Source organism: Onychostruthus taczanowskii, unplaced genomic scaffold, assembly GCF_017590055.1.
Source record: "Onychostruthus taczanowskii isolate IOZ18803 unplaced genomic scaffold, ASM1759005v1 scaffold1, whole genome shotgun sequence".
In the NCBI taxonomy this organism is placed as follows: domain Eukaryota; kingdom Metazoa; phylum Chordata; class Aves; order Passeriformes; family Passeridae; genus Onychostruthus; species Onychostruthus taczanowskii.
This window is the reverse complement of record NW_024496525.1, coordinates 32,259,526-32,403,704: the sequence shown is the minus strand read 5'-3', so window position 1 is coordinate 32,403,704 and position 144,179 is coordinate 32,259,526. Positions and strand designations below refer to the sequence as shown.

The 144,179-nt window shown below is 43.5% G+C and overlaps 2 protein-coding genes across 3 annotated transcripts; one reads left to right on the top strand and one right to left on the bottom strand.

The window, feature by feature from the left end:
* The first annotated feature begins 60,075 nt into the window (after positions 1-60,075).
* Positions 60,076-75,475, top strand: TMEM179 (transmembrane protein 179). Its single transcript, XM_041401508.1, has 4 exons — positions 60,076-60,534; positions 64,632-64,769; positions 66,298-66,376; positions 67,297-75,475. Exons 1-4 carry the CDS (start codon positions 60,233-60,235, stop codon positions 67,474-67,476), a joined length of 699 nt encoding a protein of 232 aa, XP_041257442.1. The 5' UTR covers positions 60,076-60,232; the 3' UTR covers positions 67,477-75,475.
* A 2,882-nt stretch (positions 75,476-78,357) lies between these two features.
* On the bottom strand, positions 78,358-96,427 carry CUNH14orf180 (chromosome unknown C14orf180 homolog). 2 transcript variants are annotated; one of them, XM_041402652.1, is made up of 6 exons: positions 96,320-96,427; positions 89,276-89,376; positions 88,341-88,491; positions 84,200-84,326; positions 82,432-82,458; positions 78,358-79,702 (listed from the first exon to the last, which is right to left on the bottom strand). In XM_041402652.1, exons 3-6 carry the CDS (start codon positions 88,356-88,358, stop codon positions 79,500-79,502), a joined length of 375 nt encoding a protein of 124 aa, XP_041258586.1. In that variant the 5' UTR covers positions 88,359-88,491; positions 89,276-89,376; positions 96,320-96,427; the 3' UTR covers positions 78,358-79,499. The 2 variants fall into 2 exon arrangements, with proteins under 2 accessions (XP_041258586.1, XP_041258575.1); XM_041402641.1 differs by lacking the exons at positions 88,341-88,491; positions 89,276-89,376; positions 96,320-96,427 and adding an exon at positions 86,612-86,840.
* Between the last annotated feature and the right edge of the window lie 47,752 nt (positions 96,428-144,179).

The following is a 144,179-nucleotide window of genomic DNA, read 5'->3' as shown; positions in this document are numbered from 1 at the left end:
GGGGAGGCTGTATGAGCAAGGCTTATCAGATGCAAAGGATGGGCTTTTTGGGGACAACCAGAGCAGTGAGAATAGTGTTTGAAATTTTACATTTATGCAGAAATGCTAAATGAATATACATTGACTATGTGGGCCTTTGGAAAATAAAGTTTCCCTCCTAGAATATGAGGAGAGGCATATTAGGTTTTTCCAGAGAGTCCTCACTTCTCGTGGCTCAAGCTTCAGACTATTTTATGATGAGGCATTGTCAATCCTTGACACGGGTGAAGGAGACGTGCTGGGTTCTGCTCTGGGACTTTCGTGAGTGAGTGTAGTGACCAGCCTTTGCTGGGGGTCAGCCTCGTGGCAAGGTGACACTTTCATATTGCATACTTCTGGCTTCATGAGATTTTTAAGGTTTTGTTTTTGTTTGTTTGTTTGTTTTGTTTTTGGTTTTTGTTTTTTTTGAGAATAGTGTGTCTCGTTCAATGCCCTTTTATGAGATATAGGATTTTAGAGAAGGGATACCTGCTGTTCCTGTGCAGACAACGCTGGGGGCAATGGCTAGTGACGCAAAATGGATAAGAATCAGATTGCTCTGCAGTGCTGTGAACTCAGAAAGAGGAAGCAAAACCATTAGAGATGGATCAGACCTCCCAATGTTACCCACACACATCCTCCAAACTTCTGGCACCTTGGCATGTGCTGCTTGCCTTGGGTATTGCTGGTGAGTCAGGCAGACAAATGCAGTGCTCTCCCTCGTTTAGGTGCCTGTACCCTTAATGTAACAAGTATTTGTACTTCAGGATTTTATACATGTAGATCTCTTTACATTTCTAACCTTTCTACCCAGGTTTGTTTGACAGCAATAAGGCATTTATTCAGCTTTTAGTGTAGATTCCTATTGAAACGTCTTAGGTGCCCAGCTTGGGAAATCTAAGATTTTGAGTTACTTGGGGAGCTACTCTTTTATTCAGAAACATGGATTATTTGGGCAAATAAACTGAAGGGAGACAAGAAAAATTCTGGTCACTCTGTTGTGGCTAATGACCCCCACTTTTTCCCTGTCTCTGTTTCTTGGGCACCCCAAACCTCTCAGAGCTGCTTTAGCTGAGGGTTGCAGCTCACCGTGAGTGCTTGAGCAATTCATTCCATTTCTCCTCTCTGCCCACAGTAATAACATTTCCCCATCTCTCTGCCATGTCTCACCGTTGAACAGAAATTGCTCCTAAATATATTGATATCTCAGAAGTTTCAGGTCTTTAATCTCCTTTTTTTTTTTTTTTTTCCTTTTTTGCTTTCTGGAAACTTTGATTTCATCCACCCAGCAGTGTCTGTAGCTTCAATTTAGGTTGAGGAAGCTGTAAGGGCAAGAAAAGAGCAGTGCTGGGAAAAGGTCAACGATCTTGAGGTTTTTCCCAGGGAAGGAAGAATCCCACTGAGAGGCAGGACAAAACTTCACAGGCATCACACTTCGGCATCAGCCTAGGGATCCTATTCTTGCCGATTTTCCCTTCATAACCCAGGCCACTCCATGGTCACCTTGTGAATCTGAGAGCTTAATTTAAGCTGAAATTCTCTCTTCCCCTGCAGTTGTATGTCCCTCTTCAAGCAGCAGCCAAGTCAGGAGGTAACTTGAACTGGCTACTCTGGGCAGGTTTTCCTGGGCCTGGGAAAGCCCATATTCATGATCCAGAATTTACTTCACTGCTTGGTTCCAGGTCTTGTCCTTAAATGACACAAGAAAGGAAATTTTGGGTTTTGCATGGGCAAAACATGGTGTCCTCCCCTTAGCTCTATTGTTGGAAAGAGATGAATTTCTGAATGTGTACACAGTGGGTAAATCTTCAGCCAAAACAACAGATATTTGAAAAGATACAGGGTAGAAAACCAAGGAAAATCAAACCTTTTTCAAACCACTCCTATCAAACTGATCATTCCATAGCAAAATGCTGCCTGCTGTTCTCTCTGGTGTCCTGTGGGTAGCCAGCACTCCATTTATGTGATTAGATAGTCCATATCTTCAAATCCTGCTAAACACACAGAGAACCAGAGGAGGAGGCTTATCCCAGTTCTCAGGCAATCTTGTTATTTTTGTTCTTATCCCTTATGATTTAAGACATGACAACAGGAAAATAAGCCACTAGAGTTGTGAAATTCCATGTATTATTACTCTGATGTGATTCTTGAGTAGAGGAAGAGTGCAAAGATGTGCATGTTTCTAAGAAAGCGCCTCCTCAAAAACTAAAAGTAAGGAAGTAGCATAGAATCTCCATAAAATACATCATTTCTCTCTTAGTCTCTGTATGTCTGTGTTAACAAAGTTTTTTGAAGTTGACTCAGCCTCCCACTGAAATCTCAAAAAATATTTATGTTCCAGGCTCCACGCAGAAAACCAAGAAAAATAGCCCAAGAGTCAGTATATACCCACAGTATTTTGTGTGTCCCACTCTCTGAGAGGTGTGCGAGTCTGCCCCTACTCTGTTTCATTGCTTCAGGGTCTTGTGCCCCTTGTCCACACTTGCCCTCCTTTGCAGATTTTGTCATACACACTGGCACATTTTTTTTTTGTGAAGCAGAGTGTGTTGGCAGAGGGAGGGAAGGGCTGGCACATGCCCACATCCCTCTGATAGCAAACTGGGAAGTGTGTGCCATCTGGGAGCTCCCAGATAACTCAGACTGGCTTTATCATAAATGTACATATCCAAGCCCATTTACTGCTTCTGCCCTGGAATTAAATCAACACAGCCACATTCACTGTGCACCTTACAAACACAACCAGGAAGAGAACATTTCAGACAGCAGTGACAAATATTTCAGAGTGATATTTCCTATAACTGTCCAGGAGTTTATAAAAATACCTAAACCATCCCTCTGGAGGAACATAAGGCAGGAGTGATTTTGCTCAGACTATTCCCAAAGTGTATTTTAGAGGCACACCTGAGCAAAAGGGCTTTTTGTTGACCACATCCTGCCCTGTGAGCTGCTCACTCCTCAGCCCAGCTCCTGGCCTGGCTGTGTCAGCTTGCAGTGTCCCCCATCCCAGCCTGATCCAGGGACTGTCAGAGGAGCACGGCAGGGGGATGCCCTGCAAGAAGCAGCAGAGCAGTGCCCTGCTTTTGTGCCCCCACCAGCTGTGCCCTGGTGAGAGGGCCACCCTCCTGCTTCTGCAGCAGAGAAGCATTTCTGGAGTGGACCAGCACGACTGGAGGGCTGTGCTGGCACTAAGATGTGAGGAGAAGGTTCCCTTTTCTCCTTGGCTGCCCACTGTGAGTGCTGGGCTGCTGAAAATGCCCAAATTCCTATTGGGCAGCTCTCAGGCAACTGTGCCACAGCCTAGGAAGGCGCGTGCTCTGCCTGGCTGCTCTGGAGCTGAGCCTGCTCTGGCAGAGCTGGGGGACGTGCTGCGCTCAATCCTGGCAGACCCAGGCACCGGGGCTGAGTGCTGGTGCCTTGAAGTGCCAAAGAGGAAAGTTTGGACTTTTCTGTGGTCATGTAAAAGATGAAAGAAGGCTTTTTTTGAGCTGTGTTCTTGGCTTTGTACCAAAATTTGGCTTAAATTCTTTGTTGCGTCAATTCCTCGTTCTTGGTGACAGAGCAGCTCCCTGCCTTGGTGTTTTCATGCTTCTTAAAGTGCATTTTTTATTTCATTATTTGTCTGACTGTTTGCCTGGGCATTTTTTTGTTCCTTGTTTGGGACCTCCCACTTTGTCCTCTTCTATTCCAGTGTGATGACAGCATGAATTCTTCTGGTGTGAATGTTTCTGTGAATATAAATTCTCACCAGCTCTTGCAATGCTTCATGTATGCCAACATCCACGGAAAGTGTAGAGCTGGGGTAGCAAATTCTTCCACACAGTCTTCATTTGAACAAAATCATGAAGAAGATTGTGGGAGATGTCTCTGGCTCTAGTTTATCTGAACATCTGCTAGGAGAATGGGACTCTCCAAAAGCAGACATCATTATTAATGAAACTCAGGATTTGTATGTGTTAGCTGAATTTCACAACTCCTTCCAAGTAGTGAGGAAAAATATTTAGACCTGATAATAAGTAATGAATCCAGATGTTTTTAAAGAAGGTGGCTGTATAGCCACTGGTTGTAGATAAATGTTTTTGGTTTTTTTTACCAAGCATTTTAAAAAAGGGAACAAATTATTTCAGTAGTTTTGAACTACTGGTCCTAAGATGATGTCTGAAATTCTAGTTCACATGTGCTCCAGCAAGGCTCTTGCTTAGAGGATGCAAGAAGCAGCATCCCATGTTTGTTTTTTCTCTGACCTACTGCTGAGTAATTGAATCATCCCAAGCATCAAGCTAATGTTTTTCCTCCCTAGGAGAACATAATGTTACTGGGAAAAGGAGAAGAGAGAAAAAAATCAAAAAGGCAGCTGCAGGTATTTGTTCCAAATGCTGCACAGTGTGTACCTAAGACTAGGAAAGAACATTTTTGTAGCTGAAGAAAATGTTCAAATATCCAAATGAGCATGGCTGGTGGTGCTGAGCCCCTGACACCCATGGGGTCTAGGAGGGCGCAGCAGTCCTGGCTGATGGCATGTAAATGCAGATTTGGGGCAAACCCAGAAATATAGGACTTCACTTTTGGTATATTTTTTAACATTCCCAGGGTAGATATCTGCATTACTGGTGCTCAGAGGTGCCAGAACACCAGTTCAACAGACTGGCTATTGAAAACCAGATGCTGAAAGAGGACAACCTGGGCTCATCCTGACTCTTTGTGAGGACCCAAACAAGTATCCATCCCTCAGTGATGTGCATGGGCTAACTGCTTTGGGCCAGGCCTTGCTGTTGGTAAGTTTTTAATTCAATGTCCTGTGGACAGGCAGAGAAATTAGTCAGAAACTCCTTCTTCACTGTTCTGGGCATGGGGGATGGGCTGGCTGCTCACCAGTAGATGCCAAGATATCAAAAGGATTTTCTTTGCCAGTCTGTGTCTTGGTCTGCGTGCCCTCAGAAAATATGAGCACTTACTGAAAGGAAATTTTTTTTTCTCCTAAGAGTGTTGTCTCACAAGAGGAGTGTCTTTGGGAAGAAGGATGGAGAGGAGGCTACCAAGCCATGGTGGTCTGCACTAGCAAGAGCAGAGGCAGCACAGGTCCCCTTCCACATGAGATCAAGAGACTTGAGCTGTACAGAAGTCCCCAGAATGCAGAGAGAGAACACTGCCAGGCAGGAAGCCTGGAGACTTCAGTTTCACAGATAGGGCATGTCTGTGGCTTTTGCAGCCTGTCACATGCACATTGTCCCTTGGACAATATAGAAGGAAAAGGAAAGAAATACAATTAGTTAAATAAAGCAAGAGTTTCCTGCATGTCTGGTGTTTGCTGCTTCCATGGACAAGGTGCTAGGGCTCCAGCAAGCATTTTTGATTTGCAAAGAGAAATGGTGTTTTGTGCAAAATAGATGTCTTTTGAATGTCTGGTTTCTGAAAAAAGGTTCAATTTTGGTTTTTTGGTTGATGAAATGTGTCTGTGGGGTTTCGTTGAAGCGCTGCCTTTAGTTTTCCCCATTTTTTTTTAGCTCCACAAAGGCTTCTTTGTCCAGAATAAAAATAAATTGTATCTGTATTCAACTAGAGCACTGAGTCAGGCAGATCAGTGGCTGCATTTCACCTGTCTGTTACAATCTGTATCTCTGTTATCAGTGTCACATCGGTGTCCCTGCTCAAAGCCCCTTCCAGGAAGAGCTCCCCTGGTGGCAGTGATGCCATTCTGGGAGGTCCCATGTCACCGAGCTCCTCCACTCCTCACAGTGTTCACAGGTGATCCAGGTGGCCACGTGTTTGCTTTGCTGTACCAGCTCAGCTAAAACTATTGGAGTGTCATCGTGGGCACTGTGATTTCAGCTGAGCTGCAGCATCCCCTGGAAGCAGCCTGCCCTGTCTGGGTCGTGTCAGAGCACCAGCACAGAGTGCTCTTGGCAGCTGTGGTGGGGATGCAAATTACTGTCTCCATTGTGTGGGTGAGGAGCAGAAGCAGCCCCGATGAGGCTGATGCAGTCACACGTGCACAGCTTGGATCTGAACCCAACCCCTGACATTAAACAGCCCAGAACGCTGAGATTTATTTTAGGATAATGCAATCAGTGCTTTAAATAAGGAGTTTTAATGGGAAGATATTGCCAAGGTGCAATTTCCTGCTAGAAGTTCAGAAGTGCAAATACAGTTTAGGAGAATCTCTACTTTAGCAGGGGTTTGGCTGTAATTTGTTCACTGGTTTGAAAACAAACCTGCCTTCCCAGCAGGGACACAAGAACTTAACAGTTCTTCAGACCTCTTGTGTACTGTGACTTGATGATACATAAATCCAGCTTTAGAGTTCCCAGAACCAGAACAAAAGTACCAAATCCTATGGCCCAAAGTGCTGATATTGCTGCACAAACTCCCTCTGCTTGTCCAAGTGTGCACTGAAGGCACTGCTGGTGCAGCCCTGCACTGATCAGCTTTATGGCACTTTGGCTGTCACCTGCCTTCCTTGAGCTGGAAAAACGACCAGCCCGGAGTCTGACCTGTGCTTTATGGCCAGGTGGAAGTATTAGATGCCCCTGGCTGCTGCAGATCCCATTCACAGTGCTGAGAGCTGGGATGCAGCCCTGGGGAGCTACACCCAGAGCTGCAAAGCTGCCTAAAACCAGGCAGTGCAGCTCCACGCTGTGGGGAACAGGGGAAGCAGATGGGTTTCTGCACTCTGGCATTCTGTAGCTTCCCCTTCTGCTGGGATGCTGAGGGAGCTTTGCCCACTCCTCCTACCCCCAGGTCTCCCCTTTTCCCTTCTGAGGTGTGGGGCTGGGAGCTCCCCCCTTCCTCAGGCTGCTTTTGCAATCTCCCCTGAGCTCTGCTGTGACTCCTGCCACTTTGCATTTTTTTTCCACTTGCAGGCTTGGAAAACAACAGCAGGTGAGTTTGGGCGGGTGTAGGACAGGGGACCAACAAAGCCCCGTGGAGGACTTTGCTTTTTTCAAAGGTGATTTTCTGCCCACAGGGGATGTCTGTGGCAAAATCCCTGTTCAAGTGCTTTGCTGCTGCTGCCAAAACCACCTCTCCCAGGTGACTGTCCCATCCTTTAGGAGGGGGTGCCCCACTGCTCATGTGGCATACAGAAATCTGCAGTTCTGCACTGCCAGGGCTGGCTCTGCACTGGTCAGCACTCACTAAGGTGCTGGTGGGGTCCTGAGCATTGATGGCTCTGACAGAGCCTCAGCTGAGTGTGGTATTGTATTTGTGGGGTGCCCTTGTGGCAGGAAGGAATGATGAATCTGACTCCATGTTCTTAGAAGGCTAATTTATTTTTTTATGATACTATATTATATTAAAGAATACTAAACTAAACCATACTAAAGAATACAGAAAGGATACTTACAGAAGGTTAGCAAGATAATAATGAAACTCGTGACTCTCTCCAGAGTCTGACACAGCTGGACCCTGATTGGCCAGTGAGTCAAAACAATTCACATGAAACCAATGAAACAATCACCTGTTGGATAAAAAAAAAATATCTCTGAACAGATTCCAAAGCAGCAAAACACAGGAGAAGCAAATGAGATAATATTGTTTTAATTTTTCTCTGAGGCTTCTCAGCTTCCCAGCAGAAAAAATCCTGGGTGAAGGGATTTTCCAGAAAATATGAATGTGATAGTGTGGGGTAAAGCCTTCCTTGGGACCAGCTGCTGTTGGCCAGGCAGCCCATGGTGCAGCAGGTGAGGCTAGTGATGAAACCAGGCTGCCAGCTGGGGGAGAGGGCTGAGGACTGCCAGAAGACATGTCTGATGCAGTATTCCTGGGAAGGGTGGCAAAGGCACCCTTGTTGTGGTATCAGTCAGGCTTGGCTTCAGCAGGGATAACTCGTGAGACTGATCCAAACAAGTTGCTGCTCCATGTGACCCCTTGAGTGGAAAATGTTGAGGGTGTTTTAAGGCATCCAGCAGTGATCAGCAGCTGGTTTCTCCTTGAATGTGTTGCCCTGGTCTGAATTTCTCCCAGGCTGCCTTTGGAAGACCACAAAGTGAAGAGTGCAGCAACATAGTTTCAGCTTGGTATTGTCAAATGGGCCAAATTGCTTTCCTGTTCTTTTGGCTGACAAAGCCAGTTGTACCCTGCCACTGTCAGAGCTTCCAGCAAGCTGTCTGTTCATCTCTACCCCTAAATGTCATCAGCAGTGACATGAGAGTCTTGTTAGTGTGTCTTGCTGGCAGCATCTGTACTTTTGATCCCAAATGACAGTCTCAGCCATCTGTACTTGGATCCTGGTACTCCTAACTAGACAAGAAGTCCGCTTTCCTTTCCTAGCAGCTTATGCCAATCTTCAATACTGCCATCCAACACTGGCAATGTCCTTGTTTCCCTTTTGCCAAGGCAGGTAAGGTTTCTTTGGTGGTAGACACCTGGATGGAAGTGTGTTCAGTACACCATTTAGCTTGCTTGGATCGGTTCAAGTGCAGCTTGTGTGCTGCCCTGATAGCTGTGCCATGGTTGGAGGCTGCCTTGAACTGCCTTTAGTATTTGCTGTGCTGCTTTTACTATATTTTCCCTTAACATGCTGCATACTCAGAGTGCTCATGTGCCTGAAAACTGGAGTATTTTAGGAGCTTGGATGTGAGGAGATTTGGGATGTAGTCTGCTCATGTTTTCACCATATGAATATTTCATCCCAGGTCTGATCTCACTTGGATTGCAAAGTTACACAATTTTACTGAGGCTGTTGCATCCAAGACTGATGGCAGCCCTATTGCTTCTCCTTGCTGTCTCAGGATCATCAGGTCCCAGATCTGGGACTCAGCTGGGCAGAGTGCACTTGTGGCAGCTGTCTCTCAGGCAGCTCTGCAGTGTCCTGACACTTCTCCAGGCCCCTCTCACCCATGGGGACAAATCCAGCTGTGTCACATGATGCCAAAGAAGGTACCTTTAGAAGGCCTGCACATCTTGTGTGTAATTTAGAATCTCCTCAGGGGTATTTGGATCCTGCCAAGCTTTAATTTTGCTTTGCTTAATTGCAGGTTTGGTTTGTTTTCTGTGTGATGCTGTGAAGTACCTGGGATCTCACCCTGCTTACCTTCAGTCCCTGTGCCTGTTTGCCTTCTGCTTTCTTCTGAATTAATATAACTTCAAATTAGAACTACCTTTCTCCCTTCTCTTTCTTGAAGCTTTGACATAATTATTTCTCTTGCAGTACTTATGGTTGTTGACCTGTGTGTCATTTGCTGACAAGCCCTGCCCTTCACCATTCAGAAGTAAAGCATTTGCAATGCATTTTTTTCTCACCAGATTTTCCTCCTCTGCTTTGTCCTTTGTCCTCCTCTGCATTTCCTTGTAAATAAATTCTGGTGCTGTTTTTCCATGTGTTTCTGGGCTTTTCCAGGCCTGTTTAGCAAAGCAGCTCTGTGTTCATTTTACGCAGGCTGGCTTTGGAAAGGGTCTTCTTAATCATATCTGTGCACATTTTCAGCTCTTGTTTGGCAAGCAGAGCTCCCCTGAACATTTCTGCACCCTGCCCTGGTACCTTGGTGCTGTGTCTGCTCCTGTGTTAAGGACAGGCTCCTTCCCCTCTGCTGTGAGCCCACAGATCCTCAAACAAGTGAGTCTCTGAAGCAATAACTGCATTTGTCCTGGCTGTGGTAGTACCCCTGCCCGCCCAGAGGTCCCAGGAGCACATTTTCAGGGTGTTCCCGTGGGATGCTGGTTGTGTGTGTGCAGCAGAGGGGCTGCAGTGTCCCTCTGCACGTCGGCACACACAGCTGGCAGCTGCTGCCCTTCCTCGACGTGACTGCAAGCAGCAGCTTTGGGCACCGGCCCCAGGAGGGAGCAGGGATGGCTGGGGAGGGGCATGGAGCTCCCCAGAGCACCAGGATGCTGTTGGGAGCAGGGCTGCACTGCTGGAAAGCGACTGTGAAAACAATGATGGCTGCAGAGCTCCTGAGATGTACAGTCAGGGCTACAAGGGAGCAGGAGCTGGAAGGCACTGGTCACTCTGGCAGGTGATGGGAGGCTGTGTTAGGTGTGTGATGGGACCTGGGCTCAGCTCTGCTACCACCCTGCTCAGTGTCCTTGGTCTTGTCACTGTGCTCCCCAGACTGAAATGTCTCTGCCCATTACATGGTACTCTTGTGGCTTTTTTTTTTTTTTTTTTTTTTTTTGGTGGTATATTTTAAGATTGGCAAATTGACATCTGTACAAAAGATAAATCTTATTCTTTCATCAGTGTTTCTTTCAGCAGGGCTAACCCTAAGCTAACCACTGATCCAGATGCTCTTGGAATTAACTGGGGGTTTATACATCAGTTCCTTGCTGAAATGCTGTCACATCCAAAATGTGATTTATGCTCTCTAATGCTCTCTCAACACCTTTTTAATTTTTTAATAGATACTTTAGCGAAGTATTCCACTTCAAGCTCACCATTATTCATGTGTTTTAAGATATAAACAGAGTAATTGGTGAAGCAACAATTTCATTCAATTTAACAGTTTAACAGCATGGCTGGGAAAGGAAACCTGCCTCCTGGAGCTATCCCCAGGTGGCAAGTCAGGAAGGCAGAACAGCAGATTAGTAACTGCTCTGCTGATGTCTTACTACACCAGCATTATATTGGCAAGGAAATTGCAGGCTTCCCTCTTTGACATAGTTATGGTGATAAATTAGGTACACAGAAGAACTAATGATGAAATAAAATGGAGTTATGAATATATATAAGATCTGTTTCCCAAGGTCAGCTCTGGATGACACAGAAAAGGCATTATAATAACAACAGGTAAGTGTCAGACAGTGGTGGGCAGCACATTACTGGAGCCTAAATGCAAACCTTTGTTCAGGGAATATGAAGAGAGGAGGAAGAAAGGAGTTTTGAAGTTCATGGTATCTCCCTCTGTTCTCAGAGGAGCCCTGTTTTTAACAGGCAATTTGGTCTTTTTGCCACCTGGGTGCTGAATGAAGCCCTGCAACCCCACACAAGGTGCTTTGCTAGGAAGCCATGCAGGACTCAAGAGCTGACCTCTGAGTGCTTCAGTCGCACATTCTGTGGGGGCATCCAGTGTTCCAAAGCATGGAACTTGGGCTTTTTGGGTGCTGCTCAGCATTTCAGGAGGGAATTCAGTCTACTTGGCCCCATCCCCTTTCCTGTATAACCCAGGGCAAGCAATTTGGGTCAACATTTGCTACAGTGTCTGGTGATTTTTTTTATTCTTTATTTAAGCACCCTCATGTTTGATTGTCTAGCTTTGGGCAACTAAACTGGGTTCAAGCCAAAGCTGCTAACCTCAGCTCTGCAAGTAGGGCTCTCTAAAGTAGTATATCCTAAGTGCAGGACTCAAAATTGCCAGACACTTCTGAAAAGCCTGGTCTTACATCCTCTGTCTCCCAGTTCTCTGGGAGAACAAAGATTTATCTTTTTTTTAGATTTGATTCCATTTCCAAAGTCTCTGTAATTACTCCCATACAGAATCCATACAGCTCTGCAGGCTTTGCCCCACAAGTGTCTCCTGTGTCATTCTAGAGGAGCTGTACACCCTGCAGGGAAACACTTTGTGAAGTGGTTCTTGAGAGACATCCCCGTGCTTTCTAAGTGATATGAGAAGTTTTATCCACATTTCACCAAATGACCTTGCCCAGAGCTGCAGCTCTGAAGTCCCTGCAACTCTGCAAGTTGTGTGTATGCAGCAGATTTTTTCTGTACCTTTGTTTCCAGTGAGGATGTCCTTTTCTAAGGCGAGGGCATTAAGCTGATCAGTTTTCATTCTACTTTAGTTTGTAGTTTGTAGAATAAATGGAAAGAAGCTGTATTTCCTTTCTAATTGGTGAGAGAGTGGGTCTGGTAGCAAAGAGAGGGGAGAGTTGTTCTCCCAGAGGAGTGCCTGGGCTGTCCCAGCTCTGCTGGAACTGGGAGCTGCTGCTTCTCAGAAAGGAAACCTTACAAGCCAATGTCCTCTGTGTCAGGACAGCAAAGGCCAGCCTTGTGGGAGTCAGGGATGGGGAGAGCTGGCACTGGGCTGGGACTGAACGGGCCCTTGCAGATGAGCTCTGTTTCTCCAGGCTGAGACTGTGCTGTCCCAGCGCTGTGAGCAGGTGGAGCAGGTCCTGCAGCCACCCACGGGGACATGGGAGCTCCCTGCACTGGATCATGTGCTGACCCTGCTTGTGCTCTCCTCATCCTCCCAAGAAATTTATGGGCAATGATCCAAGATATGGAGATTTTATTCCCCTTAGTTTCCAGCCCTTGGAAAGTGCTTCCTGGTGGGAATGTGGCACTCCCTGCCCCATCTGTCACCCGGGTCTATGCAGTCCCAGGCACAGTAGCAGCAGTGGCAGTGGTGGTGGCAGCAGTGACAGCAGTTGCAGCAGTGACAGCAGCAGTGACAGCGGTGGCAGCAGTGGCAGCAGTGGCAGCAGCAGTGGCAGTGGTGACAGCGGTGGCAGCGGTGGCAGCACTGACAGCGGTGGCAGCAGTGACAATGGTGGCAGCAGTGACAGCGGTGGCAGCGGTGGCAGCAGCAGTGACAGCGGTGACAGCGGTGGCAGCAGTAGCAGCAGCGGTGGCAGCGGGGGCAGCACTGGCAGCGGTGGCAGCAGTGACAGCAGTGGCAGCAGTAGCAGCAGCGGTGGCAGCTGTGGCGGCAGCAGTGGCAGCAGTGACAATGGTGGCAGCAGTGACAATGGTGGCAGCAGTGACAGCGGTGGCAGCAGTGACAGTGGTGGCAGCAGTGGCAGCAGTGACAGCGGTGGCAGCAGTGACAGCAGTGGCAGCAGTGACAATGGTGGCAGCAGTGACAGCGGTGGCAGCAGTAGCCGGCCCGCGGCAGCAGAGGGAGACGCAAGCCTGGCCATGGGCTGGCGCTCCGCTCCTCCCGCTCGCTCCTGAGCCACAAAGCAGCGGCAGCACGAAGTAGGAAGATGTAGCTGATTTTTCAGGCATGAGCTGCCTTTGTCTCTAGTGCCGAGCATCATGTACGCGGGACTTTCACCGGCTAGGGAAACACAATATTAACATCCTTATGTACAGGTTTGGAATTCCCATCTCGGTGGGAGGCAAATTCTGAGGCAGAGGAGATTTCCAGCGTGCTGTTTCCAGGAGAGTGATAGAGAGAGGAAGAAAAAAAAAAGAAAAAAAAAAAAAAAGGAAAAGAAAGGAAAAAAATATAGAGAGAAAAGTAGTAGCAAGAAGCTGCTGATTAAGAACCTCAGCACAACTGAGAAAGCACAGCCTTGTAGGGCTGGCTTTGGGCTCAGGCAGGAACAAGGCACCTTGGAGTTTTCTGCCTACTCCCCTGTCCCTCAGAGAGAGTTTTGCAGCTGCTCCAAAGCTCCAGCCAGCAGGTGCATGCTGCTGCAGCTGGGGTAGCCCTTGTCCTTGGAGCATGCTGCTGGTATGAGATGGAGTGAAGCTGGAACTGTTGTCACCCACAGGAAATCCCAGAGAAATGTGGGCTCTCTGCTTTAATGGAGATATTACTTTAGATGGCTCAATAACACTACAGCTCTGCTATCTCCTACACCATAATATATAAACGCTTTTACGGATCTAGATGGAATTTCTTCAACATTTTCTCAAATTGCATTGTTTTAAGGTGTCTTTGCATTTTTATTGGCAACCCAGTTGTAATAGATGGAATCCATATAGCATTGATGCTGCTTTCTAGGACATGCCTGGTAGCTGTGAAATATAAACCAATAAGGGCTTGGACTGTAGCATAATCTTATCAGCAGAATTCAGGTAGTGTGGGACTGAAATTGTCTACTAACAAATGTTTCCAGCCATCACTGCCATGATGAAATGGGACGGAAAAATCAGGAAATAGAGCTGTGTCTGGGTCCACACAGCTCCTGAATGCAGCAGCGCAGAGAAAGGAGCTGGCTGTGCCTGGCAGCAGCCTTGTGATTAAAATAAACAGTTCTGTGCTGCAACCCCAGCCCTACCTCAGTGAGTCTCCCAAGCCAGGAGACATAAATCCTCTTCAACTACAGAGACAAACTGCAAGTGATCACAAGAAAATGTGGATAGTGTACTGATATTTTTAGGAACCCCTCTCTGTCTAGGTTAAGGATGAAGTGAGGGCTGTCAGTGCCTTGGGGATTGCTGTGGGTATAAGCCAGCACCTCAATTTATTTCAGTTCCTCTAGGAGCAGAGATACATCATTGTAGCTGCTGGGATCTTGATCTGGATGTGCAAAATCCACCCTAAAGGCTTGCCAATATAATCTCTTAATGCCACCATCTCTCCTGCCTAATGTTCTACCCCATGGTGCTGTGTTATTATTAGGCAGCTTATACAGTGTAGGTTAAACTGGAAAAACCTCTGTTTCTTAGCAATTTATGGTCCCCAATTATTGGGGTCTTAAGGTCACACAAGCCTATGTGTATAAGCTAGCTCTTTGGTGACTGCTTGGAAATTACTGCATTTAGCTCAGAAATTTTGCTCAGAAAGGACAGCAGAGAGGTGTTTAAAGGAGACAGTGCTTGAAGCAGGACAACTGAAAAAATGTAAGATGTATGTAGCCCCTTTGCTTCCTCTGATCTTTTGGGGGCTGAGTTATGTTCACTCCACTTGTCTAGCTCTAAACAGCTGCCATAATAGTCATGCCCATGGCCAGATATCCATGCTAAGGGAAGAAAGTCTGCTGGTTTTCAGAACCTGAAGGGTTTTGCTTTCTTGCCTGACATTGGTGCATCTTTGACCCTAACATTTCCTCACATCCCAGTCCCGTAGAGCCAGGCTGCAGCAGTTCTTCAATTCCAAATCCAGCAAGGAGGGAGGCAATGCATACATGTGCAAAAATGGTCTCCCAGATACTGGCTTCAGACCTCTTGTCCAAGTCTTTTTGTGCTGCACTGCTGTTGAGCCAACATCCCCGCTGTCCAGATGTACGTGCCATAGCACTGTTCCTCTCCTCCTCACGTGGTCCTGGAGCTGTGAGATGAGGTCAGCAGTGTCACTGGGGCACTTGTACATCCCTTGCATCGTTATTTGTTCCCAAGGACTGTTCTCTAACTGTTTAATTAGTCCCTTCAGTAATGAACCATATACCATTTGTTCTCTTTCAGTTGATATTTACCCTGTAGGAATCAGGGGCTCCTGAGAGCTGTCACACATCAGAGTGTTATGGGGACTCTGGGGAGAAGAATAATGTGTGGGCTTTGGTAATGGCCCAGGCAAGCAGGGCAATAAACCAGTCCCAAATGCCTGCTTTTAAATACTGAGGGAGAGACACTGGAGCTGGTCTATGATTGTGATTTTTAGCTGGTGCTCCTGTCCCTCTCTCCAGTGATGCTGGGACCCGTGCATGTGCCTCCCCTCGGCTGTTACGGCTGCAGGCTGCCAGGCAAAGCACAGCAAGAGTTGTTTACCAAAACCTGTCCAGCCAGAGGCAGCAGGAGGGTGGAGAGGTGACAGCCAGGTGCCCCACAACCAGAAGCAATGCCTCCTTGTGCAGTGGCTGAGGCTGGGCTGCAGCACATGTGTGGCACTCGGAATGATGGGCTGTTCTCAGCAGCCTGAAATACCTGTCAGGTATTTCTGGGATGAGAAGGCCTTGAATTTTTTGATGGCTTGCCAGAAATTAATAGCAAACTAACCCCTATGAAGGTGCTCCTTTGATGTTTTTATTGCTTGAAATTCAGAAGCTTGCTATGACCTCAGTCCTTGAATTTTCCTCTAATCCAAATGTTGGAGCAAGCAAAGCACCACTGAGCTCAGTGTGAGGGCAGATGCAGGGGCTCCTTCACTGACCAAAAGAACAATATAAAAGTGATTTTTCTGCTCAGGTGCTGCATATTGCTTTCATCTTGTACCATTACACACCTAAAGAAATGCTGGTTCTTGCAGACTGATGGATTTGAACATGCCAGCATTGCTAAACACTCTGTTTAGGATTTTTAAACGTTTAATTTGTAGCAATGGAGACTAAATTGAGAATTAAAACCATGCACATCAGTCCCAAGGGAGTTTCCCTCTTCCCTCCCACTCCATCTGGAATGAAGAGGAGTTGGAATTATACATGAATTAATGAATAAGTAATAGAGAGTCACACAAATAAATTAGAGATGCAAGGATTTTTTTAAAATCATCCACAAGTTAATATTTATTTATGTAACTTGCAGAATTCCAGCCAATGGCTGCATAAATATTAATTACTAATTAAATTTTAATAGCAAAGCAAAACCCCTGTATTTGCTAAATGTATGTATTAAAGCCATCATTATTTGTTTGGACAATTAGGTTTGTTTGTGGCTTTGGTCAAACTGTGACAAGAATACAATTTTAGAGCAGGGGACATCCTGGATTAATCATGCTTTTTCCTTTGATTGCAATTGCTCAAAGAAAGGATGAATTAATTATTATTTTTTTTTACATCCCATGAGGAGATTATAACAAATTTAAAAAGAGCCCTCAGCAAAACAGGGACATTGCTGGACTCCCAGTTGTGCATCCCTGCTACTTATTTGACAGATTTCCAATACAAAGAAGAGGAGGAGGAAGAAGAGGATGGCTTCTTAGCCATCAGCCTGCAGTGGCTGTCCTCATTTAGAGCAGCTTAGTGTCTGGCCTGTGGTGGCACTTTTCCATTTATGTGTCTCCTGGCAGCCCAAAGACTCCCCTGCAATTGCTGTTGTATAACTTTTGCAGGTTACCGTGAGTAATTTTGCGTTAATGTCCCTGTGTATCACTTCTTGATGCACATTGCTAAAGCCACCTGGGAAGGAGCTTCTCTGGGATGAGCTTTTCTTTTCTGCAAACCAAGTGAGGATGGAAAGCTGGTGAGTCCTGGCAGTGCTGTGGCTCAGCTCTGAGGCTGCCCTGTGTTTTTTCACGCTGCTTCACTGGTTGCTCCAGTTCTGCTGTTTTCTCTGTGTTGTCCTGCTGCTCTGGGGAACTTGTGAGGGTTTCTCAATGTTGTGGTTAAACCAGGCACTGTTCCCTATGATCCAGGCTGTCTGAAATCTTCCTGGTTCCCAAGTGGCTCTTGATGCCTTGCTGTGGTTTGGGGCCCCTGGGCTGTGACTCAGGCTCAGGAGAGGCAAGCAGGTGAAGGAAGTGTGTGCCTGCCAGAGCCCTGAGACTAAAGAGCTTGGCTGGTGGTACAGCTGGGAAAGGGCTGATTTTGCTGAGCTGTGGTTTCAGCAGCACTTGAGCTCAGGTGCTGCAACATGAGGTGAAAATGCCATGTGGTGCCACAAACATCTAGGGGGTAAATTGTCTGAAGAGACTCTGGGAACTGAACACACCTGTGGGTAAAAGGTGGTTTATAGGTATCAATGAATTTTTAAAGGGAAAAGAAAATATTCCAGCCAAAATGGGACCTCTGCTGTGTAATCTCATGCAAAGAGCTGGTGCTACTGCCTGCGGTGCATCCTTGCTCTGGGGCAGTCAGGGAGGTGCAGTCGCCCTGTGGTTTGGGTTTGGATTTGTGCTTTGGAGCATTCTTCTTTTCAGTCAGTAATTATGGACTTGAGCTGGTGAGACAAACCCAGAGTAAAGTAAATCAATCCATTTCATCCTGGTGGGAAGTCAGGGTCTGCCTCCCAGTACTGTCCCACTGTGATTCACCAGCCCATGGTCTGTGGTAGGTAAGGTCAAGGAAGTCAAAAAGGTGAGACCCAGTGCTCCCTGGGACATACCTGGAAAACGTTTTGAAGGCTCAGGGCTTCAATAAGGATGGAGAGCAGATAAAACATTTATTGCAGCGCTTTTTAATTTGGCCTCATTTAATTACAGGGACACTACTGGTTAAAGAATTTATTAAGCAATTTTCTTACCCACTTTGAGATTGATGGAGCGTACAAAGACATGAGTTGATTAAACCCAGCCAGGTTTCACCCAACTTTCTGAAATTAGTAATCTCTAAGGTCTGAAAAGACAAGTACATGACAGGGTTCTGTGCTATAGCCCCAGGTACCTCCCCAGTGAACTCTCCTGGATCCTGTGTTTGGTTCAATAATAGTGGATGGCCACTGAGCATGTCCATTTGGAGTGGAAGGAAGAAACAGAGATAGGAAATAAATTAAGCTGGTTGCAAGCACAATAACACAAAGTGCACAAATTTAAATGTAAAACACTGAAAATGTACCAGAAGTAATAAAGACAAACCAGTGATAGGAGTCTGAACTGAAGCCCTGGTTATTCTGTACTGCAAAGATATAAAAGAAAATCAATATTAAAAAAAATGGGACCTTTATCACAGAACCTGTTAAATGGTGTATGCAACAATTTAAAAGAAATTACTTGGGAGCTAGAAGTGCAGCAAAGAAACATCTAAATAATTGACATTTAGAGAATTAACATAAAATTATTCCAAGATAGTGAAGGAAATAGTCAAGCACTCTTCTAATGCTCATATAAAACCAGACAGCTTTTACAGTGCACCCTCAACCTTGAATGCATCTGCTTAACCATTAGCCTCATGTCTCAGCTCTCTATAGGCAATATAAGCATCCACTAATGCATGGACCAGCCTGTTTAGATCAGGGGTTTTTTTGTCTTGTCCTTGACCTCACTATTAGGTGATGAAATGACAGGCCAAAATGGGGCTGGCTCCAGCTCCATGAGACCATGGGCAAAATTCCTGATGGACAGAGAATTAAATCAGCATCCCCTGAGTAAGCCATTGCTCCTTTGGAAAATGGATTTCTCTGTCAGTGGTTGACATCGACAAATACGAGATGTTGTGGTGTTGCCATGCATCCTTCATTGATCAAATGTTTTTTTCAGTATGGTGCTCCCCTTTTAATGGGATGCTGCAGATGCTCATTAAACAAATATTTATTATTTAAACAAGAAAAAAATCTGTCCTTAATTCCTCCTCAGTTAACTCTTCTTTCTACAGCCACTGCAGGTAAAAGTCAGGAGACTATACCGATGCTGGTGCACAAAATTCAAAACATTTTGGTGTCTTGTGCTGGATTTTTGGGCTCCCCAGGCAGTTTTGGACTGGCACAGCCCAACAAGGACCTTTGAACAGAAAATAAATAAAGTGTAATGCAACACTGATGGCCAATCTGGTGCTTGTGCAGCCAGGCCAGCTGGCAGCTGGTGCTCACAGACCAAGCCCTCAGTTCTTCAGGCAGTGGGATTAAGGCTCTCTCTTTGCTGTGTGACCCCCAGCAAGGCTCAGAGCAATGGCAGCACTGCCAGCTGCTGCTGTCTCCTTCCCTGCCTGCTTGAGGAGTAGTTGTCTCTGGCTGACACAGGCAGTTCTGGCAGCACAGGGTGGGAACATCTTTTAGTGTCTTTGAGCTGTGTGAAAGAAGTTTTGTCCCTCTCTCAGATGGAGATTCCCAAGTGGCTGAGGCTTAACATCCACGAGATCTTCTCTCTCTTCAATAAAAATATACACACACATCTTAGATCCTGTCTAGGTGTTTTGTTGTGTAGCTGTGCAGGCAGCACAACATCTGAGCAGGGAGCAAACCCGAGAGTCAGAGCCTGACATTTGGGATTCAGGCTGTTTGCAAACTCTGGCATGCCTCAAGGATTCTTTTACACAGGCTTCAGATTCCCAGAGTTGTCTTCAGAATTAGTGGGGTGTCACTAACCAGGAGATGGGGGTTTATTACAGATCTGTGGAACAAGGCTGAAAGCTGATTGCCATGAACCCTGCACCCAGACATGCCTGAACCAGATTCCCTCTCACATGGGTTATGTGGCTTCTCCATGAGCTCAGACTTCAGCCTTTGCATTTGGGACACAGCACCTCTCTTGCCTTTGATTGCCCTTGTGTTTTCCACGACACTTGCAGGAACTTGCACTTTTTTTTGAGATCTCTATGAAATGTAAACTTGACTCCTGGGTTTAGAGGCTACCAGAAGAGCTACATGCAGTGTGGAAATTGCAGATGCCCTGTTTCTGTGAGAATCCAGGCTAAAAAGGAGGTCAGGAGCAGAGTGATCCCTAGAGGAGTCAGAAAAGCTCCCACAGTTTTGCTTATGTGTGGAAGAGTGTTGAAGTCTGGAGAGAGTCACGTGCTGGAGCCGGGGTGTGTGCCCTGCTGTGAGCTGGGGCTGCACTGCAAGGAGCAAAGCCCCTGATGTGAGCAGTGGGGCTGGAAAATCCCAAACCATGAGCACTCTGCTCTATTTTCCATTTCCTAGAACTCAGACAACGTACTCAAAGAGGTTCATACCAATATTTTTGTCCACTTCCATTTCCTTTATTTTTTCCACCTACAATTACGATACATATTCAGGGTATTTTTTTCCCTGCTATGAGTTTTTTCTCCCCTCTTTTTCCTTTTTAGAAGTACAGTTTCTCCAATGATATTTTAAAGCAAGCTCGATTTATCCATGTCTTCAGTTTTGCTCCATTTTACTTGAAGTTTCATGAGTGCTAGTTCTCTGTTTTACAGAACAGCTAACTTGGGGGCTGGAATGTGTTAATTATTCAATGATTTAAATGAAATATCAAAGGAGTTTTTATTGATTTGCATATAAAAGTTATGAAACGAAATATATGGCACAACAGACAAATTAGTAGGCCATAAAAAGCATGAGTGAATTAGTGTTTTATTAAAGCTTTAAGATAACATGCTGTAGTATCTGAAAAGAAAGGTCAAAAGGAAAAAAAAAAAAGGAAAATTTAAATGTGTGCACATTAATGGACTGGGGAATGTGGCTTTACTAATAACTTCTGTGCATAAAAATTTATATTTTTCAACAGAGCAATCATTTCTTTCACACTGTTGGGTATTTTAAATGTGCTCCTGTGTATATAATATTAATTTAGTCATAAAATAAAAGGCAGTAATTCAGACAGTAGCCCATGTGAGCTATTAAATTCAAAGTACCGTGTGAAGTATTTGTGGTTATGGCTCCTCGCAGTTCTGTGTGAGACACAAACAAACCACTCCTGACAAGATGAAAGTGTTTGCTTTCAACATACCTGTCTGTGCTCCGTTTGGGTTCCTGTGCTTCCTTATTGAGACCTGACACCATCTCTGATTAGATAGTTTGGGTATAAATATAAGAATGTTCCTTGGGGGGGGAAAAAAAAACCAACAAAAAAACCCGAAAAGCACAAAATGAGGATTTGTGCAATAGACGAGCCTTTAAAAGAGGATTGTACATTCTGTGAGTCTGTCTGAACTAGCCAATGTTACAGTTCACTTCTTTTTGTGCCTGACCATTGAGCTTTGCTGCCTTAGGAGGTGAAAAGATGTTTTTACTTGTCCTGCTCATTCACTAATGTGGGGCTGAAAGTTAACCAGCACCAAAAGGGCTTGACCGTGGGGCTGGTGAGCTGTGTGAAGCATTTCTGTGCTGTCCCTGAAAAGCTCAAAGCAAATATTCCATCTACTGCAGAAGCAAATGAATTCATGGCAATTAATCAAAATCCTTCTCACTTGGTTTCCCTGTGCATGTGCTCTTGCATTATGCCTTGGAGTGCCTGTGCTCTCCTGTTAAACGTGTCTGTGCCAAGACCCAACACAAGCACTTCTCAGCCAGAGGAAATTAAGCCCAGACCTGGGAGGAATCCTTCAGACTTGGCTCAGTGCCTGCAGCTCAGCTCATGTGTCAGTGTCCACCCTTAATGGCAGGGGTGCAGACCCTCTGAGACTGCTGCTAAAACCATCTCTGTGGGTTCTCTCTGTGTTGGGATATATCACTGTGCAGCATTTCAAAGCCATCTCTCACCTTTTAATACGAGTGTCACAGAGAGAGATCTCGTCCTTGCCTCCCCTCCACCCTGCCCTCCCACCTCTCTTTACAGACAATCCAAATCTGCTGCTGGGAATAGCCCCTGATATGGTGGAGTCTGCAAGGAGAAGAGGATTTCCACGGATCCTGCTTCCTGCAGCACACACAGCTCAGAGGCCACACAGCACAGTGTCCCCCAAAGCCATGTCCAGACACGGTGCAGGGGTGTGGGGCAGAGAGTGAGTGTTTGCCAGAGCTGAGACACAGCAGCAGCTGTTTACACAGCACCTCAGGTCCACTGCTGCCCAAAATAGCTGGGTGGCATACATCAAAGACAGCCAGCAAAGCATAAGAATGACTTCCTCCCTCCAGCACTTCCCCTTGCCACCTAAGGGCAGTGTAAATGCAGCTGGTGAGCTCAGGGCAGGCTCTGCATGTCAGATTCCTGGTCAAGGCACAGCTGTGCAAAGGGGTTGGTGGCACTTGTTTGCTTCCTGCCCTGCTCTCTGCTGGCTGTAGGGGATGGCTGGGCTCCTGCAGGTGCCACAGCAGCATGGATGATGGGTGACCTTTCTGAGAGCCTCAGAAAAAGCCCAGCCACGTGTCTCAGCCTTACCACAGCTGCAGCCTGGGCTGGTGGCGTGGCCCAGGCTCCTTGTGTGGTGCCAGCCCAGCTGGAGCTCCTCTGCAGTGCCCCAGGCTTACCCGAGGAGCCTTGGGGTCTCTTGGACCAGCCTGGGTCTGACACCACAGCTGTCTTCAGTGTCCCCTGCACCTCATAGGCACCCTACAGGATACCAAATGGTCTTGTAGGGTGTGAGAGATGCTTCCATCCAAATTCATCCCTACTGTAGATCAGACAGTGGAAGGATGGATATCCATGGCAGAACTCTGAGATTCCTCAACCAGCAGTCTTCCTGTCACTGCCATATTTTCTGAAAAATCCTCTTTGCCCAAGATTCTTCCTCTGGGAAGCTGAGAAGCCTCAGGGAGAAATGAAAACAATAATTATCTGATTGCTTCTCCCTGTTTTGCTGCTTTAGAATGTGGCTTGGACATTGTTTACCAACTGGTCATTGTTTGATTGGTTTCATGTGAATTGGGTGCATGACAATCACAGTCCAGCTGTGCTGGGACTCTGGAAGCAGTCGCGAGTTTTATGACCATTCTTGTTAAGCCTTCTGTCTGTATCCTTTCTCTTTCTTTTGTATAGTTTTAGCTATAGCATTAATATAATATAATATAATATAATATAATATAATATAATATAAATCAGCCTTCTGAGAACATGGAGTCAGATTCACTCATCTCTCACCTCGTCCTGGGGACCCCAGCAAACTCAACAGTCTTCCCAGGCAATGAATCCTGTTTGTCCTGAGATTACCATCCTGTGGGGAAGCATGGAAGAGCCATTACCAGCAGGCTGTAGGTGGTCTGAGGGCAGTTGTTTTAGGTATTTATTTGCTTCAGGGAGGAAGAGATCACAGCTTGGCAGGGGAAATAGCTGCAGCACACTGCCACACTTCAAATGAAGGGTTAATTTGCCACCAGGAGAGAGGAGATGTGTGTGGGCAGGCACAGCATCCCCTGGTCGGCGGTGAGTCAGGCACCCGGAGCCACCGGCAGACACGGAGGGAGCAGTAGGGCAGGGCGCACAAAGGCACCGAGGGATCCGAGGGGATCCGACCTCCTGCTGGTGATTTGCAGAGCAGAGGGGGAAGCATTCATCAGTCCATCATCCCCAGCCTGGCACAGGGGTGATGCTCAGGAAGGGCAGGTACCCGGTGAGAGGCAGGCACGGGGGGGCTGCACCTGCACAAACAGCCGGGAAAGGTTGCAAAGCCACGGGGAGTCCTTCAATTACTGTGTGCTGCGTCAATCAGTAAAGACAATGGCATTGCGCTGTCTAGTTTAATTGGCAAGGCCAGGGAGGAGGGCAGCTGACATGGGCACCCTCGGCCTCTCTGGGGACAGGGAAACCCAAATGACCCAAAGTTCCAGGAGGGGAGGCACAGCCCAGCCTCTGCTTCCCCACTGCTGCCTGAGTGCACTGGGCAGCAGCTCCTGCCCTGGGAGCAGACCTTGGCCATGAGCTCTGGAAAGGCTCACCTGAAGCTGGGGAATATGCACAGGGTGAAAGATGGGATTTAGAGACCAAGGCTCCAGAAAGGAAAGGTCAGTCTTTTAAACAAAAGGCACTTCCCTCTCCCCACTATGTTAATGCGAGTGTAGGTTGTTGTATCACTGATTTATTTTCTTTGCCTTTTTGGCAGACTTGGGGTATTCCAAGCCTCAAATAATGGCATACTTCCCCCTACCTCTCCAGCTGACCTTTATTTCCCAGCCTGTTCAAGTGCTAACCTCCAGTGGTGGTTCTAAAGGTTGTGTCTGGTCATGATAGCTGCATCTTGCTCAAAGTGGATTTGGGGGAGACAGATAAGAACCCAATAGCCAAGGACTATTCTGAGCAATGCATCCACCTAATTACAGTGCTGGTCCAACTCAAGCCAAGATTGGAAGAAATTAACATCTGTGGTCTGTATGCAGATATGACTATGACTCCATTATCTTACTCCACAAATAGTGACAGCCCAGGGCCTGTTGAGCTCCCTGCACAGGAGCAAAGTGTGTGCCAGGATTTCCCTTGAGTAGGAATATCCTTCCAGGTGCCTTCTTGAGGCTGAGAGGTTCCTTATCCGTTCACTCAGTAAATGAATTGTGAATATGTGCACTGAAAGTTTGAAATGATACAAAGGATTGATTGTGCTTATACAATGCTTTAGACAAAAATTGTTGACGAAGCATGGATCCAGTTGCCCACAAACTCTCATTTGAGAAGCTGTTTGCAACCTAAGGGAGTTCTTTCTGAACCTCATGATGATGAGAGTACATGACAGCTTTGTCTGACCCGGTCCTCTAGGCAGTAAATGCCCATCTGTACCTTGCCATCAAAATTTGTTAAACCCCATTAAACTTTATTTACTCACTGCTCTATATCAATAAAATACGTTTTTGCTTCTCTCCTGAGAGTAAAGTGCATGATTCCACCCACAACAAAAAGGAAGCAGATACTTCTCTGTGGAGGATGCCTCTGGGGATGCCTCTGGGGTTTGTCAATGCTCAGCAAAGTGAAGATGAGTCAGGTCTGAAACAGGTGCACATCATTTCAGGCACGTTATGTTCCTGTGGAGATGTTCTCAGTCAGGCTCCAAGTGACACATTTCCTTGCCACTTCACTTTCTTCACAGGATTAAAATAATTCCTGCTGCGAATCTGTCGTGATCCTTCTGGCTGCCCCCAGAACCGTTGCCTTAAGGGGCAGGAAGAAGGTCTGGTTTCTTTAGGCATGTCTGAGCCTGTACCTTCAGCAAGCTCCCAGTCAGCCTGGGAGTGTTGTATAATTATATCCTCCTCTCTGGGAGTGCAAAAACTACCAGAGGCATTTGGAGCTGGACCCAAAGGCAGGATGGGTGGGAGCGTGGTGCAGGAGTCAGGATGGCTGGGAGAGCCAGGAGGGAAGCAGGGGCTGTTTGAGGGGCTGCCTGTCAGACAGAAGGGGGCACACACAGCAGGGGGGTCAAGTGGCACTCTTGGCATCCAGGTGCAGATAATTGTCAGGGCATCATACCAGAAAAGTGACAAATTTATGTGTCTTTCAGAACCCTTGCCTACATGGAAAGGGAATTAAATCAGAAAGCAAGGAGGTGCTAGCCTTGTCTTTTGTCCAGAGGGGAAGATGAGACTGGGAGTTTAGGAAGGAGACCAAGATAATTCCTTTATCTGTGGATCATGAAGTTTAACTAGAAATCCTTTAAAAACATTTTTCAGAGTTCATGTCCACTGGTGATTTCTACCTCTTCTGTGAAACTCTCACTCTGTCACTTTGGACAAATTGCCATAAAAAGATCATGTGGGTGGAAAATTTCAGCCTGTGTAGAAATGCTCACCAGTAAAGAGGAATGAGAAAACTGATTGCCAGTATTGATCAGCATACACCTAAAATTTTTCAGATCCCTGATGAGTTTGTCCACCCATGATCTCATCTGACAGTGGGGTTTTGGCAACAATAACAGTTTGTCTTGATTCTGTGACTTCATTTTGTGTACATTATGTTTGATAGTACCAGAGCAAAAAGAGTGTGAAATGTATCTTTTCCCACCTGAGAAGCTCTAGTCACCCATTTCATGTAGATTTAAAATGATGGCATGCAATCAGCACAGTGAAGAATGCTCTGAAAACCCATCACCCCAAGAAGTGGATCTCTTTAAGTAAGAGAATGAAAATAAAAGCTTGTTTTCTAAGTGCTGAGACCTCTCAGGAGAGCAAACAGTAGGAGTGGTGGATGGAAGGCAGCTCATTTCAGTGGGAGTGGAGCAAGGTTGGTGTCTGGTGCTCTGAAAAATCCTGACCAAAGGTGGGATTATCAACATTCCCCCTGGCAGCAGCAGGAACCAGGGTCTGTCCAGTACAGACACCCCAGCAGAACAGAGAAAGGAGCAGGTTTGCTGAGAGATGCTGGGTTTATGGCTCCAGAAGGGGATGTTGATTCTCTTGGGGCTGGGCTGTGGTGCCCATTCGTGTTCGCTCTGTGTGCGCCAGCACAGCAGCACCCAGCTGGGGCTGATGGACTTCTCAGCATGTCCATGCACAAAAAAGAGTGGCACTGCTCTGCAGGCTGCCAGAGGAGCCATAGATGAAATGTCCATTTCCTATCCCTCCCCTAGGTACTGAACTTGCTGTTTTGTACAAAAAAAAATTTTTAAGTGCCAAAATTTGCCAGTGGTTACAGAAACTTGCCAGCTCTTTTTGGAACAAACTCATCCAATCCATAGTGCTGTGGGGCTTTTTCTGGGGGTGCTCAGCTGCTGGGGTGACAAGTGTTGTCTCTGGGGTTGGCTGGAGCTGGTGGGGAGGGCTGGGAGCAGCAGAGCAGAGCCTGTCACGCCGCTTGCAGCTCTTGGGTAACCACATCACACAGCCCCATCTCACATCTGCATAATCCATCACTTTTAAAGACATTTCCTTATATGGGTTAATATAAAATGTTGCTCATTGTGTCAGCCAGCAGGAGGTTTCATAGGTCCTTTAGGCAACTTAAACAGTGATTAATCAAAAAAAAGCCTCCACCTTCTTCGTGCTGTTAATGTTGTTGTTAGGTTGCAGGCAGCATAATTTATGGCATTTTCTGATCCTGTTAGCTAGGATGTCTGATTAATTTTGGCTCTGGGATTAAGTCAGCAAAAGAAATTTGACTTCCACAAGCAAGTGATATATATCATCCACCCGAGTGTGGGAGGGACACAACACTATCTTTCTGCCAGCACTTTTATAGTGTCCTCGACTGTAGCCAGGAGGTGGCATTATGTACTCATTTTATTACTGCTGCTGGCTGGGGACTAAATAGATTTTGAAGTCCGTGACATGGTCAGCTTCCTGAGGAAGGGAGAGCACTACCAAGAAATGCTGGAGACCCTGCCCCTGTTCCCCAACATGGACCACAATGTGCAAACTGGCATGTTTCTCATCCTTTTTCCTCCTGGGTAATTCAGAAAAAAATGACATATCAATGACTTAATTATTAGCCAGAATTTAATTTTTCACACATTTTTCATTCTTGGTATTCAGGTGTGTTTTAGATGCTTGTTTCATTTTGTCTTACTGCTTATATCTTGTCTGTGCTTCTTGGGGATAGAGAGCAAATTTGGGGGATAAGACAAAACACTCAGTTTATCTCTGATTTTCTTTTATATATAGAGCTTTTCTTTCATTTTGGTTTTTTTTTTTTTTTTCCTTATTATGGAAAAAAGGCATTAAGGTCCTTTAGTAGCTCTGGGAGTTTGTCAGCTGATGAAACAATCTTGTCTAGGTGGGTTTCTATAATGTTATTTAGGCCAGCCTCAAGTACAGATATAGCAGAAGTGCCTTCATCTGGGAACATTTGGTCTTGTTAGGCGGGATCCTTGCCTGGGAGGCCTGGCAGCAGCCATGCTGCTCTCCATGGGTACAAACAAAGCATGGCAATTAAAAACACCACCTTTCTTCCCCTTTCCATGCCAGTCACCTCCATTCCTTCACTTTGGGTAGCAATATGCAGTTCATAGACTAAATATCTCTTCTTCATTTCTGCAGGATGAAACAAAAGGAGGAAGGTCAGACAAACCTCGGGTTGCTGCAAGTGATTCAGCCTTTTGATGGAAAGTTCAAGAAATTTCTGCCCCACCTTGGCCTGGCAGTCCCTAAGGAAAGGCAATTCCACATCACAGCTGGGGATGTGACTGCAGCCTGGAAAAAAGCAGCAGAGATCTGGGTCTGGAACTGTCAGGAGGTCATATTGAGAGGTGACTGCTACCCTAAGATGCTGCAGCTTATATTCTTGCTCCATTAACTCTGACAACAGACTTCAGAGACCAGAGTTTTCTCAACCTGGTTTATAAATCATGCTGCTAAAATTGCACTGGGATTTATTTGTGCATAGCAGGGAGCTCTGCAAGTAAAAGTAACCCTTTGAACAAGAACTGAGGGGAGTATGAAGGAGATGCTTCACACCTATGTGAGGCTTCTCAAGTTTTGGGCTGGGTTTATGGAAGCACAAGAGCAGATACTGCACACCTTGAGCTTCAGATATGCATCTTTTCCCCAGCCAGACCCAGACAGCTGAGAGGGCAGAGCTGGTGCGATGAGACCAGCCCCAGCCTGGAAGGTGTTATAGGCAGATCCTGTAACAGGATGGTCCAATGCTGGTCCAATGCTGGACCTTCCCCTTTGCTTCCCAGCAACCAAAGATTCCAAGCCTCAGGCTGGGCTTACACCAACCTGCTCAGAGTGGTGGAGCTTAATAGTTTTTGTACCCAAAGATTTCCTCTGCCCTTGGAAAGATCTGCTTTCCAGAACCTACCAAAACCTCTTCAGTTTTTTTGTGAAAATATGAGCCTTTAAAAATAGCTCAACTGCTCACCGAGGCAGAGACCCGCTTGAAGTCATGAGCTGTTTTTCAAAACATTCACCTTAATCTCTGAAAGGATGCTGCCTTCTGCATAACCCAGGCAGTCCTGCCGGGTCTGTGGGGATTGAAGCTGTGCCTGGGCACACAAGCTGTGTGTGGCACTGTGTGACAGGGTCACAGTGGCTCTGCAAGAGTGAACTGGGTCACTCCTCACTCATGCATCAGCAGCAAACTGGGAGCTCAGTGCTGGTGGCAGGACCTTTATCAGCAGTGATGAATGGCAGTGGGGGATTTTCATCTCTTTGATTAATTTTGCTGGGCTGGCAGTTAGAAAGATCACATCTTGATGCCTGCACCAGGAGATTTGAGTGAGGGAAGGTCTGGATGAACTAACTTTACTTCTGCAATCCCAAAACCTTGAGCCCTCACAGCTCCTGCATGCCTGAGGGTGGGAAGTGCTGGTGGGCTTGGGGAAGCAACACTTGTGCTGTCAGGCTGGGAAGGGGAACAGTGATGGGTTTGAAGTCATTGTGTTTGTAAAGGAAACACTGAGGCAGGAACAATCCATTTTGCTTACAGGAAGAATATCCCTTCCTTCTGTGGATGTTTGGAACATAAAGGCAGGATGAATTTGACCTCTGTTTTGTTTGATATTTACTGATTTGAGAGATGGAGGTTTGCAATCCAGGGCTGCTGTGGCTGTTCTGTGCCTGGGGAGGAGGGAGTTGGACTGCAGCAGCTGGAGAGTGTCACGAGTGCCACAGGGTGCATGAACCTTCCTGGACAGAGGCTCAGGGTGAGAGTTTTAAGCAGCTGGAGCTTTTCCTTTGCTCATCACCTCTTCCCTTCTGCCGTGGTTCATTCATTCTCCTCACCTCTCCCCCAACAGTCCTGAGCATCTCTGTCCTCAGTGACCTGGGTCACCTATAGAGAGCAATTCCTCGCTTTTCCTTCTGTCAAAATCAGTTATTCCTTACTCAGCTGATTCCTCTCTTACCCTCATGCCCTCCTATACAGTCACAATAAGGATCTGGATACCTCCTCTTGTGATAGCTACCTACAGTCTGAATCTGACCATTTTTTTTATTAGGGCAATGCAAATCTAATGTTGCTTCACTGCTGAAGAGAAAACTCATTCCTGCCTCCCCTTGCAGCACTGTGATCTACTTCCTCATGCTCCAAGGGCATAATATGTGATATTTCAGCTGGAACCGTGAACTCAACAGATGAAGGGACCTCCAGCAGTTCCAAAACCACAGAATCTTTTTCTCCACATTACTGTTACAAACAGTGCAGCATGATAAGCAAAAGGATGGAATATGCTGATTTTTTTCTCCAGTCCCATGGGATGGTATAATCTCTCTATGGGTCTTCAGATCCTGAGTGATCTTGCACTTAATCTATTAGTAGACTGTGGAGTCCCAGGCACAAATCCTAAAGAGGGCAGCAGAATCAAACCCAGACCTTTGCCTATGGCCGGCCGAAGCAGTGCTGGTGCTGCTGAAGCAGTGCTGGTGCTGCTAATTGAATGTGCTTTATGTACAGGAGCAGTTCAGCACACACCCAGAACATGCTGCACATCCTTTGGTGATGTACAAACCGACTGGGACAATTTACAATGGTGATTTTTCCACTGACGGGTAAATTAATGCTCTCTATTATAGGCATTTAATCAATGCCAGCTCCCTAAGTCTCTGAGCAGGCCACCAAGATAGAAGATTGATTGGGCTGAATGCATCATATATAAAACAGGGATACTTCATAAGGGCATAAATGATGTGTTTGTTTCCCAAAGCCACAAAGACAGCTCTCTGGTGGGGAGTGTTGTCAGCCACTTGCTGAGACACAGTGAAGGGACAAGACCTGGTTTTAATGTGGGGCTTTTGTCTTGGTTTTGTCTTGGGGTTTTTCAAGGCAAGGCTGAAATTGCCTATAGATGGGGAGGAAGATCCTTGCAGCTCTGCAGATGGGCAGGGCTGTTTGCTTGGAAGGGATCCTGGTGATCCTTGCACTGCCTGTGTGGCTTATGGGGATGCTGCTCCCAGATGCTGCTCACCTTGGCAGCAAAATTTGCAGTTAATTACAAAGTACTGAAATTTGGCTTCATATTTACATAAGCAGCCAAAACTTCAGAGGAGTTGGTCCCCCACCCCATCTCCTTTTCTATGTTATTTTTCATTTTATTCAGACCAATATAATGACTTTCTTCTTAGCTTAGCCAGGAGGCTTAGCCTCACTTCCGAGCTGTGGTTTGGATACACAGGGGTGTGGAAAGGATATTGCTGGGACCTTGGGAATCCAGGATCTGTCTGAGTGTGTCCATGCTCTTAACTGGGACAAACCTCAAATAAAATACATGAACACAGGTCCCCCTGAAAGACGTATTAAGTGTCTGATTGTATCTCACATGAGAAATGGGTTAAAGCACACAGAGAGTCAGTTTGCATCACTTCTAACCTTTGCAAAGTCATCAAGCTGAAGTACTAAGCAGTGATTTGATTTGGAAACTGAGACTCATCCTAAATCAATGGGTTAAAGTATACCTTTTATTAATATGGCTAAACACGCCCCTAGTTACATAATTTAAAGGGGAACACATAAAGTGATGGTCACTGTCAGGGTCCTGAACCCCAACTGCCTGTGAAAGCCAGTGAGGCTGGGGAGGCTCAGACACTTAAACTTTAATCGTGCTTAAAATGGGATTTAGCTGTCCATGTGCCTTAAAATTACATTGGCTTCTGTCAGGTCTGTGAGGCTGTGATTAGAAAATCAGTCTAACTTCACAGCTGGAAAGATTGCCACCATATTCCTCCCAAGTGGATGGCCAGGGCCACTCAGTTTCTGATGGAAAGACAGAGAGCTCAGTAAATAAAATCTGGCATATTGAAACTTCATGACTTTACTTCCACAGAGTATTTTGGGTATACCACTGAAAAAAGCATAAACCAGGAGTTAGTGGTAATGTTTCTGGGGCAGCAGGGAAGCAGTAGCATCCTTTTAATACATTCTGACTCTTTGTGCAGCAGAATTCAGTCCAGGGATCAGTGCAGTTTTTACCCTTAGTCCTGAAAAGTTCTGCTTTGTGAGCTGGTTTATCTTCTCAATAAGACACACAAGGGTATCATTTAAAGCCCAGTAAATTCATACTTCCCACATTCAGTAGCACATGATCTTTAGGCTCCCAGTTAAGAACTCACAAGCATGAGGTGCTGTGCTGTCACAGTCTTTCACAGCTCAAGCCCAGTAAATTCATACTTCCCACATTCAGTAGCACATGATCTTTTAATCTGGATTAATTACAAAGCACTAAAAATGTGAAATAACAAAAATAATTACTGTAATAAACTAATGAAGTGAAATATGTTTTGCTGAAATTAAAGAAGTCACTGTCCAGCCTGAGAAATCCAAACATTAACCTGTGGGGGGGGACGAATTACAGTGTGAGGTATGTGATGGCAACAATGACTTCTGCTGTACTGCTCTGAGGTCAGATCTTAATTGTAGGAGGAGTATAAAAATCCTTGTGTTTGCATAACACTTTGAACTAGTTTATTTGTCTCTGTGAAATCCGAAATCCCTCACTGCTGTGGGATATTAGCCTAGGCGGATTGGACTTCAGTGGTCTCTGTGGATCCATCTTGGGATATTCTAAAATGTTAGGATTTTATGATTCTGTTTACAATAAGCCAGACCTGGGAAACAGTAGAGACTACGTACAAACTGTCCTGTTGTGTGGGGAGAGGATCCAGTGGAAGGCAACAAAGGTGCTGAAGGGACTGGAGCATTTCTCTTATGGGGAAAGGCTGAGTGAGCTGGGCCTGTCCAGCCTTGAGAGAGGATGGCTGAGAGGGGACCTCATCAGTGTCTGTCAGAACCTGAGGAGAGGTGCCAGAGCATGGACCAAGCTCTGCTCCCTGGTGCCCAGCAAGAGGGCAAGAGAAATGGGCAGAAACTGATGCACAGGAACTCCCACCTGAGTATGAGGAAGAACTTTCCTGTGCAGGTGACTGTGGATGAGAACAGACTGCCAAAGAGGGTGTGGAATCTCCTTCGCTGGAGAGATGTGGCATTCACACTCTCTGAACAGAGAGAGACATAATTCTCTCTCTCAGGTTTTCCTGGAGAAGAACAGAGGGAAAACAATTTTTGTCTCTGCTTGCTGTGCCTGGTGTTTTGCACATGTGGAATGTATTGGGAAGATTGTTTCCTGAAGGAATTTAGTAATTGGATTCTGGTAAAGATTGTTTATGTTAATTAGCCTGTCAGGTCCAAGCTGTGTGGATTGTCCGTCTGCAGTCACGAGTTTTTCAGTTAGTAGTAAGCATGATATAGTATAATATAGTATCTCTCTTTAATATAGTTATAATGTAATATAGTATAGTTTTAATAAAGCGAGTGTTCAGCATTCCAAAGCCTTGGAGTCAGATGCCAATCATTCCTGTGATGGGGGCACCCTACAACTTCAATAGAGAGATCCCAGAGCTGTCAGGGCACAATCCTGTGCCATGTGCTCTGGGATGACCCTGCTTGAGCAGAGAGGCTGGACCAGGTGACCTCCTGCAGTCCTCTCCAACCTGATCCAGCCTGTGATTCTGTGATTCTGCATCACCACTCCAGCACTCTCAGCTGTCTCATCCCCTTCTGTTGTGTTCTTGAAGCAGAGCCATGTGCTGGGAGAGCTCTGGATCCGAGCTCTGCTGTGGCAGTGACCATGGGGCACGGTGTGGGACCGCTCCCCAGGTCACCTGGAGCACGTGTTGCACGTGCCATCACTGTCACTGTGAGGCCACAGGAGGAGGTCCGTGCAGAGAGCCACCATCCACCTTGCAAGGACCTTCTGCTCTAGCAGCCACGTGGAGCTTGTGAGTTGGTCAGTGCTGCCGTTGCTATAACGTGCGCCCAAATGGGAAATATTGAGGTGTGTTGGAGACAGTGATGATTTCTATATGAGGATCATGAAGTGCAGTTTCCTTCTATCTTTTAGTTCTTTGTTTTGTGAAGGTGACACCTTATGTGAGCTGTTTTGTTCCACACCTCATACCCCTGCAAAGTCTGGAGATTTGGCAAAAGGAGGGAATGGGAAATAAGCCTGATTATGTAAAGATAACATGGACACCCAGACACCTGAAATGCTTTTATTTGTTTAAGGTTTTTTTTTGTTTATTTTTTTGTTTGTTTGTGGGGTTTTTTGGTTCCTGTTTTTGTTTTATTTGGGTTATTTTGGTTTATTTTGTTTTATTTGTTTTGTGTTTTTTTGTTTTATTTTGGGTTTTTTGTTTTTTTTTTTTGTTTTTTTTTTTTTTTGTTTTTGTCTGCATAAAACAGGCTTTAATACATCAGCCTCATGCATTTGACTTCTAAAAATAAGTGTCTAGATCCTGAAATTGGCACCTGTTGGATCATCAAAATATTATCCTTGGTGTCTCTTCTGCATGCACTGGATGTATTATAAATGTCATGAGGAGAGCAGTTTTCATTGATAATGCAGTCAGGCAGAGTCAGATTTGCCTTGTTGACAGGAGCTAATGTGTTTGGGCCTCCAGCTAACAGGGCACTGGCCATCTCCATCCAAGAGGTGTCTCCTGAAGAAACATAAATTGAATCTGTAACATACCAATCCCATCTTTAAAACCACACTTAGAAGTTTCTGTGGCATCAGCCTGTTTGTTGAAATTGCATTTGGAGCAATATCCCCATGGCTCCCCAGCAAAAAATCCAAAATTTACAGCACTGTGGAAATAGGCAGCTTTACAGAACTGTGGCCTTAACTGGCAAAACACCAAGAGCAGAAATAGTGCTGTTGTCTTCCCATCTCACAGACCCACTGCAATGGTTCTTGGTAATTTTTAATACTGCTCTTCACAGATATTGAACTTTTTTCCATAGGATTTTTGTGTTAAGTGTCACACGTGATCTCAGTTGTCAAGACCCAGTTCATCCACCACAGAAGGAACTTGTGCTTTTCCCTTGGTGTTACCTGGCTATAAAATGGCATCTGGGCATGGCAGCTACTCACTAATCTGTGAAAGCAAGAATGAGAATTGTGTTTAATGGGCCTGTTCAGTAATGCCTGCAGTCAGGATTTCACAGTGTCTGGGGTTGCTGCTGATTGTGGGCTGCCATGCAGAGAACTGTGATTTGCAAAGGTGCTCAGTTGTTATTAGGATTGGCTCTTGCTATTATTCTCGTTTGTAAAAATACATTTACAGTAAGAGCAATAATTTAATTGGCATTTTAAAATGCCAATTAAGGGAAAAGCTTCAGAGTTTTGCCCTGCTCTCATTTTTCACAATTGAAGTTAAAATAAGTTATAGCCACCAATTTCTATAGCAGGTTTCAGCACAGGACTGGGTTAATGAGAAAGCAAGTGTTTGACGGCACTAATGTCCTGGTGAACTGCATGACATAAACACCATAAACATCTCTGCTAAACCTGGGCTGGGGGGAGCAGAATTCAATATCTTCTTCACACAGCCCTGTGTCTGGTTTCCATCCCTGCTCACATGCACCCTCTGAGTGTCTGAAACAGGGGGTCTTCACTGCAAAATAAATCTGGCTGTAGGTTTGTGCTTAATTCCACTGTCCCTTACAGTCTGGGCATGGGTTCATTGAGGAGAGAGTACATTGACTTATTCCCACCCATGGTACCCAGGACTCAGTGAAAGGAAAGTTTTTGTAAATATTCCAGAAGCTTTAGAAACTTTATGGAGTCTCCACATCAATCACATGTCTTTCCTGGGTTTACTTTGGCAGAAATCTTCAGCCTGGATCCTCTCTGAAGCTTCTAATAGAATAAAACCATGGAGTATGAACAAAACCCCACCTCTTGGGGACCAAAGGTGCCTCACCATATATCCTAGAATCTTAAAATGGTGTGGTTTGGAAGGGAGGTTGAAGGTTTTAATTCCAGCCCACTCTGCCATGTCCAGGGACACCTCATACTTGACCAGGTTCCTCAACACCCCTTCCAAACTGACCTTGCATATTTCCAGGGATGGGGCATCCAAAGCTCCTCTAGGGAATATCTGCCAGTTTCTCACACCCTTACAGCAAAGAATTTCTTCCTACTACCTAATCTAAATCTACTCTCTTTCAGTTTAAAGCCATTACCTCTTGTCCTATCACTCCATGTCCTTGCCAAAAGTCTGTTTTATGTTGCTTTTTAGCCCCTCTAGTTATTGGAAGGCTGCTAAAAATGTCACCTTGTAGGAGGCAGCCCTGGTGCAGATGTGTCCAGCTGTGTGTTCTCAGGGAGGTGCTGAAGGAGATGTCCAGGTGTAGCTGGCAGCATTTACACAAAACTGCTGATTGTCCTTTAGGGTCATGTTAGAGGCTGGTACTTGCCCCTGTACAGATCAAAAGAAATTTCATGTTTAGGATTAAGATTTCCAGCTACTCTGCAGAAACAGCTGTCAGCAAGTCTGTGACAGCAGATGCTGGGATGTTATTCAGTGTGCTGTGGGCTAATCTGCTGCTCTGCCCTCCCCAATTACAGTTGTTTTTTGCTATCACAGGAGGAGGCTTGGACAAACACTGTGATAAGGATGTGCATCAAAGTTGTCTGGGTCCTTCCAGAGTGAGGAGCCTTAGGCAGATACTCACTTTTCCAGTCAATTGACTTTATTTATAAAGAGTTCTCTCAAGACAATCCATGCTTTGCTTTCCCACTACTGCATGGGCATTGTCAGGGTGGTTTGCCTCAAAAGAGCAGGAAAGAAACCTTGGGGGTGACACAGACTGCTTAGAGGTGTCAGCAAAAGGAACACACAGCCTGAACCGCACTCCAGTAATCTCCAGTAATCTCAAGATACCTGGGCCTCCAATTTGCTGGGAGGTTGGTGTAAATTGTGGCATAACTTGCAAATACCATCTTTTTGTATGTGACACATGCTTTATGCCTTTGGGTATACGAGAAAGGATCTGCCAGCCATTCTGCAGGGCTAGCTGCTCCTGAAATCCTTTGGCATCCCAGCTGGAATTTTAGATACAGCAAGTGTGAATGCTCAGCCACTAAAACTCAGACTCAGAAGAAGAACCTAATGTAGTCCAGTTTTATGTGGCTTTCTCAGCAGCAGTGCTGGTTGGAGCAGATCTCCCAGTCCAGGCTTTGAAAGTTAAAAAGTTACCATTTGCAAGGACATCTTCTCTCTTTCTTATCTGGATATATACAGAGCTGCTCTTGCCATGATGCTCCTTTGTTACTTCTCTGTGAGATGAATGTAATTCCTGAGTGAAATCGTACATGGACAAACCCAACACAATTTCTGCTTGCTGACCTGTAACCACATCATTGGACAGTCTGAATTTCAGAACAAACAACCTTAGAAACCTCAGGTTATTTTTATGTCTGCATTTTCTGAATAAAAGCCAAAATGAGCGGAAAGAAAAGTAATGATGGATTTTTATTCAAATTAATGTCCTGTATTGTGGGAAACCCAGCCATTAGAGAACTGACATGACAGATGTGAAATCAGAAGCAAAAATGAAGCTGGTTCCTGGATTTTCTCTGTCCAGTAAAGACTCTTAGAAAAAGTTGCCTGGCACGTGGCCTTAATGTGTGAGTCTTCCTCAGAGCTGTCATGCAAAGCCACAGTGAATGGAAAGAAGACATTGAAGACAAATGTTCATATAATCTATTTTAGGACAAGATGAATGATGTCTTAAAAATCTTTCTGTGCCTGTAAGACAGAGTCAAGGTTACTGGCCTAGATACAACATTCACATCGACTTTTTTTGGCAAGAAAAATCCTGTTTGTGGAGATGATGTAATTGGATTTAGAAAAATATTGTAGCAAAACACAAAACAGAGAAGGAAAGGCTGCATTTGTATTGCACCGTATTTTGTGGTCAGTTATTATTAAAGGCAAATGCACATTTTGAAAAGCAGTTCAGGTCTCTCAAAAGAATCATCTGTGTGAGCTGACAGGAAGGGTTTACAGAGCAGCATTTCATCACGTTTTCATTGTGACTGGTGAGGATGCTGTGCAAATTCATTGTTTGCCTTGATCTGGAAAGACCTGCCCCTGGAGAGGAAGAGGAGGAAGCAAGACACAATAACTATGGTTTCTGAGAAACTTTGCAAGGAAATTAAACAATAACAGAGTAGAAGATCGACAATTCTAGGTAAATAAAATGTCAATATGTTGATTTTACACGTATGGGAATTTTCACCTCTATGTTATTAAGGTCCCACGGCTTATGCTGTGATTTGTTTTCTCCTTTCAAATCAAGGTAAAGATTTGCTGCAGTCTGTGGAAGGGATTGACCACAATTCCCATATTAAATACAAAAACAATATGATTCTCATGGTGACAATCTGCATAGAAAGTTAATTTCTTTTCAATTTCCTTGTGCAAACATACCAACTTTTTTTTTTTTTTTTTTTTTTTCAGCACCACCTGGGATAAGTCTGTACCACAGAGCAAAGCTGTTGACTACCCCAAAATGAACTCCTTTGCTTTTTGGTGTACCTACTGCACTTCTGCTGACTCTTGCAGGTTTTTTCCCACATTCACTCTTGTTTTCCTTGATTCAAAAAGTTTTCAGCTCCAATGGAAAACAAAAAATCTGTAGTTTCAGTTTCTACCCCCTTCCTGCCTTGTAATCACTGTGGCCAAAATGGTGATTTCCTGCTTGGTTTCTACTCTGGTAGAATTTAGGACTGGAAAAATAGTTTTGCTGAGGCCACAAACAGATGGTGCTCTGCTGCAGCATGGTTGTCATGGTCCTGACCACCTCCTGTTTCAGAGATGGGCATCGAGTTGCAATCCCATCCCTCTAGGATAAGATGTGAGCCTCCAACAAATGATCATCCCAGCTCATGAATGCGCAGAGTGCTCATAAAATCAGAGCTGGAATTCGTAAATTGGCCATAGGTGGTCCCCAGACAGCTGCAATGTGCTGCTCTGTCTGCTGTCATGGATGCACTCTCTAAAGCTCTCTCTCCCCCCTGGCCAGACAATCACTTCTTCCAGGATCCACAGAGCAGCACTTACACTGAAATTTGTTCTATTTCATTCTGTTAAACTCACTCGATGTTCTCTCTTACACAGAATGCAAGATTACCCTGAAGAATAAAATAACGGAATTAATTGACATTTTAATTAATTGCAAGTTTTAATTAATATTCACCAGAGTGACAAGTGTTCTGGAATGCAAAACAGGAGTAATTTCTGAAGAAAAGGGGAAAAGGCCCTGCAGTTTTTGTTCAGGTTAAATGAAGACCTTGTAGCTGAATATATATCAGGTATTTGCTGACTTCATTCAACACCTGAAGTTTCTCTCATTTTGAAACAGCACAGACAGATCTTTTTTAACAACATCAGGGCTCAGGGATGGAGGACACTGAGTAGAAAGCGCGATCTATAATTTGACCAGCTCCATGTTTAATGCTCTTTTTTGAGCTCAGGCACCACAGAGAGTGAGGCCAGGGAATGGACATGGCAGATGTCAGGTCCATTCCCTGCCTTCTTCCCCCTTTTGCAGCCTGCCTTCTCCCATGGGCTGAAGTTGTTCCAGGTAGGAGTCCACAGGAGATCTGGAGCCTGTTGATGACTCTGCAGGAGCTGAGGCTGTTGTAAAGTGTTGCATAGATGTGCTGTGCTTTATTTGCATAGTGAGGATCCCTTTCCTGAATTGCTATAAAAACTAGCCTGTAATTTTCTCCCAGGCATAAATTATAGCCTTTGATAAACCTGTGAAAGATGGGCTCCTTTTACTCACTGTTGGTAAAGAGAAAATTATCCCTCTATACAATTTAATATTCACTTTGTAATGAAGTTTTTATGTCAGCAATAGTCCCCTGATTTCAAGGGATTTTGTGCCTACAGCCTGTGACCTTAATGGATGGGACAGGGATGTACTACAGGCAAGATCAAATGTTTGACAAAATAAAGAAACCAATCTTTTTATTTTTTTCCCCTCCAGATTTTAAGCAGCTGTAGATCTTCCTGGAAGGAGATGAGCTAAGAGCAATGAAGAGCTCCCTGTTCTGCCTTTGCAGCATAAATATCTGTACCTTTTGCAGAGATAAGAGAGTATTTCCCAAAATTATCTTACTGCTAAAAAATAGTTCTTAGCTCATTTGACTTCACAGTAGATTTGAAATCATGAAGGTGGAAAAGGCTTGGCATTCCTTGGTTGTTCTCTGAAACAGAAATTTCCCTTCCCCAATGGAAGGCATGGTCACACACCACATCAAGCTGACTCAGCTATTAATTTTTACTAATAAAAGACCTCTCCCTCCTTCTTCTCTCTTCCCTTCCTCCTCACCCCTACCTGCAGCCCAGCAGCCTGACCCTTGCATGAGGCAATGCAGCTTTTTTGCTGCATTCATTTTCTGCCAGGATGGTGAGCTCACTCAGTCCACCAAGGAAAACCATCCCAGTCACAAAGAAGAGGAACACATAGCTGGGAGAATGGGAAAAAGAAGACAGGTAGGATGTAATGACCATTAGAACCAGACTGTGACACTGTAACAATTTATTTGGAAAAACTCTCCTGGGTTTCAAATGATCAGTTGCAGCCCCAGAGCAGTCCTGGCAGAGGCTGAGCCTGCTCCTTTGGAGGGCTGCACCCACTCTTTTGTTCAGTCCTGCTCTCTCATTGATGGTGGTGATTGACAGCTTCCAAGATGTCAGGGAATTCTCCCAGTCCCCTGGTGACCTCTGGGTGATAAGAATCCTCTTTGTTTTGAGTTAGGGCTGCACTCAAGTGCTTTGGAAGCTGCTTGGAGGAAACTGGGGACCATCCTTTAGTTTCTCTCTTGTTGGTTGTGTGATATTACAGTAGAGGAGGAGTAGCTGGAGTGAGACTCCTCTGTCCATGTGGCAGCTGAGCTGTAGGTTACACTCTGAGGCAAAGAAGAGTTCTTGACTCTTCCACTGTGAGGAAAAGATTAAACTGAAATCACTGAGTAGGAGAACAAGGTAAACAGTCACCAAACCTGATCTTTTGGCCACTACAACACTCCAGAAATCAAGAAAACCCACTGATTTCAGGATGAAAGTACAGTTCTCTCTGTGGATCATCTATGCAAAACCAGACCCTAAACAGCAAAAAAATTTACTGTAATCCTGTCTTTGCCAATTAAGTGTCTTCTGCTTCTAAATTGAAAGAAACTTCAATGTTAACTTTAAAATATTGCTGGCATTTATCATAGTAATTACTTTAGCCATGTAAAACTCCAGACATCATAAATACTGTTGAAACTATAGATTAAATGCTCCCAAGGCACGTGTTACTGATGCTACAAAATGCACAAGGAGACAAGGATATTCTCCAAGCTCAGCATTTGTTGGGCTCATGCAAAGCCATTTGAGCACACAGTTGCCTCATCAGATTTCTGAAAATGACTGATGTTCCTTGTCAAAAGCCATCCATCTTTATCAGTGACTGTATTTTGGAGGAGCACACCTGGGCAAACACACTCACGAGCTCTGATATGAACACATGCTTCACTGCAATTAAATTTTCCAATCAGTAACTTTTAAAGATGGGAAAAGTTTATTTCAGGGACACTGAATTGCCATGATCTTCACTTTCCAAATTCTCAGACTCTAAAAATCAGATCTCTTTGAACTCTTATAGGTATTGTGGGTATATAACCCATAAATGAATCATTCTGAATTACAAATCAGCTTAGAAAATGTCCATCCTAACCTACTGCTGTGGACCTCTGCACCCAAAAGCAATGAATGATGTCTGTGTAAGTAGGAAAACTTCATCAGACACATTTCTCCAGTGGACAGGCTTGGAAAGATGGAGAGGGTAAGAATTTAGGGATATCAGCAATCAACTGGGATCTGGTACCAAATCAAACTGTGAGGTACTTGAAACCAGAAAATGGCCAAGTTTGCAGAGGTAAAGTGTGACCATTTTTGTAATAATCTAATGTGAATATTATTTATAACACTACTGATTGTAGGCACACCTGACAGGAATATTACTAAAGGGTAATATCTTCAAGGAAGTGAAATTGGTTTCTGTTAATTTGGCTATGGTCTCTCCCTGCAGAGAACCTGCCCCTTCACCTGGTGAAGGTGACAAAGGGGTTTTTGGGGTTCTGATTTCAGCAGGTTTTCCTGCTGACAGGAGGAGGCTGAGTAGAGCCTGCATGAAGCAGGAGCTGGCTGAGCCCTTGGAAGCAGCAAGATACATGCATAGTGATGTGTATTGAGTAAAACACACATTTATCACTCCATTGCTTTTTATTAATAGGAGGAAAGATACTAAAAAATAACTCAACCCCAAGACACAGAATGGAGATAAAGCTGTTTTATAGCAGCTGAAAGCATGTGGAAAAATTGTTGCATAGCTGGAACTTATTTGGCACTAGGGAAAATATTTGTTGGGCTGCCAGTAAAACTGGAGAAGAGGAAATGCTTATAAGAAGACATCCAAACAAGCGCTGAGCTTCCTTCCCATGAAAATCAAGGTCAAATAGAGCATTTGAAATAATCAGAAACTTATGAAAAATGAGCTCATATTGTTACTGGGAATGATTCAGACAACAATTGGAAATATAACGTGTTTGTTGTGGTAATCACATTTGTAAGGACCCAAAAACTTTCTGCCACCCATGGGACTGCCCAGGATTTATTTCTTGAGCATTCTGACTGGCATAGCTTGGGCAGAGTTCCCAAAACTCAGTGGGAACTGAGGGGTGGCCTGAGGGGTGAGCTCTGCCTGCAGTACTGTCACTCTTGCTCGTGTTTAGCCCAAGGGGAGGTTTCCTTGCCCATCCCCTTCCATCCAGGAGACATGGCAGCATGCCCTGCACAAACCTTCCAGTGCAGGGCATTGGAAGACTGTGTGGTTGATGTGACTGCTTTAGAGGATACAACTTCTGCTGAAGAGAACTGCATCCCATTTGCTTTCATATGAAAGCATTGGCTCAACGTTAGCATTTTGTGTCGTGTGGCTGCAGTGGTTTTGTCCTAAATATAACTCACAAACCCAGCTGCTTAGAACATTGATATAGAAAGTGTTCAGTGGCAGAAAGAAATCCCAGGCAGTCAGTGCACTAGAAGGTTTAGTGTTGTAGGCTGCTTTTGATTTTCCCTGGAGTTACACTGGGGTTTTTTCAGATGACAAGCTGACTTCAGGAACAGAATACAAGCTCTGTATATTTTGGCATCATTTGAAACTTTCTTTTATTTTCTATTGCATTTCACACAAGAGAAATAAGGGGTTTCTTTGTTGTTTTCAAAGTAAAATATGCATTTTGCTCTGTTTCCATGGGCTCTAAGAGTCTTCTGTGATCAGCTTTTGCAGCCAGTGTGTTGCTGGTTTTTTAAGAACTTATGGTCATTATGGAAGATAAATGACAGTCCTTGGAGCCCATGGCTGAAGCACACATTAGTCACTAGTAAATGATGTATAAAAAATATTCAGCTTGCAAAAAGATAATGGTGGTTCCTATTTGAAAATGCAGAAAAATGCACATATCTGGAGCACAAAAGTGTCTCATCAATATCTCTGTGGGTAGAAAACTAACCTGTCAAGAAGAAAATGTTGAAGAGATGGGGATATTTATGCACTTGCAGCACTGATCGTAATGATCTAAAGGACTATTAAAGCAAACTTAAAACATTAGATACTGGAAGTAGACCACATAATTGTTTTTTCCCATGCAGCCTAGGAAAGCTTTAAAAAAATTCAGTAAGGAATTGCTCATTCCACATCTTTGACCTCCAGTGATCCTGCCTTTCTCCATTTCATTGTTATCTGTAAATTTAATAGCCCTTCCTGATTTGACCTTTTACTAGCAGCAAAGTCCTCCAGCCCCTCCAGTGCTGGGGCTCAGGGCTGGGACAGGGAGGGAGCCCAGATGCCAGAGCCTGTCTTGGTGACCCTGGCCAGGGCTGCAGCAGCACCCACCATGCAGGGCTGTGGTGGCTTGCGGCTCCACTGCTCCCTGGCCCTCCTCCCCCAGATGGCAACTCCCAGATGAGACATCAGCCCTGCAGTACACAGAAAATCTCATTGCTTTCCCAGAAGAGGGCAATTCTGCCTTTTCCCCTGGTGGGGACATTTGGTGCAGTTATCCCACTGCAGGGCTCCAGCCCCCAGGCTGGGCTTGGCACCAGGCTGGATAGAGTCAGTCCCATCACAGGGCCAGGATGATGGTGTGTGGTGGGAGAGGGACCTGCCTGCCAAGAGGGGGAAATCCACTTTTAGCCAGTGCTTTAAATCCTTGTGCACCTGTTTTTCTCACCTTCCACTCCTGTCTCTGTAAACCAGCCTAAGGGAGAACCTTTTCTCCGTGGGTTACCAATAGGGTTGAACTAGCTTGCTGTTGTGGCTGTTGTTGCTCTGCAGACCCAGAGCCTACTTGATCCACTCATCTAGAAACCCCCAAATATTGATGTATATCTATAAATTACCCAGCTTGGTTTTCTGCTGGTTGTGTGAGATCAGCAAGAGATCCTCCCTGGGGCAGGGCAGCTCAGGCAGCAGGAGAATGGGAGGAAAGGAGTCAGGGGGTGGACACTGCAGGACCACCCCGTCCCAAGTCAGTGAACCACTGAGGCAGCCCATCTGTGCTTTTGAATGATTGTTCACCAATTTGAAGGGCTGGGACTCACACCTAGATGGAAAAGTCAGTCAATCAGGTTATTTTAATTTTCTTTTTCATTCATGACTACAAAATCTGCAGAAAAGCAGAAAAATGGCAATACAAACTCCTTCATAAGAGGCCCTTCTGCATGTGCAATGCTCTCTTGTCACTCCGTGCCTCTACTGACTGATCTCAGAGATAAATATTCACCTTTAGTTCCTTCCTGGCACTCTCTGCTGCGAAGGGGGTGATGAAACACCACAACCTGAAGGGTTATACAGTCATTCTTTCACAGGAAAAGCCTGTAAGGTGCAAAAGAAAAATCATTCTGTGGCTCTGGACATCAGTAATTGATGTATGTCAGTCAGTGAGGTGTTGCCCAGCTGCTCAGAACAGGACCTGGGGTCTTCAGCTGCTCTCAGCTATGTCTGAAGAGTCTGTCACAGCTCTCCTGTTGCAGCAGAGATAACACTGAGTGCTTCTCTTCATCCTTTACAGCTGGGAAACCTCCAAGAGGTTTGAAATTTTGATCTTCAGTCCTTTTTTCCAACTTTTATAACCCATGGAAATGAGGAGATATTTTGTGTGAAGGGGAGGCTTGCAGAATTCATCTTTCTCCTGCCAAAGGTGCCCCTGTGGTCTGCACTTGTGGGGCTTGAAGGTTTAACTCTCAGCAGAGCTGGAAGAAGCTCTTTGGCACTGCACAGCAAAACAACAAATTGAACCTGCCCACCCTCTGACCTGCTCAGCTCTGCTGGAATGAGAAGCAGTCAAATTCAGCATGCTGCAACTTTATTATCAGAAAACAGAACGAAATCTCTTTAGCAACACGTTATTTACTTCAGAAATAACCTTGAGTTGTCAGCTGGAGAGAAATATGCTCCTTTTCTGTATCCACTTCACATTTCCCTGGCTTCCAAGGTTCAAATCTGAGGCAGTTTTCTGCTGCTGTGGGAGAAACAATAGCCTGTGCTGAGTGCCTGGTAAAGGTATTTATAGGTGTACATGTAGAGTCAAAGAAAGTGCTGTAGCATTATGTTTTCTAGACACAAAGAACAGCTCCATGTTTTCAGGTAAAATGTTTTCTATTTGAAATGAAGACAGCATCATAAAAAGTAGAAAATCCAACTCACACTGAGGAAGCTTGCTGAGCATTTTTCTTGTGAACTCTGCTGCAGGAACAATGACAGCAAAATTGGTTTTTTTGCCAGGTACAGGTACAGGAGTACAGGAAGATACTTTAGGAACTCAGTCCCCAACAAGCAAAGGTTGGGGACTGATGTCTGACTGACATCTCATGTCTGCCTATTAGAGCAGGCTGGATAAGGTACTTGCTGTCATTCATGACATTTTTATTTTGAAACAGTGGGTAAGCAAATACCCTGAAGTTTTCACTGAAAATGGGAAGGTGGGAGGGATTCTGGAAGTGCCATCCTCTTTTTCATATCTCTTACCCTCCTCTGTCTCCCTGCTGCCACACTGGGGTATCTGGGTTGGAAACAACCTTCCAGGCTGCCTTACTTTGCATGAAAGATTTTATATTTGTGCCCTGCATCCTATAGAGTAAGGAAGATTTATACAAAGAAAGGAGAGTAGAAAAACAACTAAATAGACTGAAACCTGCCTGGATTACCTTATGTAAAACAAACAAAACCCCAATAGGTGTCAATTGGAAATATTTTAAATTTAATACATCCTTGTGGTTTGAGTAAAGTCAACACAAGCAGTTGACTGTGGAGATTAAAAAAACTTATAAAATAAAAACCTCAGCCATCAGAAATGATCACAAAATTATTTTAAATGTTTCATATGTGGGGCTGAAGTGCAGCCATGTACTGTTATTGGGAAAATAAAAGCACAGGGAGGCAGGATGCTAAGGGAAGTCTAGTAAAGGTTTTATAGCTTCTCTCTATGGCCAATATGATTTTATGAGGCAAATTTTCTATTGCACATCTCAACAAGTCACCCCTTAGCCACTGACAGTCCTTGTACCTTATGTATTTTTCTCTTGTTCCACTTTCTTTCCCTCTAAGGAAGAGAAAAAGTGACCTCTGCACAGCTGAGAACACAACTTTTGGGATGCTGGGAGGCAGCCTTGTGGTGGAGCTCTTTTGATGGCCAAGGAAATGCACTGGGAGAAGATTCTTTACTGAGACTTGTGGCCCTTTCCAGTCCTGGTTAATCTCTTCTGGAAGTGCTTGGATGAGAAGAACAAACTGTGCCCTGCAGGAGCTGTGTGGGACCCTGCCCAATCTTCACTAGATACACTGGGAAAAAGTCAAAGTTTCTGAGCTCAGGCAAATGGGTTCTAGCCTGTGATCATTGCCTGGAAATTAAAAGGTTACAAGACAGACAGTGACTTTTGGAAAATAATGTTCTGTAAAATACTTTAAAAATGGGCTAATTAAAGCTACACCATCCTTTGGGAATGGGTCATTTGTATGTTTGTTCCAAGACTAAATTTGGATTTTGGTGGATGTTTGCCAGCAGTGATGAGTAGGTTATGTATTTGTTTTAAAACATCTCCAGGATTTCAGCTTACAAATGGAAATGGCGAAAAGAGGCAGACTTTTCTGGAATAAATAAACCCTCTGGTCTAATGTGTCATTTGAATAAATTACATTAATTACATAATACCTTGGAAATTTTTTGTGCTGGGTTTTGACAGGGTTGGCCTCCAAATTATAAACTACACTGGAGAAGTTATCATTAGATTGAAGACCCTGAGTCACATCAGCAAAGCAGCACCATCAACATCACATTTTTGTTAATTTCTGGTGTAAAGTCAAACAAAGCAGTACAATTGCAGCATGGCAGGGGAAAGAAAGGCAGTGGGAGCAGCCTCTGCAGTACTCACAGTGTCCTTTTAGAAAAATACCTTTGGGTGGCTGGGAGGTGTTTGCCACACCGGGTAATTCTTCTCCCAGTGGTCAGGAATTGACACCAGAGCAATGAAGTGTTTTCATTCATTAATTCAAACAGATCATAAACTCCATGTTCTCAGCTTTCAGGCATCCCATTCCTCCCTCCTCAGAGCAGCACAGACCCTGCCATGGAGCAGGAAATCCCACTGCTGGCTGGGCATTCAACACCTCCCTCACAATGCCTGGATCACTGGAACATTGCTTCTTTAGGTCCTTCTCTTGATTTCTTTCAAAAAACAAGTATCCACATCCTGAAATCCCGAATCACTTTAGCAAAACAAGAGGGAAGGTGAGGCTGCCTTGGTTTGAAGCTGCTCTCCTGGTGCACTGTGGGGAGCAGATGGCAATTCCTGCAGCGAGAGCATCCTTACCCGCAGAGCTCTCAGAGAGCAGAGAGGCTGAATTAGAGAATCCTGACTGCAAATTGTCATCAAATATCCACTGAGGTGGGCCTGTTTTGTGCTTGCCATCTCTTCAGACTTTCCTGCCTCCATCCTGGCAGCACAGGGGCGATGGTGCTGAGAGCTGGCATGTGCTGGGAGACTGACAGCCAGCTCTGGGAGGGGAGCTGGCAGCATCCTCCCTGCTCCATGGAGGTCTTGTCATGGCATAATAAAATATTCACATATGAGAGACATGTATTTCCCTCACACTTGGGCACTGCGGGTCAGAGCTTGTTCTCAGTGGTGAGGCACAAATCCCAAATAGCTTCTTTGCCTATGAATGTGTGTGTGATTCTTTTTGCATGAGTGTGAGAGGTATCAGGGAATCTGATGCCTTCTACAAACTGTTTGGAAGCTGTTGGTTCAGGAGGAGAGCCATTGCCAGGCTTTAGGGATTGCTATTTATACGTGTATTTAAACAGCAGTTGTTCTCGGAAAATCTGATTTAAAAATAGCATTATGCCTTTGTATTCCTCTGATTGCCAGATGAGAAGCTGTGAGTTCCCAAGGATTTGTTTGGGTTTATTCCTCTCTTAGTGCCAACACTAGAAATTCAATCTCAGTTCTGAGAGCAAACTACATCCTTGTCTTCTCACATATCCTCACCAGTAATAAAAACCTAAAGATCAAAGCATGGCCTTGGTTGACACCTCTACAACCTCTTTATTTGCAGTGATCAGCTCTCAGCTGGAATCCTGTCAGCACTTCTGTCCTGGGTGCCTGAGGAAGGGCAGAACCCAGATTGCTCCTTGTGTTTTGTCTTCCTCGACAGCAAAAGAAAACCAAGTGCAAGCCAATTTCAAAACCAAGGGATCGGGATGTGATTACACGTGGTATTACCTCATTGTTACTGGGTGTAGCATTATGTCAATGCTGTTCACCTGCTGAGAAAGTGCTAATTTTGTCTTTAGGAAAATATTTTGCATTTCAGTGCACCTGGACTGACAAGTGCCAAAGTTGCTGTCTCAACAATTGTCTTTTAAGCCCAGGGAGCAGAGGAAATGAACTCTGAAGGTTGAATCCATGGCTTCAGACCTGAGGAATTCAAACTCCAGTGACACTCCCTCAGGCTGCAGCTCATTCTCTCCCCTCACACCACTTTGTTGGCCCCAAAAGGATATCCCCCCAGAAAACATGCTGAGACACTCCATTACACAGGCTGCTCAAGCATTCATGAGCATTTCAGACACGACATGGCAAATTTAATAACTTATTGAAGCAGGTCCTACGGACATCCAGGCTGTGCTTTGTGCCCTGGAGGTGGCAGGGAGGGCTTGCAGTGCCCTGTGGCTCTGAGCCATGCCTGGAGAGCCTTGCAGCTCACAGGGATGCCCGTGCTGTGCTGGCTGCAGGTTCCAGCCCTCATCTTGCTGGCACCAAAGCTGTGCCCAGCCTTGGGTGTAAATTTAATCTTGTTGGGAGCTAATGGAGTGAGGAATTTGACACACCTTTTCCTTCTCTCTAGATGGGAGCCATATGGCTCCTGACTCTTATAGCGTTCCTCAGACTGGAGATGAATGAGTATTAACATATGTTCCCTGGAGTAATTAAAGATGTGATCATAAACAGAGTCTGACTCACTGAAAGCAGAGTGTTGTTATCAGGGAAAAACTGAAGTCAGGGCAGTGCTTCAGAGGTGAGACCCTACCTGGGGTCCCAGGAGCAGGTAAGGGTGCAGGAGTTTGCCTTCAGCATTGGTAATGAGCACACCAGGAAAAAGGAGGGAGATGTGTTTGATGTAAAACACATTAGCTTAAAGCACTCTCAAGGAAATTTGAATTAAAGCATTTCAAGGGTTTGGACAGATGTGGCTGCTGCAGCTTAACTTGGTGAGGCAACTCACTGAGCCAGAGGAGTTTAGTTCTGTGCCCAAGTCCTAAGAAATTCCAGTTGCTGAGCAGGGCTAAATTTGAGGGATGTTTGAGAACTTCCCTGGGATGCGCCTGAGGACTGCATAGCTCTGAAGACAAAGAAGCAATCTCTAAGGCTGGGGAAAGAGGTTTTATGTGTCTCAGAAAATAGTGTATTGCACAGCCTCACTCTACCAGCAACAAAGATACAGAATTATTCAAGGGAAATTCAAGTAACCCATCATGGAAAGCTCTCTGAAAAAGGAAGAAGTTTCCTGTTTCCCATCTCTCCTGAGAGGAAGAATTGAGTGGGTGTGAGTGAGAAACCAAAATGGTTAATGGCTTAAACACTGTAAAGATCACTGGAGGGCTTTAGAGCAGAGGACAAATTTTAGGAAGCTAAACTATGAAAGGCTAATCTGAACCCAAGGAGAGGTTTGGCAGTGCTGGGTTAATGGTTGGACTTCATGAATTTAGAGATCTTTCCCAACCTGAACTGTTCTGTGATTCTGTGAAGATGGTGGGAAAACTAATAATATCAAATGTAGGAGAATTTCACCTCAAGAAATACAATATTAATAAAAGTATAGGGTATTTTAAAGGTTTCAAAGTGAAAATTTTCAGGTGGTGTTCATGAATATTACAAAGCAGATGTTCTTCAACTGATTCAAGGTTCTTCTTGCTTCTTATGACTGGGAAATTATAGACAAGGTGTGTTGACTTCTCCAAATAAATGAGATATATTAACAGGAATAAAATAAAAAAAAAGAAACAGGCTATTAAAACAAAGTTAACATCAATAACCTCCCCCGATCAAACATATCTCTTTGAATTCAATGCTTGATCTGACGGCATCAGCTACTTTATTTCCTGTTTCAGAGAGCAGACATTTTTATTTAAATTACTTTTGTAGAGAATTTCCAAATGTATCATAGGTCAAAAGGCAAGCAGAATAAAAGGCAAATTTGATATAAATAATTTTTTGCAAGTATTTTGCTTAGTGAATGATGAACCAGAATAACAGAACAGATTTAGATCTTCTGCCCCTCTAGGTCATGATATATTACTGCCTGCAGGTCCATTCCCATTCTTTACCCACTCATGTATCCATAAAATGTCTTGGAAAAAAAAGTGAGTAATAACCCAAGTCCTGTTGTCCAGGGACTGTCAAATGGGTGGAGAAAAAAATGCATCAAATATAAATGTAAACTCCACTCTGCAATGTAATGGTAGGGCATGATTTGCATAAATATTGTTTGCAAAGAGCAATTAGCACTTCATTTACATTCAGTGAAGTAGCAATTTGCACATTTTCAGGAAACAATTTCTTTACCCATATGTGCAAATTTTGTGCACTGCAATAGACATGCTAATAAAAAGATCTTAATAGACCAATTTTTTTTTATTTTACATCACAGTGTTCTGAAATATTGATTCACTCTCCTGAAATATTGATTCGGTGGGCTATTTGTAAAAACAGAAAAATGCAGATTTGAATTTTTAAAACTTGCTTTCTAGAAAAAAAATCAGAATTAATTTCAGATGTCTGCAATTTTCATGCTCTTTAAGTGGTATTTTAATGGGTATTTTTGTCAGATAAATATAATAAGCATTATTAAAAAGCATTAGCAAATGCAGTCTCCTAATCTGCAATAACAATGAGTATATTTGCATATTGCAGTATGGAAATAATACAGTCCATTTCCTAGTGTCAATATCACACTCAATTCTCCATTAAATGTTAATAAAAGTACTTCACGTTTATATAGTATTTTCTCCAGAATGAAGAAACTTCCTAATTAAGAGACAAATTTCATACTTAGAGCAAATACAGAGAATTTTTATGAACACCAAAAATTTACTTGGGAGTTGGGTAGGAAAAGAGCAGCCCAGTGAGTTCAGCCAGCTGTTGAAATTGGACATTTCTGGCCTTTGCAGCAGGAGAAATTGATGTTAAGTGATTTATTTAGACCTCCTGCAGCTGTGTCACTAACAATTGCTCTGTTTCTTTAGTTTCCTTCACTATTTTGTCTCTTCTCCTATGAAATGCACATTTGGGGAGAGGTAGGGATTGGAGTTCCCACAGAAGTTGGGTTGTACTGTGCTTGGTAGCTTTTGGAGGAGAGAAATCTTTTGGGCCAAGATTGCTGATATTTGGAACATTGCATTTTTCCCTTCTCAGTCTGAGTCTCCTGGAAGGGGTTATTTTTGGAGGTTGTTCAGTTGCCCCTCCTGGAAGGGTGAGCATTAGGACACAGCAGCAGAGGATGCAGATGTTCATGGATCTCCCTGCCAAGCAGGCTGGACACAGGCTGCCCCTGCTCTGCAAGCCTTGTAACAACATCTCCTGCATAGCAGGTCCTAGCAGGAGCCTCTCAAATGGAAATATTTGCTAAATTGGCCCTAGTTATGAGTTCAGGCAGTCAAATGCTCAAAATTCTGCCTGTTACTCTTCAGAGGCAGTGCAAGTGAAACATCCAAAACATCACAGGGTACCTTTGAAAACCTTCCTCATACTGTGCATTTCAATAAAAGGCATTATTTATCAATCTTTGAACAATCACAAGGAAAATGAACAGCAAATATGACAGCAAACAGCAAAACCCCCACTAAATCCCAGTTTTATGCTTATTAACGTAATTGTTACAATAATGATCTTGTATTCTTTACCTTTTCATCTCTGTCACAAGAGAAGGGATCATTATGGTTGCACCCAGGAGTGTGACATTCAGATCTATTTTGAGGTCTCATTATTGTTGGTGTTGTCTTTTTACTTCACAAATCACATATTTATATTTCATCTCCTGTGTCAGGTATTCAAAGCTCTGCTTTGATCAGTGTAAATTGCATGTGCCCCTCACATAAGGTGGGACCTCTGTTTGAACCTACAAAGTAGTTAATTTCGAGGTCTTATGTGAATCTCTGAGTTACTCATCATTGGTTTATTCTATTTTTATTTAATAATTTTTTCTTATTTTTCTGTTTTTTTCCTATTTTTCTTCTTCCTCCTCTTATTCTTCTTTGTCTTATTTTTATTTCTAGCATCCTACAGAACCTCTGAGGCCTTTGTCAATATTAATCCCTAATGCAGCTGTGTCCCAGCCATGCAGTAACTTCTGGGGTGCTCAGGAGGTACCCAAGCAGTGGGTGTTTTCCTCCCTGTACAGACTTTTAAACTAAAAGTCCACTATATAATTTTGTGCATTACAGACAAAAAATACCCTAATGAGAAGGGGCATAAATACTTGAACCTTTAATATTTCTACAGGCTCAGTGGGACCACATTTTGCAAATGTCTCGTAACACTACAAGAGAGGCTAATGATAAGAAAACAGCAATGACATGAGAAATTTAGGAGTCCTCTGACCTTGAGAAAGCCCATGGGTTTATTGTTTGCAAAACAAGTAGATTTATCCAATTTTCTGTTGGCTAACAAAAGCTAAATCCAGTGACAGCGACTGAACCACGTGCAGGAGCAGCCGTGGCCAGCCTGAGTAGGTAGCTGGGAGGTACTCGGGGCTTGGGCTGAAAGGTGGAAACTGATCTCTGCAAAACCACTTGGGTTATGTGGTGTCATCTGCTGAGTTGCAAACTGTACCAAGCCAGGAATGAGATGATTTGGTGCTCTATTAAAAAAAAAAAAAAAAAACAAAAACAAAACCCTTCTTTCTCAGCAGCCTTGAGAGATGCTGAGCAGGTCAGAGCTCCTGCTGGCTGTTTTTAGGTTGGTACCAGCACCTTCAGCTGAGAAGCTGAGCTGAGGAACATCTGTCTCCATCTCACACATGAGCAACGTGACTAGTGAAGCCACAATACAAGACAGAGCTGTTTGAGGGCCACACACATCTGATTTCCCACTAATTCTTTGTATCTTGTGTTTTACTGGGGCTGGCTCTCAGCTTTCACAGCTACCTGCCCAATGTGCATTTTGGTGGGGGGACTGAAGCTGACAGTCTTTAGGATGCTGAGTGTGGGCTGTGACATGATTGTGTGATAAAGAAGCCACAAGGCCCTTGCACTTTACCCTTTAGCTATGGCTCCAGAATCAGTTTAAATCTAGTTTTGCCCATTACAGCTGCATTGCCCCATCTACAGCCAGTAGAAAAACCACATCTTAATGTTCTGGGTTTTTTCTTGCCACCTTGTGAGAAGTAAACAGTCACCATGAAGTTCCTCCTGTCTCCAGGAATTAAGGATGTGCTTCTGTCCTGATTTATTCACTTTTGAGACAGAGTTTAATTTTGCAAAACGTCTCTCTCCTCAGTCTTTGCATTTATTTTTGGCAGGAGCAGTTGCCTGCGGCACGAGCACTGAAGACTGGCTCAGTGTTAATAGTTGTCAGGGAAAATGAAGAGGCTATTTCTCACAGCAGACTTTCACCCTGCATGACAAATGCTAGTATGAGCAGATTAAAAATCAGTGCATGGTACAATATGTCACACATAAAGCAACTCCATGTTATTAATTGGCATGCTACCCATTAGCTGCTCTCAGTATGTGCCTCTGTGGGTGGAACAGGAGCTGGTGAACCCAGGTGGGTCAGAACCTCCTTTGGTATAAAGTTGTGCAACAGTGATGGAACTAATTGAGGTATTCATAGCACCCAGTTTTTGAATAAGGGTTTGAGATGCTTTCCCCCCCACTAGAATGTGATTCAACCTGCATTTTATTACAATGCACAGCAGAGATACTCTGTGATATGTGTTCCCATGAGCCCCAAACCCTTTTTAATCACAATGGGTCATTTAAAACCATGATGTGATTTAGAGAGGTTTTTTTTCTTCTTTTCTGCTGTTTTTGTGACAGATCCTTAATTACTGACCTTGAAAATTTCCCAAGGAAGTCACTCGGTCTTAGGATATAAATTAGTTGCTGCATACAAAAATGGGTTTACAAAGCAAACCAAATCAGCAAAGGCTGAAGTTCATTTTCCAAGTCATATTAGGTCTGGGAATTGTTTCAGTAATCTTCAGGAAAAAACTAAAAACCTGAACATCATTTTCAACAGGTTCAGAATTGGAGTAGCAGTGCTGCAAACGCCGGGCATCCCTATCACCAGACTCTGTGGCCAGCCTCCCTTCTGCAAAGTTTCCATCACAGGTAAAAGCCTCAGGATACAACAGCTTGGAGGACTTCCCTAACATTGCTCCTAGACTTCTGCATGCTGTGAGAGTTACCCTGGTTAAAGACATTTTCTGTGAGGGGTGTGAGAGGGATCAGGGACAGCCCCAGGGACGTTGTTGCCGCGTGGCTGGCGAGGCACAGCCTCGCTCGGGGCCTCTCGTGCCTCAGGGACATTGGAAAGGGGCACAGCACAGCCTTGTGCCAGGGGAAGTAGTGCCTTCCAGGGATTGCACAGGTAGGAAAGAGCAGTCAGACAGAGCAGAACCCTCTAACACTCTTTGGTGCAGCACACAGGGGACTTTTGGGTGTGAATGTCTGCAGGTACAGAAGGCACAAGCTCTGAAGGGTTTTAAGCAGACACAGGACTGCTCAGACACACAAGACCTCAGTGACTGCTTGACTTGTGGTTATGGTGATGTTGCAGTCCTTGGCAGTCACAGGTTAAGCTGCAGATGTAAGATGTTGATGTCATATGTAATGACCCCATTTAATCTGAAGTTGGGGCAGAGTTATATTTACCTTCAGGCTGGATTTTATTGCTTGGACACTGTGGGTTCCTAATTTATTAATCTCTCTTCTGTCATCTTTTTTTCCCTCCCTTTCATTCCTTTTATTCTTTTAAGCAGTCTCCAACTCTCCCTTGCTTTTCCAACATCTCCTTGGTGCCAGAAGAAAATTCACATTCACATTCCTGAAGCCTGTTTTCCTTATGCACTCTTCACCTGTGCAGAACCTGGGATCAGAACCTTACAAGCATTTGTCCTACCCTTGTCATTACCTCTATCATCCTCAAGACAGGACAGCAGAGGCAGTTGGCCATCTCGTGTGCCCTTTTGGGGCCACGTTCCTGTCACAGCTCTCACAGGCTGTGGGGTGCTGTGGAGTCTGACATGCACAAGTCACCCAGAGATTTGTGTTAGTAATGCTCTGAAAATCTCAAGCACCCTTTTTTATTATTATTACTATTATTTTATTTAGTTTTTAAAATGTATGTCTTAACCACAGCCTGTGCTTGTTCAGTTCAGAATGTGAATATGTTTGTTTTTCCGTGGCTATCAGAATAGAGAGGTTATTCTATCTGGACACATCCATGATACTCAGTTGTTTCCTGATAACTGCTCCATTAACATCTGTCAGCATGGCACCCTCTCTGCTCATAGCCTCCCCACAGACCAGGCAGCCTTCCTGGCAGAAGGGACATGCTTATAAGAAAATAAAAGGCAAAATGTCAGCATGTTCCCAAATGAGATGCCCTGGGAGATTCATGACACATTGGTAGCTGTGAAGAAATGCAGATGTGACAGGTGGCTGACAGTTTGGTACTTTGTCTATAATCCTTCTGAACTAGTGGCAGAGACTTTCTTAAATACAGTGATTACCATGAGAAACCTCTCCCTGAAAGTGTTGTTTACATCAACAATCATAAGATGATAAGTGACAGGCCTGGGTCCTTTCCATTAGTTTCAGGGGACAAATATCATAGGTCAAGACTTTTGTAATAATAATAATAATAATAATAATAATAATAATAATAATAATAATAATAATAATAATAATAATAATAATAATAATAATAATAATAATAATAATAATAATAATAATAATAATAATAATAATAATGCGAGTCTGAATAAAATAGAACAGAATCTGAATAAAACAGACTCCAAAGCCTGGGGCAAACTGCATTTGCTAAACCATTTGGTAAAATGGGCTGAGGCAGACATTTGAGCTAAAGTAAATCAGGCAGAAGTTGCCTTTGAGTGACTGAAGGATGGTTCAAAAGCAGCCATTTGGACTGCCCAGAATAGACATATTGCTCCCTGGGCATCCTTCTGCAGAGGCACTGCTGTGGCTCCGTGCTTCTCTCCAGAAATAAGCAGAGCATTACTGGTAGCAAGGTGGTAGCCACCTTCTAGACATGCTGCTGCTATTTTTCTTGGACCACAGAAATTATATATCCAAGGTAGAGTAAATATAAAAACAAATAAAACTGCTCTCAAAAATGTTTTTGTCTGAATAATTAATTCCTCAGCAAATTTCCTCGTAATAAAACATGTCCTAATGAGCTACCAGGAGGAGAGGAAATTCATCACTTACCTCACAAATATCAACTTGAGAGCACTGCTCATGTCAGATGGCATAATTAATGACTTGAGAGGGAGCATGGAACAGCACAGCCAAAACCACCATCCCCATCAGTCATTCCACGTCAGCCCAACTCATCCATGTTACTTGATCTACAGAGGATTAGCCAGGCAGCTAGGAGGAGATATGGGGCTGAAGGGAATACAGGCAAACATGGTGTATCTAATCTTGATTTATCCTGGTTGGCTTCCTGCTTATCACTGAGGTGCCATGGCAGTTGGTCGTGCATCGTGTTTTATTGTTGTGGTTTTTCTTTTTTTTCCCAGAGAAATAAAATTTACAAACTTTGAACTTCACCCTCCCTGATGCTGAGCAAGCCAATCTTCAGCCCCATGTCAGAACATGGTCCTCTTGGGGATCAATTCCTGTGCAGCAGGCCTGGTGGGTGCCCTGGAGCGGGTGAGACCTCTCTGTGCTGTGGTGGGAGGGGAGGTTGTGGTCAAAGTGATGTTCATGGGGGGCTACATCTGAACTCTTCTTCCTGTGGTGGCACCACCAGAGCAGGGGGAAGGTGCAGCCTCCTCTCATCACACGTGCATCTCTTCTCTCAGTGCCCTGCAGCTGCAAGAACTGCCCCACTGCTTCCTGCAGGTGCCTGCTCTGAGGACAAGCCCCTCTGAGGACATTCACAGGAGCCAAGGTATGGGGGGTGCTTTGGAAGGACAGCTCTCCCCACTCGGATGGAAAAGCTGAGACACCAGGCTGGTGCTGCCAGCTTTGCAATGAGAACCTGAAATGGCCAAGAGGGGTCAGACCAAAGGGTGATCTCCCTGGGGATCCCATCTCCAAGCCTGCCAGGAGCAGGTGCTTGCTTTAGGGAAGAATAGAGGATTCTGGAGATGTAGAGAGATCATTTTGTGACTCCACCTTCCCAGCAACTTGCTGTGAGGGAATCCTGAGCTGAAGGTTACTTCCCCAGCTCTGCATTTCTCAGGTCCTTATGGAACCCTTTTTACTATTAATTTATCTAATATCTTTTGGCACCAGCATTTATTTTTGCCCTCTGCAGAGTCCTGTGATGTGTGCCACAGAACAATTATGTGAAGTGAGAAAAATGTGCATCTTTTCCTGTGTTTCAGAGTTTCTGCCTGGCCTGTATATCTCATGTCCTCCATTCCCTGTGATAAGAGAATGAATGAATCATTCACTTTGCCTTTCTCCCTCAGTTTCACCACGATGAGAAAAGTAAGCCTATCGAATTTACTCCACTGAAATAACTCCATGTTTCTGAAACCGATTCCAGCCTAGCAGGACTTTTTTTTAGGATTTACGAGAGAAGAGTATGAGAAATCCAGGCAGCTCCAAAGTGATGGCTGACAGGTTTTATCTCCATCCCTTTGCTCACTCCAGTGTGTGCTCACTGCTTGAGACCAAGCTCCAGTAGCTGTCAGCCTGCTAAGTGCAGATGTTTTGCATGTCTGCTCACATTTGTAAATGCCTGGCTGTGTTTTCTGAAGCTCTCCAATAAATGCTCGCTTGAGTTAGTTCATCAGCAAAGACAATTTTATCTGCTCTGTAAGTGACCCCACAGTGTCCTGTGCAAACAGCCTCGTGCAGCAGAGCCCTGTGGTTGCTGCTGGCAAGATCTGAGCACTGGGCTTGCCCCAGGCAAAGCGCCCTTGGCACCTGCTGGCCCCTTCTGTGGCCTCCAGTGTAAGCAATAACTGGGCTTTTATGTTGGTGCTGACCCCCCAGGTTAAGTTCAGAAAACATTATTTGGCAAATCTGATGTGTCACATTTCAAAGAAAAGAGTTTTCCACCTCAATCCAGGTCTGATTTCTTTACAGGTAAAGGATAAAACCCTTTGGGAACCAAGCACTTCTTGGAAGCAAGGTTAAGAACAATAAACTTTCCTCCTTACCAATAGACTGAAATATCAGCAAAATCTTTTCTTTTAGGAGCACACATCTATCCCCACAGGGTCAGGTCAGTGCTCTATAACTCATCTTACAAAACTGAAATACAATTTTTGGTGATCAGTGCTGGGTAAGGATCAGAAAACTGGCCTGACACATTACATTTGTACTGAAAAAGTTTTTTATTGAGGGAATACTTCCCCTGCACAGATAGAGATTTCAAGATAATATGCATTACAAATGATTTATAATGAAACTGTGAATTAATGTCTTTTCTGAGAGTCCCCCCAGTGCCCTCCTTAGGACTGTATCTGTAACCTCTTATCAGCACACAGAAATAATTGTTTGATCGCCCAACGGAAACACCAGCCTGAATTCCCATGTGCACTGTTTGGGGTCTCTGTCCCTCATCTGCTTCTCTAAACACTTCCTGAGATGTGGCACAGTGATAAAATGAGTGTAAACAGCCTTGGGATTAAGAGGTGATTTGAGACCTGCAGCTGATCTCAGACTGGATGTGGTTAGGAAATTAGATTAGGAAATTACTTTACCTGGAACTGGACATTAATTGTGGTGTTTTGTGCTGGAGAGAGGATTCATGCTGAGATGGAAAAATGAAATTGGGATTGTGGGAAAACTATAACTTGAGGTCAGTTTGATTTGGATTTTTGTGCCAGAGTGATCTGAGCACAACTCACATTCCCCTCTCTGGTGCCTTTTGCTTTCTGGCATCCTGGCCTGGCAGTTTTGGGCCCTACAGCAGAGGGGGTGCTCTGGTGTCTGCCCAGGCAAGGTGTGGGACAGGGAGCTGCTCACCCCCGGGAATAAAATGCCATCAGTTCCTGCTGCGTATGTCCCATTGCTGTGCTGCTCTGTTCCCAGCTTGGTGTCCAGCAGGAACTTGCTTAAGGTTATTTTCTTTCAGCCCTGCTCCACCTGCCAGCCAGGGGATAACGGAGCTGATCCCAACCCCAGGCAGCCCTAAACAACACCAAGGCTCAGGAAAAGTTATTCCGCTTCTGGTGAGAGGAATTCCACTTCTTTTCTCCCCTTGCAACACCTCTGTATGGGTGTGACCAGCTGGGCTAGGAACAAAACCACTGGGTCTGTAGGGGCGGGGGTGGCTGTGCACCCCGTCTGTGATTGCCACCGTCCGAGGCTGGTGGCCAGGGTTTCAGAAACTTGGGTCCAAATTTCCCGGGATCCAGCAGCTAGGATGAAGTCAGTCAGCTGGTTTTGGGTATTTGTGTGGGGGTGTGATGGCAATCAACAGGGGTGACATCAGTGTCCTGTGTCGTTAGGGGGGTCCCCCACCGGCGGTCCCCACGGACGCACGGACTGATTTAACCCCCTGCGCGCCAGGGCGTAGTGGCAGCCAGATTTTCCCCAAGAAGGATACCTCACAACAGCTCTTCCTCTCTCCGCTCCCCTCTTCTCCTACAAGCCCTGAAGCCATTCAGAGGGGCAGCTCGGGCTGCGGGAGAGGGAGCAGCCGTGTCCGGAGGAGGCATCGGACCGCACTGCATTGCATTGCATTGCATTGCACTGCGCATCCTCCCTCCTTCCCACCGCCTACTGCTGCAGCCTGCCTTCCTCCCTCCATCCCTCCATCCTCCCCGCGTCCCACCTCACATCGCTCCCCTGCGTCTCTACCTCCTGCATCCCTCTCTCCTACATCCCTCCCTCCTACATCACTCCTGCATCCCTCCCTCCTACATCCCTCTCTCCACCCCTCCCTCCCTCCTTCCCTCCCTCCCCCTGCCTGCGCAGAGCCGCGGACATGGCGCTCAGCAATTTCCTCTTCGCTCAGTGCATCTGCTATTTCCTGGCCTTTCTCTTCAGCTTCATCGTGGTGGTGCCGCTCTCCGAGAATGGCAACGACTTCCACGGCCGGTGCCTGCTCTTCACCGAGGGCATGTGGCTCAACGCCAACCTGACGGTGGAGCGGCAGCGCTTCACGGTGCAGGAGTGGGGGCCTGAGGCTGCCTGCCGCTTCAGCATCTTCACCGGGCTCCTCTCCCTGCTGCTGGCCACGGTGCAGGCCTGGAGGACCCTCTTCTTCCTCTGCAAAGGGCACGAGGAGTAAGTATCCCTGCGGATAAGCCCACCCCTCCCGCAGGCTGGGGCACGTGGGAGCAGTGCGGGGGTGAAGCGCTGGGCTGGGCACCATCCAGGGCTTTGGGGAGAGCTGGTGTATGGCCCGTGTCTGTCTGCACACACACCAGGCACGCCCCCAGCAGTGTCCAGGCCCTCTCCAGAAGATGCTCCTTTGGGATGGGGGGTCAGATCCACTGCCATGCACCCACTGCCCTTTGGTGCATGGTAGTGGTGTGGCGTGTGGCCACTCAGCTGCAGTGGGCATGGAAGGATTTGGGGGCTGTGGGGTGATGCTGGAGGCTGGGGCCCACAGGTGCCTCTTGACCACGGTCCCACTACACATCTGTGCCAAAGGAGGCCCTCCCCAGCTGTGCACTGGGTGTGTGAAAAACCTTGAAACAACATGGTGGTGCGTGGGGGGCCAGGAGGGAGAAGCTGGTGCCTCCCCTCTCTTTTTTGTGCTGCTTTTGCTGTATACATGGCAGCTATTGCTTGGTTACAGCGTGAGAGCAATGCTGAGCGCTCCTGCAGCAGCTCAGGGTGGCACTGACTGATTCCAGCACTGGCTGGTTCCTGTGCTCACACAAGCCAAGGGGCATCCTATAGCAGCATGGGGAAGGATTCCACAGCATCCCACTCCAGAAGACGTAGTGAGAAGCTTGGTGGGCCAGGCAGCAGCTTAGGAGCACTGTGATGTTCTGTGCTTGCCCCTCTGGTGGCCTGAGAGGGCAGAGACCCTGGTGCAGGTAACCCAGGTGCTACAGGCCAGGGCTGGACAATGCACTGGTGCTGTCTAAACTAGGAAAATACTTTTCCCATGGTTTAGGAGCCATGCCAAGGGTTAATCACTCCTGTCCAGGTCTGTTTGGACTGGAGGTTTCTTGGGTAAGGGGTCGTTACATCTGGGCTTGGTAACCCTGGAGGCTGGGTAGCAGTTTTGTCTTTCTGGCTCTTTCCAATCACTCTCAACCTGCCTAATACTCAAACATGCAGCACTCATACATGTAGTAAGTGAGGACCAGAAACTTATTCCATATTAAAATTTGCCTTACACTAAATACAACCACATACTTCTTAATATCTTTGAATTCAGCTTCCTCAGGTGATCCAATATCTGTAGAGGGTTAATTGAATCTCAGTGCTTTGCAGGTCAGAGCTAGCTAATTTTTAGAAGAAACCAGCAGTAAAAACCCTGTAATGGTGACATTTGGATTAGATGTTTGGCCTGCTTTCAAAAGTGGCTGTTAACTTCAAAACTGTTCGGCAGGCCCCTGAAAAGTGTCCCTTTAGGAGCTCCTTCAGGCTCCTTTGGGTGTTGTATAACACTGTTCATAGCTGCTCCAGGCAAGAAAGGCAGAAGGCTGTGGGGTGGTGGGGAGCAAAGATGGAGCAAGTTGGGATGATGAGATAACCACAGAACACCACAGGAGGATACAACATGGCAAGATGCTTGGGAACAGCATTTTCTTGGGTAGAAGGAAGGTCTGTCCTGTTCCACATCACCACCATATGAAAAGCAGGCAGGGCTCACACTGTCCTGGTTTCAGACAACCCTTTGTTAACAGTTCAAATGGGTGCAAAAACATTTCTGTTTGGATGGAGAGATAAATGTGAGCTCCTCACCATACATGATAATTGTCTGTTCTGATTAGAGGTGGTTGAGGAAGAGCCAGAATGTCCTAACTGAGGATCCTATCAAGGAGGATCACTGCTACTGGGCCAGCTCCAGGGTGAGCCAGCCAAGGCAGTCAGGCTTAGTTAGCACCCTTTGCATCTTTCATGTACAATGGCTTTGAATGATTACTGACAGATTATTTTCTAGCAGTTATGACTGCTAAAAAACATTAAAAGGGTCTCAGCACCCCTTACCTCAGCCCCCTTCCCTCGGGCTCTTCAGCTCAGCTGAAGGGTGGAGGTCTAACTCAGGTACTTCATTGTTCATTGCTAGGATTGCAAAGCAACTTTAGGTGTAAACATTCATTATTAAAGAGCACTCATTCAATCTGCAATCCATAGCTTGAAGTTCTAATCTAAGGAGAAAAAAATCAGATGATGTAGAGATCCAAATAATAAGTTTTTTAACTCAGATACTTCATTGCTAGGATTGCAAAGCAACTTTAGGTGTAAACATTATTAAAGAGCACTCACTCAATCTGCAATCCATATCTTGAAGTTCTAAGGAGAAAAAAATCAGATGATCTAGAGATCCAAATAAGAAGTTTTCTGTCAGGATGCCCTGGCATTGGTGATGGTTTCTCTTGCCAGATGCAAATCAGGTGCAAGGCTGAGCCCTGCTTTGTCAGTGGAAGGTCATGTCCTGGGCCATGGAACCTCTCTCACTGCAGGGTAGGAAACAGAGGGAGAAGGAGAGCTGAAGATCCTGGGCTGTGATGACCCACTGAATAGTCCTGGTAACTGCTCATTTTCTAGAGCTGTTGCTAATTCTGGTGCCAAGTTTGTTTTATTCTGTGAACAGCTCAAGGCTTTTCTGCCTCTCAGGCCAGCCTACCATGCTAAGGTGCACACAGAGGATTTGATCTGACTTCAGCAATGCTTGGGATGAAATCCAGGCTGGGTGTGAAATCAGGGCAGAGAACATGCAGAAATCTGGTATCATAGCAGCTCTCACTGTGTGAGTGACCCCAGCACACAGCAGAGGTGAGCTGATCTACTTCACCAAGCCCAACTAAAGCAGAGCAGGATTCAGCTTATTGTTCAGCTTATTATTCATCCAGAAGTCAGGTGTCCTGGCATCCAGCACCCACTGCAGTCTACAGGGGCACTTCTTGAAGGTGATTTATTTCACTTTTCTATCAGTCTTGGGGTGGGACAGCTGTCACTTTGGAGAGAACCTAGACTGTCCCTCTAAGGCCTCACCAACCCAGGAGCAAGCATCCTAACTCTGCTGATAATTGCTTTCTCATCTCATTTTAAAGAAATTCTCCTGAGGTCACAAATGTGTCATGTATAACCTGTAGAAATTAGGATTCTCCAGCCCAGAACCTTCCAAGACTCAAACACTCATTTAAAAAGCCTCTTGGCTTTTCATTTGGTGAGCAACCAGGGAAAAGAAGTGACTGAGGGTTTTTTTCCTTTTCTGGGGTGAGTAGATTCATTCTATCACCAGCATGATGAGTGGCACTGGTGAGAAATTTGTCATATTCATCTTTACCACACACTGAATAGGATGACCTGCCTCCTGGAGCTGCCAATCTTTCTCCAACCTGGAGCAAACGTCCAGTTTTTACATAATGTCACATTCCAATGTGTCCTATTGTAAACAGACACTTAGAGAAGTTTCAAGTGGAGAAGGGCTTTGCCAGATGACTGGGATTAGAAACTTTTCACAGCTAGAATTCAGGTGAGGAGTTAAAGAGTGAAAATGAGAGAGTGATTCCATGGCCTTATGGGAAATCTGTAAGCATCCCACCCATCCCACTCCAAACACTGCATGTGCTGAGGGCAGGCCCTGGTGGGGCAGACTTAATGGGGCTGAGATAAATTGATATTCAGCTGGCAGACATAGCATACTGACACCAAAGCCAGAGAAATCTCAGGAGAAGCTGGCCTGCTCTGCAAATTGCCCATAAAACTGAGATTCGTGTCCTGTGATGGCAGTACCTTGTGTTACATTGCTTAAAATGATTATAGCTATCAGTTCTGTGTTTTTATTTTTAGTTTCCCTCTTCTAAGCAATTTTTGTCCCAATTATCACTTAAGTCATGAAATAATTTTAGCTGCAGTTACTACATAATTTGAGCTAATGACATTTATTTTAACAGTGGTGATTTTCATCATTTCAGCTAATGAAAGCCACATTGTGTATGAACAATCACCACTTATTATATAAAGCCACATCTTCTTATGGTTAAAAAAGAAATCAAAATCAAAAGCATTTGCAAGTGAAGGTAGTGTGACTCAAAATCAAGTCCACAGTGTTTCAATGTATTAGGTGTTCTTAATTAAAGATGTGTTTTAAATGGAAACTGATATCTTTGTGCCCACTCTGTGCTGCTTACAGAGACTGCTGATGTTGTGTTTCAGCTGTTTATGAGTTACATTTTTCTTCCCTTTTATTACAGCTCTTTCTTTTACGCCTTCCTGAATCTGCTGATCAGCGCCTTTGTGGTGTTCATCACATTTATTGCCAGCACTATAGTGAGTGTAGGATTTAACATGTGGTGTGATGCAATTACTGAAAAAGGAAGCATGCCAAATAGGTTAGTATTGGAGAATACATTTTATTCCTTTTATTTTTTTCATATAGGCACAATTGAGCTGTGGTGTTACAAAGTGTAGTTATTACATGCAAGGTGAGCAAGGGGGAGAAGGCATGTGTAATATGAAAATCCAGAGTTTTTTCATGTGGAACAAAACAAAGCAAATCAAATTTCTTTTTGTTTCTTTATTTAGAAGCCCACAAAGAAACGTGTGTTTCCATCATATTTTGTGGTCATGACAACATGAAAAACAAATCCATTGTGTTAATTTTTTTTATTTCCAAAGGAATGCTAGATTTAGAGTTTTTCTAAGAATGGGGGGAATGTGGCCTTGTAAGCAGGGCAGGGGGCTGGGGGCCAGGACTTCTGGCTTACAATCCTGGTTCTGCCCCCAAGCCACTGTGTGACTCCAAGCAAGTCACTTACCCTGCCTGTGCCACAACTCATCATCAGACAAAACATTTGGGGTAGAGTTCCATGCCTAGTAGTGATGCTGTGGATGTCCTGAGTGCCACAGAATGGAAAGCAAAGTACAGATGGCTGATGCTTTGTTGCAGTCACAAAATGTACAGCTCCTAAAATGGTCCACTGTATCCCACAATGCTTATGCTCCTTATAGGAATCATGATACATTGAGGAAGATTTGCTCCTGTCAAACAAATAATGATGAAGAGAGAGGAAAATGTGACATTTTATGTCATATGATACCGAATAAGTGTACTACTTAAAGCATACATTTGTGTTGCACATTGTCATATGTTGTAAAATGCCATAGTGAATGTTCTGTTTAGGGCTGCAAGGATTAATCGAATTACTCGAATATTCGGTTAAAAATTCAATTACAAAAAGCATCTAATCGAATATTCGGGTAAGAACCCAAGATGACCGACAGCACTGAAAAGGAGAGAGAAGAGGCTGCAGAAATCAACCAAGAGGTAGAATGACAACCTCAAAATCCTGGGATTCTTTTCACACCAGTAATGGTCCAAGTTATTTGTAAAATCTGTAGGCAGCCCCTATCTTACCATCAGAGTATCGTCTCCTTGCTGGAGCATCTGAAACAAAAACACAATACCTTCTTCTGAGGCTTTTCCTGATGAAGTCAAAAGGTAACAGAGGATCATACACTTTGTTTCATTGAGGGGTGAAAAAACCAACCTGGGGTGATGCCAGGGGCAAATCTGTGGGAGGTGAGGGGGCAGTGGGAAGGAGGGGTTTAAGGATGCTGTGTTCATATCAAATAGTACAATTCCACTTTTGAAAGATTTGTGTTATCACTTACATGATTTTTTTTGATAAAACAAAGTAATTCTTATCTTAGTTTTAGAGAAGATCAGCAAACAACCTGATGATTGCAATAACTTAATTATTCTTTGATAGAATGTGCCATTGTGGCTGTTCAAAATACATTTAATATTTTGTTTCATTTTATATTTGGTTTACCTAGAATCTGTTAAATTTTCTTCTTTTTTTTTTTTTTTTTTTTTTTTTTTTTTTTTTTTTCCCTTCCAAATGCCTTTCTGGGTAGCTGTGAAGAATTGCAGGATATAGATCTTGAGCTGAACTTGGAAAACTCTGCTTTCTATGACCAATTTGCTATTGCACAGGTAGGTCAGACTAAGTCATGGTTCTATTCCAGTTAATTTGCCATTTGCTTATTGACCTGGGATTGCTGTAGTTGAACTACCATTCTCAGAAATCAATGGGAATGTTTCCATTGACTTCAGTAAGTGCTGAATCAGAATGATAGTGATGGGCACATTTACCTTTTAAATTCAAAACAGACAGTTTTGAATACAGATATGTCAAAGCTTCACCCTACCACTGATCTTGTTAATCATGACAGAAAACTCATTGTTCATCCAAAGGATCAGGTCTGCAAAAGTTGCACCACTCTGGTGTCCTGGATCTCTTCATTACTGTTCAAAATCATTTCTGACCTGCACCATGTTGTGGGGTTCCTAGTTTTACCTTCCTTGACTTTAACTGAGATCACCTAAGCTATATAAATATCAGACCATTGAAAAGAATCAAAGATTGATTCATTCAGATAGGGTTGTTTTCTGATGAATCCATGAGAATTAGACCTCTAAGGCTGTCAGACCTTTCTATTGAATATTCTAGCTCTAAGCCAATGATCAGTCAGTGAACACTGTCATGAGCACATACTAATTTTGCATCCCTGCAGGGCTGCACCCTCAAAGGCTTATGTTGTCCCACATGGAAAGAGGCATTAGCCTGCCTGGAACATTCCTTGAAGGTAACCCTGCCTCTTAGGCATGAGCCAGTTTTTTGTCTTTGTTGCCAATGTTGGCATCTAGATGCCAAGCTCAGGCATAACTACATTTAGGAAAGAAATATGCCAAAAAAGTGACTCCTTTATATGAAGAACCCAGGACCACTCTGGATTTAGCTTGGCATGACTCCATGGGTTTTGGTCCATATGAGGTTTCCATAATCACCTGGACAGCTGACTTTGTTTTTGCAATACTGTACTGACCTCTTTATGATTTCTTTCCTTCTCCAGTTTGGTCTCTGGGCTGCCTGGCTGACTTGGCTGGCAATTACCATTTTGGCTTTCCTGAAGGTTTATCACAACTACAGACAGGAGGATCTGCTAGATAGCCTGATCCATGAGAAGGAGCTGTTGCTAGGAAGATCCCCTTCAAGATCCTCTTTGCAAGACGACAAAAGTGGCATGATCTAAAGCGTAAGCAAATTTCCAGGGCAGGATCTAGATTTTATTATTCAGTAATGTGAGCTGAAGCTGAGTCAGGGTATTGAGTGTGTGAGATCTTTTCTTTTCCTGAAATGCAATGTAATTGTGAATTACTCACTTCCCCCATGAGAAATTGTTGGCAGAAATACTGATATTAGGATAAAGAGGATGAACTGCCCTATGTGCCTGTGGCACAGCAAACTTTCTGTCCTGTGCAGACAAAATTTGTAACCTGCCCTTGTCAGCAGAGCTCCCACGTGCCATCGCTGGCTTTTGGGACAGGGGCCATTTTTGAGGACTGAGCTGGCAAGACCAGGCTACAGCATCCAGGCTATTTCTTCAAACTATTCTTCAAAAACAGTTGTAGCTGGAGCTGCCTTCAGCCCCTCCTCTGTCCCTCTCCTCCCTTTTGCCAGTGAAGCTGCCCCTGCTCTGTCTTTACCCGGGGAAGCTGCAGCTCTGGTTCGGGTGCAGGCTCTCGCTGTCTCTGCTTTCGCTGTGTATGGATGCAGTGCTGACAAACATGTTGCTCCTGCTCTGATTTTATTTCCAACATAGAGACCCGTGTTCCAGACCTGATATTTAGTATTGGACAGTGTTAATGAATTCCATGAAACTCGTATATTATTATAGCACCTGTCAAAAACTGTGTTTAATATGGAAGACGACGGAGAACATTTGTGGATTTGTTTCTTCTTAGATTTTGGCATGAGCAGCATTTATTATGACTCCTGAAGTGAAGTGTAGCTAGAAATTGCTGAAGCTTGCATACTAAGAAATTAAGCTGAATAGGTAGTATTAATGCTTGTGCACTTATAAATGTAACTTGGTCCCTAACATTGTATATTATTCTGTTTTGAATATTAGAATTTATTTGTGATATTTATTTCATATAGAATATGCAAAATTACTGTAAGCATTTGCATTGTAGGTTTCTATATATAAACACAGCAAGGAGTTCAAACAGCTGAGTTATTTTATTGGTAGTTCAGTGCTGAAAGGGTCCATTCTCCCCACTCATGGGCAGGAGTTCCAGGGCAGATGAATTTTGCTGTGAAAAGGAAGAATTGCTATTTACACAAAGCTCACTGGTGGCTGTGTTGTTGCTTTCAGTTTTGCTTGGCCAGTGCTTCAACAAATCAGGTGGATTGTTGAGATCAGAGGTAGCTCTGATAATTAAGAAGAGTCACTCAGAGTGGGATTTGCATGGCAGAGCTGTGCTAGGATTCAGCATTTATCCCCAGGTACACATTGCACGGAAGACCCCAAATCAGCAGAAAACTTAAGCAAACAACTAAGTTTGGACTGAAATTTTTTTTTGGGAGTATGCTGACACTGCCTGTGGTACCTGTGTTTGAGGTGAGACTGAATTTATTGTAACAGAAGTGCAAACCACACATGATTATATGAGCTGGTAAATCAGAATGAAGGGAGAGAGGACAGCAGGCTTCTACCACATCAGAGCCCAAGCCTGGGGTTAGCACAACCATGCAGATTTACTGTTGTCTTCTAGGGACTCTCTGATGCTTAGTTAAGTACCAGCTTAAGCATTTCATTGAAACAGAATTTGATGTCATGATAAATCCCCCAACTATTAAGCATTTTAGGGTATAAAATCTGACATAGTATTCAACTGCCAAAATGTTTTCATAGGCTCCTCCATGGGCCTTAAGCAGTAAGCCAGCCCTGTGAACATTGCTCAGAGCCCCAGCTGGCCACAGCTCTCTGTAGAGAGGTCTTGTTCTTCAGCATGATTTCTGCCCACAAGAGAATGCAATTCCTTTGAAAGATTTGCAGCAGTGGCTTTTTTTGTACTTGGGAGCTGACATCAGAGGAGGACTCCTGGAGAGGGAATCAGAGATCAAGTTAATTAATGCCAATTTAAAATTCAGATATCAGGACTGTCAGAGTGCCTTTTTAAAATTCATTTGGTCTAATAGTTTGGATATTAAGAAAAGTCCCTTCACTGAAAGGTTTGTCAAGCACTGGAACAGGCTGCCCAGGGAAGTGGTGGAGTCACCATCCCTGGACATATTTAAAAGAAAGGCAGATGTGTCACTGAGGGACAAGGTTTAGTGGTGGCCTTTGCAGTGCCAGGTTAATGGTTTGACTGGATGATCCTAGAGGTCTTTTTCAACCTAAATTACTCTGTCTCTAGTAGGAGATAACACTTTTGCAAGTACCCGAGTCCATTGCCAGGGAATGACCTTCTTCATACCCTGAAGAAAAGCCTGGGTCTCGTAAGTTAGCCTGTTTTCCCATTTTTCCCAGTTTCTCCAGCTGTAAAAGGCAGTCTCACTTTCACTCAGCAGTGATGTCTCTTCCCACAAATTACTTCAGTGCATGCCTTACTCCTTGTGTTGGAACCATGATGCTGCTTTGTGTAATATATTTTATGTATATGCCAAATCAAGCTTAGGCTGGAGTGACATGTGGATGGGGACCACTCTTCCTGGTGTTGCCTGAGGGTTTGAAGAACCATGAGACAGAAGAAAACAAATGTCTTCTTGTGGTTCTTGCTCTGAGGTACCAGGGCCCAGGACTTGTCTCTGCTTCTGAAAGAGAGGATGCTGCTTGTGGGTGAGGCTGTCTGGAGCTCATGCTTTCTTCTACCTCTCCTGTCTCAAGGTCTTTTTCCTCCTTCCCACTTCCATGAGAAGCAGCAAACACTGGTCCTGGGTTTGGAGTTGCCATGCAAAATGAAAAGGGGCTGAAGCTCTTCTATGAATCCCATGTGAATGGGACTGTTTTTCACAGCTTTCCCATGTCAGTCTGTTTTTCACAGCTTCCCTGCCTTGACCAGGTGGGGTGAGGCTGGTACCTCCTTGCAAGCATCAGTGATGCTTAAAAGCAAAGCTGCTTTTGATGGAAGCCCCTGTGTGAGTCAGAAGGCAGAGAAGGTAGTGAGAATCTCTCTGGCTGACCCAAGAAGAGGAAGGGTATCCTGCATCTCCCAGTTTTTGGACACACTTGGTATTTTTTATTTGCACTAAGTTTTCTGCAACCTCTTCTCCTAAAGCTTAGGCACTCAGGCCAGGCTGGTGATGCCAAGCTGGAAATGTGCTAGAATTGTGGTGTAATTTATGCACACATACATACCTACCTGTGCTCTCTCTCATGCACTTCTCTCTTTTGTACATTTCTGATGTCTGATTTTAGTCACCCATTGCCAATCAGCACATCATGGGGCTGAGTCAAATTTTGCATTTCTCTGACATTTCAATACCTTTAATTTGCCATGTTCAAAGGCAGGGAACACTCTAACAAGATCTGTATTCAAAGAACTAGAACACTGTATGGTACTTATACTAGTATTTATTTATTTATTGTCACATGGTACAAGGGGAAAAAGCTTTGTGGCCTTTCAAAGGCACTGGGCTGATGCCACACTATTATTCTGTTGTATCAAATATATTCTCTGGCTACCATCTGTGGTTCAATTTCCCACCAATACCCTGCTAGCAGTCCTCGTTGGGCTAGAAGAATCTAAGCTAACAAGTGTCATCTGAGCTTTTAGATCAATGCTGTTTCTTACTATTTTTTATAATGGAGAAACAATTGGAGCCATCTTTTGGAACAGAACTTCCTCATGAGTGCATTCATGCACAAAACATCTTATACCACTAACTCATGAGGCATCTTTCAGTTGGGAAATTTCAGTGGGAATCACAAAAATAAGAGCATGGTGATTTACTGTAAAAACTGAAGGACAGGTTCATACTATAGCAGTGATTCTATGGTCCCTTAAAAAAGGAGGTGTTACAATATCCAGTGATATTGTTACAAGTACAGACCTTGTAATGAAAGCATTCTCTGTGTATGTACAATGCACACAGATAAATGCCAATTCCACTGCTCTTCTGTCATGTGGATATAGGCTCTTCTCTAAACAAGAAGCTTTGGCTGGTGTGGCTGTTAGAATGCCTTAAATTTCTACACTTCCTTTTACTCAGCGCTGGGACTCGTGCAGTGACAATGGTTCTGGTACCCAGAGGTGGAATTGATGTGGGCAGAGTGGGAAAGCACTGGCCAATGCATAACCTCCCAAAGGCTGAGATGAGTTTCTAATGCAGGTTTGCAGGTGTTTCAATTCCTCCCCTTTATCTGAGTAACGTCCTGCTGCTAGCCTAAATTAGTCCAGTTAGGAACAGGGTCAGATTTCCCTTCAAGGCCTTCCCTCCCCAGTGTGGAACACTGCTGATTTAACCTATGCAGTGTTCAGGATGCAGGGAAGAGGAGCTCACACTTCACAGTCACGTTGCACACAAACCTGGTATTGGATGTACGTGGGATTTGTCATCTCCCTTTTTCAAAGCCTTCTCTAACATACTGCATGTAAAATCACTTTTACCATTTAAATTATATCTTTAGCAAAAATCCAGACATAATTTATACTGGAAAGACTGACAGTATTTTGTGAAAAACCAATCTGGATTATGACAAAACTTTTGGGCTTTTTTCTGTAACAATGACCTGAGTATCCTTGAGTGAATGAGCATCCTGGCTGTGTCCAGATCCTAAATCTGTGCCTCAGACCATTTCCTTTGCTGATGGAAAGAGCCCATTTTAATCTCTTGGAATGTTTGCTTTGCAGACTACAAATATCCTTTCCTTCTGGTTAGGCAATCTGGGAAAAGAGGAAGGCTTTACCTGCAGTGACAAAATGCTAATGTAACTTCGTAAGCACAGAAATTGTTTTAAAACTATTTCTGTTCATGGCACTAGTGCCTTGAAGTACATGTTTCTATTTTTGTCCTCCATAAAAAGGAGGAAAACTATCCTGAGCTGTATTTTAGTACTCACATATATGCATCTAAAGTTGTTGTTTTTTTTTTTAATGGATGTTTTTTAAAATGACAAAATTCAACTCTGTGATTTATGAAGTTAAGAACTGCATAGAAAACAGCACTTTCATGCTCTCCTGATATAGAAGAGAACTGCACTCTCTCAGAAAAAATATCATTTGTTTCTGAACAAACAGAAGGTTAGAGCAGAATTTACTTAAGGTATAGCAAGTACTGCTTTATTTCAGTGCAGGCACTTTATGAATAATGTTTTTCCATCCTGTTGTTGGGAAGAGTATTAGCATAGCCATGCTTTCTCTTTAGTTTTTTTTTTGTCCATGCCAAAGAGTGTAATTGAACTGCTGTTGCAAACACAGATGAATGTGAATGTATTCACACGAGTGCTTAAAGATCTCTACCTCTTACAGCTGCTATAACTGCTTGAACTGTTATTGCACACAATAGAGAAAAAAACCTGAATCCATGTGAGAGGCTAAATCCTATTTCCATAGACAGCTAAAGGATTTAATGCTTATTAGCTTGCTGTCAAATCCTCATTGCTAAAAAACAGGCATAAGTACCCAAGAAGTGCTGTGTGAATAGCACTTTGCATTGATCAAATAATGATATAATTTTGGTTTGGGATTTTTTAATTTATTTTTGCCTCACCAAAATAAAAAGACAAGAACAGCAATTTGTTAGACATGAAAGGTTATCCTTGATCCCCCTTGAATCCTCCTGCTGCAGCTCTTCTACTTGGCTTGAAATTCCTAAATAACAATTATTTAGCATGCTGGCTCTGGTGTTTATCAAGGAGATAAACAACTTGGAAGCAAGAGCTGCTCACTGAAATAGCTGGAATTTCTTGTATGTGGTGGAAACCCAATGTGAGAAGGTTTTGTTCCCCCTTGCCACTCGACTGTGTTGTAAAGTGAGGGCTGAGCCAACCTGCCAAGAGGTGAGAATGATGATTTGTAAGTACTTTGGTATCTTGGATGGTTTCTCACACAAGTGAGTAAACTATCCTGAGACTAAACTACTCTTCATCTCCTCCTTATTTTCTCCTTGTTTCCCCCCAGATTTGGGCAAATTTGACTCCACTGTGGATACAGACTCTGAAGTATATTTATGAATGTGAGAAAAATTGCAATCTTTATGGAAAATTTTGTCCAAAAAATTAAGAAAAGCAGTCAAGGATTTTCCGTGTTCTCATTCAGCCTCTCTGGATCATGCCACTGAACCCTTCCCTTTACATAAGCCAGGCCTGATTTGGCTGATGTGTTGCTCTGGGAAGTTTCCAAGGCTGGTGCCACCAGTCTCTCCAGGAACCTGGTGGAATTAAATGAGTGCTATGTTAAACCATAAAAAACTGAAAACTGTCATGGTATTCCACATTACACAGTCCAGAACTCTTCACCCCATCTCTCCTGCAGCAGAGAGAATTATTTCTCCCAATTAACACTGTGAAGTCCAACAGTCTGTGTTGGAAACACAGCACAACTTCCTGGAACACAGGATCTGGGTTGCATCAGTGAATCCATTCCACTTTCTAGGGTGCTGCAACAATTTTAACCATGGTTGTTGAAACAGGGTCCAGCATTTGACTTCATAAACTGCTGGCAGCCTCCTTATTAAACCACATTCTTTGAGAGCAGCAGGCAGTCCCTTTGCTCAGTGGTGCTGAGCAGCTCTGTACTCAACAGAATCCTTCTGTGGGGGGATCACTCCACTGGGGTCCAAGCCAATGCAGGCTGCTGGTATCAGAGCAGTTCTGGTCAAACACACTCTAATTAAAACAGCCCAAGCTACACAACTGAGGAATCAATATCTTGTGATCTGAAGTACACTCCAGAGAGGTTTTTGAATGCTTATAACCAAAACAAGAATAGCAAAAGACCCCAACAGTTCCACGGAAGTTCCCTTCCTCTGCATCCTACAATCTTCAAAAACATTCCTGCAAACTTCAGAGAGGATTTTATTGCTATCAAGCTGATAGGGTCTTATTTCTCACATCTCTTCCTGACAGAGACAAGGACAGCTGAGCTGTCAGGACAGTGGCATCAGTCTGAATGGAAATAGGTAATAAGGAGTCAGTGCATTTCCCATGAGGGATTTCAGCTTTTGGGCTGTGACATAAAGGAGTGGTATTGACACCGATTTCAGCCTTTACTTGGCCTGCTCAGCCCTACCTGCTCATGTGGCCTCACAAATTGCAGAGCATCCTCTTGAAGCATGTGCTGATCTAAAGTCAGCTTCTGGAGAGAGCCACCTGTGCCAGCTGTGCAGGTATCTGGTGTAAAGACTCTGACATTGCCACCAGATTTGGAGGAAAGCAGATCCAGATACCCTACCCTTGGTCCAGTGCAGCTCTTGACTTGCCCAGAGAAGGACTGTTCCCAAATCTCTGTAGAGTTGGCATTTGTAAGGGTAGCTCATTTGCACGCATAGTTTTAAAAGGTTTAGTGGTTTTGTGTGGTACCACCTGCAAAGATCTGAAGCAGATCTTTCTCGCTTGTAAGTCAGTGCAGAGCCTGAAAGCATTTCAGCCTCTCTGAAATATGTGTCCTCTGATGTATGAATTCATGAGCTTCTGTCTCTTACAGCCATCTGGGAAAAGCTTTATAAGAGTCTAGATTGTCTATTTTTTTTTTTTTAATGCTGCTTAAGAGGTTCCTACAGTGGGTATTTGGAGAGAAAACAGAACACTTTTCATAATTTGTTTAACCACTGAAAGCAGTTGAAGAGCAGATCCCTCACCAGTGTACACAGATTATCCTGTGAGCAGCCACACCAGTCCACACAAGCTAAGGGTAGAGCCTGGCCTGTTTTGAATATTATCTCTGTTTATTTGTATGGTCTTTTGCAGTGCAATGACTGCTTTAATTGCATGTGTTTGACAAAACCAGAAAGGGAGTGAGATTTATTATTGTTTTGATACAGTCTCAAAAGGGAAGCTTTTTACTAGCATTTTAATACAGCCCTTTGTAAACACCCAGCAAAGAAAAATGCTGAATCCAGTCCTTCTGCTAGTGCAGTCACTGAGTTTCCTCTGGCTTTAGTAGGAGCTGGACTGGGTTCAGTGTATGTGGTACTCTCCAGCATTACTGATAATGAGTTTATGTGTTTTATATATTGATGCTTTTTGCTGAACAGTGCATCGGCTTTTTATGATTTGGTGAGATATAAAAATAAATTATTTGAAAAGTCAATGTTTCTGTGCCTGTTCTTTGAAGGTGAGTTTAAATTGTTGCAATATAAGATAAAAAAAAAATGTTCTCAAACTCAGTGGTAGAGTCTTTGTAGCCATTCCCCAGCCTCTCCATGCCACAACTTGTATAGTTAAGGGTATGCCCAACCATCCTCAGCTGTCTGAGCCCTTCTGGTATCCTTGTCCAGCAGCTGACCCTAATGCCATTGGAGACAAGGAGAAAATGGTCCTGTGTCAACACGCAGCTGGTTTGTTACCAAATGTAAGGGGAGACCACAGGCTGCATGGACAGGCCATTTTTCTAAATGCCAGCTGGTTAATTTCCTTCATGTAGCATCAGTCTTTCTCTTCAGGAGTGGGCATAAAGGTTCCCAACAGATATCTTGCAGCAGAGAATTAATAAGAAACAAGTCCACACTATTATCTACTAGGTTCCTGAGCTATTCCTTGGGGGCAGTTGGTAACACCCTTTTATAGTCACAAGCTGCCAGCTCTTCTGCTTGCTTCTAAGTGGCAAAAGGCAGAAATGACAATTACAATTGCTGCTACGGGCTCATTCCCAGACTATCAGGGTTGGAGAGATGAAATGAAGGAAGGGGACTCGAGGCAGTCTTTGGGACTGCCTTTCACTGGTGCTAATGCTGAGTGCATCAAAAGGTTAATGCAAAACCATCCCGTGTCATGTCTCTGTGTCTTTTTCTATCTCCTCTAATCACGGGTATGGATACAGCTGCTGCTGCAATCAGGTGCTGTCGATGTGCCTGAAGAAGGTGCTGGCAGCTGCCCTCCATCCGTTCACACTGCAGGAATGTGCTGAACGCTGTCAAAACAACACCCTTCTGTTGTGGTCTGCTTATTTCGGCTGTGTGTTAGTTACATACTCACTGCAGTGGGGAATTTAAGCAGCACTTCTACCCTTAGGGATTGCCATTGGTCAATTGTCATGCCCCTGCTGATCTCCCCTGGCCCTTTGCCTCTTGCCACCCCAGCCACTGCTCCTGGGAATGCCTCCTACCACTGTCTGCTTCAAAAACTGCACCTCGGGTCCTGTCCTACATCACTCCCTCTTTCAGCCCTTTATATCTAAAACACAGCCATTTCCAAGCTTCATTATACAATTGCCCAGGGCTGGTTGGCTGCAGCACTTTTGATTTCTGAAGTAATTCACCAGGCTGGCTCCAGTGTGAATTCAGGTGAGCATCTCCACTTTTTGCAATAAATTATGTACTCTCTCTCCTTTTTACCTCTATTGGGAAATTCTCAGTAGTTGTACTGAAGGCAAATATTGCCCAGCATGGCCAAAAAAGGGATTATTACCCAACACAGATAATTTTATTTGACTTTAGATGTCCAAACTCATAAAGGTGTCACACCCAGAAAAAGCACCATTGAACAAGAATAAGGAGAAATCACATCCAGCTCATAGTGATGAGGATAAAGCTGTGATGGCTAAAGAATGAAGGGGCAGAGGGGGAAAAAGTGTTGTGTGTGTTTAAGCAGTATGGGTGAATGGAAAAAGAGCTTCAGTGTGAGAAGGAAATAAAAGAGGTAAGTCCACAGTGAAGTTGTGCAGCAGTAAAGAAATGCAGGCCCAGGAGCTGGAGTTTTGTCTCCTATTCCTAGTCATGTTATTGACCCACTTCATTCACTCCCACATGCAATGGCTTTCTTAGCTTCAGTTGCTTCACCTACAAGATGCCACCACTCTACCAGAAAAAGGTTTTAGCCTTCATTTATTTCAAACCTTCTGGCTTGGAGGCAATGTTAATTTGGCTTTCTGCTGCCTGCCAAGTATCTGACTGACCACAGTAAACAATCCTGACCCAGGAGACCTTGTAAAGCCATGGTGAGACCTCCACAGTGGTCTCAAGATAACTCAAGTGCTGCCTTTTCCCGTGTCCAAAAGAGTCCCAAACAGAGGCAACACCAAAGCCAAAAATAGCTGTTCCTCTGCTAAATATCCCTGACAGCCCAAATGTGATAGCAGTTCTCACTCACACCAATAAATTGTGCCCCAACAAGAGGAATGTGGGCATTTTCCTTTTATAGCAGGCTCAGTGTAAAGGTGGTCCTCTGTCCATCCCCTGGGGAGCTGTGCAGGAACATGAGCACATGTGTGGTCTTCACACCACCTCCACATTTTCCCTCACAGTCCTAGGAGGAGTCAGCCCAGAGCCAAAAAGAAACACCACTGATTTGCCAAAGAGTTTCAACCTGGACATTAAAAAACATTCAAAAAATGCAAACAGGAGTTGAAATCACCCCCCTGCCCCATGCAGGTACCAATCTAAACCTCCCCAGAGATTCACCAGCACACAAAGGTTTAAAACCTTTCTTCTTTATTACCTAAACAGCAGGGCTGAGACAGGGTAGAAGGGAGGGAATCAGAGGTGGGACTCACCCTTTGAGCTGGGGTACTGAGTGATCTGCACACAGCCCCCTGAGCCAGACCCTGCTCCTGCAGCACCCTCTGCTTCCCAGAGCACCCTCTGCTTTCCAGGCCAGAGCACCCTCTGCTTCCCAGGCCAGCTCGTGTCCAATGCCTGCCTGTGGCTTTGACAGCTTGGGAGAGGCATGAGAGGAGCCACTGAAGGCACTTCTTTATGTCTTGGGCTGCAATTATTCTGACTTGTTCTCAATCAAGCTGCTGCCTCCTCTTCTCCTGAGAGGAGATTGCACGTTGTGTTCCTGTTTTACCTCTCCTGGTTAAAGTTCTTGGGCTGCTTGGGAGAAGGTTGCTGGGGCAGATGTATGGCCTTCTTTTAAAAAAATAACTAGAAATAAAGCACCATTTTTCCTTTTTGATGGTTGCAATGGCAGGGGGAATATAAGCCAAGGTCTTGCAGACATATCTTTATCTTCTCTGCAGTGTTTCCCCCCCCCCCCCCCCACTTTTTTTTCCTCTATTTCTTTTACTTACAGGTTCTGATGTCAATTTTACCATACAAAATAACCCCAAGCAGACATCAGGTGCTAGCTGAGCAGAATCTAAGATCTAAAAAGCTGTTTGTGCTGGTTCTTTGAAGCTCATGAACTTGCAGTCATTTGTTCTCCTCTCAGATAGCCAGAGCACCGTTTCACATGATCTCCATTAAAAGGATTCCTTTCAGAGAAATGCATGGGATGGTGGGACAATGATAAAGGAACTATGCATCCAACACCTTCATAAGCAGTCCATATTATCATGATATAAGGCCTTGAATACTCAGGCATAACCTCTGTCTGAATACAAACACTATCATAAATCTTGCATGTCAGCCTGTGGGGTTTATGGACTGAATCAAGCTCGCAGGATTAAACTACTGTTTTGATGATTAACCTGGGTTTCAATGCTGCTATTTATTATGTTAGGCAAATAAACTATTTTCTGTTTAAATGAGTTTCCATGTTCTTTTCTACACCTGAGAGTCAAGTGAAGCATTAAGAACCAGCTTTTTGCCCATGGATGAAAAAAATGCGTGAAAGGAAACAAGAAAGCCATTTGCTGTGATTTTACTAATAATAATTTCAAGTGTATAAATATAGCAGCTTGCCAAGCCTTTGGCCAGCAGAGCAGGGTCTGTGCAATAGCTCAGCTTTATTTTAACCTTTGCAGAATAATTCTGAGGAGACTTGAGGAGAAAGATGGTTTGGTATCTAAAGCCTTGACCTGAGACTCACAAGACTTCTGAGTTTTCTGCTGCCCGCACAGATCAATGCATTTCTCTCTCTGCTTTTGCTCCTCATATCAGCAGCTAATAAACTCTGGGTAACCAAATCCAGACACTTGTTTGGTGTTCAGGGTGGATGGAGCACGAGTTTGGTGGGTCCTCAAAGCATTAGTGTGAATGTTCATTGATGTGAAACAAAGGAAAAGAACAAAGAAGGAAAAAGGAGAACAAGTGTTTGCTGGCTGGTGCACAGCAGGGGTGATTTCCTTGCTCTTTGAGGTGGATGATCATGTGTTCCTTGCATGTGGCTGCAGTAGGCTGGGAGCTTTGCACTGATGTTTCTTAGCAGTGTCAGGCTGGAGAACACTGCTACTGCCTCAGAAACCAAGTCCAGCACCTCTGAGCAACGTGTCTTATATGAAGAAAGAAGATGACAAGTCGGGATTGAAATTCCTCCAGGACTGTGACATCTTGCTTCATGCTGGTGTAGTAGAGACTCACAGCAAGGATCAGCACTGCACAAAACAAGAGCCACAGGAGCACAGGCAATCCAGATGATGTCCTGTCATCTGCTGAACGGTGATGAGGAGAAAAAAAGAAAGCAGCATTATTTTAGTGCCATCTTAAACGCTTCCCAAATTTGATCCCCTGCTGATGCCTTTGTCCCAGTGCTCTGGCAGCAGCAGGGTACAGAGGGCTCTGGTGGTGAGCACTTCTGCAGGCATCAGTTAAGTGATAGTGAGTCACACCTCCTGATGGAAGGTGGTGAGTATGAAAGATATCATCTAATGGAGCATTTAAAGAGTTTAATTACATACAATAAGAACAGGATTAGCATAGCTAATGCATGATCTCAACTTCCCCTCCAGCAATTATTTTTTATACCTTCACCCTAAGTGTTAAGTTGAATGCTAGGAGAATATGAAGCTACTTGGCCTTATTATTTAGTGTTCACAGATGCTCCATAAAAGAGCGTTTTATTTCTGTCCTTTTACCTGGTAAGTCAGCTTATTTGGGGCTAATAATGGGAAGAGCCCAAACATGGCTCCATTAACCAAGAGGCATGTTCAGAAAGCTCTGGCAGTTTGAACCACCCTCAGAGTGCTATGTGTGCTAATTACACCAGAACATGCTCTGCACTTGCTCTTCAGCAAGAGGATACTGTAAAGATTTTTCCTGCCTTCAAAATATTTTTCAAATGTGTTTAAAGTGCTGCAGGTTGGGCACAGCACACATGTGGAAATCAGAAGGCTGCATTCAGCCTGCTGACAGCTGTGTCCCAGTCCCTGCCTGTGTGTACCCATCCCTGGGCCTTGGGGATCCAGCTGGATTCAGCTCTGGCTGCTCTGTCTGCCTGCACGGCCATTGCACAGTCGGCACTATTTCATAAAGCACTTAGAGTATTAAACATGCAGCATAAAGCCAAATTCATGCCTGAATAAAACCCATAGTGTGCAGCTATTTTCCTGCCATATGCACATAATCAATAAGGAGATAAAAATGTGGAGTGTATTATTATGGGTAAAGGGCCAACATTAGCTGTAACATATTTAAATTAGCTTCTACTCCGAGCCCTGGAATACACACCAGTCAATTAAACTGTCATACAGATGTACAGAGAGGAAGGTAAAAGTCATAAAACCAAGCCAGAAACACATAATAATGTATCAAAAAGTGTATGGGGAAAAGGTAAAATGTTAATAGGCAGTCATTTTATAGCTAACCAGAAACCAAATCAATGTCCCATAATAGATCTGAGTGAATTATTTGCAGCAAGTAATTTATTCATTTGAATTTAGCCTTTCTTTCTGTTTTCAAATTATCCGTGTGCAGGCTTCAGATTTTATAAATTTTTTTATTTGGCATTATTCTATGAAGGGTTGATATGAAGGTGTTTAGCCAGGGAATTGCTCACCACTTTCTGGTTTTGCAGAGATTTGTGAGCTGGGAGTTGGTGTTTCCCTGGTGAGATTTCCCACACCACAGGCTACAGCTCCTGACTGGGTGCCCCACCTGCCTTTTCCAACGTGGGGCTCAGCTGATGAGCACACTTGGGAGCAGGGAAACCTTCCTGTGGAAGCTGAACAGCTTTTCACATCAACCCTTTCATATGAAGTGCTTGTAACCTTTTTCAACTTTTAAAAAGTTACTTTCCATGGAAAATATCCAGGCAATCTCAAATGTAAAATTGGACTTTCCTTCTCTCCTCTCAATTATGAAATATGTTCTATCCATGAACAGAAGAAAATAATGCAGAAGAGTAATTCCACCTGCAAAATTGTGATGAGCTGTGCTCACAACAGCTTCAGCCCATCACTACATTTAGGTGTTGAAAATCAAATTTGCTTTTCTACATTATAATTAGAAATTTAATGCTTAAATTTGTTAGTTAAATTGCTTGTTGGAAGAGCACAGACCTGTGCCCTGTCTCATGGCAACTCATCTGAGAAAAGCACTGGACCTGAATACAGGAGATTTTGTCTCAGTTCATGCCTTGGGTACACATTTCCACCGTGCCCTGAAGAATATTTGATCTTTGCTTTTTCCCCAGGCCCTTTTCTGGCTGTAGTACCCTGTTTCTAGCCCAATAACAGCCCTAGATGATGCTTCCATTGTCATGAGCATACAGCCCCTCTTCCTGGACAAGAGCAAAAGCTGAGGGATATGGGGACATCTCCCTGAGAGGCTTTTTGGCCTCCCAAAACTACAGCTCTGTGTATATATATGCACATGTGTATAGGTACCCTCTCCCCTTCACTGCCTACAGCAAGGACTGTGTGTTGCCCAGGCCCTCTAGAAATGATCACCATCATCAGAATATCCAGATACCCTCATCTGCTTGGGGGTCTGTGAGGCTGCCAGGCCTCAAAAAAAATCAGAAAAAACCTGATTATTTTTATTATTTCTATCCTGCTGATAGCATATAAATGAATTGTCTCTTCCCCTCATACGAAACTCAGCAGGGAGAACTATTGTTTAGCTTGGGGTGCTTTCCCTGCATATCTTAGTGAGAAACCTGTACCTATTCTAATGCCATAAAATATATTAATTATATTTAATTTAAAAATAGCTTCAGGGATTTAATTTTTGTTTCCACTATTTGTCTTACTAGATGTCTTGTTTAAAATTGCACCAGACCTTGTGCTGATTATGCTGAGAAGAAAAAGCAGCAACCACTGACAACACAAACTGCTGTGTATATGGAGGGTATATTTGCACAGTGCATCCCACCAGCTGCAAAAGCAAACTCAGGTTAATGCTGTGGATGGCTCACAGTTATAATGTGAAAAATTCAACTTACCCACTACGTAGTCACAGCAGGAAATTACTAGAAAACAAAATGAAAATGTTTTTACTTGCCTGGAAAGATCTCTTGGCAGCGAGTGAACAAGAAAAGCCAGAACCCAGCAGTGTCTCTGAAATTGCCTGGCACCTTGGAGATGCTGGGCAACCTCTTACACCACTTTTGGCTCTGGGTGAGGACCTACCCAATCCATGCAAACATGCAGATGCAGGTGCACTTCAGGAAAGTGAGGAAAAATTATTGTGTGTGAGAATTCAGAGGCAGGATTGCTGCTGTTGCAGGGAGGTCAGGAAACAGCTCTGCTAAAACCCCTCCCTATTCCACATAATTCCTAGAAAGGAAAGAATTTAGACCAGCAGGCTGAAAGAATAAAGTCAAGAAAGCACTGTCAGACTAACTTTCATCAACAATATCCTGAAAATGTGTCTGCTGGGCAGCCAGGCCCAGACACAATCCAGGATGAAAAGTCCTGGATTGGAAACGGAAAAATTTCAGTGGTGCCAGAAACCTTCATTTTACCAGCCTTAGTGTGAGTAATATTGTGTGGATAAACAGCAAATAATCTAAATCACAGACTGCTTGCAACACAGAATACTAATTATGGGTTTGAACATTTCTCATGTCTCTATGAACAAGAGTCAGAGTCTTCTCCATGCTTGCAGCTCGCTGCATGAGCTTCAGCGTGCCTTTGCTGAAGTCAGAGCCAGGGGAGACCAGCCTGGCCCCTGGGCTGGGCTGACTGCAGGATTCCCAGTGCTGATGGGAATGGTGCATGGACTCTGGCAGAGGGTTGGGGGAGTTAGTAATTCCCATCAGAATCCTGCTCTTGAGCAGTCAGATGAAAGCTTCGAGGAATTTAAGGCTGGCTCACTGAGTCTCTCCCAGAGTTCAGTTTGGTGGGAAAGCCCAGGCCGTGTCAACAAGCTTATCAAGAAACAGCTTCCCTTTCATGCATCCCAAACAATGTATTGCCAAACAAATGAGAGTTCTGTTTATAGACACAGCAGATGCCAATGCTTATTTTCAGAAGCTGTAGCAGTCCAAACAGGTGGCTGACATAGAAATTTTACCATTCTGCCACCTGTGTTTTGACCAACTGACATATCAAACTCATGTAATTTTAGTTCTCTACCAATAAATACAATTTTCTTGGTTGGATGTGTTTGGGAAAGTCAGAAGGTAACACCAATTATTATTTGGCATGGCATTCAGCACGTGCAGAAGTGCAAACTGGATCCTTGTGCCAGACCTCTGCTGAAGGTCACTCCCAGTTGACCTACTTGCAGTATTTTGGCTCATGAATGAAAAGACCAGAGGTTTTGTTAGCTGTGTAAGTGCTTGGGTGCCTTTGTTGGCAGAAGTTATCACATCCTGGCTGCTAGGCTCAGACCTCTGCTGCTGTATTCTGTGGCATGCTGGTTACCCACAGTGACATAATTATGTTTAAATTTGGTCTGAGTGGAAACCTTGCTCTGGGAAAGCCCTGGGGCCCAGCCAGGCCCAGGGTGTACAATGTCCCCTGTGGGGGCTGACTCAGGATTCACTGTGACAGCAGCTGAGCGTGAGGCAGGAGCCTGTGTACTCCCAGGGCAGCCAGGCACATGGACCAGAGCAGTTCTGCAGAGCAGAGCAAACATCATCCATCCTCTGCTCCGTGCTGAGCTGAAAGTCACAAATTACCAGAGGGGGAAGCTGATGTGGACAGACAGACTGGATGTTAAAAGCTGGAAAGGTCACGCCAAAATTCCTGATTGCTTGAGCATACCATGTTCAATGACTTCTTCTGGCTCACGAAATCGAACCCTTCGCTCTGCTCTCCGCTTTTCCCCCACAGCTTGGTCCACAGGTGGCCTTTTCCTCAGTATGGAAGGAGGAGAGCTGCTGTCATCTGGCTAAAGAGTTGATCAAAACACAGAACACATGACCATTCAAACAGGGTGAAGAATCTGGGTGAACTTTTGATCTTTAGTGGATGTGTTACCGTGTCCCTCGAGGGAAAATGTAACACCTCTGCTTGGACATAGCCAGACCACTGTAATATTTACAGCCAAACAAAAGGGATATTCCTATATTGCCATTCATCTGCAGTACTCTAAAGCTGTATTCTCAGGGAAAAGGCCAGGTAAAGCAAGGGACAGCAAAATGTTCAGAAGGATTTCTCTAAATTGTAACAAATATTTGCTGAAGGTGGCTGCTCAGCAGCCTTGGGCTGTTCTTGGAAGAACATAAATGTGATATGAAATATATGAACCATATCATTTAGAGCACCTTTGAAATGTTCTGAGCTAAGCAGTTCCATTCAGAATGCAGCATTATCGTTTCAGCAACTGGGACTGTGCAGCTGATTTGGGTTTGGGCACTCCTGATGGCTACAAGAAGGTAATTTATTTGCATTTCAATATAACAATTATGCTGTTGCTCTGGTTTTTGCTTGGAAACCACATTTAGTCTTTGACAACACAATCATAATGCTGTGGATTCTTTGAAATTACAAGAAACAGAGCTGCAATAACATTAATAACTCACTGTTCTGCATGGGAGTGCTCCCGCAGTCAACTGCCCAAAATGAATCCAAAGAACCTTGATTCAGACACCCACTGTCCTCTGGCAGTAGAGAGCTGATAGCAATTTTTCTGCTTTTCAAAGTGAGGAGTAGAGATTCTTAATGATTTATTTTTGAGACTGAAGTAATCTTCTCTAGCCCTTTCCATCTTTCCCCTCTGTTCCTCTGCTAGATAATTATTTCTTCTGGATTTCTCTCTGCTCCCTTCCCCCCCCCACCCCTTGTTTGTTGTTCCACCACTCAGTGATTGCATGCTCCTTAATTCAGTTCTGCTCCTTGCTTTAATCTTTCTACTCCTCAAATATCTACTTTTGTCCTTTTTTAGACACAGATGCCATTGCCTTGCCTTCTTGTTGGATGCTTTCCCCATGCTCACCACTTCACACATCCACTCCTTGGGCTGCAGAAGCAGGATTAGGTCCCATTGACTGCAATCTGGGGATGTCAGACCCCAGAGTAAAGGGGATAAATAGGTTTTCTTACACATCACATTCTGGATAACCTCAAAAGACATATTATATAGCCATCAGGAACTGCCATGGGGTGAGGAATGTCGTCAGCTTTGATTCCTTCTCCTGAGAGATTCATAAAACCAATCTCATCACTGCTAAGGATGCTTTCTCTGATCCTGGGGTCATATCACCTCTGTCTCATGACTGGGGACAGTGTGTGTTGGAGCTCTCTGTTTTTCATTCATCAGCTAAGAAGCTGGAAGCCCCATTCAGGTTATGGAAAACCTGGATTTCACTTATTTCTGAGTCCAAAGAAATACAAAGCTATGTCTTGTATATACGCCCTCATCATCAGGGTTATGGTGCACACACAGGAGCAGGGAATCTCAGTCTCTGCCACTGGAGCTGTCTTGTTTGGCCTTGAATAATTAAATATTCATTGAGCTAAAGAAAGAAAGAAAGAATGACTTTACAGCCTCGTGTTTGGCTGCTCCCTTGGGGGTGGCAGAAGTCTGCTCCTATCCTTGCTCCAATTAATACTTAATATGTAATACTTAAATATTCATTGGAGCGGTCACTGGGAGCAGGGTCTCTCATCTACCAGGTGAATACCCCAATCCCTCTGCAACAGCCACACACACACTTACTCACATAATGAATATTTGATTCTTCTGTGTAAAATGAAATAGGTTTAGGGAGACACAGCCCAGCTCAGGCTAGGGGTGGTTGTAGCTATAAGGGCTTCTCCTGTGGCACGACCAAGGAAACTGAACCTTAATGTTTGAAGAGATTTATAATTCCAAGTGCATCTGTTGTCCATATGAGCTTTTCCAAACACTTAGCAGTGACATCACATCAGAAGAGAAAAACATGAAACAGCTTGCTTGTTGGATAGCACCTAGCCAAGGAAGACCTTAAAAAGGAAGTGATTTCATGATATTCACTAGCCTTTAATAGCTTACAGAAATCAAAGCTACGCATTGTCAGAACAAACAAAACACTGTCCCCTCAGACAGAAATCTGGTGTTAGCACACTGTGACAAGAGCTGGAAACCTACCAAAGTGATAGCTGGAAAACTGTATGACCCTAAAAGCAACCCATTTGTAACAAGCTCCAGGCACTGGACACAGGGACTTCATCACCCATGGGAAGATTACTTACCTGCAGCTCTTTGGCACTAGGATCAGAAAGTGAGGCTGGACATATCTGGGACATGTACTCTGGATGCCAACATGAAGCCTCCCACATGAAGCTTTGGATGGAAAGCCTCTTGCCCAGAAACTGAGAAGGACCAGGGAAAAGCGTCCAGAGACCCCTGAGCAGCGGGGACGGAGCCGGCAGCGGCACCGCACAGGCGGGAGCGGCCGCGGAGGACAAGGAGTGCAGAGAAGAGTTTGTGTCCTTTGTACCAGGGCTGGCGTGGGAAGGATGAGATGTACTCAGGAGCCAAAAATAGCACCCAGTGATAATACTGCCTGTGCAGCTGGAAGCAGGGCTGTCCTGGCAGCGGGAGAGGGCCTGAATGGAGCAAGTCACAGATAAACACCTACGTGTTTGCTTTGTCTGAATGTGAATTTGGGGGTGGTTTTTTTTGGGTAGCAATTGCTGCATTTCTGCGATCATGTTGGTTTCCTTTCCAGAATCCATTCCCAATCACAAAAATCTTGCAAGTGGGATTGCTTTTAATCCTTCTTCCGTTCAAAATATGTGGGTAAAGTCACCAGCAAATTACAGAAATATAGTGGGATGACAGATATCTCCCTCCAGAACAGTTATGGCCTCACTTTATATGTTTTACAAATTAAATCCATTATTATAGTAATAAAGTGGGATTTAAACATTTGACATTTCTACTCATATTATAATAAGATTATTGATAGAAAGAGAGGTGATTTACTGTTCAAGAGGCTTTAACAGTCCCTTGTCAAATGCTGAAGGCTGGCCGTCATCAAATATACAATTTTTAGTTAGAAATACCTGCCATGATTGCTGAAATATACTGGTTTGTTGTCCCTGCAAGCACAACCTTGTGTTTTTTTTTTTTTTTTTTATTTGCAGTGCTGTTGATGATTCCTCTCCGTGTGTGGAGACACGAGGCTTGACTCTATTTCAGAAGGCTGATTTATTATGTTAAATATTATATTAAAATGCTACATTAAGACTATACTAAAAGAACAGAGAGATCAGAAGGCTCAACAAGAACGAACAGAACAGAATAGAATAACAAAAATCCTGTGACTGCTCACAGCCTTGGCACAAGTGGCTGTGATTGGTCATCAATAGAAAACAATCCACATGGACCAATCATGGATGCACCTGTTGCATTCCACAGCAGCAGATAGAAACTGTTTACATTTCTCTCCTGAGGCTCCTCAGCTTCTCAGGAGAGGAAAAATCCCAGCAAAGGATTTTCTATAATATCATAGCTACACAGTGCCATGTGTAATGTACATGGTTTGGTTTTATAGCAGGTGGTTGGATGGATATTTCCATGTCATGTTCAGGCTGGCCCTCGCTCTGCAGTGCAGAGAGGGTGGCAAGATGCTCATACAGGCTCTGGGAACCAGAGGGCACAGCTGCTCGGTGGGCTTCACTACTTACTCCCTTCCTTTCAGGGATATGGGGAATGGGTGAGTAGATGGAAAGGTTTGGGATCCTCCCCCAGAGAAAACTGGGCCAGAGCAGCAGAGGAGGCTTCTGTGGCTGATGTGGGGCCAGCAGACCCCTCAGGACTTGCTGCCTCTTGCAGCTCAGCCTCTGCATGGGTGTACTGTCCTCAAGCCTGCCCTCAGTGACATAGCATCCAAGTGGACGGGAATAGATTTGGCTGGTCTAGGGCTCTCCACTGAATACACTGTATCTAAATGCCCCCCGAAGAAAATTACCTTACCTTCTCTTTCCTGTGCATTGGGGTGATAGAGGGCTTTTCCTCATGCTGAAACCAGCTCACAGCAGCAGGCCTTGTGAAATGCTTCCAAAATCTCCTCTCTGCTGTGTCCTGCAAGTGTTCCCCAGAGGTTATTTCAGGAAACCTAGGATGGCTTTTGGTGGGGAAAAGACAGTCTTTAAGATTTTATTCATAGTAGATCCTAGAGAGAAAGGTGTCAAAACCTGTGAAACCATGGTGCCTGGCTTCTCTGGCCCCTCCTTCCTCCTGTTGTGATAATCACTTACTACAATTCATGTAAAAGAAACTTATCTGCCTGCTTTGGCCAGAAAAAACTGATGAAGGTGGGATTAGGGAACTCAAACTCTAGTCCTCATCTAGTTTTGAGTTTTCCATGGGAATTGTCTCGTTTATTTTTATTAGTGTCACCCAGCAAGGCACGTAAGAAGGTCTTGTGCAGCCTCTTATTCCTGCAGAGTGGGGCAATGCATTTGTCAGCTCTTAGATCCAAAGGAAAAACCTTGTTCATGTCTTTTTCACTGAACCTGGCTTTGTTCAAAGGAAGATTTTACAGTTTTCTAAGTATTTGGTCAAAGATATTTTGGTAATTAAAAAAAAAAAAAATCAAAAACCCACCAGTGCAGAAGTTGATGGGACTTGTTGTATCCAAGAAATGGACATATGGAGACAACATTTATATTTTTTCATGCCAGAAACCATTTCTTTTCAGTTCTAGATTCCCCTAAAATGTAAAATTCTTTTTTTTTTGTTGTTCATTTGATTGAAAAATAATTGGGCAGCTTATAAATGTTTTCATGAAAGATTGCTATCTAAATGCCAGGGATGATAATTTCATAGCGGCATTCTCACTTTTATCTCCAGAAGTGCTAATTATATTGATAGTAATGGTTGTAAATGCTTGAATAATTAGTAGTTACCTGGGCACTCAAGTTTCAGTGGATAAAGATGTCAGGAGTTCAAATCTCATGACAGGGACAGTTCCATTCCTACTAAGTGCTTTTGATTGTAGTTTAACAACCTAAAATTGAATATATGTTAGGAATAAAACACAGCCCAATGCTTAAAGTAAAAGAATCAGGGCAAATAACTTCTCTAGCCTCTGAAATCACTGGTAATAAACAATAGTTACTATAGTGGAATGATTTCTGCATTAGAAGCTGTAAGAATTTCCTTTAATATTGCCCTTCTTTTTAAAGTAATTTTTCATCTAAGATTTGATCTCATTTCATGCAAAGTACATCAGAAACAATGCTGGACAAATAATTCATAAATGAATTATTTAACTTGTGAGTGTCACCTCTATTTCTTTCAGCTAATTGTTCACAAATAGATAGTGACTTTTCTCAATGTATTCATTATTCAGATTTATTCAGTGGATAATTGCTGGGAGTAATTCTTTGTCTGTAGATTGCTTGGAATCATTTTGCTGTGAACATTTAATAGTAAAAATCTATCCAGACTTTCAATAAAAGACAAACTAAAATTATCTATAACTACTGATGTAGCCCTTAAACATGAACAATATAATGCAGTCTTAAAGAGCAACACCAACATTTTAATCAAGACAGCCACTACTTCCCATGCTACATAGGAGAGAAAGCAAAAACATTTCAACTCTCTGTGTAGCACTGACACTGAATGGTGCACATTGTATATGCAAATAAGTTTTTACAAGAAAAGGGTTGCTTAAGTGTTTGCTCAGCAGAAAAACAAAACATGCCTAAACAAAACATGATTGACTTCCCAGAGAATAAATATGAACAGTCCACACAAAGGAATTAACTGCACAGCCAGTATTTTTTCTGCAATACCTCAGTGGAAGATGTCTAGGAAATAAACATAACATGATAAAACAATTTTACACTCAGAGGATAGCCGTGTAACCATATGAACTCTTTTCCATTTCCTTCTGTGGGAATAAATATTTTAGACAAGCAAAGTACTTTGTAAATGATGCCTTTGTGGGGATTCGTCTGGCCTGGTTCAATTATTCTGAAACCTAGCAATTTTCTCATATCATTGAATCTGCTTTTATTGCAAATAGGGTCATAGAAATAGTCACTCATTGCAATAATGGACTTCGTTTATCTTAACTATTAACACTTCCAGTAGTTTTACACACACACACACACACACACACATATATATTCAATATTTATGGATATGCACAGTGCATATATATTAATAATGAAGTAACTTTATCTCAAACAATCTGAAAACAAAATCACGTAATACCATACATTGTGGGGTGCAGTGGTAACTGGAAGCAGCATATCAGGATAACAGAACAGAAAAGGAATAAATAAATTAGAGGGGAGTCTTCCATATCTTCCTCAACTTCCAGAGTGTCAATTGAGCCTTTGTTCAGTATTCCACCTTTCGCGGTTCTGTGTACTCTTGATTAATAATTTAGAGATGCACCTTTTGGAAGCAGGGTAAGTTTTGTGTTTGCCAAGAGTGATTTTCCACTAGTCAGGGAGTACATCAGGAAATAAAACAGCAAATTGCCCCACAGAGTATAATTAACTGTTGCCTTCTTCCTTTTTGTGCCTCTGGAGAAACAGATTTACTGCTGAGAGTTCTGGGACACCCATGAGATGTCATACAGCACCATTTCTTCTCCTCAACCTTCCAGTAAAGAAAGCACTGTGTAAATCCCAGCCTCAAGACAAAACTCAGCTCTTTGGACTGCATGTTTCCATTCCACATCCAGAAGGATCATGATTTGTCTGGTGATCAATCAAAAATGAGGCTTTTTCATGGAGTTGAAAAAAAAAAAGACCAACAGCAAAGCATAACGGAAACAGCACTGAATGGGAAGATGATCTGATAACACTTGGTGTGTGTAGCCAGCCAGGATGAAAGCAATCAGTTTTCCTTCCTGTATATCTGTTAGTTCCTGTGATGGCCAGGGAGTGTATCCAGGTGTGTTTTGCCCAAGGAAGTGCAATTGTGATCAGTGCAAAGTGCAGCACCAACAACCCCTGTGTGCTCCATGAAGGACCCATGAGTTACCATCCCAGTGGGGCCTCTTTGCCCTTTATTTGTTATTGCTCTGTGCTAGAGGCTTTCATGGTCACACAGATCTGTAAGCACCCCTTTGGTGCAGGTGGGCAGACCTGGGCCATTCACCTGTGGGCCTGGATTGCTAACCTTTGTAAAAATTGGATTGGGGTGGTGCTGCTGCACGTGGCCATCTGATCCATCACAGCAGAACTCACTTCTGAAGGCAGTCATGGCACTATTTGCAGATGTAGCATCTCAGGATGGCTTTGGTTGGAAAAGGTCTTTAAGGTCAGTGAGTCCAAGTGTCAACCCAGCACTGCCAAGGCCACCACTAAAGCACGTCCCTAAGTGCCACATCTAAATGTCTTTAAAATACATTCAAGGACCGTGACACAACAGCTTTCCTGGGAAATCTGTTCCAGTGCTTGACAACCCTTTTGGTGAAGAAATTTTTCCTTATATCCAATCTAAACCTTCCCAGGTACAATCTGAGGCCTTTTCCTCTTGCTCTATTTCTTGGGAGAAGAGGCCAACGCCCCCATCTACAATCTTTTTCCAGGTGGTTGTTGGGAGTGAGACAGTTTCCCCTGAGCCTGATTTTCTCCAGTCAAAATTGAAGCTGCTTCCTCAGCTGCTTCCCATAAGTCTTGTGCTCCAGACCCTTCCTCAGCTCCATTCCCCTTCTCTGGACCTACTCCAGCACCTCAATATCTTACTTGTAGTGAGTGGCCTAAAACTGAAAACAGGACTCAAGGTGCAGCCCTACCAGTGCTGAGTACAGAGGGACCGTGTAGCAAATTCTTCAAAGTGATGATCATGTTCCTGGAGCTGTGGCACCAGTTTAAAATCCACATTGTGCGCAGGTTTTTCCTGTTTTAAACTGGGCTGTTTTCTAAGATAAAGATAGAAGCACGGAGCAGAGTGTTGCAGAGTTTTGCATTATGGTGAGAACATCCCTGCTGCAGGGCAGAGCAAGCTCTGCTCTATTTGGACTAACTGGAAGTGATTTAACTCTGTTGAGGAATTTGGTCTCAATTTATTCCTGGCATGAGTTCATTGACTTATAAAAGGCATGGATCTGTATCCATTTCTTAAAATTGCCTCCCTTATTCACGTGTCTTTCCGGGTAGACGTTACAAATAACCACAGAGGACTTGTGATGATATATAGTAAACATAGAGAGAATTTCTGGCTGCTGAAATGAACTTTCTAAATAATTACAGAATGATTCCACATCCATTTCATAATTAGACTCCTGAGATTGCAGCCAAGCTATTATTTGTGATTCAACATGCATTTTTCTTTTAGCAATGTCCCACTGCCATTAGGTTTATTCCACCCGAGGCTTTCTAATTTGTTCTGATCATCCTGTCACTGGGGCCCAAAATGTAAAATATGTATTGATCAAATAAGAGTTACCAAGAAACCAAATGCTAATATCTGCTGTTGGCTCACTGATTCCAAATCAGTCAGTCCTGTTGATGTGGGATGTGGGAGATGGACAGGGCTGGAGTCAGTGAGGTCATTCTGAGGCAGCTTTTGTTACGCACTCATTGTATTTCAGGAACAAAAACTAGTGGAACTGTAACTTCTGCCCACAGCATTTGGGCTGCTGTTGATGGCAGGGCTGCCATCAGCCATGAGGTGAATTTGGAGAAACCCACTGCCAGCAGGAGGACATCTGAACTGGCATAAAAGAGAAAAAGCATGCAAAGAAAACGCGTTAGAAGTAGGGAAAGTAGAATTATCTTCAGGAGTTCTATTTTAGCAGTAATCACTCTGTGCTTGATGTTGTGTTCATTGGGGCTTCCTGCCCATGTTCCTTGATGAGTTTTGACCTGAGGAGAAATCCAGCTAGGATGACTGCAGGTTGCAGCCTCAAAAGTGGATTAGTGGTTTTGTCTTAATCCCAGGTATCAAAAGACTCCAAATTACTTCTGTGAGCCACTGTGCCTCCCCTAAAAAGGATTTTAGAAACCTGGCAGCCATTAATGCCAAACTGGCCCTGAGAGGGGCAACAAGCAGGGCTGACAGCAGTGGGAAGGGAAGGAGCCGAGGGAATCACAAAGCACCAAGGCAACTACACAACATGATTTGAGGGCACTGATGTAAATGCACTTGAGATCCATTTGTAGTGTCACCTTGGAAGAGGATTAGATTAGATTAATGACATGAAAGAACAGAAAAATGGAGAAAAGAGCAGATTGAAGTGTAACAAAAGCCCAAATGAGTACAAAACCCCCATGAATTGGAAAGCATTTGGATGATGATATTGGATGATAAAGATTATAAAAAGAAAGTGGCAAATCCCTCAGTCATTGGCAGCTGATTTACATTAATGTTAAGTCTATTAATGATGATATTTGTTTTTCTAATTAGTATGTAAGTCTCTCTCCTCCACCTCTCCAAGCCCTAGAGACTGGTGATTTCAGAGAAAAACAAATAGGTTTAACAAAAAGTAATTGGTACAATTTTCAAAACCGGCTGAGAGCTTTTGGAGCTTATATTCAATTTCATCTCAGTTTAAGCTGAGGCAAAGAAAATAAGCAAGGGAAAATTCAGGCAGAACATCAAAGTACGCTTGTTGGCAGCAGGCTATACAGATAAATCAGGTTGAAAGCCAGTTATGCTTTGCAGAGGCAAGCTGAATATTTAAGTTGTGCTTTCATCCCAAAGCAGAGCATCCTTTGGCATTCCTGCAAGAGATTGTAGCATCCTGCTCATACCAGGACAAGTTGTGTCTTACAGTGGGGTAGCTGAGAGTAGGATGTGCTTTGAGAGAAGAGTGGGAAAACACGGTCTGGCTTTGACCCCTGGCAGGTTTGAATCAGAATCTTTGAGTGCAATGCCCCTAAGATGCAACTTCTTATAAGCTACCTGCTAACAGCTCATCTGTGTCTCTTTCTCCCCCATTCTCTCCTTCATTCTTATCAGAAATTTGGTCCAGGACAAGGAAACCTCTCAGCTTAAATTAATATGCTGGTCAGAATGATCTCTGCCTCAACAAATGCATTTTTTTCTGATGTGGAGCATTTTCATCGGTATATTTTTCATCATCTCAAATGTAAGAGCCTTTCAATCAGTCTCCTCAATGAAACAATAAAAATTACTTTGCCTTTTCTTTTAAAGGCAGAGAAATGCAAAGGCAAGGAATGAAGCTTCATGGGACTGGTGTGGAGGTGCTGAGATAATAGTGTCTGAAGGGAGAAACGTGGAAGCTGAGCTCTTGGTCTGTTATGTGATTCTGACTGCATGGCTGTTCCCTGACAAAGACAAAACTTTTGGGTACACTGAGCTGGTGCAGTGTCTTGCATTCTCTCTTTCATGCATTATACCCACTCCAGCAAGTGTTTGTGGAAGAAGTTTTGAGACTGGTGTGTTCCTATAGTTAGCATTTCTTCCTATGCTTGGAAATTTGGGAAAATATTAAATTGTTTCTGGAGCATACTGGGCCAAAAGGCTCTTTGCAACTCTAAAGTGAAGATGATGGAAAACCCACCACTCTTCCTTCTCAGAAGTTCTCTCCTGCCTTTGAGACACCTCTGTAGATCTGAAATATATTTTCCTGACACTCCTGCTTTAGGCAAGGTTTGTTACTTGCTGTGTGGATAATGCCAGAACTGGGAAATACTGTCAACAACTTCTATGGTACATTTGACAGCGCAAATCAAAAGGTTCTTAGCAAGGGATGCTCCAGGAGCCACCACTCTGTCATGTCTTTCAGGAGGATCCAGTGTGAGCCAGAATCAGTCAGAGATTTAGACTAAGAAGTGCCAGGTTAAACAAAGCTGGTGGGTTTGCTCTCTTCTGTGCTCTCCATTGTCATTTCAGAAAGGAGACCTTCAGCTCCATTGCCTTTACCAAATCAAGTAACTGCAAAGCAGCAAAATGACACTCTTTTTTTTTTTTTTTTTTTTTTTTTTTTCCCCTGGGAATATGAAACATAAATAAAAAATACAGAGGAGGAAAAAGGGAATTCTGAGAATTTCGAGCAGGTGGCATTGGTAGCTGTCACCTTTACTTGTCAGTTCAGAGTTTGATTTTGGGGCAGCATGTGGTGGAAATGGGCTGGCACTGGAGAGAAGAAGTTAGTGCTCCATGTAGCAAACATCTCACAGAACTCCAAGCTATCTGCTTATCTCTTTTACAAAACCAAGGCTGAAAATGTCTTGGGGATGATTTCTTCTAAATCTTGGCACTACCCCAGCTCATGCAGTGGTAGTTCTGGCCTTCTATCTGAAATCTTTATTTGTTCCCCAAAAAGTAAAGTAGCTGCTCAAGGATGGACATATAGAACTTTGTAAATTCAGACACTTATCAAAATCTTTTATTGCAAAACATACTCATCTGAATCATGATCCATTCATTCCAGGTACTTTATCTGAGCAAAACAGAGTTTAATCCCCAGGTTTTGGTACATCATTAGGAAGGGAACATGGAGCTTTCCTGATACACACCATGTTAAGCAGATCAAACCTCCTTTCTGGAGGTAAAATGGGTTGTTTGGGATTTGAAATGTTGATAAGCTTCTTTTCAACATTCATGGAAAAAATGTGCTCTAGGGAAAGCGATTAACACATTGCTCTTATACTGAAAAATTCTAAAAAGTCTGGTGAGTTATTTTATAGCAGCTCCTAATAAGAGTTACTATTGTCCATAAATAATGTGCTCAAATTCATCAGCCTTGTTTAAGACCAGAGCTGTACAAGAGCTGCAGACGCTGGCAAAGAGACTGTTCCTACCCTGCAGTCTGTATAAACTGAAGGAGCAATGCCGCTTTACACCAGCACAAAGATCTGGCCCACACTTTTCAGGGAGGCTGAATATAGAACACAAAGGAAAAGAAGCCAAGAAGCTGCAGTGTTTTGACAGGAACAGGTTAAGCAGTTTAACGACAGAGGCTCTCTCCACACTGGCCTGTGCAGCCTAGAACACACAACCCTTTTTAGACGTACCTGTTGGTCACGATGAAAAATGTAGGCAGCATCTCACACTGACATGTCTGGCTTGGGAGGCCTGCTCAGAAAAATCCCTCATCAGGGCAGCAGCTGTCTTCTTCCCCAGGGCAAATTCCTTTAAAGCTGTCAAAGATGCTGTAATCAGACTAGGTCATCAAAACCGGTCCTCCTGAGGACTGGAAATAAGATCCAGAGATGAGCATTCAGCTACATGGGCAAGGTCTAAAACACTAAAGTTTCCATTGAAATTAAATGAAGAGACTGTAATTGCTGTGAAAGAAAAGAGAAGCAATCATTGGGAGAGCCCTGAAGCTTTCAGAGCACCTCCTGAAATGATGCTTGCTGGGAAGCAGGGATCTGTGTACTGAATAACAGAATCTGATAACTGAGCACAGCTTTTACAGAGAAAACAACTTTGATAACTGCTGGAGCATTTGACTCTGTGGCTCCTGGAGAGGCAAATTTTAATTGAGATTTCACCACACAGCTGAGTAGTTTTATTACCAAGTTAAATAAAAAAGGCTAATAAAGTAATAAAAATGGATTCTTTGCATTCTTGACTTCAAAACACAGATCTGTGGTCAATATGCTTAATAATTTGTAAATAGAGTGAAATAAAGCACAAATAGCCATGGTGACCATGGAGAGGGGATTGCTGTGAGCTTTTACCCTCCCTTTCACTTTTGCTTGCATTAGCAGCATTTCAGTTTCCATAAATAAGGTAAGGTAAAGCAAATGAACTGAGTTCCTCTCTGTGCAATGTTTACTGCTGTTACTGGAGTTACATCTGGGACAAATTTGACTTGGATTTTACTAAACTCTGTCTTGGATAAAATAAAAGGCTATCGGTGTACTTGATTTTAGCTGTATTTATCATAAATTATTTACAGTGTCTCTGATTTTAAGTGATTGATCCCTGCCTGAGGAATAGTATCAGAGTAAACAGATAAAAACTTGTCCTTTATGCTTCTGTAGTGCTCTGGCGTTATACCAGATATGTCTGCCAGCCCTTTCCTACTTTTTAAATTTAAAAAAAAATCACCACCATACATGATGTGTTTGCATTACTACAGAAAAAAAAAAAAAAAAAAGGGAAATAAACAACCTCTCTCCTAAGCAGGAATAGCTGGAGGAAATCACTGACTGAGCTACCCATGGGGGAGCAGGCAGTGCCTTGGCTGCTGTGGTGGCACGGGAATGGGAATGGGGAGCTGCAGGAGCTGAAGTAATTAACAGGAGGAATCCCAGGAGAAGGGGAGAAAGAAAATGGAGCTAATATGCTCCACTGGAGCTTGTGAAAAAAGATAGTTGGAGGAGAGGTTGCTGAAGCACAGGAGAGGTGGAGGCGTGTCAGGGAGGCATGAGGATCTCTGAGACAGAAGACCTGGAACAGCAAGGCACAGGCAGTCCCAGGAGATGGACTGTGAGTGATATCGAGGAATCCATTTCCCATTTCTGATTGCTGTATTGGTCAAAGTGCCCAAGAATATGCTGTGCTTCTGTGCTGACTTTTCCATCTGTCTGCATGGGAAACAGAGGCACCAGGTTGCAAAGTGACTCACCTCTCATAAATGCAAGAGCAGAGCTGAGTGCTGGGCTCAGCTCACTGCTCATCCCCCCTCCTAAAACTCCCCTGCTACCAGGGGCAGGTGACTGCTCTGAGACACTTCAAGCAAAGGCTTCTGCAGGCTGTGCAGCTTGCAACTATTCAGGGAAAGCATCCTAGGAATAATCAGATCATAAAACCTGTGGGAAATGCTGCTATAAATCCTGTAACACTGAAGAGCAGCCCTGCGAAAGTTTTGCGGTGAGGCAGAGCAGAGTGTGCAGCAGGCAGCAAAGAGGAGTAGTGCAGAAGATATAAAGCCATGTACTTGCCTGAGCACCCACCAAAGGCTCTGTGTGAGTGAGCAGCAGGGCTTCCTCAGCTGTTTATCCTGCTGAAGGATATTTAACAACCCAGTCAACTGGCTAGAGCTCAGCTGGAAACACACAGTGCCAAAAGCACAGGAGATGGAGCCAGTGCAATAAACACAAGGCTGCCTTGATTTTTTTTTTTTCCCTGTCTAATTATACATCTATGTTCAGTGTTCCTGGGACTGAATTATAACCTTAAATTTGTTTTTCCTTCCTCAAAGGCTTTGTCTCTGAGTTAAGCGACCAAGAACAAAACAAGTGTCTTTACTCTGCAATCTCCCTGTCGCATTATTCCCATATCGAACCTGGCAGCTTCCAGCCCTCCCAACACTATAATTAGAGCATCTCCAGCCATTGAAATAGCCCTGACCCTCACCACAGTGCTGACCTGCCTGCTTTGCAGCTCTCATCTGTCACGCACAGCAGCTCCTTCCCCACACAAAGCGAGTGCGTGGAGGGGACAGGGATTTTGCATTTTGGCTGTGCCTGGCCAGCACCCTGAGCCTGCACATCATCCTGCACACCCTGCCCTGTGTTAGGGGAAGCTGACTGTGCCCCAGTTTGCCACTGAAATGGGGGAGCTGGAGGAATTAAATTTGATATTTGACATCTCTTCAACCAGGCTGCTTCTTGAATTAGTGCATGAAATTCAGTTCTTCTGTCAACATTTCATTCTTGTTTGATATATAGGAACATGCAAGCAGGCTGTGGTTGGCTGTACAGACTGCTGATTTAAGGAGAGCTGAGACCTGAGGATCAATTAACACAGCCTGGTTTTCTTCAGTCTGTTCTGTTTGTTTGGCTTCCAGCTCCCTACTCCCCTCACTGAGAGCTGGGAAACCTCCATCACCAGCCAGACTCCCTGCAAGGTCTGGGATAAGAGGAAAGAGCAGAGGGTTTCCCCATCGAGCAAGGATTGCCATCTTGTGCGTGGATGGGCTAAATTTGCCCTCAATCTGCTTTCTACAGGGGGCATTCAAAGTGCTCTCAGTATTTTGCTGAGTTTCATTTAGAGGCATTTATCCTCCTTAGCAAACGGAATAATCAGCCAGGAGAGGTGCAGGCAGTCACAGAGAGCACCATGCTCATCCCATTCCAAGAGCTCTAAAACAGATGAGCTGGTAACCCCTGCCCTGGCCTAGGGGGAAGTTAAGAGCTTTCTGCAGGGAGCCACGATGCCTACCTTAGGTCAGATATCTGTGTTTTATGTAGCTGGGAACACAGAGGGGCTGGGTTCCACTCTGAGTGGGAATGGGCTAGAGCAGGAGCCAGTGTCAGTGGTTTCACTGCTGGGCACACACCGTGTTCAGCTGCCTTGGGAACTGCAGGCTGTGAGGGTTCAAGACAGAGGGTTTCTCTGTCTGAAATGGTCAGGACTTCTGCACATTTCCAGAAATTCTTATCCCAAATGAGTTCTCATGCCTTAAGCACAGCACCCCCTTCCTTTCTCTCCTGCTTCTTCCCATGCTCTCCAGCATAAACTGGAAAAGATGCAAAAAGAAAGTTCAGCTCCACTTCATATCAGCTGACTGGCAAATCCTTGCTCATCTGGATGTAGGATTTCCCCCACCCCAGGAAACACTTTCTCTCACTAACTGCAAAGTCAGGATTCAGCTGCTCAGATATCTGCTGCCATGCAGGTGCCCCATGGCTCAGAGCATCACCCCAGGCCCCCACTGCAGTCAAGGGAGACAAACAAGTGCTTTTAGGGGCAATTCATCCACAGTAATTAAAAACCCTAAAATAAATAAGCTGTGGGTGAATCCTATCCTGCAGGTGCCTTTTCCTCTCTCCATAGCAGGGAGGACTGGCTCTGACAATGATGTCTCCATCCAGAATGGTGGATCAGACCTGCCCTGCACTAAGACAGAGAAAATTGCTTTTTCTGAAGGCCAGAATGACATTTTAATACATATTGCTTGAGGCAGGGGAGGGGGAGATCTCTCTGGGGTGACCTTGCACTGAATGTGAGTTCTCTCTGGTGAGTTTTCTGGGCTGCAAGGGGAAAGGCAAGGAGGGTTTACCAAAGGGAAAACTGACCCCATACTGAAGCCTCAGTGCGGAACTACCCAGGTGAGCTGCATGTCCCTGCACCAGCACCTCTTCCTGCTACTGTGTTTCAGAGAGTTAATTTTAAATGTAAACCAAGGTTTTTCCCCCTATTCTGAAGTCTCTCTTTGTCAGAACACTACTTAGATTTTCTTTTACTTTCATGGGAGGTTTGCATTTCCATGTATGCCAGCAGTGCATGGAACCGACATCTGAGTGGGTGAAGTGGAATTTTGATTTATTGGAGCAGAGTGCATTATCAGTAAATTCAAGAGACTAAATCTGCCATGGAGAGGACTTCTTTTGTTTCCATCATCAAGTCAGACATTATATCCTGTCAAACATCCCAGGGGGAACTTGTGCTCCAGGCACCAGAGGTAATAACTCAGCTCAGAAATGTATGCTGTATGCTGAACCCTTCATCTTACCAAGCATTCAGCTCTTGTTCAAATGCAGGACACAAGTGAAAGAGAATAAAAATAGGAATTAATCCTTAGCCTTACCAGCCCAGTGATAGCTCTGCTTTTTTATGTGCAGACTGTGAAGTTCTTAATCTGAACTTCTTCTCCTGGTACGCCCCATGGCTGAGGGTGGTGTTGTGTGATGAAAATTTTAGGTTTGGAAACACTGTCACAGCATGGCAAACATCAGCTGGCAGTGTCTTATCACTACTAGGATGACTTTGTCACCTGCCAGGCCTCAGAGTAGCTACAATACTTGTTATTAAAAGATGGATGGGTTCTCCTTCTTCCTTTTCTCTCCTTGCCTGGTGGTTATGCAATGGAGAGGTGGCCTCTGGCTCTCGTGCCCCCTGGTCCATGGGCTCAGCGCGGTGCCCTTGCACAGAGGGAGGCCACAGTCAGATGCTCTGTCCCAGTCTCTGTTTCACTGACACCACTGATGACTACAACACCAACACCATGTGGGTCCCTTGTGCAGTGATAGAACATTAGTTCTGTTCAATACTGTTCAATAATTCTGTTCTCTATTGAGCATTAGTTCAATATGCTCAGCTCTGGTGGCATCTGTGGAGAGCCACCAGGTCACCTCTGCAACTCATCTGTTCCTTTACCAGAATGTTCCTTCGCCAAAAGCTGTTTGTTTTTTTTTTTTCTTAAACAAGCCAATGGGACTTGTGGTACAGGAAAATACAGATATCAGCATTTTGCAGCATGCAATAAACACAGCAGAGTTTTAACCCTTTTGCTTCTTCTAATGCCTCTGTGGAACCCTTCTGCTCTTGACACAGGTCTGGTGACCAGCAGCAAAATTTAGTGACAGAATTTTGACCCTATTTCAGGCTCACAGGTCATTGAATCATAGAAAGGCTTGGGTTGGAAGAGATCTTAAACCCCACATAATTTCTACCTCCCCACCATGGGTAGTGGTCCCTTCCACCAACCCTCCAGACTGTTCAAAGCCCCATCCAACCTGGCCTTGCACACTTCCAGGGCTTGGGCATTCACAGCTTCTCTGGGCAACCTGTTCAACTGCCTCACCATCCTCTGGGTAAAGAACTCCCTCCTAAAATCTAACCTAAATGGTGACCCACTGTTGGCTCACTGAATGAAGCTCACAGCAGCTCATACAGGGATTGTTTGGTGCAAATTGACTGAGGGAATATACGGTTTAGTGAGTTCCACAAAGCAGAGGGAGACTCACTGAACAGCCAGCTATTTATGAATAAATATATCTATGCAGAGGGGGAATCACATAAAACAATGGGCTGGCAGTGGCTGGTAATTTAAAATGCAGCAGGCAGACTGTTGCTCGCATTAGTAACCTACAAGACACATTGCTTAAATAGCACAATCAGCACCAACTAGCTCCTTGGGAATTACTGAACCATTTGTGCTTCTCTGCCTCTACTTATTCGTAGAGAAACTTGCTCCTAAGTCTCTATTGCATTTGTTTTCTTTATTTACATAAACTTGCTAACTTTATGTGACTGTGGTTTCCTTTAAACCATATGCTATTTTTTAATAGAAAGCCACATATAGTCAACTCTCAGTATTACTTTGGGTTCTTGGTAGGGTAATAATATTTAATAGTCCAGTACTATGCAGTTTGTTTATTTTTGTAGTTTCTTTTCATATCTGAAGTGCATCATATTCTTCTCACCTCTAAATTTGGAGCTAAACTCTATTCATTTCCCATGTATTGATTGTGCCTTTTCCTAATAATTTCATGCTTATAACATACCCTTAATTTTTGCAAATACCATCTGTGTACCACAGACACTCTAATGATGGGCTGTGTTTGTCTGGTGGCCTTTTTGCTACCAAAGGGCTGTAAGGAAAATGGAGGTTTGTTTCTATGTTTGATGTAAGAGGTGGATTTTTGAGAAGCAGCTCTGTAGATCCTCACCTGGCCTCAACTCCAAATGGAATTAGTTAAATGCAATGAAAGGTGATGATTTCGTCCAAGTTGTCCAAGCATGAACTTGAATAGCATCATAAAGCAGAATAATCATTGTTGGGATCACCACTGGTGATGTTGGTCCTGCTCCGCCTTTCCTTTCTTTCCATTAATTGTTCACTCACACTTTTTCCATCAACTGTATCAGGCTGAGCTGAGCTGAAAAACAGCAACAGCAACAATAACAAGGCAGGAGTTCACCCAAGTGAAATAAAAAGAATCAAAAGCTTGTTTTAGTTCTGGTCCTCAAACATTTGAGTGACTTTTTTTCCCTGGCATTGTTTGACCAGTGAAGATATTTACATAATTAATGGAGATAGTATTGTCTCAAAATGACAGTCCTTAAAATCAGCAATGAAGAAATTAATTTGGAGACTTGCTAAACGCTGACTGAGAAGGAAAAAGATGCAGTAGGCATTAATCCAGTCCCCTATTACAGGCAATCATATCATACAGTTCCATTTCTAAATGTGGTAGATTTCACACAGTGGAGCAACTCTCAGTGCCCAGAGTCCTTCAGAAGCCCTTTTCAGACTTTTCTGCATCCTAATCATCATGTTTAAAGTTATTGATGGCTAATTTATAGTAATTTATTCTGATGCCAACATCCTTTAGCTTCCACAACTACTCCAAAAAAAAAACCTGCAGTGCCATTTTACTTTAATTTTTAATTATTCACATTAGAGATAATGCTGTTAAGTGCTAAAGATCAGGATGAGATCTAATGTGTAGTTGTGAAGGGGGAAATCATTCCCAGATATCCTGCTGAGCCCATATGGTAATTTCTATGTTTGGGAATGCTTGTAAATGTCTGATTCAGCATCAAGGGGGAGTGACAAAGTACTGAGGGAACAAGAGCAAAGACATTGCTGGAGACATTTGCCCTCCCTTCCTCCCCCTTGCCTCTCCTCCTCTGAACAGTGAGCAACTTGCATGCCATCCTTCAGGAGTAATAGCTGGAACTGAGATTTTTATCCCCTGAGGCATCATTTCAGAAAGTCCTCTGCTGCATTCTGGGCAGCCCCTGTGAGGTGCCAGCAGACAATGATGCTGTGGCAGCTCTTGCTCACCAGCACAGCTCCATCCCAGCCCATACCAGAAGCTGAGACAGAGCTGATTTTACTGCTTCTTCCACATCCAATTTCATCTCACTCTTGTGAGTGGCAAGATTTATTATGCAAAACTGCATTTCTGCTCCAGCCTGCTTTTTGGAGAGGGTTTGGCCAATACAGTGTCTTTGTGATCCAGGAATTTTCACACTGGCTCTCTTATTCCACACAAGGCTGCTGTAAATGATGATTCCTCAATTTCACTTTCCTCAGTAAATGGATGCTTAGATATTTAATTAGGAAGCAAACCATATAATCAACCTTCTGCAGATAGAGCTGCACACTGTAATCAGTCCTGTTCAGCTTCTTTGCATGCTGCTGGAGTGCCAGCAACTCCTGAATTTATCAACACTGAGGCTTGAGTGGCAATTTGCCCAAGGATTTCTCAATTAATAAATATGAAGCAGCAGGGAGTTCGAGCACTATACAGGCTATGCTGCACATCTAACATCATGGTTTCACTCTATTTCACTCTATTTTCTGGGAAAAACAGCTCCAAAAAAAAAAAAAATCAGGCAGAAACAGAAGTTACATAATAGCAAGCTGCATTTATGTTTTTGTGTTTGTTTTTTTGGTACTATTTCATCTTCCAATTCCCCCCAAATTTTTGTCTCAATTCTGTTTAAGTTATCTCAGCTGGCATACAAGACTATCACATTCTTGGTGAATGGTCCAGAGCCTGCCTGCCAGGCAGGTAAAAATATGGAAAAAAAGAGCAGGATGGAAGTAGAATACCTGTGAGGGTGGTGGACTGGATGGAACAGGAATGGATGAGCATTTCTGCATGCTCAACCGGAAATTTCTTTTTCTGGTACTTCCCATGTAAGTATGGAAGGAAAGGGGTGAATTCTGAAGGTTGATTGAATTGAGGATGTCTTCTGAATAAAACCTTCATTCTCCTTCATCAGCTAAAGGAGTCAAAGAATACTGACCTCTAGCAAGTGCCTGTGGTGGGTCTCTGTGAGCTCCCAGCAAAAGTGTCCAAACTTGCAATCTGTGACTGTCCAGAGAGTGCAGACACTCCAATGGTCTGGGATAGTGGGATAGTCTGGATTCTCGTGCTGAAGGCCACCAAATCACTGATACCCACCACACCTGGGTCCTGCCAAAGTCTAAAAGCACAAAAGGTGTTTTCTGTGCTCATATGCTCAGCCCCATTCATTTTGCTTGCAAAGGTGCAGCAGCACAAATGTCTCTGATCTGATGAAATCAGCTGGTTTTGAGATTTGGATGGATCTGCAGGATCCATCCCAAATCTCCTCCTGATCCCAGGCCAGAGAGGTTGTTGCAGACGAGCCTCTCTCCACTGGCTGTTGCAGTTAGTGAGGAGCTGCACATCTGTCAAAGCAATGCATCAGGAGTGCCTTCAGAGACACTTTCTTGTTATTTTGGTTTTGGCAGCCCTCAGTCCCTTCATGCCACAACCATTTTAACCACTGACACACTAATCCTTTTTGACACTTCCACTTCTTTCTGCAGTCAAGCTCCAATGAAACATGAAGTGCCTCCCATGTTTCCACCTCAGCCTGCTCAGAAGCATCTGCCTGATGTCCTGGAGGAGGCAGAGCTGCTACATCCCTGCAGGAGAATTCTCTACATCTGGGCTTTGGGCTTTGGTGTCTGTGTGACATCAGCATGAGCAGCAGTGGGACAAACTGGGACAACCTCCTGTGGCTCCTAGCTACCCAAGGGATTTTTGGTGCAGGAAACTAAGGGCAGTAGATGATGCAAAGGGCTCAGACAAACGATGCAGCTCTGGCAATTGAGCAAGTGACTGCACATCAGCAGGTCCAGAGTAAACTGGAGCCTGTGTGTGCTCACACTGATCATGGCAAATGGGTGGGATTCAATTTATCATAGAAACAAAGCATGGTGTGGGTTGTAAGGGGTTTTAGAGACCCACTGGTTCCAGTCCCTTGCCATGGGCAGGGACATCTTCCACCCAGACCAGCTTACTCAAAGCCCTACCCAGCCTGGCCTTAAACACTTCCAAGGATGGAGCATCCAAAACTTCTCAGGGCAACCTGTGCCATGGTCTCACCACCCTCACAGTAAAGACTTCTTTCTAACATCTAAGTTAAATCTGCCCTCTTTTAGCTTAAAATTATCTCTCCTAGTCCTGTCACTATCTACCCATGTAAAATGTCACACTCCTATTGGATGCTCCTCTGAGAGATCCACACCAGGTCACACTATTGTCCTTTTTTTGCAAGTTAGGAACACTTATTTTAAACTGCTACCAGAGTGCCCCTGTCATGCAGTAGGTTTTTTAGATGTCATTAAAGTGCACATATATCTGTGTAGCTCTGGAATACAGAAGGATTAATTAAATTTACTTGTTCTGTGGAAGAAAGAGTTGGAGACTGACTTTGAAAGCAGGCAAACTATACACTGAAAAGTGTGCATTGAATTGGATGTTCAGGGCTGTACCTAAACATTCACAATGGCAGGAATTTTCCAGCCAGATGATGTTCAGGCCGTGTAATAAGCCAGTGACTTTTTTTTTTTTTTTTTTTTTTTTTTTTTTTTTTTTTTTGCTTTGACTCAGAAATGGAGGCTTAGAGATTGATAGACTTTTTAAGCCCAGAAAGATTCATATTATTTGATTACCTCCATAACACTGACTCACACTGAGCAAATATGTAGTATTTGACCAAAACATGATTTCCCAAAAGGTGCCTGTACATCATTTGCAACAGAAAATAATTGAAAAGTCCCAAGGTCCAATTCCCTACTGCTATGTAATTACTGATGCCTATGTAATACACTATTGATTTGCCCATGTTTTCCTACACTCGTTTTGCAGTTGCTAATGACTTACAAAACATAAAATGTTGGCGAAACAGCCCCAAAGTCTTAGCAACAATAAATCACAGTTCAGAGGTCCTTAATTCCCTTATCTCCACATTTTTTGTGGTCTGCATCCCCCAGCAGTCACCTTAAGGTTAAAGTGACCTGAGCATGGTAATGTTCCCCATTTATGGCCTTTCACCTGTTAATGTAGCCCCACACCCTTCCTTGCTGCCTTGTGCACTACTTGCTGCCAGCAGTTTTCCTGTTGTTTTTGTGGGCCAGAAGCAACAACGTCTGCTGCTCTGGAGATCAGGAATGCAGGGATTCTTCACAACTTCACAACCCTTTTAAGGATCCCTGTGTTCCTGGCAATCACAGTTTACTTTTAATGAGCCCAATTAGGTGCATCTCTCCAGTGCAGGATTATGAGGATTAGAAAAGGGTCAATTTGTAATTGTTCTTGTGCTGGTCACTGCTACTTGCCACATTAATGAAGATTTATTAAATTAACAGCACATGTTTTTTCAGCAATTCAAAGTTCACACACACACACACACACACACAGACACACACACAGAGTTAATTAGTGTTGGATTCTATACATCCTCCAACTTGGTGAGCTGCTTGTATCTTATGTGTGCAGAATTTATTAGCTCTAGTCTTGGAAAATACACCCAGAACTTTGCTATACCTATTTATCATTTGTTTTGTTCCTCACAGAACTATTTGAAACCCACTGGAGTGCTGCCTGTATTTTAACCAGAGACTTCCACAAAATATTTTTCCTCAGCATATTGTAGAGTCCTCAGACAGTAGGTGAGGTTGCTGCAGAAAGGCCTGGATGAGAAATTGATTTATTTTTTTAACATTTCCTTTCCCCCCCTCAAATCTCTAATTAATGCATAAGACAATATTCACCAACTTCAACAAAATCACTGAGGCATTAAGAGAAGAAATGTCACCATAATACTTCAGGGAGGAATATTCATGTAACCAACCAGCCCATTAATTTTTTGCTCACATTTTATCACCTTAAACAATATCACTCGGTCAAGGAGACCAAAGTATTTGTGTGACATTCAAGGTTAGCTTCAAGGGAAACGTTCAGGCCAGATTTGTGATCTGGATGGGATATCTAGTAAATATTTAATCACTAAAAATCAGCCTTCATTCAGGCTGATTCAAGGAGAACTCAAAACATCTGACACAAGAGTTTTGGATTTCTGATCACCAACTGGAAATGGATAGGAGTGTGTCTACTCCTGCTGAGGTGCAGGAGGAGACCAGGTGTTTTGGAAGTTTTGAGAACTGTTCTCCAATTTATTGAAAATTTTACTTCTGTCCTGGGCAAGCTACTGTCACCACTCAGCCAGAGGGGGATTAGGGTTGTGTAAATAGATTTAATCTGGTTTGGTGGCTGTAGCAGAATGGGCTGTACTAATCACATGCCTGCTGGAAAGGAGACTCTTCCAACATCTACCCAACCAAGATATTTCCATGCTTCTCGCATTACTGGCATTACATCCAAGCATAAATCTTAATGTATTTTCCACCTGGAGTACTGGGTAGGCTTTCAGTAAATAAAATCTTCCACCCCTGAAATTATAGTTATAAGAGTCTGATTTAGAAAATTCAGACTTGCTTGGGTGTTGAATTGGTTGCTGGGGACATACTCTCAATATCTTTTTTCCTTAGTGCTCCTTCCCATGAAACAGGGCATAATTAAATACCTTAACCTGGCTGATATATGGACAAATACATGAAAGATCATGAGGCTTCTCAGTTACTGTTACAATGGGTGCCAGACAAATAATTGAGATGGACACCCAGCTCCTCTGCCACGCCACTGTATGCAAACCATGACAGCAGCCCCTGCCCAGAGGTTAAGGTAGCTCTGGTGTCCCATTAGATGGGCACTCTGCTGCCTTTCATTTGTAGGAATGAGGAGCTGGACTCCTGTTTCAGGTTTGACCCACTGAACGTGCTCCCTGTCCCCTGTGCCCCCCTCCCCTGGGGCTCAGCCTGGGCATTGCTTCATTTAAAACCAGAAGAGTGGCAAGGGGGGAACATGGCAAGTGCAGCATGGCAATGTATGGCTCTGGGAAGATTGGAAGAGACTCTAAAATAATGATGACAAAGGTTGACAATCCTGAAATTTCCTCAGTTTCCCCAAAATTTCACGCAAAAGCAAAAATGTTAACTGGGCAAAAAGAGATCATTAGTCTTTGATTAAAATTTTTTTGTACTGCTCCTGCTCTGGATGTCTCCAGGAGTAAGTTCCACATCCTCTCTCCTCCACACTGGAGCATTTTGCTAACCCTGCCTTCTGAAGATGGTTTGGTGGACAAGACACTGACCTGGAGACTGACACTGGGCTGAGTGAAGGCTCCCACAGAGATCCCAGGCCATGCTGAGGCCTGGAGGAGCTGTGTCCATCTGCAGCTGTCGGGGTCAGCTCCCTGACTTCCACTTGAGAAGTCCCACTGATGTCTCTCTGCTGACTGTGTTTTATTTGCCATCTCTGGGAATTAGCTGTCAGGTTTTAATGGTTTTAAATGGCTTTGGAGAATAAACAACTTTGTTTCTTGTGCTTGGTCTTCTAATGGGAATAATAATATTGTTACACCCCACTGGCCTACGTAAGAAGTGTTAAAGATTATGAGATGCTCACAAGCTGTTGTTATGAGACATCTGAAGGAATTGGGGAGAGATGAAGTGATACCATTGTGAAAAAGGGACGAAAGATACAGCACTGACTGATTGATTTTTTTTTTGTCTTGTAATAATGCACACAATCAGTGCTGATCAAACAATGAAGACTGTGGGAGCTGACCAGGAATTCAATATTTTTACAGTGCAACTCTGCTATAAAGGATTGATCCAAAAATGGGTCCTTTCATTAGTATATAAAAGTTGAGGGCCTGTGTTTAAGAACTCGTGCTGCTTCCAGCATCCTTTGTGACTGTCCTCAGGCCATTCAGGCCTCTCTGTGGCCTGCATGACATTATATGTGACCAGTGAGGGTGAAAACACTGAAGGACTTCATCACCTATTGCAGAATAAACTCTGCAGAGGGGTCACAGTCCTGTTGTTCTGTGGTATCAGAGTGGGATGACACAGAGCAGTGTGGATTGTGACTAGCTGAACCAGGGAGAGGTTCTGGCCCCTGTGCCTTCATGTCAGTCAGAAATGATGAGAAGATGCATCAGTAGCAGGTGATGTCTTTTTTCACCTGGTTTGCTCAGCAGTGTGCAGCCACAGCACAGAGGGTGACACAGCTTGGTCACATCTTTGATGGTGCTGGACCCAAGGAAGCCTTTACCAGTTACAAAGGTTTCACAGGGTATTTCTTTGCCTGTGCTTGTCCCTTTCACATGCTCAGGTGCTTTGCACAGGTGAGGGAAGGGATCATGGACCTGCTGCTCTTCTGCACTCCTGGCCAGGCTGTGGAGGGGCCAGGGCTGGGGCTGGGGCTGCCTGTCCCCACGGGTGTCCAGTGGAGCTGTTCTTGTGGAAGGACAGTGACACAGGGTGGCACAGCCCTGCACTGCTGTGTGGCTGTACCTGCACCAAGGCCCCCCATCATTTGGAGGGAAGAATCTGAGATCTGTGGGCCACTGTCCCACTGTGTGCACCAGGAGCATTTCCAGCATGCAGGAGTAACAGCAGCTCTCCTCTGCACATGCATGGGGTGCTGGGGATGTCTGGGGAGATATTATCTGAGTGTCACCCCCCCAGCATGAGCTTTCCATTTAGAGAGAGAATTGGGAAGCCAGAAATACAGGAAACAAAACTTAACTCTCATTGTTCATGAGCTACAATTAAACTGCTGTCAAATGCCTGTGCAAGACCGAGTCTGTGTGCAAACCAGAGGCTTTCTTTTTGGAGAGGAAAGCAAGCAAACAAACCCTGACCTTGTCAGTGGTTGGGAAGTGGTAGGAAAGTGCTTTGGAACAGCCTCATCTCCCCTTGCTGGTGTTTGACAGCTACTGCAGCCTGGCTTTGTGTTCAGAGTGAGCACTGCTTCCAGCTGTGGGTTTGCAGGATTTCCCAAGTATTGCCAGAGAAAGAATGATATTTTCTGTGTATATGCTATGAAGCTAGAATTGATCTTGCTTCTTTTGATGAGGTTTAGCTAAATAAATAGATTTTTTTTTCCCCCCCTTAAAGGCCTTCATTCATACTAAGCACCTGTATTCAGACTTACTCCAAGATAGTGTCAGCAGACCTGTAGCTGCCAGGGGCAAAAGGGAAATATTTCCTTAGAAAACAAAAACTGAAGAAAACCACCAACTAACACTTGAACCAAGGTAGACCTGCAAAAATGTTGAATTAATTACAAACAAAAACTTTAGGCCTTTATGGTCAAGGATTATGGTAAATTATGATCATCACCTGGGAGGAACTAGTAGAAGTGGTGGCACGGGGGCAAATAGACTATGAATACACTCAGCTTGGAAATAGCAGGAGGATTTCTTGCCATCAGAAAAATTGAACAGCTTGGTAATAATTGTACAGAGCCAAACTGGATTTGTACCAGCTGATGAGGGATCTTATGATGCAGGAACCAGATGTGGTCATTCTGGATGTAGTTTCCAGGACTGGGTTCCTAAGAGGGTGGTCAAACTTTGGAACAGAGAGACTGCAAAACTCCATGTTTGGAGGTTTGAAGACCGGAGTGTAGATGGCCCTGAGCACCCTCCTGTCACTGACTAGGTTCTGATCAAGGGACTTGGACAGGACAATCTTCTGAGGTCGTTAAATATATAGTCCAGTGACAGGAAAGCAGCTATCCACCTCCTTTTTATTTGGTATTTATTTTTACATTTGCTCTTTATGGGTAAATACTCTTTTCTTTTTCTCTTGTATTTATCCCCAAGCTGTACATCATCTTGCAGGAGTAAGTGAAATGTAAGTGTGAGCAAGGGTGAACTTTTGTTCTGAAATTTAAGATCAGCCAAGATTAATGGTATTTTTTAACCAAACTCAGCAGTGTTGTGCTGTATATGACAGGAAGGGGGAAATCCTCACACAAAAACCCCGAGAAAGAGCTAACTTGAAGCTTTGCCTACAGCAAAGGACTCAGGAATATGTGTGGGTCAGCTATTCCAATGGGCTACATTTTGCTTTACTCTTCTTTCTCCCTGTGATCTTCTTTTTCTCAGCTCAGAGGTTTTACTCACAGAGGAAGAATCCCTGATGTTGCTGACTCACACACTTCAGGCCAGCATTGATTTGGGGATGGAGCAATTTACTCTTTCAAGAATCCTCTCTCCCCTGGGCTGCCTGCCCAGGATGGTGCAGGTGTGTGCAGCCAGAGCCAGGTCAGGCTGCTGAGCTGACTGATGGCCAGCACTGTGCCTGGCTCCTGCCTCACATCCACATCCAGAGCCTGCTCGTGCTCCCTCCATACCTGTCAACCCAATGAGGGCTGGAACCTCTACATCTAGTCAGTTTTTTTCCTATTTATCTATGAATAAGCTTTGGAAATGACTTTCCCCCCCTTTAATTTTTTTTTTTTTTTTTGGCACAAGATCCATGCTTCTGATTCTACTGGTTAAAGAGCCATGGCTGGATTTACTGCCCTCCCTGACTTTAACCTGCTGTTCAAGGCTGCAGTGATTGAACACTGCCTTGCAAACCCAACTCCTATATTTTTAATACCATATAACTTTTGCTGGTATTTCCCTAATGGCCTGGGAATGTGAATCATTTTTTCCTGTGAAAAACCGCCCATTTATATATATCTCCTGAGACACAGCATGATCTGACATTGCATTTAACCCACAGCAAGGTATTTAATTTGTTGAACAGGTACTAGGAGGAGAAAAACTTATGCAGCGCAGTCCATAATAGACAGTCATTTACCAGGTAAAATACTGCTCATATTGAAAATGCAGCAGGATTGAAACAATGGCATTTTCATTCCCTTCTTTCTCCTTTTCTCCTCATTACCTTTTTACACAATTTATATGAATTTATATAATATAGCAGCTAAACCTTATAATTAACAAATCAGTATGAGGTAAGACCAATAAATAAAGATTTTTTCTGTGCTGTATGGGGAATGAAACAAACGACAGAGTTAAAACATGTCTGTGCAGTGAGGAAAGGCACAATCACACATGGATAAAAGCAGAGTCACCTTGCTGGATTCAGGATTACAGCCAGGATTTCACCTTCTGCTGATTATGCAGTCACAGAATGCTTGGGGTGGAAGGGACCACTCAGTTCCAACCCCTCTCACCATGGGCAGGGACACCTTCCACCACACCAGGTTGTTCAAAGCCCCATCCAGTGTGACCTGGGAACATTTCCAGGGATGGAAGGATTCCACAGCCTCTCTGGGCAGCCTGTTCTACTGCCTCACCACTCCCTGAATAAAGAATTTCTTCCTAATATCAAATCTGTCAGTTCAAAAGCCATTACCCTTTGTCCTGGTAAGGATCAAATGAGCACACCAGCACTATGTACAGAAACCTGAAAATCCATGTCAGTGTTTGCCTGGTCAGGTGTGTGGCTCTCAGTGCTGCTGTCACACTTTCCTCTGCCACACCTTGCAGCCCTGTCTGAGACTGGTGTCCCAGAAGCTGTGGAGCTTCCCAGAGTCCTCATGGGAATTGCACCCTGAGGTAACCCCAGTGTATTAACCCCCCAGTATCCCACATTTGTGCAGGGTTAGGATTCCCAAGTGTGAGCTGAAAGCCACTGAAATCAATCACCAGAATATTCCTGTTCGTGGCAGTGGAGCAGCTTGCTCTTGGACTGAAATCTCCCACTAATGTAATTATTCTCTGCTGAGGGAGGAAAATGGAAAAGTGAAGATGGCATTTTGTACATCAAGGTCACACACACCATCCAGCTCTCAGAATCTTAAATGGCCCTGTATGGAGCTTTTATTCTTTTCCAGACATAAAGATGTGTGAAGTGCATCACAGCACTGCCTCCTTCCTGCCACTCAAGGTGAGTTTTGATGGAGAGCTGAGAGAAGAGGCTTTGTACCTCAGGCAGAGGGGCCACTGGGGCACATGGGGGATGAGCACCACATCTGACCTGAGCAGAATTAGGGGCAGGGGATAGAAATTGGGAAGGCTTTGCTGGGCTAACCCCATGACGGGTTTCAGACATCACAATAGTTCCCCTGACCCTGCTCTGACCACAGATAATCGTTATTGCCAGAACTCTCATCCTCATAATCCTCCTCATTCTTACATTGATCCAGCAGAAAGCACTTTTGCAATGAAAAAATACTTCTTTGGTTTTTTAATGATTGTTTTCTTACATTTTAGAAATTGAATCATCTTTGTTCTGATTGGAGGCATGAGAAAACCTATATCACTACCTAACTTTGTGCTTGTGCTCTGAATGAAATTATGGTTGATCAGTTTCAGTCAAGTTAGTTCAAATAAAGCAGGAGAGAATGGTTTTTGAAAAGGAAATAAAACATTAAAACCACCCTGTTTCTGGTCCAAAACTTTCCATCCATAGAAGGTTTGTATAGAACGTTGAGTTTCCTTTAAAGCTCTTCAGGAGAATACCTGGTTTGACGATGGTTTATCTATTTATTGATTACATGAATCATTCAGTTCCTAAAAAGTCAATCCTCTCTGCTCTCCTCCACCCTAATTATGGGCAGAAGTCAAGGTGAATCTTTCCATTAACTTCTGTGATCTTTGGATCAGACACTGACACACGATCCTGCGGGCTGGGCATCTCTAATGAGCCGGGCACAGGGAGGTTATCTCTGCTCCAGTCTCCCTGTACCAGGGCAAAAGCAGGGCAATGAGACACAGAGCTGACTCTGCTCCTGCAGTGAGTTTGTCTGGAGGAGCTGTAAACACAGTGAGGCCAGACACTGCAGATGTGAGCTTGGAAATGCTTGTTTTATGCCCTTAAGGGAGATTTGCACCTTGAAGAAAATGGCTCCTGTAACTAAACAGCAGCTTCTTAATTGTGTCACATCATCACTCAATGATAGAATGGTTTAAAAGTGTGACTACAGCAAACAGGAATTTCTGTTTTGCACCAGACCACTTAGAAAGCTTTGTCTTTATGTAGAGCATCAGGACCTTTCCATGTCACATTCTATTTCCGTCTCTTATTAAGAGAAAAATTGATTTGGTGTGCCACGGGCTTTCCATTTGCATTTCAATTACAGATTTCAGTGGCTTCTTAGGCTTTCCAGGCTTTTATTTTTTATTATATACTAGGACTTGTATTTCCTACAATATATTCTGAAGAAAAAAAATTTAGGGTTTGAGGTGGAATGAAGTTCATTAAAAATAAAGCTTATCACAAGGGCTGCCATCCCCACAGTCAGACTCATTGCTAATTGCTTATATTTCCATTGTTTATTAAATAAATAAAGAAGAACTCATTACTCAGAACTGAAAGCCACTATATGTGAACACATGACTTCCATGATTTTCCACACCCTAAAGACTTCATTTAAGCCAAATTAGCAGTGCTGTAACAGAATCTGTGGGGGTTGTCTGGAAGGGGTAAAGAAGGGGATAAGGGCTATAGAGCCCAGCTGGGGACATGGGAGTTTGGGCTCCCAGCACTTCAGAGTCTAGCAAGGAGCCAGAAAAATTTCCTTCAAGCTCAAATTCCCAGAGCCTCACCTTTGCTGGAATTCCCAGGAGCAGAGCCCCAAAACTGAGGTAGAAAAATCCCCACTTGTGCTCTGTGGTTCAACTGCATTTACAAAATTTTAAAATAAACTGTTGGTAAGGTTTTGAAGGAAATTTGAGGAAATGTCTTCTCTCCCCACTCTTACCCCCATCTCTCTTACACTGAGCACATTCTGGATAAAAGCCATGTGTGCAAATCTCACACAGGAGTTTTCTCTACACTCTTCTGTAAAAGGAGAGGGGGTTTTACTCACAGAGAAAAAGGTAAAGTTGAGATGTTTAACACCTTTTAAAAAGTCGTTTAACACAACATTAAATCACATTTCATTGCTGCATCTTTGTGGAACTTAGCAGACTTTTAATCAATCATTTACTTTTCTCCAGAAGGGATTTTTTTACCCACCCTTAATTTTTTTTGGTGCACTGTGGGGACTCCTGGCCATGCTGCCATCAGTTTTCTTCATGTCACACACTCTCCCAGGCAGGTCCTTGTGGACCAGCTCTCCCCATTCCCTCTACATCTCCTCTGGCAGAGGAAATGCAGGAAATACAGCCTCCTGCATAGCAGGAAGAGATTTCCATCCAGTCCATAATTCACTCTGCTTTTTCCATGTACTGCACATGCCCTTTCCTACTGCTGGAAAGGAAATTAAATAATTACACTGCCTGAAAGAAGCATGCTTTATGGCTTACATTTATGATAAAATTATGGAGCTGTTGCAATGAAATATTCCATCAATACATTAAAACAAAGCAAAATCAGCGTGGCAATAAAAAACTCTTATTGTCCCTGTTTCATCCTTGGTTTTCTTTTGTTTGGTTTATTTAGTGCCTTTATTAAAATATTTCTGTTATAATACTGGTTTTAATGCTCTGTTGTGTTTATAATGGCATGATTTTTATTGTAACATCACCTCCAATTTAATATGTCTTTCCATTATATCTGAATTGCTACTAAAATGGAATTGCTCTTGTTATGAATATAATATCCTTGTAGAAAGTTTTAAGAGCCACTTCTACTACATAATTACAAAAGAAAAGCCAGGAAATGGCATGAGAAAGAGGGAAATCTTACATGTTCCAATGTGAAAATCTAAATCTGGAGAACACTGAATTGAATATACAGCTGTCCCAAAAAAAAAGGAACATTTACCCAAAAAGCTGAGCCTAACCTTACTGAAGTACTTTTAGCTATAGACTTAGATATTGAATCTGAGGCAGTCATATTTAACAGTAGCTTCTCCTTTCAAATGTGCCATGTTTTAGTGAAATAATAATAACAAAATAAATCGATGGGCTTCAAAGTTCCACAGATCAACAGATAAGACATGGATGCATTTTATTTTTCATGTGACATTTTGAGGGAGGAATAAAACCCCTTATGTTCACACAGTTCTCTTTTGAATCATTGAAACATATGGTAGCAGATTTATGGCAGTTTATCAGAAGATTTGTATATACATAGATACAAACTAAATATGCATGTAAAACTGTAGCTGGCTCTTTTGCACTCTAGCTGAAATTTATCTCAGGGTGGATCTGCAATTTCCAGAGAGTGAATTATAGTCTGAATTCTGAGTGACAGAACTCACTGCATTGGTTATCTAAGGATAATGCATTTTAATCTCAGCATCTCTCCAGGGTGGTGCAAATTAAAAAAAAAAAAGAAAAAGAAAAAAGAAAAAAGACAACACATGCACACACACAAACCCCTGAAGCCAGTTTGATGAATTTCTATGATATTATCTCTGCAGAGCATTTTCTTTTAGGCAGGGTAGAGTTTTTTTCCTTCAGTGGATAATACGGGAATTCAATCATTGTTTTCCAAAGTACATATTATTTGCAATAGTGCGGTCTGGGAGATTGCCTTTCTCAAAGAGGAGGACAATATTTCAGCTAACAGGGTGGAAATCAATAGCAAAAGATTAAAGCTCAAAGGATGAACAAGTGCACGTGAAACAGAGGGGAAAGTGCCAGAGAGAGCTGCCTTTAAGTGACAGCAGGTGCTCCCCTAGCCAGAGAGGAGGAGAGGCAGAGACGCTTCAATTAACTCATCGCTGTGCTCCCGACACAGGCTGCTTTGTTCTTGGCTTTGAAGGATTCTTTCCTTTCTTCTGATAGGTTTGCAACTCCCTACCAATTTCTAGTTGCTGCTTGATCCCATATTCCAGTTGAGCCCTGGTCTCTCTGCTTTCCTGCTTGGTGACTTTGCTAACTTTAGCATGCTGGCTGAAAATCAGTTTAGCTCCCTGAGTTTCACAGAATAATTCCGTGCCTGCCCCCACCACTGCCAAGGCTCACATACCTGATAGCAATGCCAAGGTGTTTTGTTGCACCCCTTACCCCAACATCTTAGCTCTCCACAAGTGTTAGGACACAATCATCAGGTTATCATCATCAAATAAACAAACAACCAGCTAGAAATTATAAGAAAGAAAAGAGAACTAAATGATATGCAGCCACATGCTGAGTACTGTGTGTGCATTTTGGCTCTGCTCATCTCTAACAGGAGAGAGAGGGCTGGAAAAAGGCAGCACAGATACCCAGATGTGCGGGGAAGGAATGGCTGCACAGATTAGGATGCTACCGTTCAGAGAAGCTTTGGTTTAGGTAGGATATAATTAGAGGTTACAAAACGAGGAATGGCATGCACAGGACAACTAGGGAGGAACTGCTCTGTGCTTCTCCCAGTTGGGGAGCTGGGGAGCAGCTGTTAGATTAACAGGTTTGAAAAAAGAAGAAAAAAAAATTAATTGCCAATGTGCATTTAAGCTGAGAAACTCCTCCTTGCAAGACATTGTGGATGCTGAAATAAGCTGAATTGCTTTGTGCTTGCCCTCACTAGGACTTTGCATAGAGATAATTTCTGGCTATCTGCTGGTGCACAGGAGATTGCTAAGATGTACTAAGGTCATTATACACCTGAGTATGTAGAGAGGGAGAGAGGGCATAGAAGAAGGGAAGAGGGAGGAAGAGGGAAGGTGGGGGAATTTTGGCCACTGGTGTGTTTTCATAGAAACACATGGTTATCACAGTCTTGACAGCTTCACTCACTTTTGGGCTGGGATGAGCAATTATCTCGTCAAATTGTGCTTGCCAGACTGAAGCAAACAGGCACCTTTGGCAGCCTGTTCCTACCGTGGCATTGTCCTGCACTGCCCCATCCCAGTCCCACTGACTGCCCTTCACTGGCCCTGAGTTACTGTCACTCCTTCTGGGAAAGTGAAAATACACCAGCATTGATCCCATACATGCTCATAACACTTCAGATTCCCAAAGACCACAGAAAATTTTAATTATTTTTTCCCTTAATTAAATTGCATTTGGTGCAAGTTTGGGGGTCATCTCTTACCTTAGGTACAAGCATATTTTCCCAGAGTTTAGTCCCTCTCTGCTGTGCTGGCTGGGAGCAGAACAGGATTCCCAACATGCCCCATTTCAGTGGGGTTCAGCTAAGGTTCTGCCTGTGAGCAAGACTCTGACTGTGATGGCAAAGATTTTGTCTGGACTGAAACTTTGGATTATTTTTCAGGGTACAAAAAAATAAGTCCTGGTACATGTCATACATTTGGTTCTGTTGCAAAAGTTGAGAATAAGCATATTTATTCTCAAATGATGACAATTTTTCTGCATTCTGGGGATTTGGGGAATAAAAATGAAATATTCATTTCCAGGACATCCCCTCTGTCACTTCAGGTGACAGGTAGGTTTTTTGGCCCTTGATCCAGTTCCTTCTGTAAATGAATAACAGTTCCTGAAAGAATTTCCTTACACTCCTACCTGGGTGACTGTTTTGCTTTCCTGATCCATGCAAATCAGACAGGCAGAAAATTCCAGGCTGGGATGTATACCACTGCTGAAGAACTGGAGATAAACCCTGAGTCTGTGTAACATCTGGTGGAAAATAAACTGGGATGAGACAGGGAATAAGAGTGACAGGTTTTGACAACCTTTTCCAGGCTTAAGCTCTACAAACTCAGCCTACATGAAATTCCTTTGGAAATGCAAAGGTAGAAATGCTCCACATCAGGTTCAGTAGCAGTGATGGCGTTGTCAGAGTACTCTGAGCGTCAGCTAAAACCAGAGGTAAGGTAAATATCTTGGGCAAGTTGCCATTCCCCGATAGAATGGTAGAGGTGTGTAATTTTCTTCTAGAGGAAGCCACTTGGATGAATTTTTTCCCCAAGATAAATTCACACTTACTACATCAAGGACAGCACAAAATATATCCTATTTTTCCAGCCACAAGAGAGAAGAACCTGCAAGCAGAAACTCACTAATGCCTGGTGGCTTAGAACCCTCTTTAACTTCTGGGGTTTTATGACCAAAACAAGATTCATGGTTTCCTATTCCCAGATAGCTTTACTGAAGCAGAAGTGACAGGTTGATGTTTCCAATAAATGGCACTAACACCCATTGCACATCAATGATACAGAAATGGAGGCCATGAAAAAAATTTGAGAGGCTGAAAGGAAATAGGGCTGCAGCTTAAAAAAGAGGCAAAGTGCAGCCACAGAGAGCACACAGAAACAAAAATCAGCCTGTATTCTTCTCTGCAAATTATGAACTGGTACAATGATGCCACAGGAATTTTGGTATGCATCTGGCCTTCAGGCATTTTAGTTCTATTCCTGTAGTTTTGTCTCTGTAAACTCATAACAGCAGTTGTGTAGAATATTTGCTGACACCATGTGCAAAGAGAAAAGGGTAGGAAGAGAGTCACACTCACAGCCTGTTTTCTCACGTTACTGTCTCCCACCTGTCCCAAAATGCAATTTTATGACACAAATTCAAAGTTGAAAGTTTGTGCCTGGCATATGATATAAAAATTCAGGGACTAAAAATAACGACAAGTCAATCAAATTATGATTGGTGGGACATATTTTGTGTATTTTTTTTAGAGGGGTGTATTTTTGTTTTGTTTTGTTTGTTTTTTCTTTCAAAATTCTTCTAGCTGTGATCTTTCTCTAAAAGTTGCAAGCATTGGAATCTGTTTGTATTTTTTATTATATGCAACATTCCCACTATGTCTTTTCTGACCAAATATTAATTTACTTATATGTTACGGACATAGAGTAGCATTGACTGATAAGCTCTTCTAAAGGTCTTCAAGCACTAAAAGGTGGCTGAAGGAAGAAAAGTAGGGCAACTACTAGGATTTGGATTACAAAAATCCCTCCTTGGGGACTCAGGAATCACATTCTCATTTGTGTGAGAGGACAAATGCTGATGTCACTCTACTTTGGCACCTGATGTAGTTTGTAAGGTCAGAGTTTCTCTCCTGCTCAGAGGTTTCCCTCACTGACATGAGACCAGTCCTCATTTGCTTCTGGGGGTCGTGCTGGACACAGCTCTCTTTGGGGGTCACAAACCCTTGGAGGGTTTTCTCCCAGTATTTCACAGTGGGGGGAAGGTCCTGGAGAACTTAACCTCTGCTGGACACAACTAAAATCCAGCAATTTCCACACCAACAACAGCTCCTCCTTAGGAAAGAGAAAACAAAAGATGCAGAAGAAATGTTGCCTTGCTAAGGCACTTGGCATTTGAATATTTACCAGCCTGGAGACACAGTGAAGACCCTGTAATTTTCTGATACCACAAATTGCAGCACCAACCTCACATGGCAAAAATTGCACCTGGAGCATGGCTCAGGTAACTGCTTTCACCCTGTTTTCCTTCCAGCCCTGCAGCACTTCCCTGCTCATAACTCAGCAGCAGCAGCAGAAGGTGAATTCACAGCCTTGCACTGACACCAGCCCAGAAGCAGAGACTCACATCCAGCAACCTGAAGAACAAAACATGCCACTGGTATTTATTAACATAGACTTGTAAATCAAACCAGTCTGCCTGTCTGGTGTCTTGTCCAGAAATTATTGCCTCATTCATCTTAGCCATATTAAGCAGGCCACATTTATCATGGTTGCATAAAAAGAGATGTATAAAGACCATTCCTGGACAATACTTACACGCAGGTATCATGCCCACAGCAGCTGCCCATTTTACAGGGATGCACAAGCTGTTTGACATTGCTAGGTTGTAGAGAAAGTGGAGGAAAAGGTGCTTATCTGTGTGTGAGTGTACAGGCAGAGATAAAAAAACTCAGAGGTGGAACTTCAGAGAGACTTCAAAACTTAACTGACAGGTTGAAAGATGCTAAACTCAAAGACCTTCTTATGTTTGTGTGAATATTTTGGTAAAGATGTGCAACTGCATCAGGTAAGAACAATTGCATCAGGTAAGAACAATACCCTCTCTGTGCCCCCAGTATCTTACTGGGAGCAGGGAGTCATTGTCAGAAATACTTTTGTATTCTGCCATTCACTCACTTGCTAAAGCCATCATCATCAGTGCTTTGATTTGGATAAATTTCCAGCAGGACAGAGGCTGCATTTCACTGGAGCTAGCTGCCAAGTACTTTCCCATTTCTGGCTTCTTGGTGGCCAGATGCCTCAGGAGTCTTCTCATCCCCTTCAATGAAGACATGGACATTTTTTCCCACTGACCACTTTGACAAAGTCAGGAGGTCCAGGGCAATTATTTGTAGCTATCTGTTCCCTTTTACCATTCAGGAGTTGTCTTCCAAATCAAATGCAAGCAGTGCAAGCAAATGTGAAATGGTCCACATTAAGTCCATGAAGTGGAGTTATATTTCTTTTCCTGTGGTTGCTATAAGGTCTAGTAGGTAGCTGGGCTCTGTCAGAGTGGTATATTATTGTGCTGGGCAGTGCACAGGCACCCAGAGAGTCCCTGCCTCTGGGAGTTTCCACACTGAGAGACAATCTTTTAATCAAAGATTTTATAGTCTAATCAGAAAAAAAAAAAATTAAAAAAAGAAAAAAGAGGAAGATTGGGAAAATGGGGGTAGCAGCTTTCTGTGAACACATATCAATAGAGTTTCTTCACAGAAAAACTCTGTGAAACTGTTTACATTTTTTTTATTAAAAAGAAATATGAAAATAGGTGTTTTTAAAATGGATGTTTTAGAAAAGTAATTGCTTTAAAAATTAATCTTTTGTATCTACTGTATTGAAAAGGTTATACAAGAAAACGTTCCTTTTTTTTAGACATCACCACGAAAATCACAGTGTAAAACTTCTCATTTCCAAGGCAGACAAAATCACACATGTAAAAAGACAAGCTCATGAGTATTTGTAAATAAAATTGGATTTTTTTCCTTTAGAATTGTAGAATATTTTTGTTGTTTGTATTTTTGTTTGTTTTTTTTTTAACCCACTTCACTATCTGTAACCCCACTTTGACTTAGTCAATTAGAATGTTTTGGGTGACAGAATAAATGTTAAATCTCTTTACTTCAGCAATAGATTTTACATACATCACTGTCATAACCTTAAGGCCTGAGAGCCAGCAAACCTCTAGAGCTTCCTGGAGACAGTTATATCATTAGAAATCTAAACATGCCAGACCCCCAAGACAGGTGTTTCTGGTGATGATGGGTAAAGCTATTATAGCTTAAACCACTCCCTGCTCCATGCTCAGACAATGCTCATATGAATGATCAAACCAGAGCAATTTGGGGAACAAATTACAGCACAAAGGCACCATGGTTTAGGTGTGCTGTTTTGGGATATTCATGTGAACTGGATTATTTCTGAAAGGAAAATTCCACTTCAGCAAGAGATGTTGAGGTTTTACAATATTTTCTGTATTAGACTGAGAACCAGATATTAAAATTGCATGTGTGTGTGCTGCTAAGTGTAGGACAGAGGGACAGCCCCTCCTTGGGAAAGCTGATATTCCCAGACAGGGGATGCAGGAGATTCAGGGTCAGTTCCTTGCTCTGAACCTGCAGAGATCCCACTCCAGACCCCTGGCTGTGCAGCCAGCCTTGCAGGTGGATCTTGTGGTGATTTCCTCAACCAGGAATTCCCAGGAAAGGCCAAGATCTGGCCCTGTAGGCCTCTTGCTGTGTTTCATCTCCTGAGTTATGGCTGTGGTGATATCTATCTGTCACCCTGTGTCACTGTGGTGAGGTGCTGGGTAATGTTTCCCAGCACACTGAAACCTGTAGGTGTACACCCACCAGGGGAATGGGGACAAAGACGGGACAAGAGAAAGCTTAGAAAAGAGGAGGGATTGATTAGGTCCTAAGTGTTTCACTGCATGAAATACACATATTGTATACAATGTATAGAAACATGGTATATTCATAATAGCGGCTGGCTGTTGCCCATGGCCACTACTCACAACCAGATGAGATGGAAAAAGGAATTGTGTTAAATGGAGGGAGGGCAACCTGAACAGGCTGCTGGGACCTGTGGAGTCTCTTTTGCAGAAGAGGTTGAAATATGGGCAGAACAAACATTTTATGCAGAATTTTCAGACACTGGTGAATCTCTTTTCAACAGCAGTCCTCTCCAGAGGATCTCCTGAAGCTCCCTCTGAGACATCATTTCTACCTCTTGACATTTTGGTTCTTTAGACAATCTGTCATCCCAGCTGGCAGATCACTGCAGCACACAGTTCCAGATCAGCCCAGCCTTTGCCCAGAATGCAGAGAAGATGCTAAATCCCAGCAGAGCTCTTGGGTGCAGTGTGACACCAAAGAGCTGCCTGGCTCCTGGCCCTGAGCTGAGCTGGCCTGGGGCTGTGCCATGCGGATGCTCCCCTGATTTGATGCCCCTGCACTGAATCCTCATTCCTCAGTGATGTTACACTGCAGCTAGGAGGGGAGGGAAGCAGCAAATATGTTTTCTAGTTGTGTCCACAGGAAATAAATCACCGTGTATGAATTATGGAGCGAGATGGGTACACAGCATGATACCGCTGTTATAAATGCCGGCGTTATTAGTTATGCTGGGATGCTGGAGGAGACAAATCAGTGTGGATGGAGTGTGGATGTGCAGCACAAAGATTAGGGATGATGGATTACTGTTGCCTGTCTCTGGGATGGCAGCACTGTCTGAGACCTGTGTGTGGTCAGGCAGCCCCACAGCAAGAGAGGCAAAACTCACTGGTGGAGCGGGGGAGATCTGGTGGCATCATGTGGGTGGTCATGTTGGGATGCACAGAAACCAGGATCCACCCTTGTTTCTTATTTCCTGCTGCTTCTGAGCAACAAATGGAATTGAAAATGCAAGCCTGTGCAACAGCAGCTCTCTCAGGGGCATCTGTGGGTAAGTGACAGGTATAAATTGCAGCCCCTGCCAGCAGTTAGGAGGCCCGTGGGAATTAGAGGTATCGTAACATGAAAATGAAGGTCAGCTGCAATGCCATGAACATGGACTGATCACCCAGTATATTACAAGGTCTTTAAGAACTAGCAGAAGTACTCAGTCTTTTGCAGCCATCAGGGGTCAGAGGGCTGCTCAGTGATGCCCATGAGAGTCAGGGATTTCTGCAGGATGGGGCAGAGCCACAGGCTCCCTCCAGGGCTTGGTGTCTCTGTAGCTGTCAGGCAGGAGGTATTCGCTTTGGGCTTTTTCCACTGTAGTACAACTCTCTGGGATTTAACAAACATAGAACAGGAGAGTTGAAGGGAAATTGTGAGTCTCCCTCAACAATTAAAGCCTAGTCTTTCTGTCATGCTTCTCGTAAAATTGTGGTAAAAATAAAAATTTCATCTTTGTAATGACCCAAACACAGCTTATTTTCACTAAGTTATTTCACTCAAATATATTGGAATAAAAATATGAAACCAGAAAAAAACAACAAAGCATTTACATAGATCTTATTGCAAAAAACACAACCTGATTTTCAGCCACAGAGATCCACATTTTACTTTCTTTTTAGTTGTTTCTGTGCTCAAAGAAGAAAAAGACAACTTTGAGGAGAAGACTACCCATTTTTCCAAACTGTTCTCAGGTAAAACATTCAGAACTGTATGAATGACTTAGAAAATTACTATTTTCCCTTAAGAAGGGATATGATTTGTTTGGCAGTTACTGCCAGGTATTTAATGGGCAATAAAACAAAGAATTTCAGGAAAAAAGCAAAACTGGATCAGGACAGAGCAAGGTCCATCAGAGACTTTTGTACTGGCTGGGACAGGGAATCCAAAGCCACCAGCATGCACCTGGAGACAGTTTGTGGACTCTGATTGTGGCCCCTGCTGTGTGCCCCTGGGCAGAGGCTGGTGGGCTCACAGACAGGGGTGGCAGGCAGCATTTGCCTCTGGGCTGCTCCTCACCTTTCACTACCTCCAATTCCCATCTAGGCAGAGGTGGGAGGCTTGGGATGAGCTGCCCCGAGCCCTCACCTGCTCCTAATGGACTGCTGCCTGCATGCCAAGAGTGCCTTGTGCCCAGGGACAGATACCTGGCACAGCACAATTGCTAAAATGAGCTTTAGTTGGAGATGTAATGGACTACATGGATGGAGTCCAAATGGGGAGCTGTAACAGCCACTCAGCAGTGAAATATATCCCCAAACCCCAATCTGATGTGTGAGGACGCTTCTCACAGCTGCAGATGAAGAGCCTTCTGGTAACAGCCTACGTTTCTGGGAAATTCTGCAGGGATTTTGTGGGCTCTGATCCCTGCTGTATCCTAATTTCCATTGTCCACTAGGGCTCTTATGTGGGAAAGTCTGGTTTAGTTTTCAGTCCAAACCATGCAAAAGGCAAATCCTCACCAGTCCCTAGCAGATGTGATGGGCTGATCATTATTGAAGATGATGTATTTGGGATTTGTAATTAAAATTAAAACTATTTGCTATAGAACATGTAGAATTTAATTCCTCTCATTAGATATCTTAGGCTAATTGTTGTATCCAGCAGGGAGCAAATAGCATTGTAATTGCTTGATATCTCATGCTGGTTTGGTTAGAAGATGATAGGAATGGGAAAAAAGAGAGATAACTCCAAGAAGAGCTTTGTCTTTCTTTCTTTGACTTGTGCTTGGTGCCAAGCATTTCTAAAATAAAATTTAATTTTTCAAACTGACTTTCTCTTGCTGTCTCAGTGAGAAGGTTATTGGGCTGAGGAGTGAAGATGCTGGTTTTTCTCACTCCTGTAGAGGTACTGAGTTGAATGGTGCTGTTTTAGGGATGTGCTCAGAAGGCATTCACTGGTCATGCAGAGGAGCTCTCATAATTGCTTTTTCCATCCTTCTGTCAGGGAAACCAAAGAACTGAAAGGAAAAGTGACAGGTCTCACGTCACATCACACAAAGGCTGGCCCCAAAGACCTTCCCATCCCTTCTAGGATATACAGCTCTGAAAATGACCGTGTGAGCTCAGAAAGGTGCTGGTTCCGAAAGCTGCCCTTGGCTCCCTGAATGGCACAAACCAGTAAGCCATGGCTGGGCACCTGTGGCTCACACCCAAAGAGCTGCAGGTTAGGATGAATGTGAAGGGAAGAAGAGAGGTGAGCACACAAGCCTGACAGGATTTGACTTATTAATGGGAATTTGAAAACTCGACACAGAGGGGAAACTTTCCATGGAAGACATAAATGCAGGGAAGCTGTCTTTGTGTCAGGCAGTCACGGGCCTTGGGAAAGTGAAAATAGCAGCCTCTACAGCCCCTCCTTTCAGTCTACAACATGAGGTTTTCCACATTCCCCGGTACAATAATTGATACAATTACCAGTTGGTGAGCCCAGCTCAGTCAGCCACCTGCCAGCCACTCCATCCTCATCAGTGTGCAACTCGAAGCCTGTGCAGGAAACTTCAGCCCCCAGCAATGACCCTTTCATTAAAAAGCTGTCTGTGCATAGCCCTGTCACAATGCAGGAGGCAGGTCACACATCAGTCTTTTAAAGGTGTTTTTATGGTACTTGCTGCTTCAGACTCTGTGCACCTCGTAATCTTTATTAACATCCTCTTCTCAGTGTTTCTACAAGGCAAGAAAATGCCATTGCCTTGATTTTTGCAAGTGAGGAAAAGAGGCTGATTCACACCATCCTTCAGGTACTACAGATATCTTCTGACCCTACACCAAAGCTCATGCATCCCTGCAAAAATCCAAGTTTTGGACCTGGACAGATCATCTCAGGTTCCAGGAGTTAATGTAATTCCTAGCCAAGGCTGAAATCAGCTCTGTAAGAACTCCAAAAAACTGGTATTTAACCAGAAAATGTCCTGGAGGCAGGATCATGGTGCATACTTGGAGCACACTGATCCCAAAGCAGTCAGACTGGAGCTGCTGCGCAGGGATGCACCAATCCCCAGCTGCACCCTGTAAGTGGAGCTGTGACACAGGGTGTGTGGTGGCACAGGGTGTGTGGTGGCACAGAGTGGAAGCAGGGTCTGGGAAGGGATCTCTTCTGCCCCCACCACTGTGTTAGAACTGGGCTTTTTTGATGGGCTTCAGGAACTTTGTGAGTGGGGGAAAATTTCCTTTGTGTCTCTGAATATTTGATATTTATTCTTCTTCTGCCCTCATTTTCAGTTTACAAAGAGAATTGCCACTGGGTATTTCCAGCCCTTCCTATGTGGTAGCAATCTCTTATTAGAGGTTTTTTCCATCTGTGCTACCAGCTATGACTGGCTTTTGCTAATAGAGGTATGCAGGCACCTTCTGTGCCTTCTGCTTTTAACTGTTCTAAACCATCTCCCCATACACACACATTAAATAAGCTTCACGTGCATGAGTTTTGTCTATGATAAATGTGGCTTTTAAGTCCAAACCCCAAACCTATAGCTAGCTGCTCTGCACCAGGCTATATTAAGCCCCTCTAAGCAAGACTTTTTCTAGTGAGCAGAAGGGGAAAAAGTCTCTGTGGCTGCTGTACTGTCAGCCTTCCTATCCAATTTAATTAGTTCTGTGAAGCTCCTTGACTAAATTTGCATATAATTTATTCTCCCCTCCCTTTCCTTGTTATGTGTGTTAATTATTTTCGTGCAGCACCCTCGGGGCCCGCAGATGAAGCCGGATTTGGGTGAACATCTCTGCCTGCAGCAAGCACTCACCCCAGGGAGGTGCAGCCCTGAAAGGTACAGGAGGGGGATTCTGGATGATAAATCCAAAGTTAGGCAATGCTGAAAGGCAGGCACGGAGCAGTGGGAAGCTGCTGGCAGTCCGTGTCTTCTGTGAGTTTCTGCATACATATACAGAGGTTGATGGAAAGTGGCTTTTTATGAAACTAGATCCTGCTGCTAGCTTAAGGGTCAATCCTGTGTCAATCCCTTCAGGATTCCAGGCTGGAGCACACAGATGAGACTTTAAGAGAAATAAAACTGTAGCTCCACCTTAAAGTGGTTTTTAGGGGTGTTTATGGAGGTGTGCCAAGCCATTGCCTGGGTGCAGCCTGTCACAGGAAGGAGCAGAGCTGTGCTGGGGACAGTGCAGCAAGATGTTAACATCAAAGACAGTGAGAGGGACAAAATCAGCTGCAGGTTGAAGACTGATGCTCCTGTCATTTCTGTTGGGGCTGCTGGAGCAATAACACCCCTCCCTCCAAACCCCAGGGCTGAGGAGAAGCCTGCAGAAACCAGTTTTGTTTATTTGCTAGATAAAGATACATGAAGTGAAAAGCTGACTGTTATATACCCATGTCTAAAGCACACAGGTCATCAATCAGGACTGAGTTTCCCTAGCAGTCATCTCCTTTGGAAAGAGGAGAGTGCTACTGCCTGGCCATGGGACAGGGCCAGCAGTGACCACAGGCTCCAGCTCACAGGACTCCCTGCTTCCATTTGCCCTGTTTCTTTCATTGTGAGAAAGTGAAAAACTAAAATAAAATTTTAAAAATCTGCCTACATACTGACAGAACAGCAGATTTCCTCCACCCACTTGATTGTAAAATCTAGGTTTATCTCTACCTTTCCCTTTACATTTATTTATTTGTTTACAGGGATGTGGAGGAATTCAGATCAGCACCCTCTTTCTCTGTGTGGTGGAGCCCTGGATTGCCAAGACAAGGAAGGAGACTGCTTACTCTCTGCTATGCATCCAAATGAAGAGAGCAGCAATCTAGTTCTGCATGATAAGCATTAAAATCGGTCATTTTATGCTAGATCATCCCCTGTTGTGCAAGGTAAAATGGTTTCACATATCTGTATGCCAGAAGCAGAACCACTTAAACACAGTCCAGAGGAATATTTCAGTATCCCCCTAAGTAATGACATTACTGATAACTACCAACTAGCAGGCTATCTTTGGCCAGTGGTTTCTACTAAATTTATCAGAGGAGAAACAGTTTGTGGGAGCTATTGCATCTTGATTTTGTTATTAATCCATCTGTACAGCTATGTTCTCCCTCCATGGGAGTGGAGTGAATGTCGGCTGTGGGAATTTTCAGAGTGGACAGAGGAAACACCATGTCTGGAAGGCACAGATTGCTGGCTAAATAAACCTTCCCAGGAAAGCATTTGGATAATCACAGAATCATACAAAGGCTTAAGTTGGAAGGGACCTTAAAGATCATCTAGTTCCCATCCCCAATGGGAGCAGGGGTAGAGGAAAGGGAAAATCTGCTTCCAGACACAAAGAGAATTTAGTTTAAATTCCTCAGGCAATGGAGTAGAGATTTTTAACACATGACATGAGCAAATTATTCTTTTCTTTTTTTGAGTGCTTTGTTTACTGCATAATTTAAAGGAAATTTTTGTCACCCTTTGCTACATAATTGAATTTTTATAGTGCTGTTAATAAAAATGTACATCAAATGTGACAATTATTATTCTTCAATGGATTTTTGTATTATTTCAGTCAGAGAGAGATACAAGAAAGAATTAAGGATAACTAAAGATGTATTCTGAAATAATTTCCATGATTTAGTACTCCTTAAAATTGGTGAAATAGTTGGAAGTCTTCACTACTTCTGTGAAATAATTCTGGATTTTCAAAGAGTTGATGTATTTTAACAATGGTAAAAGAGGGGCCAATCCTGCAGTCACTTTCAGGTAAAACTCCCATTTGTTTCCAGAGGAGTTTTGTCAGCTTGGGGAGACAGCTGCATCAGGATGCATAAATGTATGTAAAAAAATGTCAGTTCCAGTATGTCATTTGTTTGAGTGTTCAAAATAGCATTATCCTTTCATGTACCATAGGGTGAGGCAGTAAATCATTTTTAAAAGGCTTGGAGTCACAGAAAAATACATTTGACCCTTTGTGCTTGAACCTGGCCCCTTACCTAAGTCACTGCCTACGTTTCTGGGAACATGCCCCAGAAAAAGCTGCAGAATTTCCTTGTAACTATGAATGGAACAAAAGTACAAATCTCTACAACAAACCTCTGCCTTTACATTTCATGAGGTATAAACTGATGGGGCTCAAAATATTTTTTTTTCTTGTCTTTGTTATTTGTGGGGGAAAAAATTGACACATGAAATATCTGACATTAGATTTATTAGGGACAGTAGTTTCCAGCTTAAGCTTTTCTTGAAAGCATATTTATCCTTTGAAGAAGAAACAGCATAATTTCTGGAATGGAGAAAATGGTGATTTAAATATGTTTCCAGATAATGGAACCACGTTGTTAATGAACAGTAATTTTCTGACTACCTCTGGAGGAATTAAGCTCATGGATTATATAATACATCTGTGAAAGCTTATCTGATCGCCCAGTAATTGTGACCTCATTGTGAGTTGTGCAATTAAGCATTAAGCTACTATTTGGCACCACGATTAATTGTGTTTTACTTTTCTGATACGCTTGTTGATGACAGGGAGCGAAATCACTGGTGGCAGCAGAGGAGCTGGAGGAGTGGCACAGTCTGAGCACCGTCCCCACGCAGCTCTGCAGGTGCCCCTCTCCAGCGTGGAGGAGATAATTAATCAGGCAAAGAGCTAATGACAGCAGGGAGACTCTCACATCCAGTGTGAAGGGTTGTGGGGTGGGCACCAAAGCCCCTCTGCTTCCAAAATCAAATGTAATGCTGAAAGAAGCAGATATGTTCAATGTGCGAGGGAAAATTTGAAGGTATGTCTTTTGGATACAGCTTTCCACGTATAAATGGTTGTCTGGAAACATGCAAGGCAACAACATTTGGAAAAGATTTTTGGGAAATTGTGACAAAAATGCAGGCCTTAGTCAAGTTGAAGATAGGATTGGGGACCTATTGAGAAATGTAAGAATGAGATGAGCAAAAAGCAATGCATACAGAGTCAAATAGCTCCTCACTTGGAAGGGTTCTTAACACTTCTGACCCTCCAATGTGACAAAATGTTCAGGTGATCAAGATCCAGGACATGCATACCTGGAGCCTCAGAGAAAGCAGGGATTTGACAATTGTTCATGGCAGGAACCTACGTGGTCACAGGATTAATTGCACTGCAGGAGTTCACAGGTAGCTCTCCTGTAGGTCAATTCATTTTAGGCATCTTTGTTGACCCACTGGATTTTCTTGTCCTTCCCATTAAGGACTTGTGCTGTGCATTGCTCCCTGCCCTGGCAGTGCCATCCTGCGTGATGCACAACGTGACTGAGCCTATAAGACAGCTCTGAACTGATGAAGAGCCACAGGTCCCCATACATTAATGTGCAAGGACCAGAATGTGCAAAAGGATGGAAAAAAAGAGATTAATTTTTTGGTTCTTTCATGCTGAGAGAAGCAAGAAGCGTAAGTACGCACCGTGACTGATTTCATTAACGCAAGTAAGGAAGTATAAAAGGCTTTTTATTGTGGCGCAGTCATCCTTTCTCAATTAAACATGCTTCCTCTTGGACCTCCTTGTTGGACTCTGCCATCTTTTGGGTAGTACATCAACGGTACGCCCTTTTCCGTCGTGATCTATTGTACCCGTATATCTTCAGAGTGAGCTTTCTTTCTAATGATCTATTAGTGAAATGCATCATTTCAGTGAGGATGATGATGATGATATACTACTCCATGGATGATGCCATCCAAAGGAAAGAAAAGGTCAAACAACAAATTCAATAGAGTTATTGGATTAAAGTCAGGCAACACATCATCTCCAAGGCTGCTTTCCTAATGCCAAAGAGGATTGCTGATACAAGCAGTGCATTCTAGGGACCATTTCTTTTATGACTGTTCCTGAACTGACCCCTGAACGTCAAGTGAGAGCAGTACTTTGTATCATCTCAGTTGAGGAAATATGAAAATATTTTTGTGTTTGGGACTATGCATGTGACAGGTTCAACATCAAGTCTCCAGGCACTGTGTGTCTTCTGCTCTTCTGGCCAGGCTTCTGCCTTCTGGCTGCACATTCCCAAACACTGCACGTGTGTCTCTGCCTTAGCTAGTTCTGAAGCTGTATCTGTGTTGATCCTGATCATTTGGCTCACTGCAATCATATAAAATGGTAGCAAATAAGCTTTTTTAGTGAGTAGAAATTACGAGTGTAGGATTATTGAATAGCACCTACAAAACTCTTGCTTTATTGTGATCATTTCCCTCATGAAGTCTGAAAATATATTTTACTCACTCTGCCTCTTTTCCACAACATTCAAAAACCCTGCAATGCTCAAGCTGAAGCAAAAATATTTGCTGTACCTTAGAGTGAATTTTAAAAACATGATATAGATTTTTCTTGTCTTGTGGATCTTATTTATTTTCTTGAAGCCCTAGGATTCTGCTATGGAAGGACACTGAGAGACACATAAATAATGTGCAGAGTTGTATCCCAAAATGGCTTAATTGTTTAATGCCTACTGAAATGTAAATGAAGCTTATGAGAGCACTAAGAGATTCATCTATCCACCCAAGGTCAATATATTGAGTAAGGTGCAATTTGCTGGGGGGGAGGGGTCTTCCAATGAATAATCTTGATTTTCAGAAAAAGGCTTCAGGCTTGTCACTCCTTTCAAGTACCCCTATTTGCATTTGCTGATAATGATGAATGGTTTTGTAGTGCCAAGATGTGACATCTGACTGCTTGATTTTGTCATTTCATGTGTGAGACTGACATGCAATGCAGCTGCTCAGACAGTGGGAATGTGACCTGGCATTGGCCTTGGAAAATCAGAAAGGATGCTTTTGAAGCCTGTGGCAGCTCTGTGCTGTATGGACATTTCAAGAAGCTGAGGGTGGTTGGTGCCAGCAGCTAAACCATTAACACTCCATTTTCCATACAGCATGGCATGTACTAGCAGCTCTATCTTTACAAGGGTGGTCAGACACCTCCCAGTTGAAGTCCGAGAGTGGGGAGTACTCTGGGATAAGTTCAAAACATAATCGTGCACTTCATCTGTTTCATCAAGCTTTCTCCATTTGGGTTTGTTTATTTTTTTCCATTATTTTCCATCATTAACACAAAAGATTGATCATTACTAGAGAGATTGTACAGTGGGTTCCCTGGAAGTCTTTGCACTCCCAATTCTCTGCCACCCAGCCTAAGCCTAATATAAACTCCATGGAAGTTCGGTGCTTTGTAGACTTTCTCCACAAGGTCTACAAGGCTGTGATCACCACTTTGACAGACATCGAAATTGCAACTACCAAGCCTCATCTCACAGGTGGTGAGGTCTTTTCTAACCTTATCCTGTCTTCCCTTCTTTTCCTTTTCCTTATACATTTTCCTAAGTGTTATTTTGATGCTTTTGTATTGCCATACTACTGTAGATAACAATAACCAAAATGGCTGCATACCTGGTTTCCACAGCAACCAAATCATTCTAAAATAAACCCTACACATATTTGTAAACATACAGATTTGTAAATACTGATCATTCAGAGTCACTTCACTCTAATCCTCCCCAGGGGATTTAACAGGAACCTGGGTTACCCTCACCTTTGCAGGGAGAGCTCATAACAGGGAGAAGGTAGAGAAAAATTCATCCTACCTTCAGCTGGCTTCCTGAAAAATGCAAACCACCAATGGCCAGGAACAACTGTTTTGGGACCTCCACTTCTTGTGTTCTAGTCAGAGGTAGCACGCAGAGCGCTGAATGGGAATTATAAGAAATTCATTACATCTCAGAGAGAAGTAGGAATGTAAGATAGCAAAGTCATAGAAATTTGCCAGATGCAGAACAATTCCTGCAGAAACTTTGAGACTCTTTCAGCACTTTTGCCAAATTCCATAATCTTCATGTCACTTTCTTTTGTTTCCAGAAATGTGTGTTCAGGAATGCTGCTGCTTCCTAATTGAAGCTGTTTCAAACAAGTGGAACTGCTTCAGAATAAAGCTTCTTGGAAAGCATGATTTTTCTGGGCTGAGTTTGGGCATTTAGCAAGATAGAAAAATGAGAAGTCAGAAGGTTTTCTTGCTTTTAAAAGTTTGAGCAATTTTCTGATAATGACATGTCAAATGCAGCTTGTAAAATTACACAATTCTGTTTCATGACAGCATTTTCAGCCATTCCAAGTTTGATTCCAGTTAAAATAAAAGTGAGAACCAATTTAGCACATAGAGGTGTATTTCCACAAATCACAGAGCTAGTCCTAGGAAGTATGGGTCTGTATGTTCACAGCAGCAAAAGCTGGTATAAATGCAACTACAAAATAAACACTGGAAATATATGGATGTATGGATATTAAAACAAAAGATTCTATATCACAGTCAAGAAAACTCTGAGCATGTCTATGATTTTCTGAGATGCGGATATATTATCTATTTCTAAACGCTTTTTAGAATAGCCACAATACAGTCAATTAATACTTTAAGAGATCCAAACACACATCCCTATACTATGCAATTGTAAAAATTCCTAAGAGCAGAACAAAAGCTCATAGTTATCAGAGAACACTTCCAATATAAAGAATTAATAACATCTCAGTATGAAATATTTGTAGATACATTTTTCTCAGTTTAATCATCTCCCAACAGTGACTCACTCTACATTGCCAGTGTCTCCCCACCCCAGAGCCTGTGAGATGCAGCATCAGCTCATTGCACCTGTAGCCTGATTTTGCAGTATGGCAAACTTTCTCTTTAAAAATAAATTAAAAAAAATGAATGGAAGAAGTGTCATCTTGTCACTAATGGTATTTGCATTATCTTGCAGCTGTGTTGACTTTTAAGTGAGCAGCCAGTGATTTTTGAGTTAGCTAGGTGAAGTGGAAAAATAGTGATGGAATCAGTAGTCTTTTGTCACTTTTGGGCCTGAATTTTCCTGATGTCTCTGTGAGTGTTGGCTGTGTACTGCCTGTCGGTAGTGAAAAATAGATTCCAGTTCAGGTCCTGCTGGAAGAAAAAATCTGGACCATTTAGTTTCACATAATTTCCCCTCAATTCCCCTTTATAATGAGTGTTAATAAATAACTTGGGAAAAAGGGTTCGTGATCTTTTATCACCCAAACATGCAACAATGAAAATTAAAATGGAGAAGAAACCGATAAAAAGCCTAATACCACATAAACATTCTTTACCCAAAAAATTTATAATAGGAAATGAGAAGCAGCCCTTAATGGGAAGATTTGGAGGTTTGATACCAGTCTTGATTAGGCTTTTTTGCCTTAATTTGTTGTACAGCTTATAACATTTCTTTCAAGACAGAATAATATAGGTCAATAGTTGACTTAAAAATCTTTAAGAACTGGGATGATTAGTGATTGAGCAAGAGCCATTAGCCAGTGCACAAACTCGTGCTCTTTCAGACATGAGCTTGTCTTTGGGCAAGGAGCATAAATCTAATGCTTCAGACTCCATTGTTTGCATAAAATAGATCAATACTCAGCTCTACTGAGAGATGCATCGATTTGGTCAAAAGGAAGGAGGGACTGAGGGTTGCAGGCTCTGTTTTGATCTGGTTTTCTCTAGGAAATGCTGTTTAATGTATTGTGTGTGTCTGCCTCCCTGACGGGCTCTGCTACCCAATTTTAACATGATTTTAGAAAGATTTCAGCCAGTGTGGAGGATGTTAAAGATATTGGGGTCTGACAATTTCTGTGAAAACAAGAGGTGCAGTTTGGAAGCATGAGTGAGGATACCAGGTACTACCTGCTTGCACCAGCAGAGACTTCTCCAAAGCTCTTGGGGCACATTTTCTGATTTGTCCATCCGTAAACAGCTGCTCACAGCCCTTGTTTGGCTTGAGTTCAGGCCATTGCTCAGACTAAGTTTTTATTTCATGCAATACTAGGCAATAATGAGCCTAGTAGAAGAAGAAAGGAGTTGACTGCTGAGGGTCCTAACATTCCTTTGATAATCCAGGGAGAAAATTCCCTTTTCCTGTCCTGTCTTGCTCATTTTGGGTCTAAGCAATTTGGGAAGAAATCAAAGGTTTTTTGCTACAGTATTAAGGCAAAGGAACTCAATACTGGCTGAAGTGTCTGGATGCCACAGAAACATGGATGGTGTGTGTTCATTGTACTCTCCTGTTTCTTCATGCCCTTCTCTCCACCTCCAAGAAGAAAGGAAATTCCACCTCTTTACCTCACATAATTCAAGAGCAGAGGGCATTTCTCCAATTCTGGCCAAAATGCAAAACGAAATAGCTAACCATAATTCTATCCCTTCACTGTCCCAGGTTTCCCAGTATTTTAACTTGCCAATGAGCAGATGACTTACTTGGACCAAAGCTCTCTTTGGCAAGCAGTGAATTCCCATGACCTGTCTTTTCCTGCAAACCATTAAACCATGAGCTTTTGGACGGAGGAAAATATACACACAAGACAAAGGAAAATATATAAGGTGGTGCAGTTGACTTTTTAGGACCATTTAAAGGCAGCACCCAGGTGGAAGAAAGGTGTGGGAGATGATGAAGTGTAACTTTTTGTGTTAATAATCACACAGAATTTTCTTCCGCAATCTTCCTCCTGCAGTTTCTCTCATTAAATGTGAAATTGGGCAAAACCATTTTGATGTTGCTTTTATCTGCATGTGATAGGTTTCCCCTCTTGCACACTGCTGTGGTGGGAAAGGCAGTGGGAAGAGAGACAGCTCAGATCCATGCTGGAGCACCTCTCTTGCCCTGCATACTGGGGCGGGAGGCAGGAAGATGCTCACAATTAGCAATGAACATTATCATCAGGCAAGTGATTTATAAATATTCCATGAAACAGGGCTCTGGATTGCACAAGCAACAGCAAATATTGTAGCAGATTTATTAGTGGAGCATGAAACATTTATATTTTTCAGATGACAGGACAGATGATGACTGTGTTATGCTAGCAGGCAGGATGAACCTCATTCAAAAAGTGTCTCGTAGGTGATGGGTGGATATGACAGCAAGATGAATTAAGGTCTTTGAGCATCAAGATGGTGTGATAGACCCTGGGAATTGAAAACTAAACACCAGTGGTATCCTTCAGAAAGCTCAGCTGAGCTTTCTTTTTGTAAGTCGAGGTACAGCCTTGATAGTTGCACTGCCCCAGTGACATTGGCAGGGATTGAATTTTCCTGACATTTTTTTGGTGAGGCAGTTTACTGGAATAAAGGTTTAGTGTTTCAAATTAGGGTTCTAGTTAGGAAGAGATTGAGAGAAACTAGTGTTCCCTAAAGATCTGGGATTCAAAAAAGGTACCTTGAGGGGGTTTTGAGGCAGTGACAACTTCCTTTTCTACTGCTCCTTAAATGCATTACACCCCAAACATGTCAGAGCTGGACTGTGGTAGCTTCTGTACAAAAACCTGATGGAGGAGAATTGCTGAATAAGATTTGACTCAGAGCTGCAGTCCAGGTAACACTAAAGAAGTAAGTAATTATAGAAAATACGTCACTTAAACAGTCAAGGTCTTTGGAGTTACTGGTGCTTAATTACACCATGTCAGTCCTCAGAGGAAGAGGAAAAGGAAAAGGCCGTTGAGTAGAATCAAACAGGACTTTCAGCTCAGCCATCACTGCTCAGAGGGAGAGACTGGCATCTTTATCTCTTCTGCACTTTTTATCCCCTTCTAGATTTTGCCATTTTGAGCTGACACCTTTCGTGATATAAGCACAATTCCAGATGACAGATCTTTCTACCTTTCACTCAGTTACCACGTTTAAATACATTTCCTTGAAGCAGCCCAGTATGTGAATGAATTTCTGGCTCCTTTCAAACGTATGTGCAGGTGGATCAAAACAGTGCTTGAGATGGCAGCTAGTCTGTCTTATATCCTGGGAATGTGTCCCCTGTGAAACTTCACTCTATACATCAAGATCACCTACCTTTCACACTCAAATACTTTGAACTCAGCCACATCCTGACAAATTGCAATGGTCTCCTTCCCACAGAGAAGGGAGGAGGTTGTGCACCTAGGTGCACTTTTTCTATTTTTTTCTCAAACATCAAATATTTTTTTTTATAGTGTTCACTGACTATAACAACTGGAGTGTTTTTTAAAGAGTTCAATAACTATGCGTAATCAAAAAAAAAAACAAAAACAACAAACTCCTAAGCCAAAATCTGATGTATTCCCTTTTTCTGTTGCAGGTATATAACATGGTCCATAGTTGTTTTAGTCAGGATTGAACTAATTCACACCAGTGTCTGACCTTCTTTCAATTTCACTGAAAAATGAATTGCTGTTATACACTATAGTTAGTCAATTCAAATTTGTCTAGTTCCACCGAGACACTCATTTATCTCCCCTCCTGGAAGCCACAATCATTCATAACCAGAACTAAAAGGTTGTATCTTCATTTTACCAATGATCTGAGCTTCATGATGAACATTCTTATTGCTGGGAGGCTTGAGGAGATAATGGGAAGCCTGCAGGAGTTGTGCAGACTCCCTATCCTTCACCAATACTATGCAGTGGCTGTGTTGGCTGCAAGCAAGCTGTGAGCCCTTGAGATTTAGCCTATTTCCATTTTCAGGCTTGTTGGCTCCAGCTACAAGCACTGTGCTGAACTAGTAGAAAAAAATACAGGTAAATGTTAGAAAAATCTCTGTTCCAGGTTAAGAATGGGAGCAAAGTTTAGTCTCAACAAGCCCATGTGAATTAAAAAAACAAACAAAAACCAAAACCTGCTATTGTATACCTCAGACTTTTCTAAATTATGACTTGAAATAATTGGTTCACCACTGAGAGGTCATGCAGACAAGGTTGTCCCTTGGCACACAGCTTCTCCCTGCCATGCCTGCTGTCCTGGAGCACTTTTGGCATTCTGCAGTGATCTCCATCTGGAGTCTGTCCCCATTTCTCTGCAAGGAGACCTGAGCAGAGCTAAAGTGTTCCCCAGGAGAAACTGGGCTTTCACCTTTGTGACTACTAACAGGCAATACTTCCCCTCCTTTAAACAAACCTGGAATTTCTGGCACAGAATAACAATATTTTTGGGTTTTATTTTAGGTGTATTATGTATCATATCATCTTGTTTTGAGTCTGTGCTCTCCCTCCTCACTCAAGACATGAGGATCCCATGCTCTCATGCTTGTCCTACATTTCTTGGTCAAGCTAAAGGTTATAGGAAGAAATAACTTCTTTTAATTTGGACAGTTGGGAGAATTGGAAGAAAAGCAATGAACTTTTGGTATTCAGTTCTCTGTGGAGAGTCTGGCATTGTGAGTAATGGTTACAGATTCATTTCTGTGTCTGAATTCATCCTCCTGGACAATGGATGTAATCCTGACTTTTTCTGAAAGATGTAAAACAATTTTGTATGCTTTTGAGGAGTGTTTAAACAGTTGGATGAAAGGGCATTTATGGCTAAAATGGATTTGCTTGAATCTGCTAGTGCAGAATGCTCAGTGCAATCTGAATTGCCTTTTGTGCCTGGCACAATGCATTCCCTATTTATTTGCTCATATCATGAATCTGGGACTAGAAGTTACATGTTTGGCAACAAGTAGGTCTCACAGGAGTTTGGATGTCAGAGCAGAATGGGCTTTCATTGAGTAATGGAGAGGAAAAAGGGAATGAAGTCCTAAAAATGTATTTTATGAAATCCTTCCCATGAACATTGTGTTATTAGAGTAGCTAGTGAGTTAAAACAACATTTGAAATCCCAACAAGCCAAGAAAGATCATAAAACTGCAAGGAGCAGGCTAAACAGCACACAGCACACAAACATTGTAAATTAAGACAAAGAAAATGACTGTAAATGCCAGCAGTCCCTAAAACATTAGGGACTAATTTCTAACAAACCATTAGCTGCACAGGGAATTGTCAAACATTATTAAATATAATCTGCTGCATCTGCTTTATTATAGAATTCATTTGGCACATATGCTATTTATGCTGTACACTACTTTTTTTTTTTTTTTTTTTTTGCTGTATGTAGTGTCTTTTTCTTTAATCCTTACATGTCACCCCAGCACAGTACAGCAAGTGAATTTGGATTTATTTCACTTCTGTAGGAACTCAGTTTGTGTGTTCTCATTCACACATATGTGAACCAGTTTCCCTTCTGCCCTAGACTGCCTCCCACAAGCAGCTGCACTGGAATGTTTCTGCAGTACAGTCAGCATCCAGCCCCCAGCAAGAGCTCTTTCAGCTGCCTAATGCCATGAATGCACATGTGGAGAACATGGTTTGCAGTCTTTGCAGGAAAACTGTTGCCATCAATATCATTGTGCCATTAATATTTAAATGGATCCATGCTCTGAATTATACTGGGGTTTTCTTTTGAGGTAATATTCAAGGAGTAGGTGATACCCTGTAAGCATTGCTATCAGCCACATCAGCCAGCCAATGCTGTAATCTGGATCAAAAATAATAATGTCATCCATAACACTGTAAAGATTTATTAGTTGTGACAGATCTATACATTAGCAAATCACCACATGGCCCTGAATGCCAAGTAAAGAGAGCCAGTCTCATAAGGAATGGTGCAACCTTTTGGGAAACCTATTAAGGAGTGTTTCACACAGGAAATATTTGCTCTGAAAATAATCCAGATATTTGTGTGTGATCACAAGTGATGGATGGCAGTCTGTCCTCTCTTGCTGGAGTCAAGGTGGGGCATGGCTGGTAGACCAGAATGGGCGCTGTAAGTGTTTTCTGGTGCAGTTTTGATTTGTGTTCTCTGTAGCTAGAATTTGTTCTGATTTGGTTCCACCTTTTCTTCGACAAAACTTCAGGATAACTCACATTGTAATGTTTTGGGAAGATATTCCAGTTAGGACAGATTTTCAGCTTAATTTGACTCCTCCACTACAATATTTTATAATTTCCATTCCTATGTTGGCAGTAAGGTGATCTTTCCTGATACTCATTTTGGTAGCTTTTACCAGTTGGATGTACAACACATAAAATCAGAACTTTGTCATAATAAAGTTTTTAAAATGTGATTAAACTAATGAAAAATGCAGGCTTACATTATCCATTCAAGCTTATCTCTTTCTCTAGATGATCCCTAGACACTGGCCTTCACTTGCCAAAGTTTCAAACAAGCTTCATACTCTTTTCCTTAAGCTTGGGGTGAACTCTCTGTGAATATCCACCAACATTTATCCCTTTCTCATACCCTACAGGGATCCGTGTCTGTCTGAGAGCCATCATAATCCCAATAGTGTATGACTGTGCTGGAGGAATAAAGAAGAACAGAGGGTTTATCCCCAGACTTTTCATTTTTAGTCAGTAACCTGGTGCCAAGATGTGGAAGTCTCAAATTATCAACTACCAGTTTTTGAACAACTTATTTTGTATGGTCTTCAGGGAGTATCAGCCTTTGCCAAGCATTTGTGCAGGGAGTGGGAAAGTAAAAAAGCTGAGGATCATCTGCAGATCCAATTTCTCAAAGATTCAAAACATTGATTTTGACTAATTTCGTACTTTGGAGAGAAGTAGAAGCAATTCCTATTCACTGATGTCCTGTTTTGTGTTTTAAAATAATATAAAATGTTTTATTTAAAAAAAAAAAAACCCAAGCAACTTAGATGTGTGTGAAGAACACTGAAATACTCTTCCTCCATTTTTGGAATGTGAATTTAATAAGATTTTGAGATTTTGGTTTGGACTTGAGCTGAGACAGAAGGTGAAGTATTTAATCCTCCATGCTCTGCAGACTGAGGGATCTCTTTTCTTCCTGGGAGAAAGTTTCATTGTCAAGGTCACCACTCTCCTGGTGGACTGTTGACCCAGGCTGACCATGTCCTGGACAGCTTGAAAGATATCACAGGATCAGATGAACAGGTTTTCAGTCTACTCTTTCTTCTGACACATGCAATTTCTGGAGCTTTAATGGATAATATGTTAGGAAAATATCTTTTTGCAGTGCTCGTATAGAGCCCCTAATATTACTGGGGGAATGTATCATAAGTTATTAATTGTACCCCTGAGGCAAAATCCAAGCATTAAAAATCCTCTTTTTAAATATGAGAAAGTGAGAGCAGGGTTGTTTGTGCAGGGACATCTGTCTGCTCAGTGGTGGAGCTCAGGACTGAACCTGGTCTCCTGCTCACACTCCAGGTACAGGGCTGCCTTCTCTACCTGTCTCACACACAGACAGGATCTTATCAGGGTTTGGCAATCTTAGTTGATGTCACACGTAACAATTGACAAATTTCCTACTTGGCAGTGGAACATGAGAATATAGAGGAGTGTTGAATATCTTCAGCACCTTTATTAACTGTGTTTTAAAATATATAAAGAGCTGATAAACTGTATCTACAGGTATTTCTAATTGAGATAGGAAGATTTTTTTCAGAGGATTTAACTATATAAGGCACTCGGATATTAGGAAAAAATGGTCAGGAAAATGATGACATGAGACCAAAGCAGCAATTTGGTCCCAATATTGTGACTGGACAGAGGCCATGTGAACTTATGCAACAGGCATCAGTTGAAACAGAATAAATTCAGCCTGGAAATTGATGAGGATAAACCACTGGGGTGAGCACAATACAGCAACAGGTTAGCTGAAGAGGCTGTGCTGTCCTTGGAGGTTTTCAATGCATGAAACCTTGAGCAACCTGGTCTCATCTCACAGCTGCCTCAACTGTCCCATTATCCTATGGAAATGGGACTCACCTCAACCAAGAGGCCAAGCTGGGACATAGAAGTGTGGGGTTTTTCCAACAGGAGAGTGAGGATGTGCCAGGAATTATTCAACAACTTCACAACAGAGCTAGGATGCAAGTAAAGAAACCGTGACTTGGACTTTGCTGATCAGCTTGTCAATATTACAAACCAATCTTTGTTTTCCCTCCAGAGAGACTTTAGGCCAAAGAAAACCTTTGTGCTTTGCTTTGTCCCTCTCTTTCCCCTCCCCTTGTGAAGAGCCAAGAGAGCAGGATGTGAGCTGTGTTCTGGATTAGAGGAGAGTGCTCATACAGACCAGCACACAACCTTCCAGATACATTCTTCTACACCAGCCCTTTGTGTATTGTTTCCAGGCACTGCTCACTCTGCCAGCAGGGCGAGGTTCAATCCCGTACCAACATCACCCACGTGGCAACCTCTGTGACTGGACCATCAAATCAGGCAGTGACACAACACTGGTGGAAAAGTCACCAATCTGTCTCCAGAGTGACATATCTACCACCAAGATACTCTGGGCAAGGCACTGCTAAGAATCAAAGTTACAAAAGGAGGGGGTTTTATGCTGCACTTGTTTATTTTTGCATTTCATGCTTCTTCTTTTTTGGTTGGTTGTTTTGGTTTTTTTTGGTTTTTTTTGTTTTGTTTTGTTTTGTTTTGTTTTTTTTGTGTGTGTGTGTGTGGTTTTTTTTTTTTTTTTGTTGCTTGTTTTTGGGGTTTTTTTGTGTGGTTTTTTTTTTTTTTTTGGGGGGGGGTTTTTTTGGTTTTTTTTTTTTTTTGCTTTTTTTTTTTTTTGGGCTGGTTTGTAGTTTTGTTTGGTTTTTCTGTTTCAAACAGGCCTTGCTGTCTTGCTGTCACACATGCTTCGGTGATTATTTTCTCCTCTGTGCACTGGTTCATAGAATTGTAGAATCACAGATGGTTTGGGTTGGAAGGGACCTTAAATATCATCACCTTTCACCAAACCAGGTTGCTCAAAGCCCCATCCAGCCTGGCCTTGAACACTCCTAAGGATGGGGCAGCCACAGCTGCTCTGGGCACCCTGTGCCAGGGCCTCAGCACCCTCACAGTGAAGAATTTCTTCCTTATATCCAACTGAAAAATCCTCTCTTTCAGTTTACAGATGTTACCCTGTTGGAAAATATATCTCTGGAAACAGATAATGGGTTAGGACCAAAAAGAAAACTTCTAAAGCCTGGCTCTGAAGCAGCAAAAATGGTTCTTACACATTCCTATAATGGGGTCACTTCATGAGAAATTCCCCAGCTCCAAACTCTCAGGAGAA

What these genes read in the sequence shown, in the direction of transcription:
- CUNH14orf180 (XM_041402641.1), bottom strand. Translation starts at nt 86,698, where the DNA reads ATGTGGGAGGCTTCATGTTGGCATCCAGAGTACATGTCCCAGATATGT. An exon ending in CTAGTGCCAAAGAGCTGCAG is followed by an intron (nt 84,327 to 86,611) that starts GTAAGTAATCTT and finishes TCAACTCTTTAG; the next exon opens with CCAGATGACAGCAGCTCTCC. An exon ending in CTGCTGTGACTACGTAGTGG is followed by an intron (nt 79,703 to 82,431) that starts GTAAGTTGAATT and finishes ATCACCGTTCAG; the next exon opens with CAGATGACAGGACATCATCT.
- TMEM179 (XM_041401508.1), top strand. Translation starts at nt 60,233, where the DNA reads ATGGCGCTCAGCAATTTCCTCTTCGCTCAGTGCATCTGCTATTTCCTG. An exon ending in AAAGGAAGCATGCCAAATAG is followed by an intron (nt 64,770 to 66,297) that starts GTTAGTATTGGA and finishes CTTTCTGGGTAG; the next exon opens with CTGTGAAGAATTGCAGGATA. An exon ending in ACCAATTTGCTATTGCACAG is followed by an intron (nt 66,377 to 67,296) that starts GTAGGTCAGACT and finishes TTCCTTCTCCAG; the next exon opens with TTTGGTCTCTGGGCTGCCTG.